Source organism: Tetrao urogallus, assembly GCF_951394365.1.
Source record: "Tetrao urogallus genome assembly, chromosome: 1".
NCBI lineage: Eukaryota > Metazoa > Chordata > Aves > Galliformes > Phasianidae > Tetrao > Tetrao urogallus.
Window position 1 is genome coordinate 105078009 of NC_136813.1, and position 144179 is coordinate 105222187.

The window sequence follows — 144179 nt, forward strand, 5'->3', positions numbered from 1 at the left end:
TCCATAATAAGTTGCATCTCCTGTTTGTACGACAAGCCTTTACCATTAAGTGTGCTCCAATAAGAATGGCCCCATTTTGTATAATCCTTATGTTGCTGAATTCCCAATAGTCCTACTAATTCCATGGTGCTTTTCTCAGCACTTTGTACAGCAGCTAAATTGAACTAGTTAAAAACTATTTCCTATGGATTTTTGTGTGTGTGTTTTTGTTTTTTTTTATTTTTTTTCCTTCAGTACAAAAGAAATTTCAGTTGGAGAGACTGATGTAAAGGGTTGCAGTGTCTCGATGAGAAGTGTAAAAAGGGATTGGAGTTTTAACCTATTCCCTCAGAAGGTCAAATAGTGCAAATTAAAAGTACTACTGTCTTTGAGTTATGGAGATTTGTGCAGAATCTGAGTTAAGAGACACACTTGCAACTCCATCAACTTTTGCATTAAAAGCAAGTCCTACAACGGGTCATTTACAATTTTCACCACAAACATTGGTTCATCCATCATGCCTGCATATCGTGCCACTCTGCTTTGAGAGAGCTACCATAACAGGACACATTAGTTTGCCACTCCGTTAAATTCCTTCTTTGCCAACAAAAAGAGTAAGATTTTTCTCCAAGATACTGTGATGGAAGAAAGCCAGATGAATGTAAAGCATTTTACAAGCTTAACTGATTAAACAAGCAATGCAGCCTTCGTATAGTGGAGATGTTATCATTCTCCTTGATGGAGAGAGAGACAGTGAAACAATAAGAGATTTACAAGGCATGTAAATCTCATAAAATTACATATTTGCTTGGAAAAATAAGGAGGAAAAAAATGATCTCTGAACTCATGAGTCACATAACTACTTTTACAGGTTTGTCTTTCACACAAATGTGATGTTACTTTATGTGATTTGGATACTGATCCTCAAAGAAATGAACTCAAGCTTCTTAATGTTGGGGTGGATAGTCAGTAATAGGGAACCTACTGAGTGGATTTATTGCTTTAATGTTGCTGTTGGTCAGAGTGACTGAATTTTTAAAAACCCATCACAATATATGACTACACTATATCTTTCCCAAAAATAGTTATGATGTATTCATGTGGACATTTAATATTCTCTCTGTATTTAGTAGCCCAAGTCTTAGAATGGCTTAATTAGATGAGTGTGCAAAGAAAATGCAACCTTAAATAGATGGGCTAATTATTGTGCTGTAAATGCAAATTTCCAACCAGACAGGAAAGTAAACCTACAATTTCATTCAAAAGAATATCTGTGAATGTCTCTTGCTCACTATTACTTGAAAGCTCTTCATTAGACCAAATCTAAGATTTGCTTGAGTCTAAAACTTGGAGCTTAACTCTTTGTTTGCCAGTACTGATCCTTTGAACTTCATATTTACCCCTCTTACTTAAAAGTACATCAAAAATAATGGGGGAAAATAACTGAATCTAGCATTAGACAGTACCTGTTGAAGGCAAATTTAATGATGTTATGCTTCAGGAAAGAAAACTTCACCGTTTGTTTGGAACCTCTGTCAAGCCTTTTAAGCACCTATGCAATTAATGAAAAGTCCATGCAGGAAATATTTAATATCATACTGATAGCTACACTTTCTTCCTCTGAGTTTTCAGTGGAGTGTGGAATCCAGATTAGTTTTGTTTCTTGAATAAAGACCTCTGAGATCAATGCAAATCTTTGAGACTTCTTTGTTTCACTTTTCATGACTACAGTGGCTAAACATACTTGTGCTTTCATGGAACTGGAAATTTTCAGTCTATTAATGCAGATCTGATTTCTGTGAAGAACTGCTAATTATTATCATCTTTCCCTTTGGTGTTATAAACAAGGGTTTTAAAAAGTTTAAAACTTCTGGAAAAGTGAATCTATCTTAAACGCCACTAATTTTATCCTGGAGACAGCAGAGAGTGCTATCAAAATAAATACTGTATTCCAGTTTCCAATCTGTATCTATTTCTAATGTCAACTGCCAAGAACTTGTTCAACAGTGGGAGCCTATTTATCTGCACAATGCATATTCTTGTTTACACATTATCACTTGTTAAGCTTAACGGCTGTAGACAAAAGGAAAAGCTGTACTGAAACTGCATGAGTCTAACAGGGGAACGCTCCTGACAGAATAGAACAGACTACTGATTATGGTTTTTAAACGCATCATTTTATGAATTGCCAAGTGATAACAATGGTCAGAATTTGGATAAGGTTTATAACCAGCACTGCCTGCACTCCCTGGTTTTAAGAAAGATGTTGTAATCATTTCCGTAATTGATACAGAATTCTAGGCAGGTTAATTCTCACAATAATCGAGTTATTTTATTTTAGAAAAAAAAAAAAAAGAAAAGAAATAAAATCCCAAGCTTCCTTCCAGTGTGAGAGGAAGCACTGAAGGTAAATACCATAATTTTGCAGAATCAGTTAAGCCTGTTCAACCTTGAATTGGTCATGAAATTTTTGGAATAGGACTTCACAGCATGTTTACTACTGACAAAGTTCTGTTGCCTTTAGAATCAACGTTTGACTTGCTTGACTTAATCAACATTTCACCTATATTCAATGACAGATTTTTCACTTTCTCTGAAGGCCACTTACACCTGGATCCAGACACAGCGCTTTCATTACCCTTCATCACTGTGATAGATCACTTCCACTGACACCTTTAACTGGATGATTCTGATGACTACCTGTAAGATGTAACTCCTTGTTTCCTTCAGATTTAATGGCTCAGATACTGGCTCAAGATTAAAGATCTGACCTTAAGCTCAAAAAGAGAAGTTTGATTTATGAGAGTTCTTCTCCAAATAGAAAGCATGCTTTAACGCACACATAGGGATAAGTTTTCATTGTATATTTTGCTACGTTACTGTAGCATAGGATTAAATTCACTGTAAGGCTTTACTAACCATTTGTTAAACACCATCAATATTCATATGTCATTTTTTCAAAGCTGAAGTGATTGGTAGTGAAATTTTCTGGTAAAATTGACAACACTGTTTCAAATATTGTATTAAATATATATATATATATATATACACACATATATACATATATATATATACATATATTATATATATATATATATATATATATATATATATATGTTGTTGTTTTTTTTAATGTATGTGTAGCATTTTTGTTCACAATACAATAAGTCAGAAAGCAAGTTTTTTTTTTGCCCATACCATTTCTTTCCAATATACAGGAAATATACATAATCCTCTAAGAACTGTGTAGCCCAGTTTTGTGTGATACCGCAAATGTATCTTGAAAGAAGAATCTGAATGTATTTGTATAAATGGCCAACTTCACCATGAACTGAAACTTGACAGGGTTATGATCTTCAAATTTTGTACTTCCCTTCCTTTAAGTGCAGCTATCCTGAGCTCCTTATCATGTCAGAAGTGATAGATAGAGCCAGAAAACAAGATCAGAGCAATTTCTGCACCAGCTACTCCATTTAACACAAAAAGACTCTCTTAAATGACAAAGAAAGACAAATGGACATCAAATTGATGTCCTTCAGGTGCTAGTTCAGCCAATGACTTCTAATAGAGACGTTTTCTCTACATGGAGAGGGCATTCAATATTTAAAACTATTCTTCAAGGAGGCCTGAGTCTGCTAAACAGATCTTCTTGGCTTATGCCTAAAAAACCAAAAAGTTGAAAATCCTCTTTTTTTTTCCTTTTTTTTTTGGGGGGGGGAGGGGGGGGATCAATTATCCCAAAAGTTGTACTAGTGAGTGTATTTATTTCTGTTTAGAAATCCTATGTTAGCAATTGCATCACATTAAGCATGTAAGTGCCTGTTAAAAACAACTACCACCATCCTGCAGTCATTGGCGCATCCGTTACAGCTTTCATCTGTGTTAATGCCACAGTGTGGAACATTACCATAGAGCACAACATTTCTGTGTGAGGGAGCAGATGGGAGCTCAGCACTGCGTATTTCCTGTTCCCAAGTGGATTTTTGAGATCAGTCTGTTCTCTCTAGGGAATCCTACAAATGACCTGTATAAATGAAAAGCCTGTACACAAAGACTATACCAAAAGCAGAGGCCAGAGGGACAGAACTACTAGAGAATATCCAAAGGAGGGCTATGAAGATGGTGGAAGGGTCTGGAGGGCAAGACATATTAGGAGGAACTGAGATCCCTAGGTTGTTCAGCACAGAGCAGAGGAGCTGAGGGGAGGCCTAATGGGGCTGCAGCTCCTCGCAGGGAGCAGAGGGGCAGCTCTGAGCTCTGCTCTGCGTGACAGCGACAGGGCTTGAGGGAACGGCATGGAGCTGCGTCAGGGGAGGGGCAGGACAATGTTCTTCCCAGAGAGTGGTGGTACATGGAACAGCTTCCCAAGAGCAGTGGGCATGGCCTCAATATATTGATGTTCAAGGAGACAATGCTTTCAGACATGGGGTTTGGATTTTGGGTGGTCCTGTGTGGAGCCAGGAGTTGGACTTCATGTACCTTGTGGGTCCCCTCTAGCTAGGGATATTCTGTGATTCTGTGACCATTTAAGCCAGTGATACTGAGGTGAAAAACCTCATCATCTTGATTCATCCCATGTTATTAGATTCTTTTCAGTTTTATTGATTGAACAGATTTTTTTCATATAGATTAATTGGAAGAGATGTTTATTGTTTCTTCTGCCTTGATTAGCATTTGAGAGACATTTGATGATGATAAAGTGTTATTAAATCCATCAGAGAACATTCAAAATCTGGCATTTTCTAATGTGTGAATCAGATGGAAATTACCTTCTGAGTATACTATAACAGACCATGTGTATCTAATATTAATCTGATATGCCTGTGGATATTAGTTCTGCACACGCCTCTTTTGAAATCAGTAGATTTGCATGAATTCAGCCAGAGCAAAATCTGGCCTTCACCAATTGCCTCACTAAGGACATAAGGGCTGAGGGTCTTTCCAGATGACCATTTCAAGCATGAAAGATGGTACTCAGCCCCTCACGATTTCCAGTCGTTGTGTTTCGTATGTGCAACAGGGTGCCACCACCTGTCTAGCTTCCAGGATCCCACATGTGCAGAGATACAGCTAACCTGTGACCAAACAGACACACTGTGCTGGGAACACAAAAGACAGAGAAACTCCACCAGCACTGAACTCTGCAGCTAGAAAGCCTAGTTCGCAAAGAGTCCAGCTCCACACAAGGGCTCTGCCAGCTGGTAGATCTGAGGGTCTCACTCAACAAGGAGCATGTGGGTAGCTGTTACCATCTGGTGGACATGAGCATGTAAAATCTTTCCACTGCCTGCAGAAGCCCTGAACAGCATTCAAAGATGGCAGAGTGGTTTGTGCTTCATTCTGTGCTTTCAGAATTGTCAGTGCAATTCACGTCTGCTTTTTTTTATACAAATATTTTACTTTCAGGAAAGCAAACTTGTTTGTTTTTCTTGAGCAAAACAGTTTTAATCTAGAATCTTGCTGATTTTGTTGAGTCAAAATACATAGGTACAGACACCTACTTTAGATGATCTATATTAGATGAGCTATATTAGATATGATTGATTCAAGCAATGCTATGCATGAAATACTACTGTAAAGTTTAGCTAGATTATGCTCTTTATGTTTTTTAAAAAACATTCTTCTTTAAAAAAATAGCTGGAGAGGAGTTCTGCAGAGAACGGCCTGGGTGTCCTGGTGGACAACAGACTGGCCATGAGGCAGCTGGGTGCCCTTATAGCCAAGAAGGCCACTGTTATCCTGGGGAGCATTAAAAAGAGTGTGGACAGCAGGTTGAGGGAGGTTCTCCCCTCCCTCTACTCTGCCCTTGTGAGGCCACATCTGGAGTACTGTTTCCAGTCCTGGGCTCCTCAGATCAAAAAGACAGAGATCTTCCAGAGAGAGTCCAGCAAAGAGCCACAAAGATGACTTTCCTCAATACGAGGAAAGGCCGAGAGACATAGGACTCTTCAGCCTGGAGAAGGGAAGGCTGTGGGAAAATGTTATCAATGCTTACAAATATCTAATGGGAAGGTACCATGGATGGAGCCACGCTCTTTTCAAAGCATCCAGTGACACTACTGGGCAAGGGGCGAGGGACACAAATTGGAACACAGGAAGTTCTATGCAAATACGAGAAATAAATTATTTACTGTGAGGGTGACAGATCACTAAATAAGCTGCCCAGGGTCATTTTTGGAGTCCCCTTCTCTGGAGATATACAGAATCTACTTTCCTGTTTAAACTACTCTAGGGAACTTACTTTAGTGAATAATGTTCAGAGGTCCCTTCCAATGCCTAAGATTCTGTGATAAAATTGAGTCTGTGGAAACACATAAAGCATTAAAGCAGTTACTATAGCACAGAACAATGGAAAAGCAAAAATGCAATTATCAGGTTGCTTGTTTTGACACGTGCCTGAGAAATACCTAATGCCATCATACCACAAAATTTTAAATAGCAAAACCCAACATTAAATGAAAACACAAGAAATATCTAGCATCAGTTTCAATAACTACTGTTGCTGTGCAAACATGTACATGCAGAAACACGCAAATTATTTAGGCAACATTACCCTCAAGATACTATTTTAGTCCTAAAAGTACTCCTACATTTGAAAACCAATAGATCAACACCAAAAAAAATCACAGAACTTCAGCTACAGAATTGACTGAAATAAATGCAGAAATGAATGTCACTGCAAAATTATCTTCATGAATTATCAGTGTATGGATTGTGATTTATTTATTCATTTTAATTTACAGATTCTCCAAATCTGTTATGCTCTGCGTTTGGAACTGGAAAGTCAACGCACATATTTGAACTCAGCCAAAGCACTTTGGCAAACCAAAAGAGAATTCTTAGTAATTGGCTTCCATTCATCCAAAGTCCTTGGGCTAGGTTGGCAGGGAAGATGTGCCAGCATGTAACCCTACTCACCTGCCTCAGTTTCTTTTCCACACACACTAGGAAGCCTTCAGAGGAAAGAAAAGAGAGAGAAGAAAGGGCAAGCAAGTATTAAACCATTATGGTTACATAACCTGCTCCTTTTGTTTTCTGTAAGCTGCAGAGGAATGGGACTCACAGTGGATGGCACAAGGCGTCAAGGATCAGGACCAAGGAAAAAAAGATGGAGAAAAATGAGAAGACAGAAGGACATAAAAGTGGAGTCACGGAACTGTTGAAGAAGAATCAAAAAATAAAGAAATGTGGAGCATAGAGATTTTTTGAAAATCTCCTTCTTGCTTGGCAATGTGTTTTTAGATAAAGAAAGAAAAAAAGAAAAACTTTATGAAAGAGTTACTGCTATGTATAAGTAAAAATGAGTGTTAGATACAGATCCAGGTCTTGTAAATTAGACACTAGCGTTGGTCTAATTAATTCACCCCTTTCTTCCTCAATTTAAGCAGGAAATAAGATTAAAGAAACTTGCCTCACAATAGTTCAGTCAAAAGGTTTACAAAATATTTGGAGATCTCAGTGGATATGTCAGCACATAAGAGGAGAATATTTTTATGGCAATGGCAAGGATATTTTATCACCTGCTGGATGAATTGGTGTGCAAGGGATTAAAGAAAGTGCATCAAAAGAAAACTCCTCATGTCCGTCAGCTGCAGTCTATGTAAATGTATCAAGCTACAGTCTCCTCACGCCTCAGCTACTTAATAAAAGGTACGCAAAGAAGCCACCACTCTGAGCTGAATGCTTCTAGCTTATTAATTCCTCACGGACAAGATAAGGAGATAGGAAGCCTCTGAAGCATGTAAATTTCATTGTTTATAAGTGTGAGCTCTTCTAAAGTGTAAGCTCTTTTAACCCTGCATAGTCATGCCAGGCGTTTGAAGCACTGTCACCACCCAAATGTCACACAGCCTCCTGATTTTGCTGTTTTACCTCAGTTTAATTTGTATTGAGCAGAGGAACAGCTCTATCCCAAAAGCCAGCTAAATGGCTCAGTGGTGAAGATAGGGAAGAAAAATCCCCAGGCAAGGCTCCACACTCTGGTAATGGAAGAGAATGGGTAGAACAGAGGGCAGCCTTGTCAGTTAATGACAAGCAACAGAACAGGTACTTACAATAATGAGACTTTCAAAACTTTTGCCAGAAACGAGCCTGCAGAGGCACCCAGCTTTTTCAGATTAACTGGGAGCATAATGGGTCTGCAATCCATTATTATGGCAGCCAGTTTTTCCAGAATCACCAAAGTCTCCTCAAAGCCTGGAGAAACTGTTCTCCATCCCCTGACCTCCAACAATATCTTCAGAGAAACTTGGAATAATCTTGGTTCTTCCTCAGTAGTGCTTTTTAATTAGCAAAGCTACTTAAATAAATTTTCACTCAAGCTGCAGTTTGATTTGTGGTTTGACAGAGCTCTAAAAACAACGGAAGATGTGTGTTTCTGAACAGTATTTCCTGAATACTTGACCAGGCTTTGCTGAAAGCAGTATTTGACCCTCTTAGATTGTAAGAACAGAAGCAGGAATTCACCCAGAAATATGAGTTTGTTGCTGGTAGCTAGCAAGACTGTGAATTAGGCACAATTCTCTCCTCAGCTGCAGTGGTACTGCTCAGCTCTGGTAAGAAGTTCAGTGTAACAGCTTCTGATTTACAGTGGCTGGGAAAAGAGGCAAAAATGTTTACAGGATGCCATGGTCACCACTAAGTGCAATTAATAGGGCAGTTTTGCTGTACAGAAGCAAAACAGGGATAAATCACACTCAGCTTCTGGATCTTAACAGAAAAACACCCTGATCTGCTCCAGGACATCTCCCCATCAAGGTTCATTGTAGATGAGTTTCACTGATGCTCATCAGCTCTAGCAAGCTGCTCCAAGCAAAGGTAATAACAATTATTTGAGGGGTGTTGCTTTTTTTCTTCCTTATGTCTCCTTAATTTTCAGTAGCAGTTACGTTACCAATTCAACAGCTATTGCTGAGATGAAGTGGTTGTTGAGTGGAGAGACTGGAGAGAGAGCGTACTGCTTACCAAGCTGCAATCAATTCTGGTGAATCAATGTTACCAGAATAAAATATTGAGTTGTAATTAGATGCTCTTTCTTCAGAATGGTAGATCAAGTGCTGATTATACTTGTTAAGCTCATTCTTTGGACACTGACAATTTTAGCTTGTGCCAGAAGGGAGTATATAAAGGCGCTCACCTGCCAGAATTTACACAACACGGAGAGGAAGTAAAACCTGACTGAAATCCCCTCACTATAAGCAGCCAATTCAGTGAGTCCATTAGTGTCCCCAGAAAGGAAGGAAAAGGCATAGAGAAGAAAAACAATGCATGTTTCCAGGCACATCACAAGCTGTTGAAAGCAAAACAACATCTTTGACACCATTGTATTCTGGAAGGCTTTGGTATTTCTATTATTCTGTGAAGCTGGAATCACTCAGCTCATTTTGACTGATAAAAGTCTAATGTCCCAAAGAGGAGAAAATTTTAACACATTAAAAAAAATGCAGAAAATACACAGATGAATGCAGAGAAGGAAGCAGATGCCAGACGAGGTAAAGTAATGGTGCCAAAATATCAACAAAGTCTTGTGGACAGGGTAACTGGGGCACACACGAAGGTCTTCAGTGAGTTTGCATCAGTATGACTTCACTAATATTACCTTCCAATGGCACAGCCTCATCTGCAGCTGATCATCAGTTTCTTTTAAGAAAGAGGTTACTCATTCAGCTCTCGCTATCTCAGAAAAGACATCTTTCCTTCCAATACACGGGGTCTATGTGAATATTTAAAAATAGGTAGCAGAATGACATGCCATTGCATATGGCAACTCTTCAAGCAACATTTCCCTCTGCAGAAAAAAAAAAAAAAAAAAAAAAAAGTGATAAGAGATACATCAGTATTTCTCTGAGATCAGCAGAGAACACTGGAAAGTTTTCTGAAAGCAGATTTTATAACAGAAAAGAAATTTACAAAACATCCCAGGAATACCATCAGGAGCCTCAGTGCTGTTCTTCCTACCAAATATTCACTGTGACAGGTGACAAAGGCCACACAGCCTCCCTTTTTTTCTGCTAAGTAAGAGTCAGGAAGCACCCAAAAAGAGATGGAAATAATATTCTCCAGCTCCCAAAATATGAGCAGTGACATCACCAAGAGTTATTCCAGAGTTATTCCCTGCACTAGCTATTCCCAAATAGTCAGTGCAAACACAGTATCTTTAAATCTTTTTTTTTTTTTTTTGCTAGTACAATATAAATGTCTCAACTCTCTTCTTTGCTTGTGTCCTAAAGTTGAACCTGACCAGAATAATTGACTCTCAATCTTCCTGATATAGCTACTGAAAATAACTTCATCTAATGTAATCTCTTTATTACTACTGTAAAACACTTTTTCTCTTACTTCAGGTCACAGGCAGAAGGATAAGCTGGTTGAATGGCTAAGCCTGTCCCGGGAATGCAGAACTCCAGCAAACATTGTCAGAGCTTCATATATAATCAGCACTCTTTTCAGCTGCAAGGAAATCTGATTTACATCAAGCTGCCGCTGCAGCAAAGGCAAGAAGGGTCCTTCTGAGATGCACAGTTCTAATAAATCCAGGAGCCATATCAGAAATGAAACTGAGGGTCACATTCTGCTCCTGGTTATGCCAGAGTAACAGCCCTGCAATCAGTGGAATTATTCTTGATTGATATCATACCTGATAGCAAAAATCTGTCCATAAGCCTCCAGTACCAGGCTCTGCTCTCTAGAGAGCTTTGAAATATTTCTAAGCCTGCTGTTTTTAAGCTTCCAATTACAACCAATGGCATACAGGCTTTTGGAAGCAAAATACCACTCCTCACCCCAGCAAGGGTATTAAAAGCAGATCTCGCTTCTGTGGTTCTCAAGAACGTTCAAGAGCATGCTGGAAAAAAAAAAAAAAAAAAAAAAAGTACAATCTCCAGAAGATTGATGCGCCATGAAACATCTTTTTCTTTTTTTTTTTTTTTTTTTTTTTTTTTTCCAGGTAATTGATCAACCTTGATCACTGAGGTTAAGAGAAAAACAACCAAAAAAATGAAGTAAAACAACAACAAGCATCTAAACTCACATCACATTATCACCGACACAGACACTTTGGATTGTGTATGAAGTGCCCAGGGTCACAGGAGCAAAAGGAGGCAGAATACAGGAGTATTGCAAAGGCTGAACTGATCTTTTATGTTAATTCCTAAGCTCAGTTTATGGTCTGAGGTAACAGATGAGAGCTGCTTGCACAAATAGCAAGCCTCATCTTTTCTCTTACAGCAACACTCTGCTGGTTGCCATCTATTTATTTATTATACTAGCTAGCACCTTACAAATGCATTAGTTAGATTCAGGCAAAAACCACCAGGCAGAGCTATTAAAATAAATACAAAATCAACGCGCAGACACAGCAAAAAGCCTGTTCAAACTCAACTTTCTTGTGGAATGAGTAGAGCAATAAAAGAAAACCAAATTGCTTTCTGGAGAGCACTGGTGTAGAGGAGTTTTATGTCTGCATCCCAGCCTGATCTCTTGCTTTCCAGGAAAAGGAGATAAGTCTGTGTTCTCCATTGGTGCTGGGAACTTAAGCACTCTTACAGGGATTGCCTGCAGCAAAACAAGATGAAAGCTGCATCAAGATTGATTCAAGCTATTCTGTCTGTTCAACTGTTATGACTTCTTCCAATTTCTTGAGACATTTGGATGGTTTCATCCATCCCTTTGTTGGAAAGGCAAACCTCCTTTTTTTCCAGCCACTGCAATCTGCTAAATTTCTCCCCGAGGAGAAACTCATCTTCAGACATTCAGGGCTTACAATGATGAGTCCCATCTTTGAATCACAGACAAAACAATCCCAAAGTCAAACAAGCAAGCAGAAACAACAGCTCTGAGGTCAAAGCACATCCAATAAACAAGGGAAACTAAAGCTCCAGAAAGAGTGACTCACTCCAAGTAAGTTGACTTCTCTCCTGAAGAGTCTATCTCCAGGTGATGTTGGACTGTCTCTAATATTGATTTGTGCAGGACATTTTGATCTTACCCCATTACTCAGTGGAACAAATGCCTACTTTTGTACCAGAGGCTGCAGAGCAGGAGACCTCTATTTGGATGTGGGATTTAAAGCAATGCTGTGCTACAAATCATTATGCAATTAAAGTAATCCATCATAAGTGACTGTCAAGATTTTACTGCAGAACACTATGAAATAAAAATAGAAGTACTTGCATGCAGAGACTAGAGAATTGCCGTGCTAGGACACACACATTTTGAACAGTAGTGTGTTTTAATCAATATTTAACGTTTACAATTTTATGGTAAATATATATTATGCAAATGTAGGGCCAGTGCTGAGAAGAGATATATGAAACTCACAAAATACTACATCAGGGGTTCAATCTAAGCTCAAATATCTTTATCCCTATGATGAGGCATTAGTAGATGCCGTATAAAGCAAAATAATAATAAAAAAAAACAAAATGTAGTCAAAATGCAGACTGTGTAAGCAAAGACCTGAATACAGTCTAAAAGATATTAAAACAATTGATCCTAAAAACATCCCCTCCAAAAAATATGCAATGATGAAACAAAGCATGGGACAGTAAAGTAATAAAAAAGGAACAATTACAACAGTATTTGTCTGAAATCATTGGCTAAGAAGAATCAACCAGGAGAATATAATCCTGACAATGAAATTTATACAGCATGTATACTCCAAGAGACTAAATGGCAATCTTGGGCTATTTTGATCACCTTCATATACTGATACAGATAGGGTGACAGAACTGACTCCTTTGCAACTGTTCAGCATACTACCATAATGTAAATTGCAGCAATGTTGAAGCCTCTTAGAATCATAGAATGGTTTAGGTTGGAAGGGACTTTTAAGATCATCTAGTTCCAACCCCCCTGCTACAGGCAGGGACATCCCCCTCTAGACCAGGTTGCTCAAAGCTCTGTCCAGCCTGGTATAACAGCATTTCCTTTCAGATGCTGTGAAAAGGAGGCAGTGCTCCATCTTGGAATGTCTCCATCATAACAGAACCACTCACTGCAAGCACAGAGATGAGAGCCTATTGGGTCACGGTTGGTATAAGTGGGAGGAAAGTAGGAAAATAAACTACAGGCAAATTTTAATGGGAAACAGACAACTGGAGATACTTTTCACTACTACTAATGTCAGCAGACATTCAACAAGATCTGTCTTCCACTTCTTATATGGCCAATTCTAAGGTGATTACTGAGAAACTATCAGTGACTGAGCATGCCCAGGTATGCTGGCTGGTTAAAAATAAGATAAAACGTTTCAGAATCAAGCCAGTGAAGCTTTATTTCTACTGCAATTTGCCACTGGTAAAACAAGAAGAGAGGGAGTAGGTATGAACAGAAAATGAAAGTAATATGAAAGAAGAAAAATATGTAAAATCAGGAGTAAAGCAAACCTAATAGGAAAATTATCCAATAGAGCAGAAATCTTCCTATATTTCATTAACTAAGTTTCAAGAAGCATTTTGAAACTACAAGTAGGAGCCTCTCCAACCACAGAGTTTCAAGGACAAAGCACTACTATTATGATGCCAAATCTGCCTTTTATTATGTATATCTCGTTATTTTAATTAACCATATATTGATCCACATGAAGAAAATCTTACATTTATTGGTGACCTAGCTGTCAAGATCTTTCCTCTGACCTTTTTGATCATGGAAAGGTACAACTGTCTGTACCTCCAGTACTTCCTTATCCTGTAGCTTTCACACAGCCTACAGAAAAGTTGATCTAAAATGCATAAAACAGTTGCCAATAGCTACCAAGCTTCTATTAATAATTTTATGCCTTGTGAAAGAGTAAGGATTAAATGGAGGGAGTCACTGATGCTAAGTAAGTTTCTTTTGATCACATTGGATATTACAAACTGCACAGAACTCTTTCAAACCAATCTGTCATATTGGAGTAGGCACAGGTTTTATTTCTCTCCAATGAGTAAGTACTCACTGTACTTGGAGCCATCTGCCTCATTCCTTGTAGAAGCAATTCCCCCATTCTGTCTTTGAAAACAGGGGAATTCATGCCAACACTGGGGTGACTTTGTCGTGTGGGCTTGAGACAAGTGGCTCTGTGCAGTCTCATACTATCTATACTAATCATTTGTACAGGAAAAGTGGTCTAGTGTGGAAAACTGGTGGATCTCAGTGGGAAGAAATGGTTAAGTAAGAATGGAAGACAGCATGAGGTTTAGGAGAGAAGCAGTGAGTAATTTATGAAATAACACTAAGCTGGGAAGGAGTGCTGCCATGTGAAAAAGAAGAGGGCAAGTTTTCTATTTGTGACCACGAGAGAAGACCAGGTCACAGGCAGAGGGGATACAAACTGGAGAAGGAGCTCTGGGAAGACAGAGCAAAGCTCTAGACTGCAAAGGAAGAGAGAAGGACATCATATTACTCCTTTCTCATAGTGCTCCAGGAGGCAGTTACAGGTACTTGGTATTCCAATCAGTATTAAAGCAACTCTAGTTCAGTGTATGTGAGACTACTACCTTCTGATCTTGATTTAGTATAATGTTTCTAAAGCAGAAAGCAGATGTTTCCTAGCTTAATTCTCTGACAAAAGCAGAACCTTTAAAATGATGCCACAAATGATGCTGTCGTTTCTAAGCACTTACCTAAATAGGACTCCTCATTATTTGGGGAAAAAAAATAGCATTTGTGGACTCTTCTCACCTTTCAATGATAGAGCATATGCTGTAGTCAAGCTTCTCATTATTATGGCTCCATTATTTCTGCAGACATAGGACACAACATTGACAAGTAGGCTGTGAAGCATCATAAACAATTACAGGAACACTAACACTGATGAAAACGAGAAATAGAACATGTTTCCTGAAACAGAAGCTGTCCTTGTAGAATGGCTTACTTGCTAGCACACAAAATTCATTGATGTACAGTTTTTTTCACTCAGTAGAGCAAATCAGCAGAGATTTATGGGTCTGATGAATGAAATGAAAATTTTGCAGAGTATTAAAAGCCAAAGGAAAAGCTTTTCCTTCCAAAAATGCCCCAACATTTTAATATCAAAAACACATCAGTGTAGATATTTCCCCAGTTCAGCCATTTCTGGAGCACATATTATGTGTTTGGTTTACTGAAATGCAAAGCACACATGCATCATCAGACATAAAGCATATATCGTCCATGAAGCACATACATGTATGTCTAAAAATGAGGTGAAGAGCTTCAGGTCAGAGAGAGGTAATATCTCAGTCTGTAGTCTGTATATCTGAAGCAATTCACCCAGTTGCAGATAATTATATACAATAACCAGCTATAAGATCCACAAAGTAAGATTTCATAACCTGCACTGCAAATTCTTGTATTAAAAAGTTGATTCCTTCAATGATGGGCTGTTCTAACAGATAGAGTGTTTCCATCTACACATTTATGCTCATGGATTTGAAAAGCAGGAGATGTGTACATAACTTTATTATTGATTGCTTTCATTGTCTTTTGACTTCTTATCTTCTGCTTACACATTTTCTGACAAGAAGTTCTAGTAGTAAAACCTTATTCTAATTTAACAAATAGATTATCCATTATCACACTTGAGCACAGTAGACCAAATACCAAGCTAACAGCCTGTAAGTAACTCTTCCACAAAACTAATAATCATTTTTCCTAATTTGCTTTTTTCAGGTTAGCTCAGAATACGGTACCAAATTACACAAAGACAAATCTTGATACATGGAGTATCTGTGTATACCCACACTCTCTCCAGTTCCTGCTAGGGAAACCGTGTTACAATCTGTATTTAGAGGCTTCTGTGGGCAGTTAGAAAAACTGAAGGCTCGAAGAAAAGTGACAAATTCTAAGAGGCCCCACACTATTTACCATGGTTCTCATTACGAAATATCAGGAAAGGGTCAGGAATGATTCACTATAAACTGTCGAATTACCTTGATGTAGAACTAGTGGGTAAAGACAAGAAGATGTTAAACAGTAAAGAAGTAAACCAAGTTCTATGTCTACACACGTTATCAGAAAAATGGTCTGTCTCTTACCAAGCATCTGTTTTCAGGAGCATGTGAAATAAAGTGCAGAACTGAAGTGTATTCATCATCCTGTTATTAAACTTCATTACCTATCTAAAATCAATTGTTCAAATCACCAGGAGGCGTGTGAGGAGGGGAAAAGGTTAATTCTTTCTCTGAACTTACTTAAAAGGCTTCCTATATTTAGAGACCAACCATTTAGCTGACTACTTTCATCATCAAACCTGAAATATCAGAGACCTACAGAAGATGCCAGGGGAATTTCTATTAGACCACGTACACCGTAAAGCTTGAAAATACAAACCTCAGAGATCTGAAAGTCCTCCAAGGAACCAATACTCAAATAAACTGCTGAGTCCTCAGCTCTTACTGCACACATCTTCTTCTGTTAAATGTACCGTTTGGGAATGCATGACCATGAAGCCTGCTTCTCTGACATTGAGGTTCTTCACATTTCCTGTGTCTTCTGAGCTAGACTTCCCACTTTCACCACACATGAGTTTCACTCCTCACCTGAAAGCGCGTTATTAGCGCTTAACACTGCTGTGTTTTTCTGCACAGTGAATTAGAAACCATCCGCCCACTCTTATTTATGAGGCCAAAGGTTCAAAGCTTGTATATTAGCAGGGAGTTCTAGTTTTCCAAAACCCTTCAAGTTTTCTGTTCTCTGGCTGCAGAGAACAGAAAACTGCACTGCATCATAAAGTGCTGCACTGCATCATAAAATAGCGTGAGATTATTTTGTTAAAACACAAAATCTGTAGAAGTCTTGTGCTATGCCATAAAAGCCTAAGACACGGTTCTACTTTAAGCATATGCAAAGTACTCATTTGCACGTCTCTCCTACAACAGCGTCCTGTTCCCAGAAGAGTTTTTGCTTATGGTCTCAATCTGTAACACTAAGGACAGGTTACTTGAATGAAAACAGGGCAGGGGTACGTAGGGGAAATAAGCTAAAATGAGGAAAAATAAAAAGTTCCTAGGAACGAGTAGGAGATTTAAGTTTGAAACTTGTCCACTTCTGCTAAGCCCTGGATAATCAACAAACTCTATGGCAGTGTGACAGCATTTCATACAACAGGTCTGGACTATGGTTTGCAGCTGTAAAAAAAACAAGGATATTTAACCAAAGTCTGAAACAAGCACAACTGAACATGGGAGAAGCATGCTCCAAAACAAAGGGCAGAACAGGCAGTTTTTCAGAGAAAGATTTCTTAAACATGACAAAGGGATGGATTTGGGGGTGTTGATTGATGAAAGACTCAACTTGAGCCAACAGTGTGGACTTGCAGCCCAGAAGGACAACTGTATCCCGGGTTGCATCAAGTGTGACCAGCAGGTTGAGGGAGGTGATTCTGCCCCTCTACTCTGCTCTTGTGAGACCCCACCTGGAGCACTGCATCCAGAACTGGGGCCCCCAACACAGGGACGTGGAGCTGTTGGAGCAGGTGCAGAGGAAGGCCACAAAGATGAGCACCACAAAGAGTACCTCCCCTATGAAGACAGGCTAAGAGAGCTGGGGCTCTTTAGCCTTGAGAAGACTCTGGGGAGACCTTATAGTGGCCTTCCAGTACCTGGAGGGGGAACAGGAAAGCTGGGGAGGGACTTTTTATAAGGGCACGTAATGACAGGACAAGGGAAAATATCTTTAAACTGGAAGGGGTTATTAGGAGAAAATTCTTAACTGTGAAGGTGGTGAGATGCTGGAACAGGTTACTGAGCAAAATTGTGGATGCCCCCTCCCTGGAAGCATTCAAGGACAGGCTGGATGTTGCTTTGAGCAACTTGGTCTAGTGGGAGATGTCTCCGCCTATAGCAGTGGGTTGGAACGAGGTGATCTTAAAGGTCCCTTCCAATTCTGACTATTCCATAGTTCTATGAAGTCCTCCTCCTCTTCCTCCTTCCTTGCTTATCCTGTTGTTCAAAACATTTTCCTAGCTCTCACAATAGATAAATAATCTACTCCCTCTTCTCAACCCTAATGCCTGGACTTGAAATTATCCTGCTTTTTTTTGTTTGTTTGTTTTGTCCTTGCAAAATAAATCTTCCTTCTACATCATCTTTTCCACTCACTTGACATAAACAAAACATTTTAAACGTAAGCTATAAATCCAATATCCATGAAAATGTTGCTACTTCAAGTGTTGGCAAACAGCCTATGTTGTGCAGGAAGTCAGATCATATTACCTTCTGGCCTTTGTGTATAACAAAAACTTGGCTCTTTCCTACTCACCCCCACAATTAGCAGGCAGAGCATCAATCAACAACTTATACATATAGAAGGCTCGGTGCTAAACCTGCTGAATTCCTGTCTGTGCTCAACTCTCAGAGAAGCTTTGGAGAAAACATGATTTTAAGCTGCATCAAAATAACTTTATGAAATCACTCTTTGCTTTGAGATCCAAAACATATTTCGTATACTGACAGAGTATAAAAATCCTGGAGGGCTTTCCTTTCCTTCAGTAAAATAATAGCCTTACCTTTAAGAGAAAAAGGAAATCTTACATTAGGCTGGTGGTTGTCATGGTATGAAAAATTAGCTTGTCTAACTGAAATCTGATTCAAATGGCTTCAATTCTGGAGATACGATATGTTGCATCCTTAACTATAGATATAACAAAGTTTTTCTGCACAGATTTATCTAAGGTGTGTGATTATTTGTGCGCAGAAGTGAGTGAAGATGAAGCAGATTACAACACTGCTCAGCTAGCTCCACATTAACATGGGTCATGGGTGCACATTTCATTTAGGTGTGTAGTATTTCAAAATATATGAGGGCTGCACCAAAAGTAATGCCTCTATTTTATTATGTTGGTTCAGAACATCAGAGGCAGTTGTTGGTGGTATGGCACTAGAGGTTGAACCTTCCCATCAATATTCTCTTACACCTTGTTGCTGTGTGATAGATGGCAGCAGAGGGGCAGTCTGGCAGAATGTCTTCTGACATGAAAGTGCAGATGAAGCAAAAACAAGTCATTGGATGTTTCAGTGCAGAAAAAAATGGTACCCACTGACATTCATCAACACTTACTGAGCATTTCTGGAGATGAAACAGTGGATGTGAGCACAGCGAGGCAGCAGGCGGTGTGCTTCATCAGCAGTGACAGCAACATGAAAGACAAGTCATGTTCCAGAGAGTCATGTACAGCTGTTACACCTTGAAATGAAGAATATCTTGACCAGTTCTGCATGAGCCAGCTAATGGTGGCCACCAAGTTGAAAAAGTGTTTTATTGCTGAGAATTTCCTCTATCAAACAGTCTTACTGTGCTTTGTATTTGTTGCAAATTCCATGGATATAAATAAGGAGCATTATTTTTGGAGCAATTACATGTATTTAGGAGTATCTATAGGCCAGTACCCAATGTTAGACCCTGCAGAAGCACATGGAAATGAGGATAAGATAGCAATTGGCCTAGACATCCTTCCAATATAAATGAAGTGGTTTGACCACAAAACCAGCTTACGTATGCATTAGAGTATGTGATTTTACTAGCTATGATGGTTTGCTGCCGCTACAGTCTACCATGAGAGCTTTCCTTTTGTATAGGGAAAACAGAATGGCTTCTCTGAACAGTGCCACCATCTTAGTGTCCTAAGGACTCAAACTGGCAGCACTTCATGCACTGTAGCTTTGTTCTGTGCAGCCCGATGCGATGATCAAGGCTATAACAGGCACTTCATCACCCTGCTTGGATCACTTGTCTGATGATCCTGAGACAAAATAGGAGACAAATCTACGACTATCTTATTGTTGGCCAATGCAGCAAGCGAGTGAAATATATCTCAGAAAACAAGACAGATGAGCCATATCTGAATGTCACGGTTTGCACCCACATTGTCACCTTCAGCTCTTGTCCAGGTCCTTGTTCCATTACATGCTCGCAGGACAGAGAACTTGCATTTGACCTGATTTGAGCCGACCTGGAACTGAGGTTGAACATATTTCCATATTTGTGTTATCTCTTTTTTCTATAAACTTAGATTTATTAATGTACCCCTTGCTATAAAATTCTTGGATTAAGGTAAATAAGGCTATAACTCAAAATATTTTGCCCAGCAATCTGCAGTGAAAAAAGAACCGTAGATTTCTGGTAGTGATGACTGGATGTACTAATAATGGTATTATTTTTTATTCGTGTCTAAAACACACAAGAGTTAGTAACTTCAGCAAACACAAGTCAGAAACATAAGCACATAGAAAATGGAATACAGAAACTCAGCACTAAGAGCAATTTTATATTAAAATGAAGACTGTCATGCTTTAACCACAAAACTAGAAAAAAAACCAACAGTTTATACATCTCAGCCTACCCAAAAGAAATAAACACCAACAAATGCAGCTCAGCTCTGATCTCCTCTGGACCTTTTAGTTTTCTCTATTTTGTACCAATCAATATACTGCCATTATATGACAAGTAGGCCTGCTAATTAAAGAAAATAACCTGCACCACCAAAAATACAATAGCACTGAATATTCATGTGAGTGTGAAAGCTACTTCATGCACTGCTTGTACTACTTGTGCCCGCTCACAGTCCAGAAGGCCAAATACATCCTGGTCTGCATAAGAAGAGGGGCTGCCAGCAGAGGAGGGGATTGTTCCTTTCTACTCTGCCCTTATGTGGCCCCATCTAGAGTACTGCAACCAGATCTGGGGCCCCCAGCACAAGAAAGGCACACAACTGTTGGAGTGGCTCCAAAGAAGGTCACAAAGATGATCAGAGGGCTGGAGTATCTCCTCTATGAAGACAGGCCGAAGGAGTTGAGCTTGTTCAGCCTGGAGAAGAGAAGTCTGCGGGGAAATCTCAACTACAGCCTTTCAGTGCTAAAAGGGAGCTCATAAGCAGGAAGGAGACTGACTTTCTATGTGATCAGGTGGTGACAGGACAAGGGGAATGGTTTTGAGCTTAAAGAGAACTATAGATTTAGATTAGATGTTAGGATGCTAGATGTTATTACTCATTAGCAGTCTGCACATAGTTATTATTGTGTGTTATTGTTTTAGCAGCAGACCAAGAAGGTATTCAACATACGTGTGCCATAAGTAATAGAAACAATTTCTTGAATTAATGTGAATGAATTGATATATATGTGTAATAAATAATGTTCAATAAACATAGACCTAATCCTGTCAAGAGCAAATTGCTTTTGCATTTTGTACCACAAGTTGCTCTCAGACTTTAGCAAATCATAAATACAAGATACAGAACTACATTATGGGAAATTTTTATGTAACCTAAAAAAAGAGTAATTGAAACAATAAAATCCCATAAATATGTCATGGATTTATATAAAAATTGTCATGAATATGACAATAACCAGTGGAATTTGTTAGAATCATTTTTTTTTTTTTTAATTGTATTGAAGTATCCTATATAAATTAATGTTACAGACATTATTTTTAATTATAGCATGGTCCAATTTCAGGTTGAAGCTTTCCCATTAATAAAATTCTTCCAGAAGACTAATCTGCTAAATCACTGCCTACCATATGAAACGCTATATATTTTTACTTATGGTTTACCTGTATGTTTTACATATATTACAGATACACTCTAAATAATATGTGTATGTATTTATACTCCCATATTTTGGGCTGCTTTGCAACACAATATCCAACAGCAATTACTGGTATGCAAACAGGTTTACATCAGAAGGCAACGTGTCATTAAGCTATTTCCTACAGTAGATGAAGCACTTTTCAGCAATCCTAAATTTTGTCTGATTCAAAGAATGCATTAAGAAGCAGAGAAAATAAAGGAAAGGAAAGAAGGTGAGGAGGAAGGACAGGACTCCTTCTCCTATGAAAAGTTAGAGCAAGTTGAAGTTCCAGTCTGTGATATAAATTGTCATCCTGTGATGACCTGGATGGTAGGAAGAAAGGAGGTAAGAAAGATTCACATTATCATCAATGCGAGAGAACAAATGTTAATGGTAGAGAATTGAGTTGCATCCAGAGAAATGAATCAAGCCCTATTAAATAGCAATGGAAACATACAGAAATACAATACCAGATCTTAAATAAAGTCATTTATAGAAGAATATTTGTTGCAGATTTCCAACCCACTGTAGCAGGAAAATTCATGAATAATAATAGTGGCATTTACATGATCCACTTTCTACCTGTACAATATTTGTCTAATCTAATGAGATCTGGGCTGGCTGAATATAATAAAAATTTTAGAATGTTACACCTGAAATTGATCATGCATGTATTAGAAAAAAGAAGAAAAAAGAAAAAAAGGAAAAGTGAACATTTTTAATCCCTGCAATACTGTGTTAATATTGACACTCTACTGTATTAATATAGGAAGTTATTGCAATTGAATTAGTAGTGCTCAAAAATTAACATTGCTAGGAGCCCCACTAATTACATGAACATCTCCTGTACAAATCTAGTTTTTTCATTCCTGCTCAGGTCAAGGCCATGATGTTCTAATTTCACTTGAACAATTCAATTTTTATTCTACTAGGCAGACAATGTGGGAGAAGTATGACCGACAGAAGACAGATTTGCTTTATTTACTGAAATTGAGGTGAAAATTACTTTTGTGCCACTACATCCTAATTCGCTCTCCTATGAATATCCACACCAGATAGATGCCACTTATACTGTACAAGAAACAAAAAACTGTGTCATATCGTAAGTCATACTGACAACTCCACAAATTCAAAAAGAACTAGATGAAAAAGTTTCACTTTTGTTTGCAAGCACTGCATAACTGTGTACATACCATAGTTCATGTCTAGAAGAAAGTACATTTTGTGAATAAAGCCAAAAAATTTAGGCAGGATAGAACTGGGCTTGCTTCAGTATAAATTAGAGAGAACTATGTTTAACAAGTCAGCAGCTTGCTAAATGTTGTCTTACATTTCCCTTCCCTTCCTTGAGTCTTGTTTTCCAAGTTTTTACTTTTTGTCTACTTCAGCCACCTTTTGAATAGGCAGCCAAATTCCTAGTAGCTACAAGTATGTTCATACGACCTGAAAGTTTCCATTTGCAAGGCAATCCAAGGGACCACATTCCCTTTCCTCTGATGAAACTGGCCATCACAGTTCACTGCTCACAGCACACTGCTTACACCTGCTCAGGTTTGTACATCCAGGTGGTCTAGGGATTACAGTCCTAAACCGATCGCCAGGACAAGGCAACATGAAAGCCCAAGTGTTGTGATCGAAAGCTTTGGGAAAACCTTTCCTCCTCAAAAGATGGACCAGATTGCTTGCTGAGATCAGCCACCACTGCTCTGTTGAAGCTATAAGAATTTATTCCAGCAGAGCACCTGTTCCCAGGCAGTATCTCTGACAAGGATTTGCTCCAGAATTCTGCTATGTGTCACAGTCCCAGTGACTGCAATCCCAGGAAAGTTGTCTTGCTTAACATATAAAGGATCTATGCATTTTTCTCAGTTTTTCAAGCACTGCCTTTTTGCCATCTCCTTTGTAAGGGGAAAACTCCAGCTGACGTGTTTATATTTGCATCAGACACAATGGTCTCCAGGTAATTTCTTAACAAATCATTTATAAGCCTGCAAGCTACACCTGCCAAACTCGATACTAGAAATACAGCATGCAAGGTACAATGGGCCTGTAGGGAAAAAATACAGAGCAAAGCATCTCTTGACACGGGCAGGAGAAAATGTTTTCAGTGTGCAAATTCAGAACAACAGAGACTACTACAAGGTAACAGCAGTCAGGAAGTCTTTAAGCCTAACATACATATTGACATCCTCTAATGAATTAGGTTTGCGAGATAAATGTGTTATAATACAGGTGCAGGGCCATAGCTGTGAGTTGAAAGGAGTTGACAGGTCTGTACAAGAGGTAAAACAGATTGATTCATCCAGAAATATAGAAATTAAACTAAGAGGGATTAGAACAGACCCCATATCCAAATGTGGTAACAGTCATAACACCTCCATTATAACAATGGCTGCAGTAGCTCAGATCCAATAAAAATTAAGCTAATGAACTGATGACAGATTTCATTTTCACTCCAGTTTGCATGCATTCTTAGCAATAAATGACTACTTTAACTGTTCTCCCTCCTTCTCCAGCATACTTATGGACTGACTGACATTCATAGTAGACATGCTTTGCATTTGAGTGCAAGCGTAACACATTTTGGAAGAGATGGGGAAAAATCAGCTATTCAGCTGAATAATATTTAAAGGCTGCTCTCTTTTGAGTAGAAAATTACTCGACCTGAAGCCCCAGAGAGACATCAGGTACACATGTCCTGACCTGAGTAAAAGAGCATGAGTTCAAAAATATCATTGCAGACCTGTCATTACAGAATGAGCTGAAGAAAACAAGGAGATAGAATCGTACCTCACTCTCACTGTATTACATTCATGGAACAAACAGCTCCAAAATAGGTAAGGAAGCTTTAACAGTGATACTCTAATATTTTAACATTTGCTAACTTTTTCCAATAGAATATGCCAAACCGATTGCTCCTCAGACAGCATTTTTCACATTTTCACATTTCATAATGCTCTGAAACAATGATTCTGAAAAGGGAGCACACCAAGGAAAGAAGAACAAAGATTCAATCTTCTGAAATCCTCCTGTTTACTTCTTACCCATAGAGATTTGAATATCAAAAGAAGCCTGAAATCATGAGATTACTACATATTCAGTAAGAGTTGTTTTTTGAAGAATCACTTAATTTTTGTTAACTGCTGCCTTTGTAAGGAGAAGCTTAAATGAGCCATCCCCACTGTAGGAACTCCTAAAACCACCACGTGTTTATCAAGACAGACACATAGCTACGCAAATAGCTTGCCCAGTACAGCTGCTAATGGGAAAAGAAGAGCAGAGAGAACCAAGTAATATGCTTTTCAGCTTTCCTAAAAATCAAGAGAGTAAGCTTTACCAGTGCTTCTGATTGAAATTATTTTAGATACTGATTTAGATTCTTAAGTACTCATTCTCTTCCCCCCAGTACAAAACCAACCTGCTGGTTCCTCTTTCCAGAACTGTTTTTGCCTCTCCTGCAGTTCTTCATAGCATCATAGAATGGCCTTGGTTGAAAAAGACCACAGTGATCATCTAGTTTCAACCCCCCCGCTATGTGCATGGTCACTGACCACCAGACCATTTTTCTTTTTACCTTCTCTAAAAGTTAGTACAGAAAAAAACCAAAATGCTTCTCTTTACAAATGTCAGGATCTAAGTGCAGAGAAGTAAGAAACAGAAGTAACAGCAAAGGGAGGGGGGTAACCCAAGGTGCTGGGCTTCCCTATACACTCAGTCCAGTAGGGCGATGGAGATGCCCCGCAGGAGTGACTGACCATTCTGATGGGTTACATTTAGCAGAGCACAAGGAGAAAATTGCTTTTCTTACAGATAAGCTTACATTTTTCTGAAGGTGAAACCCATTTGTTTGCTTGTATGGGCTTAACCTCACCAAGACCTAAACATTCATCTTTAAATACATTCCGGAGCCTGAATGGAGATATCAGCTGCAACCTCTGAGACAGACTTAACCCAAGTAAGGATTTGCAGTCTGAAATTATCTTTGTCACTCCAGCGTCAGGAATTTGCACACTGATGTCCTTCTGTTTGTGTCCTCTTTATAATGCCCTGTCATATCACTTGAGTTAAACACGAGCATGCAGGATGTTAAAGATGAACTAGTATGATGACATTTTAAGCTTTGCCTACATCACTGCTGCAAAATTTCACATGCAGGAGAGTGAAATGCAGTTTGCATGCCTGATCCCACTTTATTCATCCTAACAATCATCAGTTAAATGGCATAAACCAGTTGCAGGTATTTCAACAGAAGTTCACCCTATCCAAACTAAGTCTACACAATGTTTTGATTGAAATCCCCTATGGAAAAATCAAATGCACTTTCCCATTCACTATCAGCAACAGCAGTTGTGTACCTGAAGTAAACATTGGGAAAAAGAAAAGTTGTACAGAACTGACTGAAATCTAGTCCATTTTGACCTTTAAGTTAGCATTTTCAAAGAGCTGAAATGTTTTTGAAAGCCCAAATCTCCAAGGAAGTGAATATGACTTTGACACCAAGGTCACTTAGCTACTGTCAACCTTACTACATTTCCGACAGATTAAAGTCAGTGTAAAGAGTGAAAGACAGTGTTCTAATTTTCCTTTTAATGTAGGACTCAACAGAGAATGTGCTGCCTTAGAAAACCTTTCACAGTCTCGTTCTCTTATATCCGATTTCAGAAAGAGCAATTTTTTTTTTTTTAATGGGAATAAAATCTTTAGAAAACTTTAGATTAAGACACTTATCTCTAGTTTTTTCCTACTGCTTATTCAAAATCATACATCAACAATGCAACAAGTTCAATAGAAACAAAGCGCTGTCTATTGCATTTAGCTTATCTGTGATCCCGAGAATCAAATCACACTCTAGCCATCTCTAAGCCCTTTCAGGTAGAAGAATCTAAAGAAGCCTCTCAGCGTATGTACCGAGGCATGTAGGAGGAGGAGCCTTTTCTTAAAAATGAAACACAAAGAAAATCAAATCTCTTCAGACTATTTCCCTACCCTTCATTCCCCATAGGAACACAGATATTTCCATCTAGCATAAAAAATATTCATAATACCTGATCTTGAATCTCCACAGAATCATTGCAGAGAAGACAAAGAACCTCTCCACATCAAGAACTTGAGCTAAGCATGGATCCATTCAGTTGTCTTGACAGAATAATCTCACACACGCCTTCCAGTGCAATGCATCTATTCTTCCTCAGACATTCATTCTCACCAGGACTAATATCTAATTTCCCTTTCTGGAAAAAAACAAACAAAAAAACAAACAAAAACCCAAGCAAACTTACACAAAATCCAAAGGCCTATTACAGTACTCCTTTAAGTAGCAGAGTAGCCTTCAGTATGTTAACTTCAGTAATATCCTCCCTTTGATATCTTCTGCACTTGCAACCCAACTAAAACTGTAATTTTTTTTTTTTCCAAAACACCTTCAGTTCTGCATTGAGAATCAATTTGTATGATGCAATTTGAAGAAAAATAAAACTTGCTTTATGTTTCTTGGTCAAGCATTAATAATTTAAAAAAGCCATGTTCCTCAGAATAAAGCGAAGCTGAGCTTAGAAACTACAGCATTTTGTACTCTGCAAGAAGGCTAGAAGAAAGCATAAGGGGACAGATATTTATACATATTTTTTTTTCGCCTAAGAAAGAACTCTTAAGAGAGGATATAGGAAGAAAAACTCTGGTGGAAAAGCTGTTCCCCATCTTCTGTTATTAAAGCTTTGCATTTTTTCAGCAAAAGCAATGAAACTTTTCATCAAAAAATTGGCCGCATAATTTAAAGAAATCAAGTCCCAGGTCAACTTATGTCTGGAAACTGGTGAAGTAAGTAGTGCGACATTTATAAATAAGTAAATGCTACTGGAGCAAGCTTGGCTTTTGTTGACAGATGGAAAAACAAGGCCCAGAGAGTTTAAAGACAAAGCAATTTATGCACTTAATTGTATCTTAACTCTGTTCTCAGACAAACCAACAGGAATGTTTGATATGGATTGGAGAGTTAGTCCTCTACTGAGTGCTTCTAAAAATCAAAAAAGAAGAAAATTGCCCAAGGTAAAAACCGCAAACTGAACTCTGGCCTCCTGAACTTCAGGCGAGTGCTATAACAACAACAGTATCCTCTCCACAAAGCCATACTTATGGCATACGGTCCAACACATGGTGGAATATAGCTCTACACCATCCTTTCAGCACTTGAAGTGAAGGTCAGCATGTCCTTGAGAATAAGGTAAGAATATGTATCACCGCCTAAGAGTTCAAGTCCACTTTGTATCTAGAATTAAAAAACAAACAAACAAAAAAGCAACAACACCACGACTACTTATATATTTAAACAAGGTTAAAAAATAAAAGGCAGTGAAAACCAACTGAATCAGATAATTCCTGTTTGTCTTGGGTGACAACTGCTTTACATGAGTTGCTATGTAGGGGACTGCATGAAAATTGACTGCTTGCATGGTTAGATGACATTAACATGCTTCCGGGTGGTGCTATTTTCCTGTGTCACCCCACCACAACACAGCTACTTAAATTCATTAAGACACACTCTTCAATGTTACAGCCCTAACCAAAAAGAGGCCTATTTCAACAAGGTGCATATACTCTTGCATACAGCCCAGTCAAAGAGATCATAAGTCTTTGCATACTCCAGTTCCAGAAGGAATAGCATATGCTAAGTGAAAGAGCATGTTGTACAGAAAGCCACCTGCAGTAGAGTTTGCTGAATGATATAGTCTCTATTAGTACATGACTCACAACTATGCTGTAAGGCTAAGCAACACTGCAAACTTCTCATTTGGGTCCTCTACAAACTCTGTTATCTCATTAAGCTAGGAATGTGAATGCTACCCAACATACATACGTACATACATAACTGTGAAAGAAGGAAGATGCTCAAGTGAAGACACAGGTCTGTCAGATAGCTTTATTTCTATCACGCCCATGCTGAATGCTGTTATGAATCCACATTTTTCAAAGCAAAACCAGCAAGAGTTTAGAGTTACTAAAACACAGCTCATACATTGCACATTTATTTTAAACAGGCTCAAGGATGATGGGTTCTGGAAGGAGTATGTACCTCACCACTGTCTAATGTGTTTCTCAGTTAAGAATGCTAAGATAGCCAAAGAGTCAATAATGACCTTTTTCTTTATTTGTACCCTGTTAATTAAGTGAATCTATTCCATTCACACAAGTGATATCCAAAAGGGACCTTTCTAAGCCTCTGGGGCTGCAGACTACCAGTAATGTACAAACCCACTGATCCATGCTGCCTTCAATTCTCCTTGATGCTTCCTATTTTTCAGTTTTGAAGCATAATGGTAACCTTGCAAGTACGACATGCACTTCCAATCTAGTTACCTCCAGCAACTCATTCATGGAAATTTTCCAAAGATGGCCCTTCACACATGGAGACCTTCTAAATGCATACTGTGCCTAAAATAAATAAATAACCAAATGCCAACTTCTAAATCTCCTTCTGAAGATGGATCACATTATCAGTTGGAGGGGACATGAATGGTTTTGAATTAACCGCTTTGTAAAACATTCTCAGAGCCTCAGATGAGAGACACATTATACACGGAAAGTAGTGTGTGCAGGAAATATACATTGTATATCTACAAAATGGGCCATATCCCACTGCCATTAAAATTGATGGGAGTTTTGCCATTCACTTCAATGGGATCAGCAGCAGTATATAAAGATGAATTGGCTATAAGCACACACACTGGCGCTTTATGGGCGTGACAATATAAAAGCCTTGTGTGAAGTAATGAAATGAATTATAACAGCTCTGGGTATGTCAATCTTCCTTCTCCTACCTTCAGTTGCTGTATCAGGAACATTAAACTTTTCCCCAGTTAGCCATAGATTCATAAAAATTACAGATAAAAAGTACTATTAAGTCTATTTCCTGCCAACACAAAATTATTCCTCCCTGTACCTTTTCTAATCCTCTGTGCACTCTAGATTTAAACGACTCAATGTTCTGACTTCTTTTCCTTCCTATAAGGAATTATTCCATCACCTAATCACAGATTCAACCAATCTAGTTTTTTTCCTAGAAAACACATCAACAAAGCTAAAACCATTACAAAACACACCACGCATTGCTCCCAACTCTTATCTTGTTCCACAGAGAGACAACTAGAAAAACACTTGAGAATTCTATCAGTTACATATTTGCTTACTTTTCATAGCCCATCATATCCAAATGAAGGCACAGCAATAGCTGCTCACTTTTTCCCAGTGTGACAGCAAACACAAAAACAGGCAGGGATGTGAACTGCTCATTTGATGTCCTAGATTTTGAGTAATGCAACTTGATACCATCGTTTAATTCTCAGTAACGCATACATGCTTGTCTTACAGTTTCCAGCAAAACTGAAAAATTTTAAAAACATTACTTTCACATTGTTGCTTACCCACCCATTCCCACCTGCCTCAACACATTTACCTTGTTTTAGGTAAGTAGAGAGCACCAGACCTTCCTCTTTTTGGGCAGAATATTTAATCAATACATTAAAAAAGGGAAAATAGCATATCTACAATACAATCTACATTCTTATACACTTCATACTCAAGACACATCCAAGAAGGGAAACATAACACAAGAACACGTATTAAGAGCCTGAATTTTTGTCTTGCTCCTCTTGAAAGCCATTAACTCGTAGACTCACACTGAAGCAAGATAAATGTACACTTCTAGAGATTTCTCCAGTAGCAAAGCAAGTTGCTTGAGACAAATGGAAAACGAGGAGTTGTGTTAGGCCCATCACCAACACAAGTGCTCTTCTATAATTATTAGACCAGAATAGCATCAAAGAAACAGCAATAGGTAACCCAAATTTCCTTTGGACTGCTGTGAGATCTTCTCTAACACTGCATCTGCATGTAAATGAGCCTCCTGCTTATTTTCACTACTTTGTTTGAGTAGTGTCAGTAAGTTCAGGCCAAACATATGGTCATCAGCATCATTTTAGAAAAAAGCAAGGTAGGAATATCACTAGTCTTATCAGATGAAGTGCTGGTATCTTTCATATTTGGGTAGTTGTGCTGCCTCCTAATGCTTTTAAAAACCTTGACAAAAGACTTAGTTCTGGAACAACTTTTGGAAAATCCCTTAATATATATATATATATATATATATATATATATATATATATACATATGTATATGTGTGTGTGTGTGTGTGTATGTATGTATATACATATATACATACATACACACACACACACACACACACACACACACACACACACAATTTATAACTTACAGTTACTGCCTGTAGATTTAGGGGAGCACAATCTGTTTCTTTTTCCTCTGTGACTCTGAGAGTTTACACCACCACAACACACTGACAAGTCACCATGTCCACAGAACTACCACTAAGTGAAACAGCGAGGAAGCACTTATGTAAGTGACCAACCTAAACACAGCTGCATAGAGTAGAAATTCTTCAGTGAAACATACAAACCATCATAAAAAAACATATTTATGTTCTACCCTTTCCTTTCAAGAGCAGTTGTCACTTTTTGAACAGTGTTTTATTTCCATACCACCTGCCTTTTTTTAAATGAAGCCAGGGGAGTTCTATGATGCTTCTCTCCGCAGAAGACCACATACTCTGTCAAATAAAATTCAACCCCTCCCAAAGCTATTAGACCCTGACTTTAAATCCTAGGGGCACTGAGGAAGATCAGACAGGAAAGGCATTTTCAGACAAATGTGTTGCTATGATCAGCCTTATAAAATCCTACCTTTAGTCAAATATCACATGGTGGGGGCACAGCAGAGCTATCTAAAGCCTGAGATCAGTGACTGCATACACTCCAGGCTCTCTGATTCAAGTTTGACAAAAACAGTAATTGAAAACTTAAGAGTTTCATCTTTAGCTGAGTTTTATCTGGAAGTTGACTACCAATATGCAGTGCTCAAGTTTCCTCTAGAAATAAAAAAAAAAAGTCTCATTTATAGACAATATCGCATAAGTTACCTAGAAGGCCAAAGCAATTTTACCAACAAGAACACAACACCAACACAATCATCCATTCTGCTAAAACAGGTAGTCAGGTTCTATTTAAATGCTCATAGCTGATTTAAATACTTGATTAATTTAAAGCAAAACCCCATCGCTTTCCTGGCAACATCCTCAAAATAAATTTTCCTACTGATAGTATTGTGACAGCCAAATGAGCTAGGCAGGTCTTCCCCCCCCCAGCACACAACTGTGGCCCCAAGTAATTTTATTTTTTACCCCTCTCATCCCAGGAATTCTCTGTTCCCCATCACTCACTCATGGGTCATCTGCACAGGATTCAGCATCACTGCTGTTCCATTCAGTTCAGAACTGCAGAAAGCCATGTTATCTTTCCTCCCATATTTTACATTATACTTCCATTGCTTTTCACACATCTTAGTGAGGAAGTCAAGAGGTTGCTAGTCCCTGAGTTGACTGTAACAGCCCAGTGTCATTTGTGTGTAATTTGTTTTTCCACTCTGCTCCACAGTGGAGAATGCTTTTGACAAGCTGTAACTGAACTGTGTAAGAGGTCATTGATAAAGGATAAGATCTGCCAAATACTGAAGCTCCCTCTATAAGATCAACTTATTGTACCGTGTGTGTGTATATATATATAGACATATATACACACACATACACAGACACTACAAAAAGTCCAAACATCTAAACAGAGAAAATATTTCCTCTGTGTTTGAAAAAGGAATGGCAGAAAAGCACAACCAGTTGAGTACCAGTTACCTCTACAGTCTCTGAAATCTTCTGCACCGATATTTGCTATATGAGATACATTTGCAATGAGATGAGTCATTAAACAAGCGCAATCTTAATTGTCTGCCACGAAGATAAAACAGATTTTTCTGGCTACTCAAACACACAACAGAAGTGGCCACTTTCTTGCCCTCAGCTTACTCACCTGCCTGTTCCTGAGGCTGCCACTTCCATTAAGATGGAGAGGCCAACTTATTTGCCACCTCATTTCCAACAGTGTTGCATGTTAAAGAGGAAGCAAGATATAGTACACCTCAGGGAAATGGATGTAAAAAACAGAAAAGTATTGCTGCTTTGCCCTGAAGGTGAGCAAAGGAAATTCTAAAGAATCACAGAATGGCCTGGGTTGAAAAGGACCACAATGATCATCTAGTTTCAACCCCCCTGCTATGTGCAGGGTTGCCAACCACCAGACCAGGCTGCCCAGAGCCACATCCAGCCTGGCCTTGAATGCTTCCAAGGATGGGGCATCCCTCCTTGGGCAACCTGTTCCAGTGCATCACCACGCTCTGAATGAAAAACTTCCTCCTAATATCTAACCTACACCTCCCCTATCTGTTTAAAACCATTACCCCTTGTTCTATCACTATCTACCCTCATAAACAGTCGTCCCCCTCCTCCTGTTTATAAGCTCCCTTCGAGTATTGGAAGGCCACAGTGAGATCTCCCCATAGCTTGGAGAAAAGAGGGCTAAACAAGCCCAGTTTCCTCAACCTTTCCTCATAGGAGAGGTGCTCCAGCTCTCTGATCATCTTAGCGGCCCTCCTCTGGACCCGCTGTAACAGAAAATACTTCTAAAGACATTGGAAGTAACCAAGAAATATCTGAACAGGCACACAAGCTTTTTAAGTACCCTTGCTTTTGGTGTATGCAAACGATCCCCCTTACCTCCACAGGAATGTTTTCTCCTTCTTTTCCTTCCTCTCCCACCACACATGCTTACCAAATCCCTGTCAGCAGCCAGAACTAATTAGAACATAAAAAAATTCTCCACAGTACTCTGAACAAGCACTCATCTGTTACGAAGCAAAATAAGTATCACTTCACAGTGAGCCTCTTTCCCTCCTGTCGTTTTGCTGCCTTTGTATGGCTAGCTGCAAAGAAACTCCAGAAGAACAGCAAAGGGTGCTGCAGAACTCAGTGCAGCTTTTATATAAATCAGGAGGCCTTGCCGCATAATTTAGGTCTAATGCAATGCGGTTCACAGGGACTCGCCCATATATCGAGACTGAGCAGAGTTCAGCTTTCAAGCATTCCTTTATTCATTGTGTGATTACCTAGCCCACGTTTTCCTCAACTATTCAGTTTAATCACATATTTTAATTCCATTCCTGAATGTTACATTCTAGGCTTTCCATTTCAATTTCCACAGGGCAAATAAAACTGATGGAAAGCGTTTTGACAAGGGTATTGTTATTTCATCCAGTCGCCTGAGATGACTCCAAATTCAGATATTACATTTAATGTTTCTGGGGCAGATGCTGTTAGTTTTCTTTCAAAGGAACACAGTCTCATCATCTGCATACATTAGTGACTTCTCTGCCTCAAGTTGCATATGCTTCATACAGTCTTAAGCTTTCAGAGAGACTGCTGAAAATTTAATACTACTGGGGCCTCAAACATTTTTCCTCACAAAGTAAAGGAGAGGATAACTGTGGAAATTCATGTATCAAAGGAGAAGAGTACTTCATGCATTTATTTGCTTCAGCAGCAGGAACAGCAGCGAGATTCTATTTGAGGGCAAACTGCCCCAACCATTTTTCTTCTCGGTCACAGGAGCCTAAAGAACTAAAGCTACTGTTTACGATCAGCATCTGTTTTTAAGCAACAAAGATTTTTCTACAGTTTAGCTTCCGTGGTTTTGAACATTGCCATCTCACTGCTTTAGATACTAGGTTCAGGAGGCTCCCAGTAAACATACAGCTCAGAGTGGGGACAGACATTAAGCAATCTATGACAGGACTGCTGTGAAGAGTTAAAGGCCATCAATATAACAAGGTGAGCAAAGAATAAAAGCATTAAAAACAAAATTCATTCCAGAGACAAAAGGTAGTTTACTCATAATGGTAACAAGCATTTTTCAGCTTGCCACAACAGAATTACTAGAGAAACTGAAGCAGAACTACTGCATTTCCAATGGAACTTCTGACAGAAAACCTCACATCAACATTCTTCTCACCTTTGTTAATGAGGTGCTGAATCAATAATCATTTTAACTATTTTTTTCCAGTATTTATGAGCCAATGTCCTTCTGTTTTCAAGAAGAAAAAAAACTGCATTAGTCTTGGTTTTGATTGGGATTGATTGTACATGCATGTACACAAATACGTACACACAAAATATGACATCCATATGTACACAATCATGCAAACTCGAGACATGTGCCATACACCCCCCAAAAAATCTCCACTCTTGACAACAGCATTCCTTAAAAATTCACTATAAGCTTCAGTCAGGGAAACGACTTAATTTCTTTGCTAAGAGTGGCACGGAGGACTCCATTCTATTTTAACACAGGCATCCAACCAAACAGATACACTGTTACATGATTTATTCAGAGGCAAAAGCCAAGCACTGACAAATCGGTGCTTTACACACTCAGTCCATCGACAGCATACGTGAAAATACAGTTTGCATGTGTATATATGCATGAACATGTACATACCTGCCTATACAGCCGTATTTCTCTACAGCACTGCACAGCAGAATTGAGGAAACCTAAGAGAACATTAATACATATTCTTCTCACTGAATCTCCTGTACACACCACAGATGTACCATCACAAATTCATTTAACATTCCTCAACTTGGGATATAAGCCACCTCTTCAGATTGTTTTGTTCATAATTACTGCAATTACGTAACAGAACTGTCTGAATACGATACCACTAATGTAGTTATTAATCATTCTGGTTCTATGTGCCTCATAGCCAGCTCGATATACTGCATTATGTCACAAACTAAGTATCAAAGCTAAACACATCTAAGTCAACTGTTACAGAGACCTTTCAAAAATATAAATTATTTTTGCAAGCTAAAAAAGGCTGGTGCTGATATATAGATGCAAAGGTCAGCAGCTAAACATAAGACAGTTTTCAACCATTAAACAACCTAACTAATATTAAACCTGTTTTGCCACTGCTAGGAATAGTCAGAGCTTAAGATGACCAACTTTGCATACAAAGCAGCTCTTACAAGAAAACACATTTCAAGATAACACATTTCAAGGTATCTTCAAGAATGAATGCAGGATTTCCAAGACTTCAGAAGCAGGCACCATTCAAACCATTTTTGAAAAATATACTCTATTTCATCAGAATTAATAATTTAAAAACAGTACAAAAAGAACCACACAGGCCTCTATTCAGGAATATAAATCCATTTAAGAGCATCACCTGGAAAATACTGCCAGGCTCTGATTTAGCCCGCACGCCCATGTTAAAAAACATTTTGTATTTTTAGGTAACCAGGTTACATTTCATTTACATTTTATTAGGGAGCTCCATACACAAAACAGCGAAACTCGAAATTCAATTGACTTGGACATGTGCGTGTTCAAACACACACACAGTATAGTAGAAATAAATACAGTTTCGTTGATTAGTGAATAAACTAACGGGCATCAAGCGGACTACATTTTCCTTAATTTAGCTACATACATTGGACCCCACGCTCTCCCTTTCTCTGGCAGAACCAGAAGTTCATGCTGCTGTGTAGCACTGTGAAAAGTGAATTCCTGGGAAACAGCTTTGGCAATTTCACTTATATTTACAGGAATAACATTAGTGCAGGAGTTCAGAATGAGATTTATTACATTGCTGTTCTCTTCCTTTGAGAGAGTGCAAGTAGAGTAGACCAATGATCCACCAGGACGCAGTGCTTTAATAGCAGACCTGCAAATAATGAAAAAAAGTTAAGCATACATAGTGAAATACTGAGGGATAGAATAGGGGAGGCGAAAAGGAGGAAAGGTGTGAGAGTTGTAAATCTAGATTTACAAATAGGTACACAAATAGGAAAAAATAACATCATGAAATATTAATAGAATAATTGACAGTTCAGGAGAACACCTGCATCACAGTTTTGCCTCCTCATTCATTATTGTATTATCAGTTAATTAAGAGTGTGTTGGTTTTTTTAATGTAAGAATGACAAGTAGATAACAGCATTCATTCAGAGTTGCAGAATATACTTGGATCATTTATATGCACAGCATAACTGTGAAAATGCTGCAACTGTGCATACAAAATGGGTGAATACCACATCAAAAGTGCTAGTTAGATACTTAGCTGGCTGCTGGAGTGAACAAATAGCAGAATGTACTGTTGCAGTAATAGCCTGGACTAATTGCTCTGCTCTAATTTGTGCAATTTCAGCAATTTATTCAGCATATATCAGGGCTGGAGATTTCACTTAGACACTACTTCTCAATCTGATTTCCTAAGGAAATATGATTTGTTACATTGTATCATCTACCTGTGTCTACGTGTTTATATACCCTTATTACCCTGTTGACAAATACTGGCTAAATAAGGGCAATATTTCATGACTACTGATGGACAGTACAGGGTATTCCCTCCCCTGTAGCCCCTCCTTAATTCCCCACTGAAACTGAGACTGAACAAACTGCTTACTTTCCATTAAACCAGATTCCCAAGATCCTTCTCGTAAAGAAAGAAAGACTATAACTCGTAAGAGTAAGAAACTGAGATATGCAATTCATAGACTTACAGCAAATTAAAAAAAGAAAATAAAACCTTGTACCACAGAAGACTATTGAATTATCAGATTGGCAGGCATCACTGAGATGACTGCATTGACCAAGAAGAAACAAAACCAGCAACACGAAGACACTAAGTGAAAACGAAAAACCCCAATCCTCAAATCAGGTGAGCAGCCCCCAGAAGCAGTGAGCCTGGTCTCAGGCTCAGATGAATAAACACAATGCCACTGAAATAGCAATTCCTCCAGAGGCAAGCTGAGGATCTGCTAAGCATGATATCAGAATGAGAAAAAAGAAAAAAAGAGTGAAGGAGGGAGAAACCTCAAGTCCCTTCTTTCTTTTATAAAAACAAGATTGGGCCTTTTCAGTATGAGAATCAATAATAAAAGCTTTATCACAAGCAGGATCAAAGCAACTCTGAAAGTCCTATAAATAATAGGGAAACACCCGGACAAATGACTGAGATAATACATCATTGTTAACCTTCCCAGGTGAAAACACCTTTGTAATATACTCTATACTCTTTTCATTATACCATTAAACTTTGTATTGTATTTCTCTGAGGAGTGTAAGATCATCTTGCTCATTTCTATTAGTCTCAGTAAGGTTCATCAACAAGCCAAATACATAGTTAGTGTAACTACACTACTCCAGTTTTACTTAGCATAAGGGAACAGATCTCTGACAACAGATGATGCTAAAAAAATTAAAAGTCAGTGTTTAATGCCTTTGTTGTATCAGTTCAATAAAAAGATGGTGAGTGAGCAGATGGCTCACATTTAGCATAAGTGAGAGAACAGGTCAAGATCAGCCTGTTATAGGTAAAGAACAGGTTACAGAAAACTTAAGTAGTCTGAATACGTTCAATTTAACTGAGCCTAATGGACTCATTCTAGGACACTTCCAAACTTAGCTAAAGCCTGTGAAAGAGCAAGCTTATCTCAGACTTCTGAGTAGTTTCTGAGGATCTGTGAAAGTGTTTAAGAATATTGTAGATACAGTCTGATACAGACGGCATTAACCACATCACTTTGAGACAGTAAATACAGAATGGTTGTCATACCAACATTTTTCCACGTGATCACAGAATGATTTATGTTGAAAGGGAACCCTGAAGGTCACATTGTCCAACCCAGACCTTACTTTCCAAATCTGCAACTGATGGGTTGACAGTTGGATTAGATGATCACAGTGGTCTGCTCCAACCTTAATGACTCTGTGATCCTAATTACCAGCATTCACTTCAATTACTCAGTCCTGGATAGTCATCCCTTCTCTTCCTCCTGCACCCCAATACACATACACCTTATAGCAGGGTTCAAAAAGTATTGGACCAGAGAGCCTCAGCTGTCTGTCCAAATAATTTTTTGTTTGCCACTCTTGCGCTATGGTGACAGCCGTCCATTTTAATGGGCAGAGTTAATGCTACTTCTGCCTGGCTTGTCTAACCAACCAAAACACACCCAGATGCACCGAAGACAGCCACTGTAAAGCAGAGCACGAAGCCACAGTATGCACATCACAAAATATCTGCAAGGAATTCAGTAATATTCCATTGTTTCACAACAAACAAAAGTTTTTAGATGTCTTGAATTGGCTGCCTTTTTATTTAGATTTCAAATACTACAGTGAAAGCAATCTCTATGAAATTATCTTCTTAAGGCATAATTAATTGCACCATTTTCTAGTTTAGAAATTTTGCAGTAAAGCATCTCTTCAGAATTTTGGTGTAACACTCATTGCCATTTTGGTGTGTCTTGATACGAAACAGCCCAGTGCCCAAAGTGTCACCTGTTCATAGTTTCTAGTAAGGAATCACAGGGCACATTGCAAATCCTGCACTTTTAAACATATGAACAAAACAGAGACAGTTAATTGCCACAATGAGTCACTATCAGGAAGCAAGACAACATATCCACTTTCTTAGACAAACGTAGACACTGATGAAACAGCTGTAAGTGTAGTTCATGGGCAGTTCCTCATTCATACACAAAGTTGATTATACGTATCCAAATTTAACATGTAAAACATGATGTATGAAACATGAGCAACACTTCACAAAATTGAAAAGGTCACTGAAATATGCAGTTTTGCCACAGGCATAATTGTTTCTGCTACTACAAGAAAGGAGAAAAAAAAATGTTCACAGTTCAGTTACTCTTTCTAAAAGTATGTAGCTTTGTAGGTGTGCTATAGCAGTATCTGAAGATCTAAGACCTTACTAACGACAGCATACCTAAGTACTGTTCTGAAAGGCCATTCTGTGAGGCCATTCCTGAAGAGTGTTCTGTGTTTAATCATAAACAAATACAAAACCATTAACGAAACAGGAAAGTATATTCTTATTCTGAAGATGAACAACAAACTAGGATCACTGCACAGTTCTCTGTTTCCTTAGGGTTCTGGAAATCATAAAAGCATTTTTCCCACATCTAATAGTTGCTCATTTTCTAGCTTTTTATCAGAACTTACTGAGAAGAAATCTAAACAGTGTCTTAAAGTGTAGCTCATCTTCATAATATTATAAGAAACCAAATAATTTTCTCATTTTCGTATTTTCTCCTTCTTTTTACACCTTCTCCACATATCCAGGAATGCTGAGCCACAGAAAAACAGCCAGTCAAAAATGTGAAAATATTTCTGTACAACAATCAAGATGTACTTTCAGTACACCTGATAAAACTGTATTCAGAGTTGATAACTACAGCTGCATTCCTATAGCGCATATACTATATGAGAACTCAAACAAGTGAGAAAATATTTTTACTGTTAAAAATTGGAAAAGAAGTAAGTACTGAAAAAGGAGGCCAGCCTAGACACCACTAAATGCTTTTCTCCTATGAAGTAACAAACATTCTATTTGTTACTTCACTATTAGGCACTAATAGGCACTATTTCCAAAGGCACCACGATCCTACCATGAAGACCCTGGTGCAGGATTCAGAGGAAGGAGCAACACAATTTCCAGAAGAAAATCAGAAAGCCTCACAACAAAAACCAAGACTCCTTGACAATTTTCACTACCCTGTAACCCAAAGAAGTTGGGCTGCTGAATGCAAAGTCATCTTTACTCTGAACCTGTGTCATGAATTAAAATACCTAAGGGAGATTACTTGACACTGCAAGGTTAAATCACTGTATCTATCCATCTTGACAAGCTCAGCAACAGCTGTTTCAGCAGCAGCGTTCAATGTCAACCAACCGCCATCCTTGATTAAGCTGTGCCTGGCTTCTGAAAAACCTTCAAAGAGCTGCAAAATTCAAAGTGAAAAAGAGCTGGGCTCAAAGTCACAGAGGGATAATGTGGTGGGTTAAGCTGATTCAGAGAATCAGATCCCCTCATCGTCAGCATGACAGAGAATTCATTCATAAGAAAGCATGCACAAATACATTTAGGAAACTAATCTTCTATAAACAAGGGAGGGAAACAAGTCCCATTAAAGGGGCATATCAGAGCTGGACCATAACATACTGACTCCCCGCAGAACGCACTATCGCTGCTGTGACTACACAGTTCAAGGATGTACAGTTCCTCTTACACAAGGTGTTATCACTCTGATTCTTATTCAAAGCTTGACTCTCAACAAAGCAATCCAGTGCTTGTCATGAGGTACTTGGTAACTTCCAAACATGAGCTCCAAATGTGGATAACTAAGAAGGACATGAGGGCAGAAGACACTGATGGTTTTTTCACCTTTCTTTTATAATAATGTGTTGCTTAAACATAAAATATATTAGGTAATTAAACCACAGTGATTCTTCTCTTAGTGGTACAGATGTTCTTCTTCCAACTTATTAAAGAAGTAGCAAAACTTAGTTGAAATATGAATCGAGTTACACTTAATTTGACAACTTGAAGATATCCGTTTACCATTCTGAATTTTACATGTGACATGCACTAACACTGCAGTTTCAAGCTTCTCATGAGAACACATATTAGAAGGACAGGAAACTTTTCCTGGAGCCTCCTATGTCCAGTTTTCCATACAACCAATTTTGTTTTACTATACTGTCAACAGCTGATGTGTGTAACTCAGCTTGTGTTGCACCCTATCATATTGCACCATTGCAGAAGTGTGAGGTTATTGTTTTAGTTCTGTAACCTGGTCAACACACAGCAAAACAAAAGAAGAACAAAACTGGTAAAACACAAAGCAATCAATTAACATGCACCATTCATCATATAAGGCCTGAATCCAAAGGTTCCACTCTTCCAGGATACAATATAAAACAGCATGTAAAAAGAAGTATATTATAGAACTGCAATTACTACTGCACGTTTGTGAGAAAACTTACATGTTAAACTAAAGGAAAAAAAGTCAATAATTTCTGAGATAGTTAATGCAACTTAGGAGATATCAGTTTCGTACAATTAGAGAAACTCACTACAATATCAAAATAGTCAAATCATTGTAATTACAATAGCTAGAAAATTACAGGTTATACTGAGATTAACTGGCACATTATTCTGTAGAAATTTGCTTGATGCTTCTCCTGTCTGCCTCAGCTTACTGACCTTATTACTTTCCAGTCACTGAATTTGCACTTACATCTTTCCAGTACATAAGTCTAAGCCATAATCCAAATATAAGTTCCACCTCTTCTCATTCTAAATGAGTTTTGTCAACGAAAAAGTTTTGCTCTTTGCAAGATGTTTTTTGGATACAGGTTCAATAGCACTCATTATACCACAAAGTCAGAGGTACAAATGGTGCATCAGTCTCTTTTAATCCCTCATAAATCTTGAATACTGGATAACATTTTATTTTAAAGAATACACTATTTTGGAACATTTTCGTTTAAGTTTACTTCTCAAGAAGTTCACTTTAAAACTAGAAATAGAGATGATGCTATTAGAGGAAACAGTAGTATGATTATTTAATACCTCTGGAAATAAAGGCAGCTCTAGAGCCAACTCTAAAAGCACTAAAATACAGTTAAGCAAGAACCCTAAATTAAGATTTTTCACACTAAAAGAAAATTAAACATGATAAGCTGACATTTTAGTTGTTTTAAAAGTCTTGGCATTGCCAATTCTCTTTTAAAAACAGGCAGACAATAAATTTGTAATTCAAAATTACAGCTAACACCTGTATGTTCAGCCCACTCCTCCTATGCTTGGGTGTATGTTGCATGCCACTGGAAGGGTCAGCATTAATTACATTACTCATTTAACCTTTTTCAGTGTTTAAAGAAAAAGATAGGGTATATTTTAGGGTATTTTAAAAATAATAACACTTCAACAGCGCCATCTTTTGGCAACTGGAATGTATTTCTGCTCAATATGCATGACCATGATCAGAATGACACCTGCTAACACATACAAACTATTCTAGAATTAGAGTATTTCAAGTTAAGCTTGCTTTTATCCTCAATTCTATTCTTTTTGTTGACAAAAGATATCAGGCATTTCTTTCTTTCTCTTACAGTAGTCCAGGTGCATCATGGTAATATGGACAGCACGTTAAAGGTTTTGCTTAGCTTTTCCTCAGATAAAGCCAAGATGATAAGGAAATCCCTCTTGTGATGACATGCCCAGTTTATAATAATTTGTGAAGAGCAGTGACAGAGGTGTACAGGAGAGAGACAACTTCAAATATCACCACACGGTATGGTAAGAAACAGCTATTTTGCAGAATTAAACTAAACAGCCTTCAAAAAAGGAAACCAAACACACCTGCTGCAATATCTTCCTCTGAAAATTCCAATCAATAATGTTTCTACAGCAAATATTTTCAAGTTCTTCTGATAAGTATATTAAGATCTGTGATGCACACTCAGTCCGAGAACAATCACTATGTTAACACAAGGCTACGAGATATCCTTTGCTATACTAAAATTGCCTTACTAAAATTGCTAAAAGTACCCTGACAAGGACAACAGATTAGGTTATTTCTATACATATATTTAAGAGTCGAACGTGTCAATGCAATATGCATCAACTTTTCTCTCACTCTCAAACGTTGCAGCTGCCTCATACACATACATGCTGTGCTTCCACACAAGCAGTGTCACTGACAGTAAGGCTAGGTGTAGTTACCCTGCAGCAGCCAAAGTCAGCTCACTTCAAATCAGAACTTCAGTCATTTTAGTCATAGCAGGATTAATACTTGCAGAGGTCCATTCCTCTTCCAAACTTCAGTTTTATTTGAGAAATTATTAACATAGTCAGCCCAAATAGAAACTTTTCAACTAGAGAAGGCAGACCAGTAGACTTTTGAAGCCTACTGTGTGACTTTACCACACAGGTTCTGAAGTAATATTTTTCATTACAACTTACGAATCACGCATATATAGAAAAGAATGAAGACAGAAGTATTTCTTTCGTCTTCATTTGTTCACATTTGTGAACCCAAGTATCTAGCCACTGAATAGATTTTTTTCTGTTTATTGATTCCAGATTTTTTTTGCAACCCACTACTTGATACTCAGGACACTGAACTTTAGAAGAGCAGACTTCAAGCTACTCAATGGATTGCTGGCCAAGATCCCCTGGCACGCTGCCCTCAAAGACAAGGATGTTGAGGAGAGCTGGCTGCTCTTCAAGGATGCCTTCCTGGAAGCACAAGAGGTCTCCATTCCTCTGAATAAGAAAGTGGGCAGGCGAGGTAGGAAACCAGCATGGCTCAGCAAGGACCTGCTGAGAGAACTAAGGGCGAAGAAAGGGGTGTACAAGCTCTGGAAACAAGGCTGTGTCACCTGGGAAGAGTACAGGGATGCTGTCCGGACTTGCAGACGTGGGATCAGGGAAGCCAAGGCGCAGGCAGAACTGAACTTGGCAAGGGACGTGAAAAACAATAAGAAAACCTTCTACAGGTACATTGGCCAGAAGAGACAGGCCAAAACGGGTGTACCTACTTTGGTAAATTTAAAAGGAGAACTGGCTTCAACAGATGAAGAGAAAGCTGAGGTGCTGAATGAGTTCTTCACCTCGGTCTTCACTGGTGGCCAGGATTCTAGTCTTTTTCACGTCCCTGAGCCCTGCATCCCCAAACCTCTATGTGGGGACCAAGGAGGTAAATCCCTCCCCACTGTAAGGGCAGAGCAAGTCTGACAGTGCCTCCTTAGACTGAATGAATACAAGTCTATGGGGCCAGATGGCGTGCATCCCAGGGTCCTGAAGGAGCTGGCTGAGGTGGTTGCTGAGCCGCTCTCCATCATATTTGAGAAGTCGTGGCTGTCAGGTGAGGTCCCGGACGACTGGAGGAAGGGTCACGTCACTCCCATATACAAGAAGGGGAGCAGGGAGGACTCGGGGAACTACAGGCTGGTGAGTCTCACCTCCGTGCCTGGGAAGATCATGGAACAGATCCTCCTGGACAACATGCTCGATCACATAAAGAATGAGCATGTGATCCGAGACAGCCAGCACGGCTTCACCAAAGGAAGGTCATGCCTAACTAATCTTGTGGCCTTCTATGATGGAGTGACGGCATTGGTGGACGAAGGGAAGGCGACCGATGTCATTTTCCTGGACCTGAGCAAGGCTTTTGACATGGTCCCCCACCACATCCTCATCTCCAAATTGGAGGGAAGTGGATTTGATGGGTGGACAACCCGATGGATAAGCAATTGGTTGAAAGGCCGCAGACAGAGGGTGGTAGTCAATGGCTCTATGTCCAGGTGGAGGCCGGTAACAAGTGGTGTCCCCCAAGGGTCTGTCTTGGGACCGGTGCTCTTTAACATCTTTATTAATGACATCGATGAGGGAATTGAGTGCACCCTCAGCAAGTCTGCTGACGACACCAAGCTGAGTGGTGCGGTTGATACAGTGGAAGGAAGGGATGCCATTCAGAGGGACGCCATTCAGAGGGACCTCGACAGGCTGGAAAGCTGGGCTTGCGTGAACCTAATGAGGCTCAACACGGCAAAGTGCAAGGTTTTGCATTTGGGCCGGAAGAACCCCAGGCACCTGTACAGGCTGGGAGGAGTGGTCCTTGAGAGCAGCTTGGCAGAGAAGGACCTGGGGGTCCTGACGGATGAGAGACTTAACATGAGCCAGCAGTGCGCTCTGGCAGCACGAAAGGCAAATGGGATCCCGGGCTCCATCAGGAGAGGGGTGGTCAGCAGGGACAGGGAGGTGATTGTCCCTCTCTACTCGGCTCTTGTGAGGCCCCATCTGGAGTACTGTGTCCAGGTGTGGAGCCCTCAGTACAAGAAAGACATGGAGATTTTGGAAAGGGTCCAGAGGAGGGCGACTAAGATGATCAGGGGGCTGGAGCACCTCCCCTATGAGGACAGGCTGAGGGAGTTGGGCTTGTTCAGCCTGGAGAAGGCTGCGGGGCGACCTCATTGCAGCCTATCAATACCTGAAGGGAACCTACACCCAGGAGGGGAGTAAACTCTTCAAAAGGGCTGACAATAGCAGGGACTAGGGGAAATGGATCCAAGTTGAAGGATTTAGATTGGACGTTAGGGGGAAGTTCTTTACAAGGAGAGTGGTTAGGCCCTGGAACAGGCTGCCCAGGGAGGTTGTGGATGCCCCGTCCTTGGACGTGTTCAAGGCCAGGTTGGACGGGGTCCTGGGCAACCTGATCTAAATGTGTATGTTTGGTGGCCCTGCTAGGCAGGGGGGTTGGAACTACATGATCCTTGAGGTCCCTTCCAACCCGGGTGATTCTGTGATTGATAGGTAAATTACATAAATATCAGGGACTTGTTAAGTAAGTTATGAACAGAACACTCAAAAGGCTTTAGGAACTAGGCAGTACATAAATTCAGAAATTATTTCATCTCTGAAGAAAGATGAGATTGGGCCACAACAGCAGCCTCTGAAGACTGAAAAAATTGAAACCAGTCATAATTCCAAAAAACCAACCAGAGTCTACTCTAAAATAAATAAAGGCATTCTTTTGTTCCCTGCTACAGGTGTTACTTACCGATGAAAGACTGACTTTTAATACGAACAAAGAGGCAGTATGTCTCTCACACTCATTCAGACACTTACTAATACTCAATTTTCAAACATTAAGTGTTTTAGTTAACAGCCATTTATATAAAACAGATTCTGATCTGGTTTTCCAGGGACTGACTGCTCCCACCTTCCCTAAGCTCAAACATTGTGCTCCCTCTTGCTGACACATCCCTACTTTTGTCTCATGGCAGCCTCAACAGAAAGGAATAAGACTGACTTGTACTTCTAGCAGTGCAACCAACAGTCTCTTGAGGAATAGCATGGAATAAATACTGACATATGCATAATTAGAACAAAATGTAAAAGCTCACTGTCCAGCCAACAGCTACCAAACCACTTTCAACCGAAGGGACAAGACAGTACAGAAAAGGAACCTGGTTTTGCTCAGTGAAATGCCCTGAAGAGCACACCTGATACGAAGCCTTGGGCAATCACTCTACATAAATTACTCAATTTTTCAGAGACGGAAAGCGGTTAAGGGAAGAACCATCTACAGAATCTGCCAGAACAATAGTTACAATTCTAACAGATTCTCAGTGGAGGTGAGTAGATGATTACAGAAAACAAGAGGGAGTACATAAGGAGGAATAGGAAAAACTGCAGGGGACAAGCCAAAAAACAGTACAGATCAGCAATCCTGCACATGACATACCCCTCACTTTCCTACATGTCTTCTCTTCCATTCTCCACAGAACACAGCATTCATTTCCTCTCTCAATTCACCACTGTATCACTGACACCTCAGTTAAGCATTTCCCCAGATCATTTGAAAATGCTACATAACTAACTCAAAGAGCTCTGATGTAGGAGTCTAGTACTCTCAGTCAAGGCTGCCATATATCATTACATGTCCACATGTCATAAAGGCTCCCCTCTAAACAAAAAAAAACCCCAACCATAGAGTATGGTGGTATCCATACCCTGATACCTCAGTCATATGATTGCATACTACCTACTTAAAATAAATAAATAAACCAGAATTTGCCTTCACAGCAAAATAAGCAATTTGCAGCACACATACATCAAAAAAGGGTAAAAGAAACATTGTAATTCTTCACTGAAGTACATGTGGAAAACTCCTTCAGTGAAAACACAGAAGACACATCCAAAAATCAAAGGATTAATAGTGGAGTTGCTGTATTTTTTCAGTAATTCAGAATATTGAATACACTTTTTTTTCCAATTCTTTTAATAAAAAAAAAAAAACATCTATGATGAAATTCTATGAGCACATTTATTCTATGAATCTATGTCACAGATTTAATTACAGAGAACAGCTTGTAACTTCAATTGTTTGCATCCTAAGCTTTCATGAGAAGCTTTATTATTCACTTAATTTTCAAAAGACTGGGCTTCAGAAAATAATGCTGGTCTGCTGGTAAGCAGGTTAGCCTTTTAGAGACTTAGGTTGCCAATTTTACTGGTGACTTAAGGGAAAATGTCAATCTTATTTTACAGGCGACTAAAGTGTGCCATGCACATTGACTCTGGTGTTCAAGAGGGAAGACAAGACATTGGACATTCTGCTAAAAGGTATGTGGAGTGTTCAGGGGCTGTTCTCGTGGATAGTTATCAAGCAGTCAGGAAAAAAAGTTCCTTGTTTGATTGCAGTGAGTTGCTGACATGCTTTAACAAACCATGGTGATGCTGGGACATGCTCACTGTCTTGATGGAAGCATTTCATTAACCAAGGGCAATAAAGTCTTTTTCTGACTCCTTAATCTAGATACAATGCTTCATTTTGAATTCTGAAAAACAAGAACCCACACAACCCAAAAGAACAACTAGCAAAACAAGTATTTTGTATTACTGACTTTGCCACCAGTAATCAGAAGAACAGAATAGTCATGTCTCTTCAAACCTCATACGCTCAAAATTCTCTCAAACCTTTTAGCTTTGTGCATGCTTGCCTTACACGCTCAAAACTAACACATCCTCTTGTAGTTATTAACTACTTTCAGAGAAAACTAGGTGAAAAAAAGTCAGCTACATCTTTTAAAGTCAGTTTGAGTTCCTCTGGACCAGAACTGTATGAGACACCAATTACAGCTGTTTAACTCCTGCAAGATGTCGTGTACAGAATTAAAGTAGTCTGAATGCCTTTGCTGCATTTTCTGAAGTGCATCCTGTTTGGATTTATTTTCAGCTGAATCCTAACAGTTTATTTCAGCTGCAATAAGTGATTCAGAAATAATTACAACATCTGTAACAGTTTCACCATCAAGTTATTATGCACTCGACCTTAACCCTCCAGTTTAATTTTCATCTGAGAACTGATAAGATTGGTAAATTCATTTGTGGGAACCACTGCCTTTCACGCTAGCGCTCACTATCAGGAAATGAACATTCCTTACTTTGCAATTTGTTTTCTGCATGAACACTCCAAATAATAACAAGATTTGCAGCATGTTCTTGGATTATAGCACTCTGCAGGGATGCTTTGGTTTTGATATTAACAATCACTATAGTCTCAATTTCCTTCAAATCAGTGATGCCCTTGTTGCTTATAAAATTTGCTGTTCAACATCTATGCTATTCATTTACATTCCAGATTTTGTTCAGACTGGTGGAGGAAGAACATTTCATCAGTTTCAACTTTTTTTTTTTAAAAAAAAAAAAAAAAAAAAGATTTTTTACTCCCTGAAGCCTTCAAGCACTTTGTACAATGTATTACAAAAATTTTTTCTTCCTCACTGACGTTCCCAATTCCCCATCCTGCAAAGAATGATTTGCTTTAGCCAAAACCCCAAAACAGGATGACAAAATTCAGAACAGGATTACAGATGAGGCATCACCATAAATAAAAAGAAAGTAGAAATCACAAATTATGTGCTGAATGCCACTCAAAATAAACAAAGATTGCACTCCCTTTCGCATTTTATAATTCTCATTTGTAGGTAACCTCTTTTGCTGTCTTCCTTATACAACAAAATTATTGCTATTCTGAAGTCACACCTGGCTTTTATATTTTATCTTCAAATCACACCATTTCTTCCACTACTTTCAACAAAATTGCTGACATCTAGCTTTATATTTATTTTTGTTTTACAGATAGAGCAACTGAGTTGAGAGATACCCATGAACATAAAGCACAAGGCAGCCTGAATAAGTAACCCAGAGCCAGCACTACGTGAGCTGACTCAAAGAAAGTGATTTAGCATACGTACAGCCTTCCTGGATATTACTGGAAGGTATCTATTACCAGAAAGTATCAGAGACTGAATTCAAACTGAGTTTTTAATTTATAATTACGTACCCTGACTATAAAACAAAGGCTCAAGTAGGTAATATTCTAAATCTTAGTTTTGCAAAAATTCTAATGCACTTGCATGAATCATTTAGCCTTTCCTGCTCTCATTTTATAATTTCCTTTTTCTCCTTTCACGTACAATCTGATATGCCATTAATATTGGAAATCCTTTCTAAAATAATCAGAAGGAGCAATAAAAATCCAGCAGACACATGCAATGCTTCCAAGTACATTATTAGATTAAGTGTGCAATCTTTACATCACGAAACTCACCATTTAATTATTGTGCCCCAAAATCTTTTAGAGGAGAAAAATAATATCCAGTGTGCGTAACAATACTATTCAATCTACAGAACTGCTCAGATATATCTGAATGATAAAATGTAAGTCAAAGTAAAAGGATTTTAAACTCCATACCAGAACTGTTCTAGTCCTTACAAAGCTTATTCTTGTTGCTACTGTGAAGTATGCTCTCAACAGACAAAATTCTTTCCTCAATTTAGGAACAATTCAATTAAACCCTATTTGGGGGTGACAGGTGCGTATTTCTGCTTCGTTTTGTTCCTAAAAAAAAGTTCCTGTCGTCACAAGTCCTTCACTTCAGCATTACAAATTCCAATGATTTATGCAAATTCTCCAAATTTCACGGCATGATATATGCTTTCTTTTGGTTGGGAATCACAAATTGGATTTCGTATGTCAAATATTGAAAAGAAAAAAACTGAAATAGGTCAGTGTTTTAAATATGATCTATTTCTTCAAAGGAAATAGATGACATGATGCATTACTGCAATAAGATACTCATATTTCTGCTATAAATCACAGGCTTCTGATAGGTCTTTTTCAGCCAGAACTTGTGCAAGACTACCTGGAAATGCTGCAAAGGGAACTTTCTGTAACGACTACTTTTTTTTTTTTTGTAATATGTTATATTTCCCCTCAAGTTGCTTTGACAGATAGACTTCAGGCATGGTTGTTTCTTAGTTAAAAACACTGAAGACTAGAAGGAATTACCGAGAAGTCACAGGACAGTTTTTCCTCATTGGAGAAAAATGAGTTTCAAATGTTTCACAAATGCTAGCCAGCCTATTTCTGGTATTATTAAAAAAATGTAATACATGACAACTTCGATTTAAGCTACAAGGTGGAAGCTCCTGAAAAATAGATAGCCTCCCCCAGCCTGGTGCCCCCATAAACCAGCATTCTCTTACTTTTTTTTTTTTTTTTTCTTTTACCCAATTAGTTACGCTAAGTTGTATTTTTGGGCTAACAGTAATCAAAGGGGTACACACACACACACACACACACACACACACACAAAAATAAGACTACTCTCACAGTTTAAGACAAAGAAGCAAACCAGGAATACTGTGCAAGTTTTTTCACTTCAGATAAGGAACATTTATGAAATCAATTTAGCTTTATTCACTAAAGATATACCAGACTGATCTGAATCATTTGAAAATAGACATAGATACAAGTTAGTTCAAAAGCACCATGCAGAAGCAGCACAGCACAGGACCCAGACCTCACCACTTATGTTACACCATGCAAATTTCCATATTCAAATTAATTTTTTCATCTAAACAATAATTGCAACAACATACTCTTACGGTTTTTTTTCCTCATGCAGTGAAACTTAGGTTTGGATTCTAAACATGACACATCTTGACCTCATATAATTTTCATTAACTACAAAAGCTCCTTCAACAGCTCCTCTTCACACTTCTCACCTTAGCAGCTGGAACTGCAGAACGGGTAACTCATTCCTTTGTAGTAACCTAAGCGTAGCTTGCTGAATATCAGAAGAGAATAACCAACTTCTGTCATTTGAACAAGGAGCATCAACCAGTATCTATACAAAAAAGAGCAAATAAGACAATTCACAATGCAGATACTCACTTTCTGAGAACTATCAAAGTACTTTTGCAAGCACTGAGAAGACCATATTTTACTTTCCATCTTGTGTGTGGGAACAATCTAACTACTATGCTGAGATGTGGCATTCTTAAGGAATCACCAGGTAGGAAGAGAAAACAAAACATAAGAAGGTGCTGCTCCAAAACTACCCTCTACCTGGATGGATCTTTCTTGTTTCTCACGGTAACATGATGGAAGGTGCAACAATGGCAGAGTAGCAAGACTCCAAGCTGCAGTGAGTGAGGATCTGCTCAAACATGACAGCAATAGGCAAAGAAACAAAGGAAAGAATGTACCTATCTTCAGAAGGCCTCAGGTAGACAGGGATCTCTGGCAAAAGATACCCTCAGCTCCACCTCCAACCCTTAAATGAGGTCCGGGAAGGGGTGGGTGCTGGTTCCATCTCTTCTACCCGCTCAAGTGCATTGCTTGCAACTGAGCTCCCCTGGGTTGGCCCTGCCTACCCACCAGGTGCTCAATCACTGGCTCAAGCCGTGACTTTGCACTTCCACTACACACCTGAAGCCATAAGCTCTTCGTTATCAAGGCTCCTTGTCAAGACTAACTGGATAACATCATCTAGCACTTGAACAAACATGCAGTAAGGTTCATCAAATGATTTCTGAGGCTCTGCAGATGTTTATATAACAAAGCTACAAGGTTGTGCAAATGTTCTTCTGAACCCAACAAAATAAGAAAACAAAGGGAGCAGCATAGGAAAAGTAGTGGAATGTTACCTTGTCATAGAACTCAGGCTTAAGTTCTCCAATCTGTCTACCGTCTAGATTAGAGACAGTTATTAAGTTAAACAGAGGATCTGGGATGAAGGATTCCATTGTCTGTTTCAACCATCTTGATCTCAACTCATCATACTCGTTACAGTGAAACTGACCTTAAAATAATGAAAAGAAAGTAAATGTTCTTTAAAAAAAAATTACACAATTCTCAGAAATTCTACAGATACTTTTTGTGAAAGCCACTGAGCTTATAAACTATGTGCTTATGTTATCACACGTTTTATAGCACTGCTTGTTTTTTATAAACCCTCACAAATTTCAACACATTCCTATAAAGCAATCCATGAATATTTACTAGGAAAAAAATAAAATACTTAAGTTAGCAATAGACTTCCACAGTAAAACAAACTTTAAACATAAGTCACATCCAATGTGCTATCTGAAGATTATTCTAGGCTCCTTCTGTCATTGTGCTTAGATAACCAAGTATGTATCTCTTATAAATTAACTGCCTTTTAACTGAATGAAAGCTCAGCTGACTGCACCCCACGCTGCAACGTGTCAGAGCAGTCAGAGCTTTTGAAGAAAAGTCACTTGTATTTACCAAGCACAACAATACATTTTCTCTTACTTCCTGTTGCTATTTTATTTAAGTTTTTCCTTTCCCAACTCTGGACACCCATCTGTAGTTCATCCTAAATTCTATGTCTGCTATAGACAGCAGAATACATCTCAGCATCCAGCCACTCACATAGAGCCACAGTCAACTTTCCTTGAACCCTACTTTCTCAGCAACAAACTGATACCTTTAGAAGCAGAGGTAAAAATCAACAAACATTCCCCCTTAGCAAATTTTTGAAAGGGTAACCCACATTTCATTTAGCTCATCAGCAGGATTCCTCTAAGTGAGAGAGAATGAAAACCAGCTGTAATCAGTGAGACAGGTGGTTCTAATTAACATTCTCATCTGTAAGAAACTAAGATGCTGCAAACATTTTGAGACAATTACCCAAACTAACGGACAAACTTGGAAACAGCAACCAAGGCTTAGTTGAAATCCCCAGCCTAGCAAAACTGGGCAACACCAAGCAGCAGCTTTCTAACAGGGTTATCTCAGAGCTCTCTTCTGCAACATGTAGGTAAATCAAGACTGGAACTTATTAAATACTGGTATAGACCAATTTCTTGCCATAAGCTTTCTTCCCCTGCCTAGATCTAGCATTTAATCTATATTCTATTTCACACTGGTTCATTTATTTACTTACGCTATTTGCATAGCACTGCCCAGAATGGAAGCAGGGGGGAAAAAAGTACAAACATTCTAGAGTTGTAAATTACTTAACTTCATGGGTCAACAAATCTACAAAGGACTTGAAGTAAAATTCAATTCTTAGAAGTAATATAAAGAAATTAGTAGGAAAAAAAAAGAAAAACGAAGCTACTCTGCATCTGTCTGCCAGTATGCAGTAACCTATATTTAAATAACTTCTGCCATTTATCAGTTTTAGGTAAATAGAATTCAAAAGAATGTTAGCAAGCAGCACCGAACTAAACACTTTTATTAAATACCCTCCACCCCATTTCCAACTCTCATATAGAAACACATACACAACTCAAATAGCCCAGATGCAAATCAGCTTCTTGATACAGTACCTGGATGGGCACACTGTAGGATCACTACTGATTTACCCCCTGGCGCAGCACAGAGATCCAAAACATCTTCCCCATCCTTCACCTCTAAAGCCAGCACTGGTAACACAGAAGCAGCGTTGAGTAGATAATATTCTTTCAGTTTACCAGCCTGGTGTTTTTGTGAAGGGAACCTCCTAGGAGTTCTACTGACATAACACTTCAATGATCTCGGAAGATAGGGCAAAGTTCCTCTGAAGGCAGGATGATATCCCTGTGAATACAAGGTGTCCTCCAGGTCAGCAGTGTGGCTGAATTTGTTGAGCAGGACGGCGTGCTGCCAGTACGATGGGTATGTGAGTACCTCTCTAGGTTGGAAAAAGGAAAATCTATTTAATAACTTGACAAGTAAGATGAACTTCCCACCACGCAAGAAGCCTCTTCTTACATATGGATAACCAGATGATTCTTCTGCAAACAAAAAGGAATCATCCTGATTAGATATAGTTGTGAAAAACATGCAGGAAAAGAACTTCAACAGGAAATCAAGCCATCATTTTCCTTAGTTATTGCATTAAAACACTAACTTCTTCTAAGTAAGGTGTTCTCAATTTTTCCAAATTCTTTAACAAACAACTGTGGAAGTTATAACATATGAAACACAACTTTTTTACCTCTCTAGGGGCAAACAGCAACTGTAACGTTATTCATCAGAAATCACAGCAAAAGCAATCCCATCGGCTTTGCAGTGGTCATTCCAGCCAATGCTGTATACATGCATTAGTAAAATGCAATTTTTACAAGTGTCCTTTGCTCAATTTCTATGTACGTTCTACAATTGCTGCTTCAGGAAAAAACAAAAAACAAAACCTAGGTGAGGAGACATTCTTTGAAGATAATCAAAAAGCAGTGCTTAAATACAGGAATGCAACTGTTCTTATTTCAATTTAATTTTTTCAGGCTTTTCTTCAAAGATTTCCCATTTTCCATTTGAATTCCTATCTGCAATATTCACTGACTAAAAGCAGAACATAAATTGATCCAGTCTAAAGAGTTTTTAGGTTGATTCAGTTCAACTAATGCTGCACTTTCATGCTTTTATTTACACATATATATTTTCAAGAGGTCATTCAGAGTAGTAGCATGGTTACTAAGAATATAAAAGAAACTTTTCCACTCAAATAATGTGGCAAAGCTCACATGACCATTCATCTTGAAGCTAACTGCTTTTGTTCACATTCCTTATACACAAGCTAGGCAATAAACTCCCCCAGAAGTGCTCTTCTATGGCTTTTTTTATGAGGAACTGCCATCTAGCACGGAAGGCAAGGTGTCCTCTCTGAATTCCAGTTTTCCAGCTGCTGTGTGATTAAGGCCCAAGTTAAGCGACACACTTCTCTGTACAGATACACAGCCAGTTCTCAATTTCTTCTAACATCTCAACTATGAAGCTGTAGAAAAATACTAAGAGCAGCTGTGAAGTAAAAAAGGTTACTTTTTTAACTGTTCTATAGAACAGCTAACAGAGCATGCAAGACAGTAGTATTCTGGCAGTGCACACACACACACAGGTGAACAGAAACTTAATCACCACATCAAAAAATCAATGTCAGGGAAAAACGTAATAATTCCAATATCTAACCTTCTGTTACTTCCTGTTTTTATTACAGTTCTAAATGACAAATAAAGTGGAACAATTGCTACAATTTATGCAAAACTCTTTTGGAAGTTAACTTTTAAGTGCTTTATAAACTATCAGAACCTCTCTCATTCCCCTACCCCAGTCTGCCTCAAACAACAGACCTGATGCTGCTCCATGCATCTCCCAGCTCTGTCGAGTACTGTTTCTCAAAGTGGTCCAGAACAACTTGACAGATTTGCTTTTGGAGCTTCCCTTTGGTTTTATTTTCCAGCTTCGGAGAAAGGAGTTAAAAGAGCAAAAAAACAAAAACAACTATTAAAAACTATTACAATATTTTTTTCACATTAAATCAATTAGTATCAGTGATAATCAAGATATCGAGGTGGTATGCCACACATATTAAAATGTAACAAACTGAAGAACTAAGCTAGGTCCTCTCTCCTTCCCCACCTGTTAATGAGGGCAATCAAAGCCTGACAAACATATTCCCCCACCATCCACACTAGGATAATGTAGTGGGTCCTGTGGCTGTGTGATATTGGGAGCAAAAAAAGCAGAGCATGACTGAAGAGAATGTCTTCCTATTGCTAAGGATGTGAAAAACAATAGGAAGATGTTGTACAGGTACACTGGCCAGAAGAGACAGGCCAAAATGAGTGCACCTCATTTGGTAAATGTAAAAGGAAAACTGGCTTCAATGGATGAAGAGAGAAGGCTGAGGTACTGAACGAGTTCTTTGCCTCAGTCTTCACTGGCGGCCAGGATTCCAGTATTTCTCACATCCCCGAGCCCTGTGTCCCTAAACCTCTAGGTGGTGACCAGGGCAGTAAATCCCCCCCCACTGTGAGGACAGAGCAAGTCATGAGACTGAATGTGTACAAGTCTATGGGACTGGATGGCGTGCATCCCTAGGTTCTGAAGGAGCTGGCTGAGGTGGTTGCCGAGCCACTCTCCATCATATTTGAAAAGTTGTGGCTGTCAGGTGAGGTCCTGGATGACTGGAGGAAGGGTCACATCACTCCCATATACAAGAAGGGGAGCAAGGAGGACCCCGGGGACAGACCGGTGAGTCTCACCTCTGTACCTGGGAAGATCATGGAACAGATCATCCTGGATGACATGTTTGATCACATGAGGAATGAGCGTGTGATCAGAGACAGCCAGCATGGCTTCACCAGTGGAGCGTCATGCTTAACCAATCTGGTGGCCTTCTATGATGGAGTGACGGCATCGATGGACAAAGGAAAAGCGACCGATGTAATTTACCTGGACTTGAGCATGGCCTTTGACATGGTCCCCCACCAGGTCCTTATCTCCAAATTGGAGGAATGTGGATTTGAAGGATGGACCACTCGATAGATAAGAAACTGGTTGAAAGGCTGCAGACAGAGGGTTGTCATCAATGGCTTTATGTCTAGGTGGAGGCTGTAATGAGCGGCATCCCCCAGCGGTCTGTCTTGGGACCGGTGCTCTTTAACATCTTTATCAGTGACATCGATGACGGAATTGAGTGCAACCTCAGCAAGTTTGCTGATGACACCAAGCTGAGTGGTGCGGATGACACAGTTGGAAAGAAGGGTTGCCATTCAGAGGGACCTCAATGGGCTGGAAAGGTGGGCCTGGGTGAACCTAGCAAGGCTCATCAGCAAAGAGCAAGATTTTGCACTTGAGCCGGAGGAATCCTAGGCATTTATACAGACTGGAAGGAGCGGTCCTTGAGAGAAGGACCTGGGGATTCTGATGGATGAAAAGCTTAACATGAGCCAGCAGTCTGCCCTTGCAGCTTGGAAAGCAAATAGTATCCTGGGCTCCATCAGAAGAGGGGTGACCAGCAGGGACAGGGAAGAGACTGTCCCTCTCTACTCTGCTCTTGTGAGGCCCCATCTGAAGTACTGTTTCCAGGTCTGGAGCCCTCAGTACAAGAAAGAGAGAGATCTGTTGGAGAGAGTCCAGAGGAGGGCCACAAAGATGATCAGGGGACAGGAGCACCCTCCCTACAAAGACAGACTGAGGGAGCTGTGCTTGTTCAGCCTGGAGAAAAGAAGGCTGTGGGGTGACCTCATTGCAGCCTAAAGGAAGTACCTAAAGGAAGCCTACAAACAGGAGGGGAAGCAACTATTTGAAAGGGTAGATAATAGCAGGACAAGGGGAAATGATTTTAAAGTTGAAGGAGGGAAGATTTAGGTTGAATGTCAGGGGAAGTTCTTTACTGTGAGTGGTGAGGTGGTGGAACAGGCTGCCCAGAGAGGTTGTGGATGCCCCGTCCCTGGAGGTGTTCAAGGCCAGGTTGGATGGAGCCCTGAGCAGTCCAGTCTAGTAATAAATGGGGAAGTTGGCAGTCCTGCCTGTAGCAGGGGGGTTGGAGATTCATGATCTTTGAGGTCCCTTCCAACCCAGGCCATCCTGTGATTCTCTGAAAAGACTGCTTCCTAGAACCTGGAACTTGGCAATCACTTCTGCCAAGGCTTACCTACACACTTAAGTAAAATCCATTGAAATCATTGTACAAGTTCTCTGGAGCCACAAAGCACTGCAACAATGAAGTTATTCCAAGAATAATAATTTGAACCATGGAATTGCTTGATTTGGAAGAGACTCTTAAAGGCCACTTAGGCCAACTCCCTGCAATGAACAGAAACCCCTACAGATCCATCAGGTGATCAGAGCCCTGTCCAGCCTGACCTTGATTGTGCCCAGGGACAGGGCATCCATCACCTCCCTGGGCAACCTGCTGGAGTGCCTCACCATCCTTACTGTAAAACACTTTGGCCTTATATCCAACCTAAGTTTTCCCTCTTAGTTTGAAACCATTTCCCTTTGCCCTATCACAGCAGAACCTGCTGAAGGATCTGTCCCCCTCTTTCTTACAGCTCTCTAATTAGCTAGAATTCAGCCGTGATTTTGATTCTCAGCCTACAAAAAAAAAAAAAAAAGAAAAGAAAAAACAAAACAACAAGACATATGTTTCACTTCACAAGAAAGAAGAAAGAGCTTCTGGTTTCTGAACGAAGCTGTATTATTCACTAAGCGGACACAGAACTTTGCCGGGCTTTCCTCCTTGGGGCCGTGCCACACCACTCACCTCCAAGCTAGGACCATCATTCCTCCACTTCCCTTGGAGCCTTTCACGGCTCACCCTTAAGCACGCAACCCCGAACACACCACCACCACCCCCCCGCCGGGCGGCGCAGGAAGGGGCCGGTCGTTCCTTCCCGCCCACTTCCGGCCCCGTGCCGCCGAGCGCGGCGCCTCACCTGCTCCGGCGTCTGGGCGGCCCCGCGTCGCCAGAGCAGAGCGACCCCGGTGGGGAGCGGCGGCAGCAGGAGGGCTGCCGCGTGAGGCAGCCTCATGGCCGGCTGTGGGGCGGGGCGGGGCGGCTGAGGGCTACTCCTCCCAGCTGGAGCACTGCACTGCTCTCTACCGGTCAGCTGGCTGCGTGCTGGAAGCGGGTTTTTTTTTTTTCTTTCTTTCTTTCTCTTTTTTTTTTTTTTTTTTTTTTTTTCAAAGAGACATTGGAACTACCGTTCCATTGCTCAGCATCTCCCTGTAAAACACTAGAGACAGAATCAGAGGTTGTAAAGACTAATAAGATCATCTAGTCCAACCACCAGCCATCACCACCAGTACTGCCCACTAGCCATGTTCCTCAGTGCTGCAACCACACAGTTCTTCAACACCTCCAGGGATGGGGACTCCACCATCTCCCTGGGCAACCTGTGCCAATACATTGCCACATTTTCTGAGAAGAAATACTTCCTAGCATCCAACCTGAACCTCCTCTGGTGCAACTTAAGGCCATCCCCTCTCATCCTATCACTGTTACTGTGAGGCCTACCCCACCTCACCACAGCCTCCTTTCAGGCTTAAGTGGTCAGATCTCCCCTGAGCCTCCTCTTCTCCAGTTCCCTCAGCTGCACCCCATAAGAGCTGTGCTACACACCCTTCACAGCTCTGTTTCCCATCTCTAGACACGCTCCAGAGGCTCAGTTTGCTGAAACAAGACCATGGAGACCTGCAGGCTCCTTGTGTGAAGAAGGACATCAGTTAGTTCTTTTAGCCTGCTTTTGCTGTTGTTGCTGTGGCCCACTTAAACCAGTACACTGACTTCTTCAGTAAGAGCAATTTGGAAACAGCAAGTTCCTCTAGCAGGGCTCTTTGTTAATGACTGCTTGTGCAGCTCCTCTGCACTTACAGTGGCCTCTAAAAACCAGAATGGAAAAGGGTGCAAAGGTAAAGGCAAGAGCGCCAAATAAATATTTGAGTTTCAGGCACTGACTAATGAAGACTAGGAACATTCATGCTCACCTCATGCAAATGATCGTCAAACTTCAAAGCTAGTTTAAAGTGTTTCAATCAATATCCTGAGGAGCCAGTGGGTGAAATGGAGTGCTCCTGCATATTCAATTGAAAGGAAACCAGAACGGTTTTTAATAGATGAGTTGTACCACCAGATATGAAATAAAGCTGGTCTAAAAGTACAGTTCTCTGCAGCTGTAGTTCTGCCAAGTCCTATTACTAACATACGCAAGAAAATACATACAGTTGAATTGTACTTTGCCAATAACACAAACCACAAGCCTGCCTTAGTGAGGCATTAAGTGTGATCAGTACCATGCTCAATACCTGCCCTACAGTCATGGAGTGTAATTAGTACTGTGCTATTTATGTGCCTGAGAAAGGCTTTATGTGGAGAGTCCAGGATGAAGGAGGAAGTTGTGGGATGAGGGAAGCACACTTTACAGTTCTCACTCTGCACTTCCCTCAACCTCGGTCATTCCAGTAGCCCAAGAGGAAAATAACTTGAAGTTATGTTAAATTCATATTCAGTGAGGCGTACAGACAGAACATCAACCTTTCCATGGCCTATTTCCCTAAGTTTTATAAGAAGTGCAGGTCTTGTAACCACAGAGCAGTTGCCAAGAGCAATCCTGGGTAAGGAAACAGTTTATCTGAAGGGGGGAAGTTCTTCTATCTTAGGATAAACATCTCCAAACTACATTTGCTTTTAAAATTTAGAGCTTTATATACTAGCAATGCAAATGAGGCTTGTAGACATAAAATATTTTTGACTATTTTTGCCTCAAAAATAAAAATTATGATAATGTGGGAAATGTTGATGCTGTACATTAGTTTTAGTGTGGGTATAAATGCAATCTTGAGCAAATAAAAAATCAAAGTAACATAAAAAAAAGAAAAAGCTACTGTGGTCAATACATTTTCATAAACAAAACGGTATGAAACATTTTTAGTACTTTGGTCATTTATTGGTACAGATTATTTTAAAAGCAGAAACAAAACTGATACGCGTGTCCACACGCATAAGACGCTTAGCACACATTTCACACATAAGTAACAACATCTTACCTTTTAGTTTCTCAAATTTTGTTTCCACAGCAGTATTTAGCTTTATTTTTTTAATAAAGACTTCAATTAATTTATTTTTTATTGGTGTTAATATAAAAGGGTAATGCATTTCTAGAAACTGAAACTGTAAAAAAAAAAAAAGCAAAAATGAAGTCAAAATAATGAAGTGGTAACAGATTAAAATTGGTTAAGATTGGGATTGTACTTATAAAAAAATATTCAATCCTTCCTCCAGTAAAATCATGTTTGTTTGAAGTGAAAATGACTAAGTCTCTCAAATCATCAAACTGAACCATAATACACTACTAGAATATAAGAAAAGTATTCTCATTCTGACAGTCACATACAAATTGTTTTGTCTGTCTGCCAAATTTGCAAGCCTGGAATACTCCTCTCTACCCAATTCAAACTTCATATTTTTAAGACTGATTCTTTTTTCCACTCAAACATACTCTTAAAATCTTAATTAATCGTGTCATTTCAATACGGTATACTTATTTGTGTAACTTACTGACACTGCGGGTATGCAGCAAAGATTTCTAATGTCAAAGTGCTGAATGCATCACATTAATGTAATTTCTTCTCCAATCATTAAATAATATCACTTTATGGAAAACTGAGAGCAGAACGGAAAATCAGCAAAGAGCACTTCTTAAAAAGACTCTGAATAAGGGTTCTGTCCTTGTAACTAAGTGGTACGGCTATATACTTTTATATAATATATCAATGGTTGCCCTGGAAGTAAAAGGAAAGACGGCATATAGAGCATGTCAGTAAAAACGTAGCATAACCATTTCTAACCTGTTTTACATATTCTTTGTATTTGATCTTTTTAAATGTAAAATTAAAACACTACACAGGGACATTATATAACTTCTTAAAATTCTGGAGATTCTTTTATTTTCAAGATGGCATTTTACTGTTAATGAGATTAAAAAGTGCTGGAGCTTAAACGCATATTGGATGATTCAGTTTTTCATCAGAACTGATGACTGAATTAGTGCAAAACTTTCACAGTGTGCAATTTTATTGTATTTTAACAGACAAAACAATATTCAGCTCTATTTTTCAAACTGAACTTATTACCTACACCCAACTCAGTTAACAAAACTAAAACAATGTATAAGAAAAAAATCAGGCGATTCAAATAGCTTAATTTTGTAAAAAATGTATTTATATTAAAGTTTCCTTTCTACCTACCTCCCTTCAGATTGCCAGAAATAAGTAATAAAGGTAATGTAATCCCTAATAAGAGATATTGCTACTGTAAGAAAAATGTTAAGCCAAACACATTTTACTTGCATGTATTTAGGTATCAGCTTTCTAATGCTTTCTGGGTGTTGTTTTTATTGATAGTAGGTAGGAAAATCCACATATATTTTCAAATAGTTTTATAAAAAGTTAGAAAAATATACTTGATATTTGTTGTTTAACCTGCCTATATTCACCCTAACATACATAAAAAAAAAAATGCATTAGAACCATTTATTAGCTGCAAAAATATCAACCACTGCACAGCACCTGGTGAAAGGTGTCAAAGAGAATATAAAATCCAATATTTTATCATCTTGAAGGTATTTTTCTTCGGGTTTATAGCTATGGATTTTCACAAGTAAACCCAACATGTATTCCGTACTGTGTTCATAGGAGCTTCCATGAAAACACAGATCTTCCTTGCTTTCATGCTTTCTTCACCCTGAAGTGCTGGTGATGTGAAAAGTAAATGACAAAGTAGAATAGAATGAACTCTGTGTTTAATTGTTACCAAATTTTTACTTTGCAAGAAGCTCATAGACTGTCATTTTAAAAATTTTCCTTCATGGACAAAACCCATTTTACAATACAATTTCTTGACCATGCTTTTTCATTGTTATCTGGGATCCAGTTAAGCAATGACATCATGGGCATCACTGTTTGGTCTTTGGCGTACAGTTAATGGTGGCAGAGGTTTTCCATAGAAATCTGTATAAAAAATGCCAGAGAAGAAAAACACATTAAATGGATGTTTACCATCTCCTTTGCTTAATAAACTGTTTAAATAAGGCCAAATGTTGTTTCCATAGCTAGCATGTTTAGAGCTAATTCCTACAAAGCAACTTTCAGGCATAGTGCTAACAGCTGCTGGTGTAATGTCCAAAAAAACACATTTAATTACATTTTGTTAAACATGCATCAGCACTTGGAAGATCACGTACAGAAGTAATCTACAAACATCCCGTAAATGATTGTTTACAAGGGTGGATAGTGATAGGACAAAGGGGAATGGTTTTAAACTGAGACAGGGAAGGTTTAGGTTAGATATTAGGAGGAAGTTTTTCACTGAGAGCATGGTGACACACTGGACCAGGTTGCCCAAGGAGGCTGTGGATGCCCCATCCCTGGAGGCATTCAAGGCCGGGCTGGATGAGGCTCTGGGCAGCCTGGTCTGGTGGTTGGTGATCCTGCACACAGCAGGGGGTTGAAACTAGATGATCTTTGTGGTCCTTTTCAACCCAGGCCATTTTATGATTCTATGATCCTAAATATAGAGCATGAAACATGCAAAGTATAGAACTGGCAACAGAGAAAATGAAGTATAAAATTTGAATTTTGGTGTATTCAGTGCAGCCGTTGCAATCAAGTTTTAAGTGACAGTAACACTAAGCAGCACCCAAAATTTTGTTTCCTTTTATGCATGGCATCTATCTTGAAAAGCATACTAATTTTCTAGAAGAACTATATTATGAATTTTTAGATATAGGTGTAACATTACCTGTTGCCAATAAAGGAATTTAAAGGAGGAAAATCATTCAAGACTATTAAGTACATTCAAAGCTATTAAGTACACCAGAAGAGAATAAGCATCATCCTTAAATATTCGCTAGTGATATAAAAGAAAAAAGAAACAAGACACAGATCATGCAGAGAGGTACATACAAAATGTTTCAAAAAAGAAAAAAAAAAAGAAAAAAAAGATGGTAAGAGGAGGCAGGTATCAAAAAGAGAAACTAAGTAGCTTTTTGAATTATTCAAATCTCAGCTTCAGTTACATGGACAATTTCCTCCCCAGCAAAGATTTAACGACAAGCCACCAAACACAAAATTCAACTTTAACAGAGCATAGTTTTCCGATAACAGCTGTATTACACTTGTTCTAAACATGAAATAACTTGAATTAAAACTGCATTTCCGAGCTAAAGCTAACAAAAACAAGTTGTATTACATTGCTCTAAGAATATGTATACATGTGTGTAGGATCAAGCTTTTAGCTATCACTGCATAAGCAAAATGCATAAGCAAACTTCTGTACTCTTGGAATCCCTTGACTTTAATGGAACTAACACAGTATTCCATCAACATCTGAAAAGCAACTGAACTGCTAAAAATGATTGCAGGGTAGATGAAAACCTGCACAATGGATGTTTTATTACTGTCAGCTCTTTGAGGTCTGGCAGACAACTTAAGGACTGGCAGACAATTTTAGCTCCTATTATACGTAAGACAGGTTCATCATTCCTGCAAATGCATTCTCCAGTGGCAATAAACAGATACTACCAAGTGTTGTGCTAGAATCATTACCATGACAGGAAAAATTGCAGTCCTTAGTGGAAGTAACTAATTAAAGATTGAAATAGTTTACTATACTGCTTGTTAACTTTGCCTTAAACATCTAGCACAATGTTCTCTGCTAAGAATGACACAAAATGACACAATCTATGTCCTACATAGCCCAATAACTAACACACTTTTCAGTTTGCACATTAAATTATTAAGATGGATTTACATCTCTGATAACACCTCGCATTAAAAACAGACCTTTGCATTGTTGTTTTCACCTCATACTACACTAGTTTTGTGTATTTCTGCAGCAATACCAGTACTAGAACTGTGTTCAGTTTTGGGCACCTCAGTACAGAAAGGACATTGAGGTGCTGGAGCAGGTCAAAAGAAGGCAACAAGGCTTGTGAAGGACTTGGAGAATGTGCCCTATGAGGAGAGACTGAAGGAACTGGGGCTGTTTAGTCTGGGGAAAAGGAGGCTGAGGGGAGACCTTATTGCTCTCTTCCAATATCTGAAAGGTGCTTATAGTGAGAGTGGGATTGGTCTCTTCTCACTGGTGAGAGGTGACAGGACGAGGGGAAACGGCCTCAAGTTGCACCAGGGTAAGTTTAGGTTGGGTATCAGGAAAAACCCTTTCTTTACAGAAAGTGTTGTTAAGCACTGGAATAGGCTCCCCAGGAGGTGATTGAGTCACCATCCCTGGATGTATTTAAAAACTGTTTGGATGTGGTGCTCAGGGACATGATTTAGCGGAGGGTTGTTAGTTAGGGTGGTATGGTTAGGTTGTGGTTGGACTTGATGATCTTTAAGGTCTTTTCCAACCTGAGTGATTCTATGATTCTACATCTCTGCCTCACTTAAAAAAAATAGTAATAATACAGAAGCAGAGAAATAACTGCTATCCTGAAGTCATAAACCTTACACTAGATTATACACGAATTCTGGGAAACATCTATTATTCCTGTGTCTTTTCATTGACTAGCAGAAACAAACAATATAAAAACTTGTTTTGAAGCATAAGAGGGCTGGTTTCTTGATGTATATTGAAAAGCTATAAAATGATTCAGTTATATACGCTCTTGGACATGGACTTTGAGAGTACTCCTGAAAATAATCTCTGTGCAGAAACAAAAGTCACTGAACTTTTAAATGCAGTCTTTAACTTAAATACTTAAAATCTCAAAAGAAATAAAGCCTTATCAAAGTCTCAGCTGAAGGAAATTTAAAAAAAAACAAAAAACAAAAACCAAAAACCTATAAGCCTTCATCAAAAATTACGTCTTCAAGACACTTGCCATCAATTATCATGAAATCAAGCTAGGAGCCTTGGCTCAATCCCAGAACTACAACATAATCAACAGATGTGGAGCGTAGTGGGAAGAGTTGTGTGATCAGTATATCACAATGGACAGTTCTGGGCTCTTCAGCAGGGACAAGGACAGCAGATGAGGCAGGAGATGGCTGTGTGTGAGGGACAGGATGGATTGGGTAAGGATGAAGGGTGAAGCAAATAAAGCAACTATCAGTGTGGAATTCTGCTATAGGCCTCCCAGCCAGGATGATGATGTTGAGAAATTGTTCTTCAAGGAGCTAAGAGATACCTCTAGATCATCCACCCTCGTCCTAAAGGGTGACTTCAACTTGCCAGATGTTCACTGGGAATACCACACAGCTGACAGAAACAGGTACAGGAGATTCCTAAAATATCTTGATAACTTCATGATACTGGTTCTAACGGAGCCAATTTGGCAAAGTACTCTCCTAGTTTTGTTGCTTGCAAACAGAGAGGGTCCCATGGGTGAAGTGGCAAATGATGGCCATCTTGGCCATAGCGACTGGGAAGTAGTTGAATCTAAAATCTTTTATGATAGGAGGAAAATCGACATTAAAACTTCAATCCTGGAAATGGAGAGAGCAGGGTTCAGGCTGCTCAGTGAACTACTTGGCAAGGTCCCCTAGTAAACTATTTGAAGGCCTTGGTGTCCATCAATGCTGGACATTTTTTAAGTATCACTTCTTAAGAGCACAGGAATAAGCAATTACAATATGTTGGAAGTCGTGTAGGCAGGAAAGAAGGCTGGCTTGTCTAAGCAAGGAGATTCTTATAGAGCATAGGTGGAAAAAGAAGGTATATTGCCACTGGAAGTGAGGCTGGAAAAATTGTTGTTATCCATTCTAGAGAGAAAATTGTGTGGCCAATGTACTGTGAGGGACAACAAAGTGGGCTTTAAAAATATTTTAACAGCAAAAGAAGGACCAGAGATAACATTGGTTCACTCTGTGATGGGGATGGTCACTTCATAAACAGTGACAAAGATAAAGCAGATATGTTTTATGCCTTCTACGCCTCTGTCATCAACAGTAGTGATGAGCACTAGGAACTCCGCTCCCCTGAGCCGAAGAAAGCAGTTGCTGAAAAAGTAACAGTGTGAATAGGTGTGAAGTCCACTATTAAAATGACCTTTAGCATGAAATTCTTATTCAGAGTAAAATGGCAATGTTCAAAAAAGATGAAGAAAGAGAGAGTCTAATGACACAGGCTTTTTTTTGTTTTTCTTTAGCATCCAATTAAAGAGAAAGTGAAGATTTTTTCAGTGTTCATTAAAAGAGTATCCATTCAGAGTCCACGCTGACTCATACATAGCAGGTTATTGAAAATAACTTTTAGCTTTTACCATGTTGGAAATAATTTGTGTGACAAAAAAAAAAAAAAAAAGCTGAAATAGCTCAAGAAATACATGTTACTGCTCTATGCTGTTTCTGTTATTAACAAAATTTCTGACAAAACAAATCTCTGGCAGAAGCCCAGGCAACGTTTTTAATCTGCAAAGTGCTGAGAGCTCTAAGTTTCCTCTGACCTCAGTGGTTACCGCTGGTCATTAGATTGCTCCCTTACCAATGTTTTTTCTATCTTTAGATCCCAAAATATTTTCATTACTATTTCTATTTTACAAATAAACTAAAGAAGCACAGGTCTCAGGTCACTGATCTTACACACCTGTGAGCAGAGAAACTAGCTTAATTTTTTTTTTCTTCCTTGTCCACCCATGCTTTTCCTACAAAATGTGACAGCTCCCTTAGACATAGACTGAGTTAAAAAAAAAATTAAAAAAACCCACAATTATCACCCCTTCCCTTTCTTTCCCTCCCTACCTCTCCATCTGGATTTTCTGTCTTGCCTTCTTTTCTCTACATTCCTTTAAAAAAAAAAAAAAAAAAAAAAAAAAAAAAAGCAGAAAGATGGCTTTGTGATTAAAATTTTCTGAAATGCAGACTAAAGACTACATTTTATGTACGTTCCTTTGGAAAATAAATGTGCAGTCTCAGAGATTTTAATTCCCCTTTAGGCAACTTTTGATTATTTGTGTGTTGGTTATCCTTTCGCAGAGAAGCTGCACATTCTGTTGCTTCAGAAATTTGGCAGGTATGTCCACATGGTGCTGTACTACATGACCTTAACCATGACTTGAAACGATTAATTCAAGGATTAAATCTGATCTCTTTTCTCTATAAACTCCTGAATTAATGTTTTCTTTGATCAAGTGTGTCCATTGCTTTAGTATGCTTATCCTCCTCTCATACTACTCCAAATGTCTTCAAATGTTTTTTGAAAAACTGAAAAATAAAAACCATAAGAAAAATGAAGACTTTTTCATCTAAAACTAAGAATGTATGGTTTACCCACTTATATCCTGAATGAAGTATGTGTTTGCACACTTAAAGTAACTATCCTAGTACTGTCTATAATATGAATTTTAATAATATTTAGGTTCATTCTGTTTGAACAAATAACAACTAGCTTTTAACATCCCATACAATGTTAAATTTTGCAAGGGGATCTGAAAGAACTTCCATCTTTGGTCAAAAAAAAAAAGAAAAAGGGAAAAAAGATATGAGACTTGAAAAATCAAAAAGATGCTTTCAAGTAAATTATAGGGTTAGCTTTTGGTCACAGAAAACTGACACTGAAAATTAAAAAAAAAAAAAAGAAGAATGAAATGACTGTAGAAGCAAACAAACAGTGGAGAATGCTTTAAGAAAGTTCAAAACCCAAAATATTTTAAATTACCAGTATGATGTGTTTCACCAAGAGGCTCGAGTTTTCGAAGTCTATTAAGTTTAGGAGTTCCCCATCCAACTAAAGAAAAACAAAAACTGTCAAAATACATCTCTACTTGATTCTGAGAAAATTTATGGACACCAGTATCTTTTTGGAGAATTCAAAGCATTTAGGAATGGAAAAAAAAAACGTATTATACATTTGATGAATTCCACTTAGATAATTTTAAAATAAAATGATCTACCCTTAAAAACACTGATATTTTGATTACCCACTGATATTAGTCTGACTCCTTTCCTGTGCATGTGAAAATAACAACTTCTCCCCGTGGTATGAATGAAATCAATACTGCTAAAACTTCAGATTGTGAAGTGGGAAACTACATCAGAGATTTCTTAAAGAAGTTTTGGCAGTATATCTCTGTGTGCATACCAGTTTCATCATTGACAGATAAATACTTTAAAAGTTTAAAAACCACAGACTGAGACATCAGTTATTGCTTATTAGTATATTTACCTGGTGGAAGAGCTGGTGGTGGTGTAGGATTTGGGGGAACTGCATCATCTCCATTAATGGGTTCTACTCTGTGGCCTCTTTTTAATTTTGTTTTTTTATTTTTCTTCTTACTGTTATCTATACGGAACAGAAATAATTAAATGAATATATAATTACATACCATATGGTTATATTCAGAGAACATGTTAAATCATCTTTTAATATGATCACTGGGGTGAGATGCATGAGCGTTTTCAGTCTAGATTTGCACAATACAACAAAAGTTTGTGAAATGTGCAATGTACACAGCACACTTTGTTACTGTAAGCATAAAATATATGCAAACTCTACATTTTAATAAACAAATTCATCTTTGCTTGGTAGCGATGGCAACTGGATCACATATTAGATTATGATAACAAAGGACTCCGTTTCAGCTGTAATCACAGAATCATAGAATCACCAAGTTTGGAAAAGACCTCCAAGATTATCCAGTTCAACCATCCACATGCCACCAATATTTCCCACAAAAACATGTCCCTCAGTACAACATTTAAACATTTCTTGAACATCTTCACGGACTGTGACTCCACCACCTCCCTGGGCAGCCTGTTCCAGTGCCTGACCACTCTCTCAGAGAAGAAGGATTTCCTAACGTCCAACCTGAATTTCCCCTGGCACAACTTGAGGCCATTCCGTCTAGTAATACCAGTCAGACTAGCAAATACACACTTTTTAAAAGTAGATCTTTCAGTTCAATAACTCAATGGTGTGCTTTGAATAGATTCAATTAACATGTAGCATCTTAAAAAGTAATGCAGACATAGGGAAGAAATGTGTGAAAAATAACATTAGAAGGAAGCAGAGTTACCTGAGTCAAGGCTTTCTGAGGTTTGCTGCTCATTTTCTTCATGCTGCAAATGTTGTGCAGTAGTAGAATTGCATGTTTCTAGTCTGGTATCATTTGTTTTTTGACTACCGTTAATTGATAATTGCTGAGCATCCACTTGTTCCTGTTCTGTTTGAGATGCTGAAACAACAGTCGCCTTTTCAGTCTCCAACCTTTGCCGCTTCTTTTCCTTCTCAATTTGTTTTTCATTCTAATAATAATAATAATGATAATATTTTAATTTGTTTTTATAACTTTTAATGCTGTAAACTAATGATACAAGGAAATTTTCCTGAAGTACTTTTTTTTTTTTTTTTTTTTTTTAATGTCTCAGATATAGCATACAAACTTTTCAGATAATAACTGAAGAAGGTAACATCTCCATTACGCTACCTGGAGTGGCACAAGAAGTAAAAAAAGACAAAGGACTTACAGCAAAAGAAATTATCTTCACATTTATATCTTGACATCCACTTACATATGAGTGACAGAGCTTTACAGCCTGTTTTCTTGCATTGTTTTTATTTTTTGGTTAGATGAGGAAGAAAAGACACTACATATATATACAAGAACAATAGTCCTAAGCAAATTTTTTTCCAGTCTTAATTTTCAATAGAAAACAACAGGTTATGCTGAGAAATCTAAGAAGTTGAAGTAGGCAGGGAGATTCTATCTAAGTAACTACAACACTAAAACTCTTTACAAGAAATTGGCAGACTTGGAATATTTTCCAGTCCTGAATGTCCAATAGTTTAATCAGGAAATATTTTCAATCAAGTTTTTACAGTGTGATTATTTTACTGTGTCTTCAATTTTTTCCCCCTTAAACCAATACTAGGGAATTTTCTTAACAAGAAAGCATTGATTTGTTGCACAGAAAACAAGACTGCCAAGATTAAAAAAAAAAAAAAAAAAAAAAAGTGGTGTGTGTACTGACTTAGAGCAATTCTTTCAAAGAAACCGCTTTTCTTATTACCTCTCAGACATTTGTTAGAAGGTCTAAAATGATCCAGATTTCCACATATTCCCATACCTCAGAGATTACTGCAGCTATAGGCTGGAAAGGGTTTTCAGAATTCCCAGGCTCAGGGTCCTCCTCATCATGTACACTTCTTCCTTCTTCTCTTTCCCTTTTTAGTTGATATTATTTTGTTGTTGTTTTAGTGTGTTTTGTGGATAGAGGAGAAAGATGAACAAAGAATTATCAAGTAGCCAGGTCATAAATTTTACAAAATGGAGACCAGTTATTAGGTCATCTAACTCATCCTCCAGGATATGCCAGCTGATTTTTACAGCATCGTTCTCTATTTTGGAAAACACATTCTACAAAAATCATAGTAACAGGCTAACATCAGTAGAACATAAAGACACATTATAGCACAGGTAAAAACACATGTTGTTACGTGCCAGAATGCTCAAGTTGCACTTCAGAAAGCCTGCAGTTTCTAAGGATCAGACATGTGACAGAATACTTCTGTAACAAAGATTCTGATGGTTCAGCAGTATGACGACATATCAGCATTGTTAATCTTCCACAACTATTATTTCACTTCAATATTCAAGAAAATTGACATGCTGAGAAACCAGACTATCTAAAACATCTTCTGTATTTCACAGAATTATAGAACCGCAGAATGGCCTGGGTTGAAAAAGACCACAGTGATCATCTACTTTCAACCCCCCTGCTATATGCAGGATTGCCAACCACCAGACCAGCCTGCCCAGAGCCACATCAGGCTACACACCGAACCATCGCTCACCCAAATTAATCCAAAAAAAGTGGTTTGGATTTCTTTAAGAGGAAAATCACAAGTGAGAAGTGACATTCTGAACAGGAAGTAAACGGTTAATATTGCCCAAAAATGAGCACCAAGTCAGTCGTGCATTTAGCACATTTTGTTTCTCATCGTTCTAGATTCTCTTAACATATGGAAAGGAGAACAGCTGACAAACTACTCAGTACATATAGTAACAGTTAGGGAAAATAATTTGTTTCAGCGAGAGTCAGAAAAGTTGAGAAAATCAAACCAAAATAAGTAAGGGCACAAATCAAGAGACTTCACAGAAGCTTCACAGTTACTTCTCACAATAACTCAGACTTGCATGTCTCTACATTTTTAGGGCAGACAGAGAGAAAACGGGCACTTAGAGCATTTTATGATAATTCCCCAGTAAAATGGTTCACAACAGTTCACAATGGAACGTTGGTAGGCTGCTGACAACTGCAAAAGACCTTGGAAGAAAACTAATAAATGCTGAGATCGTTTGAGTTGGAAGGGACCTTTGCAAGGACACCTACAGATAGATCAGGTTTGCCTGATCATGAGTCCCTACTTCCCTAAATCATGTTAAGTCCACTCCGTGCCTTGTGGGCTGGATATCCTAAAGTTTATTAGGCATAGCATCAAGTAAAGTTTAATCTTGTATATTCACATATGGGTTACAAAGTGTCATTTAAGTTAGTAAAAGGTTATTTTAGGACACATCTGAAGATATATTAAGATTAAATGATTATATAGACATATATTTATTGTTAGCATCCTGTGAAGTTCTATCAGCAAGACCAAATTCATTCCACAAATGGCTTTGCAATTCTCACTCCAGCATGAAAAAAGGGACTGAAACAGGCAAAAATTTGTAGGTCTTAAAGAAAAGATTTGGCATTCAGGTCCTTACTTCTAATATGTAAGCCTTGACTTGAAGCCTTAAATCCATCACATAAGCTCTACGAACAAGAATTAATCAAATATCCTAGAGAGGGAGGGAAGGGAGGTAGGAGAAATAGCAGAAAATGAACCTTTCTTCTCGTATCCTTCTCACTCGCTCAGCTCGTTCTCGTTTCTTTTGTTCCTCATATGCCTTTTGTTCTGTAGTATCTCTTTGGATGCGCTCATTTAAGGCATCAAAATCTTTTGCTATGATATGCAGAAGCCAATATAAACCCTTTTTAATTGATTTATCAATTTTTTTCCCATAGCCCATGACAGCTGAGCAAGGTTCCTGTAAATATAAGAAGGAAAAAAAAAAGGGGGGGGGGGGGAGATTATTTAATTATTTGCAGTTCAGATTACTTCACCAAATACATGGGCCCAGCCAAACCAATACTGCTGATTTTAAGCTTGCAAAACATTTAGAAGTATGAGAAATAAATCCGCATTTAGTTATTGTGTAAATGTAGATGTATTTTTTTGCTAAGATACAAATCACATCAGATCTACCAAATTCCTGTATTTCCTGTCCCACTTTGGCAATACTACCTGCTGCACAGAAAAATGTTTGCATGTCGATATGCAAATAAACATACATATACACCAGTTATATAATATCCATTATTCATTTACACATCTATTTATATTCCTATTTCAACAGACAATCTATGCATCTTCATAGGAATATAAGCATTTTATCAAACTCAAATATGTATTTTCTATCTTGCTGGTGCATTATAATAGCCTAAATTATATTTATCTAGTAAAATAGGGAAAAAAAAAGGGAGATCCAAGGAAATCAGTTTAGCTTCAGTTCGTGAAATAAATGTTCAAGTTATTCACAAGCATTTAGGAGATTAATAAAATTGTATCTGAAATTGTCAGAAAAACTCAAACCTCTTCAATTTCTCAGATCAGGAGAGGAGTGAAGTAAAACATCCATTTTGACTGAAATAAAACTTTTGTTATGATATTCTCATAAACAGAGACACAAGTAGGCAAATCTATTGGAAAAACAGGTGCTAAATTTTGCTAAACTATTTTAGAATACTTGATACAACACTTGAGGTAAGAGTGGTTGACTAGAAGGAATTAAGAGGAACAGAAAAATAATTAAAAAAATATTGATTATAAGTACATCTAGTAGGAACATGTTGAAAGGACAGGAGTGAGCTTCTCCTGGAAATGAAAAAGCATCCAGGAGTTATGATAATAGTCCTCAAAAAAGGAGAAAATTCCAAATAGGAAAAAAATAATTTTTTGTTTGTGTTTGTAATCAGGAAGACAACTATAACTGGCTCTAATTGGAACAAAAGAGATGTGGCTCAATTCTAAGGTTCAAATATGAGTGTTATTCACTACAGAACACCATAGCATTCTCTAGAAAAACCTTATCAGGGAGAACACGTGTAGAGTCTCTAAGAAACTAAGCTAATAGACCAGTCTATTTTCATCTAGGCTTGCACAAAGGTTACTTCTGTAGTAGTTCAGGTATAAAATATAGAAATTTAGAAATACAGAAAACATAGAAATATTAAAAAAAGACAATGGTCATTCTGACTGACACTGTATGACTGCTAGACAAATGACTCAAATTGCTTTAATATTTTTGCAGAGAAATATAAAAATCCAAAAGAAAACTGATTGAATATAACAAAAAAGGTTTTTTTGATTCCTGCCTCATTTTATTTAAATCTTTTTTTGTTTCATAATCCCATATTTAAATTTATCCCATGAATGATCATACTGAAAGAGCTTGTGACCAGGTTTATCTTTAATGATCCTAGTAAAAACCTTTTCTTGGGGGTTGAAAACAGATGATCATTATGGTCCTTTTCAACCCAGACCATTCTATGATTCTATAATTCATACTTCATAAAGAAGTTTGCAAGATTCTCACAGCTGCTTTCAGCTGAAATGACTCAGAGTACACAGTCTAGTTTCAAGATAAAAACAGAGAATGGGAAATTAAGTAAATCTAAAGTACTGGAAACATGCATTAGAATCTTTCAAGTTTTCTCTATTGCTAATGATTTGTAAGAAAATAATATTACCATAGAAATCCCTCAAGAACAATAGTGTGATCTTTTTATGTTTATGATTGCTGCTGTATACTCAGTGCAATGTCTGCTGAATGAAGAAAAGCCTTCAAAGGGTCAAGACACTATGAATCTAGCTTGGGCTATGCTATAATACAGCTTCCTACAAAATAACATTATGTCTGTGCTACTCAATGAATATTTAAACTCTTCCTACAGAATTAAAAATCCTTTTAACTTTAACACCCACATATCAGATGGAATGTATATTCAAAATAATCTTCCAATATTGTTCAATAGTTTCTATATAATCTGTAATATTCTTAAAACATTTATGTGGCAATTACAAAAAGATCATACACTTAAAACTCACAAATACTTGAATTAGAAGATTTGTTGATTAAAAAATGACCATGACTACTACATCTAAAATGTAACTATTTTAGGACAGATATTAACTAGATCTTACTGTGTCTACTGGGCTGGGAATTAGAATACTTAATTTACTTTACTCTTACTGTTTCACAGATGATAACTCAGACTACATGAGGCTTTAGCTATGGACAGAAAGGAGATAAACATTACAACTGAACAGTGGTCCTTCCTGAATGTCAACATAAGCAAATTTCACTTTCTACTTCTTCAAGAAGGTGGAATACTAAACTTGCCATATACCCACATTACTAATTCATTATTTTTATATGGTTTCAAGCTGGAGTAGTAAGTGACAACCTTTGTAGCAATGTCTTCAACAAATTCAGAAGCCAGGTGTCAAGGTGAACAGTAGATTGCTTGAAAAAAATTAAAAAATAAAAAAAAAAAATACAGATGTACATACCATATCTTTGCTGGGATTGCAGGCATCTTGTTTCATTTTTATGCTATATGGCATAATCCCCTATCTCCTTGCAAGCATTATGTAGGCTGCAGAGCTCAGTACAAGCATGACACTAATGCCCTATAACTTGCAGTACCCACTGATTTTTAACCTCTTATATCTTGAATGAATTACACTCTAGCAGAATTTAAACAAGGAGAAGACGTAGGGCAGAAATACCTTGTTTCTGTGAGGATTAACCTTGCTTCTCTGAGAAAAACTAAGATAATAGACAGAACTGGTGTAAATTTCTTCAGGGTTTGCATAAACGTTATTCTTGTTGCTGGGATTGCAGGCTTCTCATTTCAATGTTATGCTAAATGGCATAATTCCCTACTCCTTACAAGCACGTATGCATAAGAAAATGAAACATCTTAAAATATACTTACAATCTGACACAGACATTTGTGTTCATTGACAAGCTTTTCCAGAGATAAAGTCTCAATTACATCTGCTTCTGACAGAGCTCCTTCTCTGTCCTGCTTATTTGCCAGCCTGAAGAAAAGATCAAAAGAAAACACTCAGCATCCAGAAATATGGAAAAAAATTAATCTTAAAAACTACATTCCAGACAAAAGTAGGAAAACGTAGGAGAAAGTAAAGAGGAAATGCATTACTCCAGCTTTAATTCTTAGTTCTTTCTACCATACACCATTTTCATCAGAGATACTGATATTAATGACTACGCATCCACAGACAAAGCAGTCATATTTTACAGCTGAGAAGACAGCAACTGTACTGCTCACCTATGGCAACCCAGTATAACCTGCCAGGGTCTGTGGATCAAAGTTCAGAACTTTGCAACTTCCCAATCCACATGCACTTTCCACGTGCACATAATACTGCTTCACAATCACCTCAGGTCTGCCTGAGGTGGACAGAAAAAAAATTGTGGAAAGCACAATTTTTCTCAGCTGCCAAACAGTTTGTTATGTAGTATCTTGAACCTGTTCTTCATAAGTAGAACTCAGAATTTGCATGAATAGCTCTAAAAAACATATTTTATTATTAAAGCAAGAGAAGAAAAAGGAAGGTATACAAAATGCATAACTTACAAAATAAGTATTCTGTAAAATGAAGTGCCTTTATTGTCTTATTTTTTATTCATTTCTATGAATGTCAGTGGGTACTATTTTTTCTGCATGGAAAAAGACACATCTTTGCTTCATCTGCACTTCCATGTCAGACTCCATTCTGTCAGACTGCCCCTCTGCTGCTGTCTGTCACATGGCAACAAAATATAACAGAATACTCGTGGAAAGGTTCAACCTCTACTGCTATACCAACATCCACTCTGACATTATGAGTGAACATAATAAAACAGGAGGCATTACCTTTGGAGCAGCCCTCAGATCATTTTGGAATATAACATGCAATCAGATTTTGATTTCTACAAATACTGGTAATGGTACTTTCTACAGTTGTCATAATCCAGACAATTTAAGTGCAAAAGCTGTAAAAGGAATTTTTCATAGTACTAGGAAAACAGAAAACTGCACTTGCTTCTCTCTAGTAAAGCAATTCCCCTAAAATAACTTTTTTTGTAATTTAGCAACTCTTCCATTGCCAAAGAATTCTGAATTGACTTTCTAGACAAAATCACAAACAATTTGGCCTCCATGAATGCAATGGCAGATTGGTTTAGAACCAGACTTCACGGCCTTTCTTCTAAATCTGAAGTTGTCATCATCACTTTTAGGGAATGTTTGGCCAAAGCTTATAAGAATTTATCATACTCCTTACTGGGAGGAAACAATGGTAAAGAATTCACTCCATACTTAGAGAAACTTGTCAGCATATGAGGTCCACCCAGAAACTTACTTATTCTGATTTTTCCAGAATTGTAGTATCAGAGTCTCAGTTCTTAATTATCATAATCCTAAGAGATCCTTTAACCTCAAAGAGCCATAAAAAAGCTGTATTATATTTACAGTTCCAAAAAACATTCCTTGTTGTTCCATTAACCTCATGTGCCTGACCTTCCCTTTCAAGGAGTGTGTATGAAGGAGACCATGGAAAGACAGCTTCTTAAACATCCTGACAGCTCAATTCTCTTTTGATCTTTGTCAGTCTTAAAAACCACGTGCAGTCAAAAAAGTTTATACATTTACCATCAGCTTGGGGATAAAAACTCCTATATCCTACCTACGATCAAAATTTTGCTAACTTGCCTGCAGCACTAGAAAGAGCACAGAGTTCCCCAGTATGTTAACACTTGATTTGATAATCCATTCCCACTTCTTGACAAAAATATTAATTCTACAGTGCCTTGTACTCTCTGTGGTTTAGTGCAGACAATACTTCACGCTTCCTTACGTCACATACAGAACCAATGACGTTTTCAACGTGTTTATGTAACTCTGGCACTGTTTCTTAACAAACAGCTACAACAAGTAACATTGTCCCAGTATTTGATTATTAAATGTGCCTGAAACTAAACTACAGAAAAACTGAAATAGAATTCAAGAAAGTTATAGGGAAAAATCAAAAGACTGGGAACAGTTATCTCTGCCTTCTTTTTCTTTTCCCCTCCATTTACCTTACCTTTGCCACAGTCTAAAAATCCTATTGCACTTTTCCTAGTCTCAAAAAGCATTCCTCAGCAGTGCTGTCAATCCCTATCTTGATCTGATTTAAGAAAATATTTCTGAGTACATACTTTGTTGCCACAGCCTTTTCAACCTCAAGATTAAATAACTATAGTATTTACTGTTTCTCTGGACTGTACATTCTACAAATCACAGATGACGCAGAATGTAATCTTTGTAAACTGCATACCTCAGTTTGACAGTAATGCCCTATAACATGCAGTATCTGCTGATTTTTGACCTTTACTACTTTGAATGGCATACAGTTTGCTTTTTTGGACAGTTATCTTCTGTTTTCAATACAGAAATCCTGTTATAATACCAGTGCATTCAAAAATTGGAATTGAAGTTCTGTACCTGGCTAAGTGAAATATCCAATTGGCAGTCTCCACCTCATGCTCCCCAAGAATTCATTTAATACAGGTCATACATTTCCTGTTGTTCTAATCCCTGTCCCACCTCAGTCTGTAGATCAAACTTAAGGAATAAACATATTGTTCAAATACGTTTAAGACACTGACCGTCACATTGTGCATTAACGATGCCTCATGTTTTTTCCTTTCAAGTAAGCATATGAATAGATCCGCAACATACTCTCACTTTCTTTTTCCTTCTCACTTCAGCGTAGAAGAAAGCAATTACTGCGCTTACACTTGTGCTTCAGAGGCAGGCAGTGCTATGTTTGCAGCTGAAAAGGTCTCTACCTAGGGAGCTGGTCTCAGACACTTCCTACTATTGGCCAACTCCATGAGAGTGATCCGCCTCGCAGCAAGGCTGGGTTGCAAACAGGCAGAACCAGATTCCCCACGTAGAAAGTAATCAATTTGCCTGTCTACTGCAGTTGCAGAAGTCAGCTTCTCTCTCGCACTGCTGCACTTGAAGATGAACCCTCGGACAATTATTTAAGGACTAGGAGCAGAAAGCGTGCTGAAAAGACTTACTGGAATGCCACTCAAGACACAGTACTTGGGAAAATACTCAAAACAATATTTGTCTCATTATACTCAAGCTTAGCCTCCAGAGTTCCTTTCTAAAGGATAACGTGTGCCATCAGCACTGGATTCAAAGGTAAAGACTTCTATTTTACTTAATGTTTAAAAAGTTGCAAATATCAGAAAAAGGCTGTGTAGTCTGTGTCGAAAGTGTCAAGACACGCAAACAGTAAATGTCGACCCTGAAAATAATTGGATAGAACTCTGGGTTAATAATGTCTCAGAGCTCCACTGCTCAGCACGGGAATGCTAAGCTTTGAAGCCAAGTTTTATGCATAAAACCTCATTCTTTAGTGAATACACTGGGGTTATCTTAAAGGACAGAGCTTGGTTTTAATTTTCCAAAGCAGCAGAACTTCATATGTAACAATCTCCGGTGTTTAAGAACTATAAGAAGTATTGATAAACACACTTGAAAGCACTGATGGCATATAACATTAAGTTTGCCAACTCCAAAGCTTTTATAAATAAAATCATGCTTTACTTACTTCAATTTCACAAAGTATACTTGGAACCCTCTTAGTGTAACAAAAAATGTTATTTATAAAAGAAACAGAGAAGAGGAAAGAACCAAATGCTTTTATGTCATGTAAGATTTTTTTTAAAAAACAACTAGAGAGCTTTGAACTTTATTTTTAGAGTCATGGGAAACAGTGTGGAAAGGGAGTGTATGTGTGCATTGGCACAACTGACATCTACACTTCAGTATTTCCCTCAGAAGCCAGAAGAAATACCAGCGAAAAAGCCTCTGAACATGAACTATGTGCATTTGTTGGCTTGCTTCTAAAATGTAAATTACCCAGCAAGTAGTGAACAAATAAGCGTTAAAACTTACTTTACAGTCCAAGAGATTTGGTGAAAAAATCTGGTATAAAAAGGACATATTTGTATCTCAGTTTTCTTAAAACAAACAAACAAAGAAGAAACGCTAGAGAAAAAACAGATGTTTCTTTCACAGAAGGTATTCTGTATGAGTGCCTAGATGTGTTTATTTTCTTGGTTTGCAGGCTTGGACTTTTTGTTTTAAATACATTTGCTTTACAATTTGTGCATTTGGTTCTGGATTACCATACAGTAAGAACACTGAAAACTAAACAGTGTACAGGCAGGCTGTTAGAAGTAATATGTGAAAGTAGCTTATACATACTGCTTTTGGGTGTAGGCAGTTATCACAGACTCGAGAAGTTTGGTCAAATCTGCATGTTGGCCATAAAAAATATAAAAGAGCACAATATACCTCCAGGGTACTTTGGTCAAAATACTGCAGTATCAAAATTGTCAATCTTGAGTAGAAGTAACTTCAGGAAAATGTATCTTTAAAAGAATGATTGATCTGAGATCAGGAATACTAGGCTTGAAGGCTACTTCAAGAAGCCATAGCTTTGAGAATGACTGAGCCACCGTTCCTCAGAATTCAAAGGCAAGAGGGAGAAGCTTTCAACTGCGCAGCAGTCTAAACAAGAATGAACAAAGCCATATTTTTCCACCCACAGTTGAGCTTTTAGAAATGATCTTCCACATATTTTCTCCAGGATTTCATCTCTCCTCCATTTTTTTTCCCCCTTGGACAGTCCTGTGGACAGCAATTACTAGCATGACAATAGAAAACCGAGGCCTGTGCAGTTATATGAAGAAAAGATTTATTAGTTTCTTTGTTTTCCTCATGTTACTGACCATGCAGCTCAAACTCTTGATTGACAGACAGAAAGATGTGAGTGTTTCAGATAGTTTTTGCCCTTCAATTATTTGCAGTTCAGTAGCTTTTCAAACTTACTGCTAATTCAACAAGCACACATATAGGAGAACCAGCAAATAGTTTCAGGCCTCCCACCGGGACTGAGAGGAACTCCCTGCTCTCCCTTCTTTGTGTAGGCTTTTTGCAGATTGCATTTAACAGCTTTTAACTATACAAATAGACCAAATGTGGCTCTTAGCAAATCTTAAGCTACATTCTTTGGCACTCTAAGGAGCTGCCTTAGCATTAGGCACTTTCTGGATTGTTGATAAGAGTTGGAAAATCATTGGTAACTTTTTACTGATTGACACTAGGGTCTTCCTCAAAAACACAGAATATTTGATTTCCCTAGTTTGCTTTTTATGCCTTCTATTTTTACGTAAAACAACACTTTGAATATTAGGGAAAGATATAATGAAAAACTAGTGATGAGACGCTCCAAGACCATCTGCTTACAAACATCAATTAAGAAAGAGTTTGTGTACACGTAACTGCAGGGAGATCAATTTCTCTAATTCACCTTTTTCCTTAACTAGCTCCTCCAGGACACTTCTAACTATTATTTTATTTAAATGTAAGATTCTAAACTCATCCTGTTTATAGTATCTTTAGGCAACTCTAGAGCAATCTCATTCTCATACTACCTTTTGAAGTGGTTAAAAGAATGTCAGTTATCATTTGTTTCACTTTAGGTAAGCAGCCACATTCCTACCTCATATCTGAATCCTATTCTCATTTACCAAAAGTGTATTTCTCCAACACACCTCTTCACTATCTGTTTATTCCAACCTACTACTCAAATGGGCTTTACACAAAGAGATCTGAGATTATAACCAGAACACCGTATTTAACTTCCAGGTGTTTAACTGCAAAAGCAATAAGTTATGCTGCCATGTTTTTGTGTAAGAATTTTAAAAAATCCCTGAAAATATGTATTATTTTCATATACTTTTCATGTATTTCACCTTAATAATAGATACCAAGACAAATAATGAAGTTTCTTTATGGAAACTACCTGTAAGATACATTGTGGTTTTTGTTTTCCCTAGAAATCCTTACATTTATTACAGATGAGTTGCAAGGCTGCAGTACTTAGCCATATGACGTGATAGATGAAATGAGAATGAAAACTAAGCGAGACTACGAATTTTGCTCCTGCAACTCTACTATCAGGATAAAAGAGAATCTGGAAATAGATTTATACTAACAGAGTTCTAGAGAAAGCTAGAGTTAAAAATATGTGCCCTATTAAATGGAAATGATTTCACTTGTCCTTCATCCTGCTTCAGCCTTGTCTTTTATTAATTTACTTTCAAATTCTACCTTACGATATATAAATATCTAAAGCCTCATTCTGTAACTTTTGGTAGAGGAATTTATAGTCTTCTTTCTGGATTTCTATGAATTGTAGGTGGCCACCATGTTCATACCAGCTAAACAAGTGAAAGTGCTGATTACTAGCATTATTCTTGTCTGAAAGAAAAACAAAACCAGTAATCTAAGTGATTTTGTTGTTGCTGTTGTTTGTTTTTCAAGTTTCCTAAAGAGCACTACTTTCAGTAATTCTTTAGTACATGAAACATCATAAACACATTAAATAAGTTCTTCAGTTTTAAATACGAGATATTCCAGTCCTTTACCAACTAGAGGGTATAACCCTCAGTGATGTATGCTGCACCTGCAAGTGTGACTTATGCCAGTGCAAAGGCATGACCGTAACACCTTCCAATACCCACAGTTTCAGTGGACAGCCTGAGAATCACTGTCTGTATACGTGGAAATAATGACAGATTGCTATCCTCAAATCTTCTACAGGCAATTCAGAACAGGTTACAGAACTCCAAAGTACAAACCCAGCTCTGCCACTGATTCATTACGCATCACTGAATCACATATTTCATAAAAATAGTAACATCACCACATCTCTGTAACTGATATGGAAGAACACTGGCAGCTGTAGAGACTTTGAAAGTACAAAATCTTCTAAAACAGATGATTCAAAACTTACCATATTCTCCCATATCTACTAATGCCAAAGTTCATACTTCTATTATTTGCCTATCATCTTCTCTGTTAGTATGCTTTTCCCATATGCAACACCACAGAACTGCCCTAAAAGCAGTGTATCTCCAGCATCTCGAGTGTGTTACAGATTTCTGGCCAAGAACATCTAAATTAATTAAAATAACTAAAAATATATTTTCTGCCTTTACCTCTCCCTTGAAGTGCTCACTCCAGCAGCACAGCTTAATGACACTCTTCCAGCAATCTCTGAATCATTTTCACCCATGAAATTTTGTTGTGCAAATCCCCTTAATACTCAGACCTGTTTTGTTATATTTGAATCAAACATTTTTATTTAGTATCTGTGTTTCTCCCCTTCCCATACCTACTTCAGATTAACTAGAGAACTCCCAAGCTACATAGCTTCAAATGCACCATTTCTATTCTCCTTCACATGGGTCGTTTTGGGTTTGCCCAGTTGTCTTCTGGCAGTGCTAGTATGGGATATTTTCTCAAGAAACAAGATTCTATTTCCTCAATATCACATCACATAGTGGGCTGTGATGATACAACATGTTACTAATTATACAAACAGCCTTCACATGTTAGCAGTTCTTAAAAATATTGATAGGGATCTCATTCAAGTCCCCTGCATTGAAAATGCAATTGATTTTGCACTGTCATATGATATACTTTGATAGTACTTACCTACCTTGCAAATACAAATGGTATGTGTTTTTATGCCTATACCCAAGGCAAACTCTCCGCCTTTACTGTTTTCTTGTTGAATAACAACCATGCTGCCCACAAACAGAAGCTTGAACTTACAACTACTCTTAAGTATGCTTTTCCAAGGAATTATCATCTTAAAACATGATGATTTAAGAGGACACTTTCATCCTTGCTTTAAGCATGTGTTTTTACAAGACAATTATGCTAAAAGAAACTTTTTTATTTTGAAGAAAGGACAAAATAAATTTAGTCTGCAACAAATTTCCTTACTTCAGTTGCTTAAAACGTATCTTGGAGTAATAACACAAGATTCTAGAGCACAAAACATATTATTTCTTTTCTTGAGAGAATAAATGAAAGCACTTTTTCAGAAAGCTTAAATTTTGATTCAAAACCTCAGTCTTTCCCAGAAACTATTAAGAGTTAATATTAAGTTTAAATGACATAAATACTTCAGTAATTTTTTTATTGAGTTGCTAAGACACTCAAAACAGCAATCAGGTTCCAGACCAGAGTATGACTCTGAACATGACTCAAAGCCAATGCTGTCAAAAAGAACAGTTACACAGGTTTGGTTTTTTTGCACAATATAACAGAGATGCAACTTCACTGCAGCCTAGGAATGTATTAAATAAAAAATTACTTTTAGCTGAAATTCCTTTGGGATATATGTTGCTTGCAAGTGTCTTCTACCTAGTGCCCTTCATTATATCATAACTAAAGGACAGAAAAATAAATCAACCCTTATTTTTATTGCAGGTTTGTTTCGGTTTTGCTTTTTAAAGCTGTTTCAGCAGAGGTAATGATGTGATCTTTGATAAGAATTTAAGGCATACTTTATCATCAAAACAAATTAATAATGGATAATGGTAGTCCACTTCTCAGGATCTACTGTTCTCCTAGGCAGGGTGTAGATGTACCTGTCATTGTAAAGGCTTCCCATCCACATAGGCCATCACTTTGGAGAGACTCATCTCTGGTGAACAACACATTAAAATTATCAAAATGCCAACACTCCTGCAGTACCCTTAAAATATTTGACAAAGATGTGAAAATTGTACTCCTAAGCCTGTCAATAATACATAAGAAGATGACTACCAGAACAAATACAAACTGAATCACCAGCGAATCTGAATAACAACTATGTGTGTGCACTGGAAGAGGGGGGATGGAGATCAAAGCCTTCCTAGGAGATGAGGCTTGTCAGCATGACCAAATTGAAATGCAGCATGCGCATTCCTACTCCCCTCTCCCGGCCAAATATAGTATGCTAATGAAAGCTGGTCAATAATCCTTAAGCTCTAAGTACAGCTTATGTACTGTAAAATGTACTGCAAAACTGACCCTTTTTCTCTTCTGTAGACTATCCTGTTTCCCTTCCTTACCCCTATCCACCTTCCGCCCAAAATCATTCTGTAGCCTTATCTGTTCTTTGGCTATGCTTTCACTACCACATAACTTTTTTACTGTACATAGAAAAGGCACAGTGCCACATGAATTCGACTGAATTACGGCAGCTGTATCATCTCCCTGACTACACAGTATCTTTTAAAGGCCTACAGCTTGTGATTATGGTTCTGAATAACGCTTCAGTAACTCAAATGCAGCAACATTTACGTCTGAGGAATGGCAGGAAACGCCGACAGATCTCACTGATGGTCTTCACATTTGTTTATGTCAGAGCACTCAGAGATGTTTCTAAACTTAGTCAACAATTTGCTGCTGCAGTTTAGCAAGCTAATGCTTGTTTCCTATTACCATTACTGAAGTCAATCTCCTGCTCTTAGCTGTTGAAACCCAACTTCTCCAACCAGTGAAGAAAAAGTCTGATATGGATGCTAACAATGTACTAGGCTATGCTGAGTGGAAGGTTGCCTTGAGCATAAATTAGCAGAGGGAGTACACATGTGAGTAATTGGGTATGAAGAACAGGAAAGCTGGAATTTCTATTCCTACAGTGACTGCCAGCTGTAGTTGAAGTATTTCATCACTTCTGTAAGGCAAGTCCTCTGTTTCTGACAGTGCTTCCAGATTCCTTCAGATGAAAAAAAAAAATAAATTGCCCCATCCAAGTTAAGCGTTAAGCAAGTGGGACATGAAGCAATATATTACATACCAGAATAAGTTATTTAAAAGTAACCTCAAAATTCTAACAGCATTTTTTGAAATTTGTGGCTTTTAGACACAAACCTGGTTTTCCCTTAAACACTCAAGTGGGAGTTTAATGGAGAAATTTAGGAATTTAACAGAGAGATCTTGTGTTTTACACTGCATTTGTATATACTAAATTATCCTTCAATAAAAATTTCCTACTGCATAACAAGACAACACCAAAGGAGCAAACTTTAGCACCGTTAAGCGTCAGTATCTTTCATCAAGAAAAGTACAGGACTATCTGTTTATGTGAGAGTTGATACCAAGGCAAAACTTCAAGTTGGAGTCAGTCAAAGGAATACTGGGAAAGAGAAATCCAATCCAAACTAAGTAATTGTGTGTTGATTTCCCAGTAGGAAACCTTTCTCTGAGTTTGAGATTGCTGAACAACGTCAGATAGCAGGATCAGGCTTTCTTACATGACCTGGAAAAAACTCAACACTTCACACACCTCTTTTCAGGACACTTGCGGAATGAGGCCACAAATTACTACGTATATAGTCTAACGCATAAAGGCAAGGAAAAACAGATGCTCAATCACAGTCTGGTCCCAGGCTCACTTAATTCATGGAAAAGATCCCAGTGACTTCTGTAGACTGAAGATGGTGCCTCCAGGTCTGATTTTGACCAGAAGCCAAAGTGCTGCGTGTGTTGGAGAAAACAACCTCCTCAATTTCAGTAAGAGGTATTTACTTCTCTTTACCACTATAAGGTCTGGACGATCCAAGACACAATGCCTACCTAAAAGGAAACGAAGGTTATACTCACAGCGTGCGTAGCAGCTGAAATAGGTATCAGTATGTGAAATACACACCTATCTTAAGAGAAGCTTAATGTTTTAAAATACAAACCTCCAACAGTCTGAAATAGTGGGAATTCTTTCCTTTCTAACTTAGTAACATGGTGCTTGGCTGACATTAGCAAGTGAATTCTTATTTACAATTGCCCTTATGGTGCCCTGTGAAATTCAACACTTTTCTCCATGAAAATTGGCGCTATGTATCATGAGAACATAATCCCCCAGGACAGGAGAAACAAACCTCTCCTCCACAAACAGATGTGCACACATTCCCCACCTCTGTAACTTAGGCTGCCTTTTGGCAAGGAACTTCAGCAGCTGCACATCTGCAGAGGTGAAAAACTTTCAGCAGAAAATACAGAGGATCTTATTGCTCCCACACCTGCAAAGCAAGATCAGCATTTGTTCCTCTCCAGATGACACCCTGATGAGTTGATTAAATCATTCAGAAGCATGCCTATTCACATTGCTTGCAAAACACCATGGTTATGACAGCATCTCACCTGAACTGCTTACAGCAGTAACATGGTTTGTCAGCAAGAACTTAGCAAGCATTTTCACAGAGTATTAAGGGAAAAGTGCCTTTCAAGGACACTGTTAATATAAAATAATTCTACACAATACAACTGTGTGAGACCACTTGTTATTAGGGAAACACCTAAAGACCTGTTTAATTTTAAGCACATGCTCAAAGCCCACTATCTTCAATTAGATTTAAGCTTATGCTGCCCAAAGTCCAGTCTCAGCTTCTCAGAGCGAAAATGACATACAGTACTGGGGAACAGAGAGCTCTTCTGGGGAGGTTTAACCACGTGTTCAGATCTGTGCATCTGCTTAAATGATTTGTCAAACTGGGGGCACTATAATAGAATATTTAAATATATAAGGATCACATAAAAACTCCACTATTCCTAAAGTGAAATTTAATCAAAACGTGGAGCACCTAAGAATGTTAAATGAATCTGGCTACAAACAGCACAAGTCTTCTTCCCCTGAAACACTCACTCTCAAGTCAAATTAACCTTTGTGCAAATGACTAAAAAGGCAAACCTGGTAGCATATCTGTGGGAGGACAACGGCCTCATGCTAAATGGGAAAGAAGTCTAGTTGATGTAGAAGATCACAGGATGTTTAATTAGTAAAAACCTTTACTCATCACTGTTGCTATTGCTCTCTGTCCAGCTCCCAGGAATTAATATTATTCCAGCTTCAGACTGGTTTCCGTGATCCAAGAAGATGAGGTAATACTCACATGAAAGATGAATACAGTATCAAGGTTCACAATGCTCATTCACTGAAGGACATAATTCCTTCAAACTACTGTCTGTCCAGCTGTGCTTGATTTCCCTTCAGCATTACTGTGGGGCGGCATTATTTCCAGAAAAGGTAGAAATAAGGTTATTGATATACATCAATACCCTAAAGAAAGAAATCCCAGTGTTAAATATCAGATTAAAAATGGGTTTGAATGGGTTTGAAAACATCAGATCCTTTTGAAATAGTTTGAAACATGAAGAATTGGTTTAAACTCGGCAGAGAAAGCTGGAACCTGACTGTATTCTGAATGCAGGGGACTTAGTCACTCAAGAGATTTCCATCTATGAATTCCCTTTACTCAACTCTAAAAGGGCTGGCACATTCTCCCTGTGCTGGCAAAAACTTCAGTAAGTCTTTCATCTTAACCAAAAGAACAGCAGGATGCACGCCTATACATACAATCCAACACAAAGGACAACAACACAAAGGACTCCCTATATGAACCGAGTTAGTTAGGAAACACTCAAATAGTCAAGCCAACAATTTCCAAGGTTATCTATGTCATGAAGACATCCTTGTTTATTTTAAACCAGCATGAGTTTCAGTTGCAATACAATCAGCCACATTTACTGGCAAGCAAGTTCAGAGGCGGGTTTTGAAGGCAATCCAAATAGGAGGTGGGATACAAAAGTAGGGTTCCATTGCTTACATTCCACTCCCTAGTGAGTTCAATAAATAAGACAAAAAAAAAAAAAAATTAGCTACTTGAAGTGTTTTCTGCTTACTTCTTCTTACGTCTGAGATTTGAGAAGAAATTGTTCCATTTGTGGATGACTATATGATTCATACTTTGCAAAGAGTCCCCTAACAGTCATGCAATTCTGCTGCTTTTTAGTTTCTTCTCTCCCTCAAGGAATTCAAATATTTCGAGATCAGCGAACCCAAACCATCAAAAAGTAGATTAATAATTGTTAATAGATACACAAATTGAACAGCAAACCTAGTTCTCATGGTCCTCTGATCAACTCACTTCAAAGCCACAGCAAATTGAACGTAAGAAAAATCAGTAACTGTCCTTTTGAGAAATTGTGCTGCGTTCTGATGGAACAACTGGATGACCATATGCATGTATTACAGCTTTCCAGTAATTACTTGAATTTCCTTAGATACAATAAAGTCTTGCCACCTCACATAAGCATTAATGGTGCCATTAAAACTTGCTTTTGATCATAGGATTGCCAAGCCATGTTAAATTAACATGGGTCAACAAATGCGTTAGGCTGTACTAAAACAAGATTTTCAGGTCAATTCTCTACAGCCTTGTTCTTTCACATGCCCCACGCTGAACTTTCCCCACAGCAGCCATGGTGGTGCCAAGCAGTTCTGAAACATTTCAAAAGAATGTTAACCTTAAAGAAACTGCTTCTTTTTGCTGTGGGAAATACCACTAGTTAAGCAACACTAAGGAATTACTGTAATAAAATAAATACATGTTGTATTTTTCTCCACCCTGAAGTAGCATTTTCCACAAAATTACTTGGAAGTTTGCCTGTTAACTCTCAGTACAATACGGTAACTTTCACTATCAACCAGTTTTTTTTTGTTGTTTTTCTTTTTTTTTAATTATTCTCTTGCAGCAAATGAATAAACATTAGGTTTGGATCTGAAATCATAGAAGTGGGGGGTGGAGTTGGGGGTTTTAGGGGAAACCAATTAAAAAAGCAGTAAGGAAAATCTGTACTACGGTACAACATCAGCATTGTTTCTTACAATTGATGTCTGTATGTTTAAAGTTTTGTTTTTAAGCTAATCTTCCTGTAGATAGCAATGTATAAATCTATGGAAAATATGTTCACAATGTACAGCTCCATGACTTAGATAATGAAAAAAAATATTTAGGGACCTTAAATATGGGTAAGGGATCAGAGAAACCACAGAACTATTATATGAAGTTATTCTAATGTAACAAAATTGTTTGCATATTGACAGGTTACTAGATTGATTCCTTGTAGCTATTCCAAAATGCACTCTTTTGGATATTAGAAAGAAATAATGCATTTGCTTACCAAAAAAGATTCTCTAGAATTGGGATTTCAGACAATATGCATCTATAAAACACAGTCACTTAGGAAGACTATCCTGAAACCTCTCAAAACCAGCTAAAAGATACTACAGCACAGTTTAACATTCACACCTGAATAAACCCATGTAAGAAACACATTTGACTTGACCAGAAGACCCTAAGCAAAAATTTAATAGTCTTCTAGTCCTGAACACTTCACTTTTAACAAAGATTTTCAGTTCTTGATTTTATTTCAAGGAAAAAATTCATGGGAAGTTTAAGAAAATACTTTCATCCCTGTAATTAAAAAAGATTACATACTCAAAGGAAACTTTCTTTTAGTTAAAAAAAGAGAACTGTTGAATTACATAGTATTAAACATATGCGTACACACCAAATTTGTGGAGTCCACCTAAAGAAATCAACAAATACCTAAGAGAGGTGATTCACCCTCAGTAACATGTCAAAGTAACATGTAACAAAGTAACACCCTCAGCACTGTCAAATCAGAGGTATCTCATGTAACTAATTCTTGCTCTGAGTAACTGAGAGTCACTGAACAGTTTGCAAGCTAATCACAAACTATTTATTAGATTTATACAAAAAACTTGAAAATAAGAAGTAAAACCCAGTGCCAATCTATTGCAAAGCAGCAATGACCGATACTTTTGATTTCTGCAGAATGGAGCATCCCTTTTGTTTACAGAGCAGAGGACAACAAACAAACAAACAATGAAAAATAGCAGCCCTAAAACAGCCATAACAACAATAACAAAAATAATCCTACCAAAAAGACAAACTCTGCAGTAGATATGCAAGAAGGTGCAGAGTGTGTGCACTAATTCCATAAACTCAGGTTCATTAAAATGATTCAATGACTTCTAGAACTTGCCTGCTAGTGTGTAGAGGTTATGCTCCATGTAATGAAAATGTGCAACATAAGCATCTTACTACCAAATGCCCTTCCTTCAGTATATGAATTTTGAAAAGCCAAGTTAAATCTTCAGAAATGTTTCAGTGAAAAAGTACTTTGATGAAAGAACTGTTTTAGTCATTTTAAATATTCCCTTAAAGGTCCATATCACCCACAGTGCTCCAAACGACTTATTTACCTGCACAGAGAGCTCATAAAGAAAGGAAATATTTGAAAATAGACAAAAGGTCTTGCAAACTCAAACAAATGAACTGTAATACTCTTCAAAAATAATTTAATGGCACTCATAGGAAGAAACACCCACAACATTCACATTGTGTGTGTCTAAGTTACAGATCTTTTGGTCCAACCCCCAGTATGTGGTACAGAGCACTATATCCCAGAAGCATGCCATCCCACATAAACACCCACAAACAGCCCTTTCCAAGCTCTTATTCCTTGTGGCATTAAAAGGTTCTTTCTTTATCTGAACTTAAAGAAGAAATATTTGCATTCAGAAATACTAATGCTTATCACTCTTGTTTTTTGGGGCTTCTTGGTTAATGTTTCATCTGTGTGCATTACAGGTTATAGATACCTCTCCACGGATATTGCTGCATTCAAGAAGATAAGCACACATTCAACAGAGGCCATTTAAAAATATATATGTATTTTATTGTGGCCATAAACCAACTGCAAAAAGCTGCCAATTTTTAAGATTTTGTTTTTAATTTCATTTTTTTTTTTTTTTTTTTTTAAATGGAAGATGCCTTCAAGCAAATCCTTGAAATACTTTCCTATGTTCAAAATCAAACAGGGAAATTTAGACTGACTGCAGAGGCCAGGCTGAAAGCTATGCCCAAAGCCATATGAAAGGTACGTTTCTCAGATTTGCTATAAAATCATTCCCACTAAAAAAGTTCAGCATCACATTAACAGATCTCTGTTAATATAATTCTCAGAGTGAGTTTAAATATCTCCAGCAAAGCATGCACAACAGTTAAGGTAGAAAACATAACTAAATCCACTTTCTATTAAATAAGAAACATTACTGAATTGTGTGCTAACATGTTGTATAAATATGTCAGTAAACATTGTATTAAGTTCACAAATGGCAATGTAAAGTGACAGAAATCCAAAGAAGCTTATAAAATCTTCAATACCTGATGTTAATTATACTGAATCCACTTCTATTTAGTATTTTCATACTAAACTACAAGTTCTTGCTTGCTGTAGTTCAGTTATCATCACTTTAACTCGACAGATAAGGGAAGTCAAGGAAAAAAGGAGAAAAAAATTTCTGTGTGGCTGAACTAAGAGCTTAAAATGTATATTCAAGCCAAAATTCTGACCCCTAGGCAGACTGTCTCAAAGGCCAAAGTGCTTGCTTTCCACTGAAGATGAATATTTTCTAGTATTTCCAAAAAGATTTAAAGTTATTAATATTCCTTCATCAAATAAAGAATTATGATAAAACAAGAATTTGAGTTTCTCATCTCTTCCTTCACAAAGTCCCCCCCGTCCACCACCCCCCCCCATGCCATGTTCTTAGTTAAGTTCTAGATAATAAGCCATAATCTACCATAAAAATTGGATTGGACTACAAATTACTGTCTATGAAAACACAAAAGATAACAAAAAAGCCAAGGGAAGACTTAACTGTGCACATCTGAAGATAAATTAAAAACTTTAGGTTTTGATTAAGCCCTACAGAAACTGGGTTAAAGGGGAGATTGTTCTTACATCACCTTCCTTGAACTCAAAACACTCACCTGCTAATTTTACTAGTGTACAAAGTGAAGTTGCTGAGTTCCAAAACTACTTTTAATGCCTATAGACCACTGCTAACATGGATTGTCTTTACACTTTGATTACAGAAAAACAAGCTAAAAGAAACTAAAAGAGCTAACTCCCTGAGTTGCAAGAGAGGTAAAGAACAAAGAAAAAAGCTGAGCTCAAGAATCATGAGAGATCGCCTTCAGGAGCTAAAACTCCGAGCCAAAGAACTACAGATGGCTGGAGAAAACAACTGTCCACCTCTACGAGACGAGCAGGAAGAGTTTGAACAGCAGGCCATTATTTATGAAAGGGAGCCTATAACCGAAAGGCACTTCCATGAAATCCAGAAGCTTCAGAACGAGATCAATAATTTGGTGGAGGAAGTTCAAAAATTCAGTCAACAACAAAAAAGTCTAGTATCTTCAATGAGAAGGTTCAGTGTTCTTAAAAAGGAATCTAACACGGCAAGAGAAATAAAAATTCAAGCAGAGCATATACGAAAAGGTTTGGATGAACTGTCAAAAACAGTGAAAAAAGCTGAAAGTGAATATGGGTTATCACGTGCTATAGTAAGAATTCTAGCTTCCCAGCACACTTTCCTGTCCCGGTGTTACCTAAATGCTATGCTTTCATACAATGAGGCTATAACAGCCAAACAAGAGAAATGCAGAAGATTTATTGTTCGTCAGCTTGAAGTAGCTGGTAAAGAGGTATCTGAGGACGAAGTCAATGATATGTTCCAACAAGGAAAATGGGAGATTTTCAACGAAAATCTACTCACCGAAGCCAAAATTACTAAAGCTCAGCTTTCAGAGATTGAACAGAGACACAAAGAACTGATCAGCCTAGAGACTCAGATCAAAGATTTGAAGGACCTTTTCATTCAGATATCAGTTCTGGTAGAAGAGCAGGGGGAGATGATCAACAACATTGAAATCAGTATGAACAACACTCAAGAATACACCCAAATATCTAGAGAAAAATTTGGACTTGCAGTCAGGTATCGAAAAAGAAACCCTTGCGAAGTAATATGCTGCTGGTGTTGCCCATGCTGCAAGTGACAAAGCAGCAGCTCTTATGCAGGAAACTGAACCTATCAACCAACCCCAGGATTCTTTCACTGCTTCATTTTTCTTCCCTTTTCCCCTTCCACACTTCCACTGAGGAAAAATTGCACCTGTTTTTACAAACTGAGTTCAAAGACTGAAATGAGATCTTCATCTGTGCCTAAATTTTATGGTTTCCATTGAAACACATACACTAGAGGAAAAGATCAAAGGAGACAAATAACACTTCCTTGTTTTTCCACTCATAAGAAGCATCAACAAAACAATGTACCAATCATGCCATATGTGCTTTTGGGAAACATCAAAATTATTGTAAATCTCAGGATTCACAAGACCAGTTGAATTACCTGTTATAAAATAATTAGTATTCTTTCAATTGCTGTTTTTTTTGTTGTTGTTTGGATTGTTTTTGTTTTTGTTTTTTTTTTTGTTATTGTTGTTGCTTTTCTTGTTTGTACAAGTGCTCATATTTACTTGGTTCAAGTTTCATTTTTTTTCCTCCCAAAATACAAATAAAAAAGTACAAATAAAAGTAACACAAAGCAGGCAATCTCACTAACAATCAAAAAACTGATGCATAAACTTTTCTGACTTCTTGTTTGGTTATCAAGACTACATATCACCACCTGTCTCAGAAGAACTGTGCTCCATTTTCTCTGCACCTCCCTATTATGTAGTGGTAGGATTTCCCACCTTGGTTTCTCCCTACTTCTGAGCAAATGCAGATCTCTTGAATCTCCTCACATCACACACTCCAGCAACAGCTCAGATTCACTGCAGTATAATCAACATTTGTCTTCACTGTCCTTCTTGTAGTGAGGCAAGACATTTATTTGTACTGCTAAAGGAGTGGTTAGAAAAAGTAGGTGAGGATCTCCAGAACACTAAATGGTCCTATGAAATTCTGTTATTTTGTATAAACCTAGTATACTAATTTAAGAATATAAGATAGGTGCCTGAATTAATAAAAACTAATACCTTCCCTTAGTACCTGAAATGAACATGGAATACATACAAGAGGACAATATGGTGCGTACTGAGTTAACTGTCCTTGAAAAATTCAGATCAATCACCATTTTAGTTTCCCCTTTAAAGTTTTAAATTGCAGTCTAGTTTAATCATAATAGATTACATATGCCAGATACTCTACATTTACATATAGCTAACTGGAGCGTGTCAGCTGCTACCACTTCAGGCCTGGAGGACGCGCAATGAAATCCAGTCTGAAGGCGCTAGCAAGGATTACATAACAATCAAACTCTCATTATTTTTTGTATCAGCTTCTTTTGAGTCAGATTGACGGCTCCACACCCTCCAGATTTTAATTGCAGCAGGCTATGAACAACACTTATCTGTTTCATCATTTTATCTCTATTTACTTTTTATTTCCCTTGTATCTTCCTTTACACTTTAGTTTCTCAGGTTCCCACTCCTAATAGCGCTATTTCCATATACAAATGCAGGTGTTTACACGTCCCCAGTAGTTACATATGTTTCTGTGCACAAATAAGTATATTTTCATGGATGAATATAGTGTCCATGCATCAAATATTGTATACTCAAATCAATATAAAATTATATTTCGCAATGAGATTTGGATAACTAAAATGGTAAACTCCCGTAACTTCATTAAAATAAGCAAGCAGTTTTTCCTCTACTTTTGCTGAATGTAAATCTTCCGTAGAAAAACAGTATAAGGTGCCTAAAAATGTATCTACTGGATTTCCATATACATAAAAGACTGATTAACCACTTAAGCACTTGAGCGCACCACAGTTAAAGCTGAAGAAATAGTTGAAGAACTAATGAATCCCTTCACAAAACTAAGATACTGCACAAGCAAGTTCTGCTCAAAGACTGCGGAGAGTCAATTAGAAGGAAATAACATCAATAAACTTAGTTTAGTCACAATTAGACTCAATTAACAGACACTGTCTCCTGATTAGCCAATGACAAGGATCGGAACCAGGACTAAATACCAAGGAAGTCCGTGAGCTCTGTGGATGTTAAGATAAACACCCACATAAACTCTATTACAGGATTAGGGCAGAGATTTATATGAAAAAAATAAAAAGTTATATGTGTTTTGAAACACTGCACAGTTGTCAGCTGCTCATTTTTAGAAGAACAGATTTAAGTCAAACTAGTTGCATTAAGATGGCTTTATTGCCTTCTCCATCTATTAACACAGAAATGGTAGTTAAAATCTAAACTATTTTTCAACATACAATTAGCTTTCTTAACTGTAATCCATTTCATCAAAACAGATAAAAAAGCTTCACTCTCAAACCACCAGAATATCACTACTCCTTGGAAGGCCTCTCTTTTCAGCTTTAAGCATAGATTATTTATAATACAACAGAAACGTACAATTACACCCAACAAAGATACTGTTCTGAGAAACCATTTTCAACTTTAAACTTACAAAATAAGCTATGAAAATTGTGTTTGTTACCATTTTTTTCATTGCTGAATTTAACAAAATATTACTTCCAGTGTATCACAAAAGATAGTTTTTAAGGAGATAAAGTTATGACTTTTTCTCTATTTTGTGAAAGAATATCTAGACCTTTTGAAACTTCAAACAAAATTTCCCACGGATTAAACTTAAAACACACACACCAAAGCAAAAGCAAATACCAAATACTAATGAAACAAGTTTTCTTTAATGAGATATTACTGATCATGCATCATCATCAGCACCACGTGTTAAGTGAACAAGATATTAATTACTGAATCTTTACTGGCATTGCAGAATATAAACAATCGTTTACAATTTATGGAATGGATGTAGGTCAAAATAGAATTACAGAATGGCTTAGGTTGGAAAGGACCTCAAGGATCATCAAGTTCCCTGCCACATACACGGTTACCAGACGCTAGATTAAGTCACATACCAGAAGCTAGATTAAGACGCTACAACAGATTGCCCAGGGCCCCATTTAATCTTGCTTTAAACACCTCCAGGGACAGAGCATCCACAGTCTCACTGGGCAGCCTGTTTCAGCACCTCACCACACTCTCAGTAAAAAATTTCCCACTGACACCTCATCTAAATCTCTCTTCCTTTATTTTAAAACCATTTCCCCTTGTCCTTTCACTATCGACCCTTGTAAAATGTTGATTTCCCTCGTGTTTATAAACTTCCTTTAAACACTGGAAAGCTGCAATGAGGTCTCCCCACAGCCTTTAGTAACAACATTCTTACAAGAAGTTGTAATTTCAGATTTGCGCAGCCTTTAACCTACCGTATCATTTGAAGTATTACTTAAATTTTCAAGGGTTAAGAAAATAATTTAAAAATTCAATGTATTTTTATGAATACTGAAAGAGAAGATAAATAAATATCCCTGAAAAAGACTAGGAAGTCAGATGCAGTGAATGTGAAACCACATACACTTCAAGAGGGAAAGCAGGAAACAAGAAAGGAAAAAAAGAAAAGGCTCTGTTAATTATTATAAGCAAATTCTTCAGAAAAACCATACAACTAATTGCAGTATTGTTTAATGCTAAAATATACTGTTATTGTACATTATATTTACACTATACACATATACTTCATCAGAAGGTATACTGAAGGTCAAAATGGTCAAAATCTACAACATTTCAGACTACGAACAAAACATTTATAAACATTACTTACACTAACACGGGTTTCCCTGATATCTTAGGGCTGTTTAAAACTTCAGTCATGGCTTCCTTTGTTTCTTCCATTCTTTCAATGTCACTAGAATCCACAACAAATATTACACCATATGACTCAGCATAGTAATTTCTCCATATGTTCCGAATTCTTTTTCCACCTCCTAAATCAAAAATGGTGACTTCAAAGCGTCCCTGTTTAAGGTCAATCTTGGAAAACCCCACCGTTGGAGCTACGTCTTCAGGAGACTCTGTCAGAGAGATCACAGAAGAACTTTTTACTGAAATTTCTTCAGTCATTTAAAGGGAATTTTACATTGTAATTTCTGCAGGAAAAAAAAAAAAAACCAACCTATTTTTTAAACACATGGAGCAAGCTTTCAATGTTACTTGACAGCATGTTGCTAACTACATATTTAACATTAATATTTTACTTCTTCTCAGGAAGTTTTATATTAACACATACTCTCAAGCAATTATTTTACATCGACTGAGATAGAAGCACCAAGGAAGAAAAAAACAAAAAGCAAAAAATGCATTCTTTAATATTTAACACTACTTTTGAAGGGAACTGTGTTTTTTTGTTTTAATAACAGACCCATTCCATCCCAGGTGCACCCATCCAAACAGTACAGAATAGCATACAGCAGATGTATGGTATTAAACCCAGTCTGAGAAGCAAAACAAAACAGTCAATGTATTATGACCTGGGAAGCCTTCCGAGTGAGAATGTGCTCATCACACTCCACATGAGGATTCAGAATAGACAGACCCTTTGCCAGAGCAGCTTAGGCCAACACTCCAACAACAGAATGGAACACCTGTTTGTGAAAGATTCCAACTTCAAAATTCAGTCTTTGTACTTACTGTACTTGCCTGTACAAGAGAACATTGAGAGCATGAAGGCTTGCTAAGGATGAAAGTCACTAATCATGCAGAATTTAAGATGATATTTAAGGTTGAAACATTCAGTCCTGTTGTACTGCAAGATTCAACAGTAAACAGTCTGTGTGAAAAAACAGCATCTGCTGTATAAGCTGCAAATCCACTTTGGCAAATATAACTGCTGACTAGCTGAATTTGCCCACATTTAAGAACCAAAATACGTTTGGAGATGGTTTCTGCTAAAACCCACCAATCGTAACTGTTGGTGATGATCCTGTTTTTACCAAGCTTGAAACAAACAAACAAACAAACAACACACACACTTGAAGGTTCTAACCTCTGCAAGTTCTGTTAGAACAATTTTATTCTTTTCCTTAAAACAAACACTATTCAAGTCCTGTGAAATAGTCACAGAAGTCAGAACTACCTTTTTTAGGGAGCCTCTCTTTAGAAATATTTGTCCTCCCTCCCAAAAAAAAAGAACTTTCAGAAATAACAATAATTTTTAGCTGATAAAGACATTAAAGTTGATCTTGAAACAGAATTGAAGGCTAAATAATGTACTCATATTTTCACAGTAAAGATTCAGGAACACAAATGAGAGAACCCAAATACATTATTCCTAACTTTAATCAGAATTGAGCAAGTCACTGAACTTGCATAACAAGTGTAAACAAAGTCAATGCAAAGTCTGTCAAAACAATTTTCAGCAGTATTTTGTGTAAATGAGATGGAAGTTAGTAAAACAAAAACTTCAATCTCATAAGCAAAAAACACCTTAGAGACTATTTATTTTCATAAGCACAATTTTTATCTCAGATCTTTTCCTGCTTGAAAGTGATATCGGGCAATGCAAAGTACCCTCCAAAATCAAGTGGTCTCTTAAGGAAGAAAGTGCCTACAAAACTGCTAGTGCTTTTGTGGAAACAAAAAAGAAGGTGTATAAAATATATATCACTAAAACAAGGTGTATAAAATATATATCACTAAAACTATTCTTTATGTTATACACATACACATGCAATTTCATTTTTTCAAATTTTTTCCTATTTTCTTATCAGAGATCACACAGCATGTGCAGGACAACCAAGGGATCAGGCCCAGCCAGCATGAGTTCATGAAAGGGAGGTTCTGTCTAAACAAACTTATCTCTTTCTGTGATGACCAGCCTGGTGGATGAGGGAAAAGCTGTTGACACAGTCCACTTAGACTTTAACAAAGCCTCGAACTCCATCTCCCTCAGTATTCTCATGGAGAAGCTGGCAGATCATGGTGTGTACTCTTCACTGGGTAAAAAACTGACTGAACAGCAGGGCTCAGACGGGACTGAAAGGAGTTAAATCCAGCTGGTGAGCAGTCAGTAGCAGTGTTCCCCAGGGTCAGTACTGGGGCCTGTCCTGTTTAATATCTTAACTAGTGATCTGGATGTGGGGATTGAGTGAACCCTCAATAAGTTTGCAGATAACACCAAGTTGGGAGGAAATGTTAATCTGCTTGAGAGTAGGAAAGCACTACACAGGAATTAGATGAGTAGGCTAGCCCAATTGTATGAGGTTCAACAAGACCACATGCTGGGTCCTGCACGTTGGTCATAATAATCCCAGGCAACACTAAAGATCTGGGGCAAAGCCACAGGAAAGCTGCAGGGAGGAAAAGGATTGAAGAGTGTTAGTTAATTAACAGCCAACTGAACACAACCCAGCAGTGTGCCCAGGTGGTGAGGAAGGCCAATGGCATGCTGGCTTCTAAGGGAATAGTGTAGCAACAGGAGCAGGGAATTGATTGTCCTTCCGTACTCCTAACTGATGAGGCCTTACCCCAAGTACTGTGTTCAGTTCACAGCCCTCACTACAAGAAAGACAATGATGCCCTGGAATGTGTCCAAACAGAGGAAACAAAACTGTGAAGGGTCTGTAGCATACATCTTATGGGCAGCAGCTGAGGGAACTGAGATTGTTTAGCCTGGAGAAGAGGATGCTCAGGGGAGATCTCATTATTCTCTACAACTGCCTAAAAGGAAGTTGTGGCGAGGTGGGAGTCAGCCTCTTCTCTCAAGCAACAGTGACAGGCCAGGCGGTAATGGTCTCAAGTTGTACCAGGGGAGGTTCAGGTTGCATACTAGGAAAAACTTCTTAGAAGTAGTGGCAATGCATTGGAATAAGCTGTCTAGGGAAGTGCAGAGTCACTGTACTTGAAGATTTCCAAGAAACATGTAGATGTGGCAATGAGGGACATGGTTAGTGGTCATGGTGGTGAAGGGTTGGCAGTTGGAATACAAGATCTTAGAGGTCTTTTCCAACCTTATATAGTGATACCAACCTATAGTGATTCTATATGACTTGGAACACTGGTGTTATACAAAGTTTACTGATACTTGCATGTTACTGGATGATCACCAGAAAGCTACTTCTGCACATATAGCATGAAAAAAACACAGTCCACCAATTTTTCCAGTCTAGGCTGAGATGTGAAACTCTCCATTAACCATAATATTCTCCTTCTTAATGTTAATTCAAACTTACTGTGAATTTGAACATTACCTACAGACTTGAGTCTTTCTCCTATACTTTCTTCTATTTAAATCAAGCAACAATGTTCTTTCAGCTCTTTGTTGAAATACCCCCAAAAAATTCTTCCCACTCAAAAACATTCTATGATGCTCGTTAAATCAAAACTAGAACCCTTACCCAGAAGAGATTTTGGCGCAAATTCGCATTACAATAACAATACAGGGTGTACTCAAGCAAGTAAGTACTAAGGTACTTACTAAAAGTAAGTACTTTCTTTCTCAAGTTACTTTCTAAAGTAAGTTACTTACTTTCTAAAATAATTAAAAATGTCTCTGAGGATTAGTTTTCCGTGTGAGTGGATCAAAAGCTCTAGTGCTGCATGGATCAATGTATTATGAGGCAGCTCTCTCCATTATATTCACCTCACCTCTATAATATACTCTTACTCTTGAACAGTAGCAATTCTGCTTGTCAGCTGCTGCTGGTGTGTTAAGCTACACTATTTTCAACTCAACATTTTCTTAACTACAGCGGACAAAAAGCAGAGCTTGCTCTACTACTTCCCCTGAGCATAGTGTACATGACTAGAAGCACCTACTTTTTTAACGTCACCCCAGCATGATGTGCCAGGTATCAAAAATCAAGATCTTTATGTCTCCATACAAGACCATTTAATTTTTCCCTTCCATGTAATGGAGCCTGCAACTTGTTCACTTTTGCTACCAGACTCCTAGAGAAGTGCATAATCAGCAAAAATTTAATTTCAGCAACGTACAAGGAGAGGAAAAGATAAATCAAGAGATGATGAAATACATTAGATAAAAATGATACAAAGCAAGTAATTACACTATTTCAACAATACATTTAGATGATAAATTAATTGCTTACCTCCTTGAATTCCTCGGACTGTAGCAGTTTTACCAGCATTATCAAGACCCACCATTATTAATGTCACCTTCCTCCAAAAAGAATGAAAAAAAAGAGAAAGATATTTCAAGCCCTTTTCTTCTCTTGCCAAACATCACTTTTTAAAATGTGCTTATTTTTTTTAAGAAACTTATCAAACTTCCCACAAAGTAGTAGAAAGAATAAATCTCAAAATATCTAATTTGCAAACATTGTTACATTTGTGTATCTGCTGTTGGATTTGTCAAACTATAACAAGGTACAGTTATAAAGGACAAATTATATTTGCCCACTAAATTTTAATTTCACGGTACTGTAGATTCTTTTTCTTCATAGTGTTTATCTCTTTAGTAGTTTCTTCAAGTTAGTTTCCACTCCTTGAATTTTTATCATCTCTGTCTCAGACAAAACTGCTGCTATAAGCAAGACTACAATTTCTGTATCAACCAGTGAAACTACACAACACCATAAAAGAATTTAAAAAGTGGGACAATAACATAGGACACTATAAGCTAAGTGGCTCTGGTACTCATTGTGTCTTCTTTTTTCCCCAAGCAGGAACAATTGAAGCTACAAATGTGCAAATCAGTGGTGTTACTAATATACTCTGTATAGTCAAATTAGTGCACAGACTAGAATTTGTAGTAGGACAAGATTTTAAATAAAGCTATAGGAAAAAGATACTTATGAGTAGACCTTGATTATTCCTCCAATTCACAAATACTCAAACAAGTAAAAGAAATTTGCTGAACTTTATGTTCCTAAGTGAAATAACACTAAATGCATCCCTATTTCTAGTCTTGAAATTATAATAACATCATACATGAAGTATAATTTATCTACAGTTTTTGAGAAGAGGCAAAAAGCTCTGAGAAACCCAAAAAATGAACAACGGGATCCTATTAAATTATACTTTAAACATAAGCCATAACTGGAACAGCCATGAACTTACAACTGTCTACAAATAGCTTGTATCAAAAAGCTGTTTAATTCAGTATACTCCTTTAAGCAGCAGCACAGTCAGCAAAACCTCAACTTCTCAAGCACACAAGATCAAATCCTCATACATGAATGAAGTTTAAAAAAAAAAAAAGAAAGAAAGAAAGAAAGAAAAAATAGTGCTGTACCCCTTATTTCCCTTCTTCCCAATTTGTAAGCAGTTGAAATAAAGTCTATGCACCTTTGCTAACTGGAGCAAAAAGAATGTACTGTGTCAAAATAAAACTAACATAAAAGGAAAAACAGTTTCATTCTAGAAGCAGGAATGGATCATGAAGTTGATCACAAAATGCAGCATTAAGGTACTTAAAAGAAGGGACAAGAATTACACTGGGGTTACATTATATTTTTGACAGTATTTTAACAAACTACACTTTATAATCTCTAAATGCAGAAACCAAATTGATTAAATTTTACATAAACATTCTAGCATCTCCCCATAAGAAACTTTATGCAACAAATTTTGAACTTTATATTTTCAGTCAGAAACAAAGTACCTTCATTATGAGTGTACATGTAATTTCTAAGTTCAGAATACACATTGATTATCACTTGGAGTTAAAAATATATTGGAATTGGAAAAAAAAAAAAAAATACTAGGAATTAAAGTAAAACACTGGTGAGATTATGTGAAATAAAGTTTGGGAAGAAGGTCAGCACAGAAGTGTAAATAAATACTTTCATATGTTTACCTGACAGGCTCCTGCCACCGTTTTAACCAGGTGCAACAATTGGCCATTAGGTTGAACATCTCTCTTCACTAGCCATTCAGAGCCTTGAAAGCTACAGAAATGACATGAACAGGTCAGACCAACGCAGGAAGACTGGGAGACTGCAGAGGCCCAGGTATTGACCTGTAACCCCTAGCAAGAAAAACAAATGCAGTTAGTCCCAACGTGTAACCAAGACAAACCATCTGCATGCACAGCACACAGCAGCAACCTGTTTATTCTGTGTTACTCAACCCCAACAAAGTCCCACTGCGTCTTTCACCCCTTTCGCACTTTGTTTGCCCCTGTTTGGGGCATCTGGGTAGCAATACCATAGCACTTACACAAAATAATAATGCAAGACCTGTGCACATCAGGAAAACAGCAAGTTAGAGCAGCACAACATATCAAGCTATGAAATTCCAGTGCTTGTTTAGCCATTGCATTGCACAGTGCCCCTGGCTATGCAATAACAGCCAAATTCAAGCACAGGTACGGCCTAAGAACGTAACATAATAAGACATCAAATGCAAAAAAAATGTCATGCCCACTACATATATTCATTTACCATCAGTTTCTTTTATGCATCAAGGAAACTGGGTTCTCTAGAGGGTACTTTGAGAAATAGGCAACTTAGTATACTACTTTTCATGAAATTAAAGAGTAGAATCAAGTATCTGTCATTATACAATTCCATTTTCTATCCTGCAAGTGTGAGAAAAATAAACAGAACATTCCTTTTGATGCTACTCTGTGGAATAAAATATGGGGAATGACTGCCTGATTGCATGTATGTCTAATAAAAACAGTGTGGCTTACACAAATCATGCAAACACCCAAAGATGCAAAAGCTACTAAAGGCCCTCAGTCACCTCAGCTACAACAGTACTACTACAAATAATAGCACTATAAAAATGTTCATGGAAAGTCCTTCATTGGCAAGCCTAGACAAATGTTAGTACACAGCTTCAAAGTCACTATGCTCCTCTTGTTGTGCTCTACTGGCTCTGGCTGGGACGACGTGTATTTTCTTCATAGCATGGTGCTGAGCTTTTAAAATGATGCTGATACCGCAGTTGCTGAACAGTGCTCATGTGGCATCAAGATTTTTCTCTTTCCCACTCTGCCTTGTCAACGGAAGAATAGTTTTAAGCTCAACATATTATACGTAGGTCACTCCAAAAGTAACATTTCTTTATTTGCATGGAAATTACAACAGATACAAAGAGCACTGTAACACTGCTTGGAAGAGCTAAATGTCATCTAGAAAGCACTCCTTTTCAACATAGTCACCACTATTAGCTATGCCTCATTGTGCTGACATCCACTGGTTGGTGTTTGTAAACTTACAGCAAGCATCAGTGAACATCAGTGGGTACAATGTTCTCTGCATGGAGGAATTCAGTGGCACCCCTTTGCTTCATGTGCACTTCTACGTCTGGCGCTATTTTATTAGACTGTCTCTCTGCTGCCAGCCATCACACAGCAACAACATGTAACAGAACACTGGCGGGAAGGTTCAACCTCTACTGCCATTCCACCAACATCTACCCCTGATGTTATGGACAAACACAAAAAAAATAGAAGGCACTATTTTCAGAGCAGCCTTCATCACTGTTATCAGCAGGCTCTTGTGCTGGTCACAGAGCTTGCTTACTTTACTGTAGATCGGAGACTAGAGCTTGCTAGTGGCTGGGAAAGGCAGCATGGGGGTTACTTCTCCCTTGGGAAAAGGCAAATCTATTTGTGGGATAATCTTTGCACAAATACCCAGGTGTGCTTGATTGGTAATATAGGGAAAATTTCCTCAAGGAGATGTAAACCTGGGGGAAAATAACACAGTATCCTAGTTGTGTATTACAAGAACTATTTAAACCAAGCCTTTTGCAAGGGAACCAGGACCGTGCAGCAACAAATCACTCCAAGCCCATCTTGGCATCCCATAGTCCAACATGCCACTTGTCCTGTACTGGACAGCAACCTCCACAGATAGGGCCCAACTCATCAACTCTTCTCACAGACATTTGCCAAGGGGGAGGGAGGGAAACAGACTGAATAGAGGACTAATGTCTGTGCTACATCAAAGGGCAGAAGATGCTGGTTAATAAAATACCAATCTCTCCTCTAGAGGCTGTCACAGATGTTCTCTATTGGTAACTTGTCTCCATGTCATCAGAAAGCAGTAACACTTTGAATTTCCACAGCAAATTTCCTGAAGCCCATTTCTCAAAGTTCCTTTTTTAACCAAATTAATGCCTTTGTTATTTTAAGTGATAACTAAACTCAAACTAAGCCATGTTCAAGAGAAGCTGAAAACTGAGTAATTAAGGATATAACTTTTTAAACTTCTTCCTAATTTAAACTAATCAAAGTGGGGAAAAATTGAGGAGCTATCCCTGACAAACACACGTTATCCCTAACAAAGAATGATAGTTTAAATAATTTACACAGGTAGTAACTGAAAACTCCTGACCTTACAAAGCTGTTGCATTCAAGGATGCCTTTGTACGAGTCCGACATCATTTAATATCACAAACAGATCAGATTTCTTCCAGAGCAGACAACAGATATTCTTTAAATATTTACATTGTTATGTATAAGAGCACCTTAGAATAGCTTCTCCACAAGACTTAGTGTGTAAGGAACAGAGAGGCTCCTTAAGAAGAGAGCAAGATGATTACAAGTATTCCAGATACAAAAACCAGGCTCTGAACAACCATAAAAGCCTCCAAGAAAACACACGCCACGGAATACAGTGCCTAGACCAACAAGCAAGTACCAACAAAGTTAATCTTGAGAACATGGCTACACAAATTCATTTTCAGGACATAGGTGTCACCTCTGAACAAATCCTTTCCCACATTATACATGCTGTTCAGCTTTACAGATTCTAACAAAATTGCAGTAAAGACATTGCCCACAGTATTCAACAGACATTGTGTTCTGCTATTTTGCAGATATGGAGAGCTCATTAACAGCACACACATGTTGCTACAGCTGTAACATTTGTTAGTTTGAAGATGATTGCTTCCTCTTTGAGATGGAGCAAAACCAACAAGGCCAGAAGCTCAGAAATCAATAAAACTGTATAGTTAAGCTATAACAATTAGGTAGCAAGCAGGCATAAGTATCAGGGACAAAAGCTGTGAACGATTCAACTTTTAGGTAAGAGAACATAAAGAGTTAGCACAGAAACTAAGAAAACCATAATAAAAAACTGCATTAATCCTTGTAATTCTATATTAAGATCAAGAGCTACTTAGCAGCCCATATGTAATGTGATCCAAAATACCAAGTACCAGCAAGTACAAAACTCAGAGGAATCTGTTAATCAGATGATTTTATTTCCACATCAAAGTATCTTTTAGATACTTCACTGTCAAGAGTTTTCATGCAGCATTATGCCCTTGCTAGAGAATTTTTCACTGTAATATCAATCCTTCATCTTCCTTAAAGAGTAATTAAGCAAAGCATTTAGAGCTTACCCTTCTCAGCAAGTTTAACTGTTTCCTGCTACGCTGCTTCTTAGAATTGTTTGAGTTAGAAGGGATCCTAAAAAGCCATCTAGTCCAACCCCGCTGCAGTGAACAGGGACACCCACAGCTCCTTCATGCTATGAAGGATCATGCATGATCCTTCAGCTCAGAGCCTGGTCCAGGCTCCCCTGAATGTCTCCAAGGATGGGGCACCCACCACCCCTCTGGGCAACCTGCTTCATAACAACCCTTACCATAAAAAAACTTCTTTCTTAAATTCAAAATAAGTTTCTCTTCTTTTAGTCTGAAACTACTCCCCCTCGTCCTATCACAGCAGACCCTGCTAAAGCGCGCTCTCTCGTTTCTCATAATCCCTCTTCAGATACTGAAAGACTGCTGTCAGGTCTCCTTGTCCGACTTGTTTGAAGTTTATCAATAAAAACAAAGAGCTCTACTTGAGCTGCATTATGTTTTGAACAGCCAGCCAAGCAACTGAACAGTGACGGAGACATGCTTCACGCAAGCCTGAATACCATCATTTCAGCCAAAGCTTCAGCGTAGCCAGCAGGCACACAAAGTACAAGCAGGAACAGCGCTGGGCTTGCTGGTACCTTTGGATCACGAAACGGGACTTTGGGTCACATAACACCTCGCTTGCTCTTAAACAAGAGTTAATGCAGTAATGCATTAAGCTCATACACATCCCAACCGAGTCTCACAGACCCTCCCGGCCCCACACTTACCAACAATCGTGACACGGCGGTGCGGCCTAGGCGGGCCGGGCGGGACGGTGCGCTGCTGCGGGGGCGGCTGCAGTCCGCCCCGCCGCGCCGGGGTCACGTGCCCAGCGGCCGCTAACGCCAGACCGCCTATTGGTGGAAGCCCCCATCGGTAGGGACGCGTAACCAGGCCGGTAACCCCAGGTTACCGCCAACGGGCGGGGATATAGGACAAAATTCTCGCAGACCGAGAAACGCGGAGGAGGGCAGAGCCGCGCCGGGGAGGAGAGACAGGCCGGCGGTCGGCCAATAGGAGCGCGACGCTCCGCACCGCCCGCGGCGGGCCGACCGATCAGCAGCGAAGAGGTGCCGCCGGCTCTCTGCGCCTCGTCGCCCACGCGGGAGGACCCGAAAGCGGCAGGCCGGGTGGCGATGTGCCCTTCTGCGCGGGCGTCTCTCGGCCCGCTCCTGCCTAGAAGAAGCCTCGCCGCCCGGCAGTTCCCGGCGATGCGTCCCGCCGAGCCCGCCCGCTCGCCGCGCTCCCTGAGCCGGGCGCAGACGGCGATCGTCGCCGCGGCGCTGCCCCCGGCGCCCTGCTGACGCTCGGGCCGGGCACGGTCGTCGGCCTCGGCCCATCCTCCCCCCCCCCGCCCCGCCGCCCCTCCCTCCCGCTCCCAGAGGCTCGCCCGGCCCCGCCGCCCCGCAGAGGAGCCGTCGCGCAGTCCCGGCGCCGCGTCCGCTCCCCGCCGGCAGCGATGAGGCCGCAGGGCGGGCGGTGCGTGCCGCTACTCGCCGGCCTGGCGGTGGCCATCGCTCTGGCGGAGGCCGCGACCTGTGAGTGGGGCGGGGGGCGCGGGCGGCGGGGAGAGGGCTGACCCGAGAGACGGGGCCCTCCGGATGGGAGCTGTGCTCTCGGAGTCGCGGTCCACAGATACGGCGAGGGCTGCGGGGCCGCAGGATGGTGACCAGAATCCAGCGCTGGGGCTCAGAGCCTCTCCTCACCTAGCGCTTGGACCTCTTAGATACGGTTGTGTATCTGGGGCAACTAGAATTAGGGCTCAAAGCAAGCGTGCTTCTGACGTGTCTTACTAATGATTAAACGGGCAGAAGAGAAAACTAATGTTTACTAATCAAACTTCTGTTTGAATGGCAGGGATTCAGACTAGAAGGAGAATAGTATAGAGAAATGAAAATTCATTTTAGAAATTAAGTTTGAACTGGCCCTAAAAATAGGCATTTTTTGATATCTCCCTTTCTCCTGCTTTTGTAACACGTCCATAGAATGATTTGAGTTGGAAGGGATCCTTTAAGGCCATCTAGCCCAACTTCCCTGCAATGAATCCACAGCTAGATCAGGGTGCTCAGAGCTCCACCCAACCTCACCTTGAGTGTCGCCAGGGATGGGACATCCACCACCTCTTTAGGCAACCTGTTCCAGTGCCTCACCACCCTTATTGTGAAACACTTTTTCCTTATATCCACTCTAAATCTCCCCTCTTAGTTTGAAACCATTTAGCATTGTGCCATCACAACAGACCCTGATAAAGAGTTTGTTCCCTTCTTTCTTATAGCCTCTCTTCGGATACTGAATTTATATACTTTATTTCAAAATACTATTCCAAAAATAATGCTTCCTACTTATTTGTATTAAAATGACAACAAAGAACACAGTAATGCTATTTGATAGAACAAATTCTCAGCTACAAAACACTCTTTTTCAACACAGGCACCACCGTAGCTATACATTTTCGCCAGTGATGAACAAGAGCATGCATGCCCCACTTTTAAACATCCACACCAGTGGAGGTGACCCACTGTCACTTTGCCCACTGCTGCAATGCACCACCTACTACCTGACATCCACTGTTTGGTCTCCCTAAACACTTAGCAAGTGTTGATGAATGCTAGTGGGTGCCATTTTTCCCACAGGGAGAAATTCATTGACACACACTTCTGCTTCATACACACTTCCATGTCAGATGTCGTTTTGTCAGACTGGACATCTGCTGCTGTCTGTTGCACAGCAACAATATAGGATGGAATACTGATGAGAAGGTTCAGCCTCTACTGCTATAGCACCAACATCTGCCTCTGACATCGTGGGCCAGAATAAGATATATCAGAATAAGATAGGAGCAGGCCTCATATGTACACTATTCTTTTTTTACACAAATGGCTAATCTGTAATAACATACAGCAGTGAGCAGTGCTGGACTAATTGCAAGCTTTATAAATGTTCCTGTTGTGCAGCGTAAGGATGTATAAGTTTTGGGCAAGACAGATCAGACAAACATTAGCAGTTAGTTGACTTTAATTTATTGGTTGCTTAAAGCTTATGTCACTGATGTGCTTTTCTAAAGACTCTAGGAATTATGGAGCTGACTGCAATACAGCAACTGTACAAATAAGGCAATTCCACTATCTAGAGTGTCATCAGTTTTAGTTTTTATTCATTGTATTGGGTCTGTGAAGTTCCTCTGATAGCAGTAGTAGGCTACAACAGCTTTCCACAACCAGGGTATTCGATAAGCAGCTCTAAGCTGTGCTTAACTAGCCCACTTAAGGCAGGTTTGTGGCTGTCTGTGCACTACAAATTAGCTTTAAGTAACCACTCAATCTTATCCTCTCCTCATTTTTTTTCATTTTTTTTATCAAGAGTATTGCTTTTAAACATGCATTTGATAACTAGACACTACAGTGTGTGTGTGCAGAGCCTGTTGGTTGAAACTGTAGCCTGGATTTCCAAGAGGCTTCAAAGATATTTAAATAAAATACACTGAGTTCCTTAAGGGTTAACTACTGGTTTGGCAGGGTCAGGAGTTCACTGGAGTTTCCTGTAATCAAACTGGAAGCAACAACAGGGAGGATTTTTTTTTTTCCTAATAAAAATCCTGTCATGATCCTTGTAAGGAAAAAACAGTTAAGTAAATACACTACTAAGTCTGTACATGTGAATTGAAATATTTTCAATAAGAAATTTGCACTAAGGCATCTTAATTAAACTTAAAAGCTTAGAGAAGTACAAATGAAGGCTGAACTACTTACTGTAAAATAATATGCCCATTTCCACTACCCCACTGTATTCAAAGCAGGTAGTTTTATATCTGGGGTCATGTTCTCCAAAGCACTGTACTTGTAATTTTATTGCACATTATTTATTGAAAACGTGTGTTGAAATGAGAATGATGGTCGAAACAAGAACATTTAAAGTCAGCAATGAATTAGGCCTCATCTTCACCACAGAGCCTCTGCCCCAGAGCTGTGTCAGCAAGCTTACACTGGTGCTAACAATAAACAAAATTGGCAAGAGTTTTTCTGCTTGCACACTTACTTAGCTTTTCATGGTAGCATATACCAATGAAAGCTCTTTTCTATCAGAATAATCACATGTAGCAGAGCTTTGTACTGAAGTCCTGGCCTCGTTACTGTTGTGGATCAGTCTCCACCTTACAGAGATCTTTCCAGTCTCCAATAAGACTAACTCATAGATAATGTATGTAAGAAGAAATGAATCCTCCAAAACCAGGCCGATGCCTACTCAGATACTCAGGGCATAAGCCGTCCTCTCCTCCTTGCATTTCTGAGCAACTTGCTAGTTACTTGCTAAGACAAGGATGTGCTTCTGAGCTTTAGAAGTATGCTACAGTAGATCTATCTGCCTTCTCAGAAAGCTTTACCTATTGCCATACTGTATAAACAACAAATACACAGAGTGGTGTGACTAGGCTGGCATCTACAGATCATATAACTAGAAAGTTTATCACAGTAGAAAGGGATAATTGAAAATAAATGAAATGCTCACCCACGTCCTAGGCTTGCAAGAAAACTTCAAAGGGAGCAATCTCTAGAAAAAGAACCCTCCCCCTCACAGTCAGCCCTTAAATGGGGTCTAAGAGAGGTGCAGCCAGGCTCCACCCCTTCCAGTCACCCAGCTGAATTGCCTTCACCTGTGCTCCCTGGGCTGACTCAATACTTGCCTCAGATGATCAATCAGAGGTTCAGGCTGTGATTTAGCAGTTCCTACATACCATACCATAAGGATTAGTCTTATCAAATACACCAAAGAAATCAATTTGAGGCTACAGTCTTATTCCATGTCAAATACATTTAGGATGCTATAACATAAAGGTTTCATCAGGTTACTGTCCATGTTGAAGTTCTCCAGAGTGCTTCAACTGTGTTTGCCATCACTTGATTGAGAGTTTTGTGTTCAGGATGCTATGGCTTTAAGTTAGATCTGTCACTTGAAAATCATTCTGTCTTCAAGTTCTGTGTATCATTAGCTATTCTTCCTAAAAAGCCTTTTAAGTTTTTCCTCTCTTAGTGCTTTGGGAGGCCGTTCTCTGACAGGTGACTACAAAAGTGCTCTGTGTTTGAGGTATTATAAACTCATAAACAACACTGAATTGACTACGTCTGTTAAATTGATCTTCACGGACTAGTGATGAATATTTAAGTACACTGTATCTGGTTTGCACAGTAGGTGCCCTCTGACAGTTACGCTAGTCAGACTTGTGTAAAAGCTTGTGTAAAAGCTGGTAAAAGAAGGGAAGGTGCAGAAGTGCCATGCTGTCTAGTTAGCATCTGTCAGCCATGCTCTTTAACCCTGTGAGCTGGAGTTCTTGCTATTATGCTCATCCATTTTTATCTTAATCACAAGGTATGTCCAAAGATAAAATCAATGAGGCAGTCTAATTTAGTCTTTTTCCCCATAATATTGTGTGCTCTGCAAAGAACACTGGACCAAATGCATATCTTTTTATTGTAATACAATTTCACAACTCATTTCTTTGCCAATTGTCTAAGTGTCAATAAAATAGCAACAATAAGATATGTGAAAATTAGGAATGACTCACAACATGATCAATTTGAAATAAAAAAGCTAAGTAGGATTCTGTTTTACCTGTGTCAAATGTGAATGTAGTTTCAGGTTGTCAGCCTTGATATTTTTTTGAATGTCATTATCTTTTACTTTGTCATATTCTTTGTGATTCTGAAAAACTACAATGACTTTGTGTTAATTACATATAACAGGTAGCCTGATTTCTTTAAAATACATTTTTGATCACGCATATAGGATCAGAATATTTACTTCTAGGTCAAGGAAACAGGTAATAGAAAAGTCTTGAGAGCATTTTTCCATTTATCAGTCACATATCTCATTTACAACATCATAGCTTAAAAAAAAGACTGAATATAACATTTAAGTTGTGCTTCAGACACACAGCATTGCATAAGTTTTTTGTGGTGACTTGGGATTTTTTTAGGACATGTACCAAGAACAGAATCCTGGAATGTTTGTGCCTAAATCGTAGGAAACAGCCACTTCATGAGTAATCTCTTAATTCAGACTTTTGTAAGGGAATCTCATGTTTATCTCATATTTCAGCAGTTAAAAATAAATAATAGAGCTCCTTTGTTTCTACAAAGTTTTATCCCACCAGTATGCCTCTGAGTTCCTGGTGAGGAAACGTCGAGCAAATTCTTTTATGGAAGAAAGTAAGAAGGGAAATTTAGAAAGAGAGTGTGTTGAAGAATTATGCAACAAGGAAGAAGCCAGAGAAATCTTTGAAAATAATCCTGAAACTGTAAGTATGTGAGGAATATCTGTGAGATAAATAGTAGTTCTTTGCAGTGGGATTCTAGAAGTACATAGAATTCACATTGCAAAGCTTAAAAAAAACCTCTCAAACATTGCAGACCAAGAACTGGGCTGAAAGTCTCCTGCGTATAGAATCAATTAATACTAAACGACATATAAGCAAAGAGAATAGTTGAGTAGATATTATTTTGATTTTAGGTATGGATCACCAGTTTTAGACCACAGTTGTCTGCAAGCATTCCATGTGGGGAAAGCCTGTTAGCTTCAATTAAAATTTTACACAGAGAACGCATGGCAGTGCAAGTCTTTTAATGAAGGGATTGAACTATGAGCTTTTTTCCTAGTGGAGATAACTGTTCCTCAGCTCATTCCCACCCCACAGTATTTAGCATTAGGAATATTGTAGTCAGTTTCATCCTGTAAAGGGGTCATTATGTACAGAAAATGTGATTAAGATGAATTCCTGTTTTGCAAGCCATATATTAGTCCTACGTTCTGTCTTTGATAACACTGCATATATTTGGAGATACTGTTTGTTGATATTTAAGTAAAAAAAATTAAATTGTTTCAGTAATCAGTTGTTTATTTAAAAAAAAAAAATCTAGTTTAATAAGACTTCACTTTATTTGGAATGAAGTTCCTGTAAAATATTCAACCTATTCCATGTTGTGGTGTTTTGGGGGTTTTTGTTTTTGTTTTGTTGTTGTTGTATTTACTTTTTTTTTATTTCCCTTCTTTATCTGAAGATAAAAAAAGGAAGCTTCTTTGTCTCTAGTAAAAATATTGGGCAAGATCCTCCTATTCTAAGAAAAAAATTTTTAGATTTTCAATTTGACCTCCAATTTATTATCACATCCAATTCACTGTCATTGCCTTCACTTCAAAATTGTCAAATTCAGTGCAGAATCTTAACCTTCTCTCCACTGAGTCCTTTGTTACAAAATAATATGCTATCATACCCTAAATAATAGAATACATGCCAAGTTTAATATGTAAGAATCCAAGTGATTTTCTTTTTTGCTTCTTTTATAGTCATAAGACAAATATATTTTGAACATTTTCAGTATGTTTTGCTGTAATTCTGTCTACCTTCAGTTTTTCTTACCCTTGGTTTTTCTTTTCTTTGTGCAGGAGTATTTTTACCCCAAGTATTTAAGTAAGTACAAGAAACCTGAGCAACTCTAGTGTGTCATTCACTACCCTTGCTATTTGGATAATGTTAGTTTTGTTATTCTGCTCACAGCACTAAAAGATTTGCATGCTTATTATAATGCATAGTAGCTCTTTGGCAGTTTGATGTGCTCAGATCCCAGCAAAGGCACTAAGAAGGTTGGTCTGTGATCAGCTGTCTTTAATATGCCCAGACAAGTTTTCTAACTTGTTTCAAACTGTGAGAAGAGAGTCTTTGAAGATGCCATGTAGAAGCTGTTGTAATTTCAGTCTAAATGAGTGTTTGTATCCTATGTGTGGATTTGCATTTGCAGGCTGCCTTGCCTCCTATCGAGCAGGAGTTTTCAGGGTTACTGCAGTGACTCCAGATTCTCCAGCTGATCTGAGGGCATGTGTCAATGGTAAGTGCTGCTGCTGGATGCTTTACCTACTGCACTTACACTGGAACGCACAAACGTGCATGTCTAGGAAACAGTTGTTCTTGGCAGAAAAATACACAAATCTCTATTTAACTCCAGCAAACAATTATCTGGGAAAAGAAATTGACAAGAAATTTAGGTGAGAGCGTTTGCAGAGTAAGTGACTGTTTTTAATTTTTACAAAGCATAGCAGAAAAGAATCAAACTGCAAAGTGGAAGGCAGACTTTCCAGAAGCATAGAAGCGTGTGCTGTGTCAGCTCACCAACATTCCCTAGTATGGCCTCAGTACTCTGCCTTATCTTTAGTAACTGTACTTGACTCAGCCCTTCCAGCAGATCCTGTTTAGTGAATTGAGCAAAGAGGCCACCTGGCAAATTTGCCTTTATACTACTCTTTGGCCCATGGTTACACTGTAGCCCTTGTTGAAGGGTATAATGCCACCAACTGAAAAATTCAAACATAAGCTGGATCTAGATATTTACTTCAGATACAGGAAGGCCACAAAGTAAAGAGTTTGTGATGCTGCTCCAATGTGTAGTTTTCTATGCCCATACATTCATAATGCCAGTGTGAACTGTATTTTTTCTAGTAAATTCACAGGAAACATCTGTAGCTCATTCCCAACTCGTCAATGTAGAAATATCTCTGAATTTATTAAACTTTTACAGCCTAGATGCATCAGAGAAATTTTCTTATTCTTGATCATCTGTCCCTGTTTTTGTCACGGAAAGCAAAAGAAGGTGAGAAAAATCCTTAATAATGACACTATACATGGTCATGGATGAACATATTTTCCAGATCACGTAGCCAACGTGCCTGCTGTCGTAAACTAAAATGTACTCCCATTGATGTCACACTTTCTCACTCATTAGAGGTTCTGGGAGGAAAGAATTCAGCAGAGTTGTGTGAGTGAACAGTGTTTCTGTATTATCCCATGAAAGCAACTAGTTAACTTGTTATTGTATTTCTCCATTTGGATTCATAATACTGAAGAAAAACGTGTTACTGCTGTTGGTCAGTCAATGGGAGAAAGGACAAGTTAAGAGAGTTAGCATAACCTTTGCAAGTGGTTCAAAGGCTATACTGTTCAAGGGACTTTATGCAGAGCATTTCTGAAAAGGAAATACTGCTGAGAAAACAGAATAATTAATTCCCATTAAGACTATGACATTTTTTTTAAAAATGTATTTTCATTGACTCATGCATCTTATGATACTGAATATCAAGCATTTTTTCATTTTAAAAGTTTTGTGTTTATTTATTTAATTATCCAAATTGTTTTGATAGTGTCAAAATGAAAAATCCAATTTTCCTAATCAGAAAAAAATTAATTATAACAATTACTTTAGAACAATACAGTAACTAGTGTGAATCTCAAGATAGGAAATAAAAGAATAAAAATAACAATGCAAACAATTTTAAAGTAATTTGAAGTTCCTAAACTGTATCACATAGTTGCATACTTAACTGCTTTTGAAAATAAAGGCTTAGAAAATCCCAATGTTTACACTTATTCTGCTCACTGTGGCGCATCTTCTGGATACCAAAGACTTAAAGTGGGAGAGGATAGAGGTACCAGCATGTTTCTTGCCACCTATCTTTTCAATGAAGGCTGAGTACGTCCAGATCAACTTTTTTTTTTTTTAAATATATTAACATCCCCAGTTCTCTTCCCATTTATTTACTTAATTCATCTTATTCCATCTATGTATATTTTGCACTGACAACATAACATAACATAACCCATCTTCTGTAAGGTCAGACTCACTCACATGCCATCATCACTTTCTGCTCAGAAGCATTCATACTCAGTTTTTTTCTGCAGTTGCACACTTCCAGGGTACCTCCCACATCCGTCATTTATAAAACTCTTTGCTTGTTCCAAGCCTGGTTCACACACTTGTTCCTTGACCTACAAAAGCAGAAATTAGCAAGCAAGAGAAAAAAAACGTAGGTAGTTTTACAACTTTTTTTTTTTTTTTTTTTACCACAGGAAACTGCTGTGACAGAGTCATGTATCAGCCCCATTCCTTTTATTTATTCTTTGCAATTTCTTCTGCCAATCTTACCTGAAACTGGAGTCCTTTGGTCCACGACATGAGTATTAAGTGCTATAGAGTAGCTATTCTAGAGATGTTGTACGGTTTTGGACCTTGTCTGGCCTCTGAGGTTTGGGATTTGCTTGCAGCAGAATTGAAATATTAAGTAAATTTAATTGACAAATATACTAACAGTTTTTTTTAAACTGTCTTACAGAACTTTAAACTTACTCTTTTGTGGGCCTCAACATAAAGAAATTCAGTCAGGTCTCTGGCACAGAATCACAGCGAGTTTCATTCTGCAAGATTACTTGCCTTTCCAGCTTTTTTTTTTTTTTTCAATCTGAGCATCCCAAAATCCTGTCTTCATTCTACCTTTCTTTTATAATACCCTTTTTCATATTTATTTTCTTTTTAGAAAACATGAAATAACATCCTAAAATATGTACAAAAACATATTTTTTAAGAAGAAACAGTGTATGTGTGACTTCTGTGGGTTTAGTGATAAATAATCCATAAGAGTACCGACAGACTTAAGAGAAATAAATATAAGGACACTTTACATATTATTCTGATAAAAATTAGGAAAATCATGGAAAAAAATTTGAAGAATTTATGTATTTTGGGCATAGCAAAAAGACAGTGAGCCTTGTGTTCTCTGTCCCAACTATGTATTTTGAGCCTTGCCTCTTGCAGTCTTGCCAGCATATATAAAGAATCTTCAGTTGATTTTTCCAATCTATTTTTTTTTTTCCATTGAAGTTAATATTTGTGACAGGTGACAGTATTAAACCTTATGTATCCAGTCTACATACAAGGCTTGGGCAGCCGAAACAAACTCTATGAACACATAGCTGTAAGTCTGTCTATGAACACAATGCAGTTTCTTGAACAGAGAAACTGAGCCCTTGAATTTTATTCTGGGGTACTTGTTGAAAATTAGGAATTTCTATAGAAATTTGTGTCAACGTAATGAGACAGAGCATTGTTCTTTAAAGGGTTAAATATGTCACTAATACTAAAAAAAAATAGTGTCAAGACTTTGGTCACAATCTGCAAGGATTATTGTGGTTTAGTGAATCACTTGTTTTCTAGTTGTTTTCTGTCTGATGAAGAATACTGGTGGCTTTAGATTTTTTTCACTTGCAGATTCTGGCTGACAGAATTAATAACAAGAGTTTTGTGTCAATATCTGATCTTACTCATCAAGCCTCTCCCTATTTATTGAAAGGTAAAAGGTAGCTGTGGAAGACGAAAGGAAAGATTAAGCTGATCCTTGAGGGAAATATCCTCTAATAACATGTAATTCTAATGTTTTCATCCTGCAGAAATTTCAAACCAGTGTAGCCCTCTGCCATGCCATAGAGATGGATATAAGGATTGCATAGATGGACAAGCCAGATATACATGCATCTGTAAACCAGGATGGCAAGGAGAGAATTGTGAAGAAGGTATAATCTTTAATGTCATTACAATATTAGTTCTTAGGAATACGGTTATAGTTCTACTAGTGCTGAATAGTATCAGATCTTGAAGTATACCTACATGCACACTGTTGTCTGTGGTTGCTTTTCCCTGAGCAATGATTTTTATTTTGTTTTCGTTCTAGATATAAATGAATGTGAAGACTTCAATGGAGGTTGTAGCCAACGCTGTTCTAATTTGCCTGGAAGCTACCGTTGTTTATGTGAGGATGGCTACTTCATGCATTCAAATAAACGAGATTGCAGAGGTAGGAAATAAGGCTTAAGGAGAGTGTCACTACATAACAATCCATTGCTTATTATCTATTGACTGCAGGGAAAATAATTTAGCCAAGTAGTTCCGTAAATGCTCTAAATCAGCAGAAGCTTGCATTGCCACTGGAAGATGCAGGCCTACTTCAACCAGGCTGCTCATCCTACTTCCTACCTTACACTGCTATAAAAGAACATTTGGACAACTGTTTAGTGAACAAGATCAAGGAAAGAAGATATTGAACCAACTAAGGTTCAAAGAAAGTTTTAGTCACTAACCAGTTTCATATCTCCTTTAAGCTTGTTGAAACAGAAACGTAAAGTGTTGCAACCAGCTAACATTGTTATCATGCAATTCCTATCTGGCAAACATTGGTTTAGGCTGAGTCACTCCAAATTTGCTGTCTTCTTTTGGGAGTTTGTATGTTCATTAGAGAATAAACTGTTAATGAAACTGAAAATGCTGTACATGAAGAGAAACATTTGTCTTTCACTCACCCAGCATAATTTTTTCCCCATACATGGATAGTGGTTGTCAATTTATTATTGACCATGACCTATGCATTTCATTCCACTCCAGATGAAGTCTATATATTAAAATAATTATCAAATCTTACTTCAAAAAAAAAAAAAAAAAAGCAACCTCATTTCATTTTCATATCACATATTTTATTTCTGAACCACGCCAACCATTTCAGATAATGTTAAATAATTCAAGAGGCCAGACCTAAGGGTTGTCTGCCACTGTTTCTACTTTTAGTGTAAATATATTTGAGAGTTAGTAATGCATCTGCAAATACCAGAAAAAAAAAAAAAATTCTGTTATATCAAGTAGGGAAGACAGGTAAGCTACTTAGAATCTCTGCAGTTCTTGGAATGATGTTGAAAAAATCTTTTAAAACACATATTGGAGCTAAAAATATATGAACATACTTTAACAATTTGGATCAATGACGTAACTGACTCTTTGCAAAGGTTTTATTGTAACACAATGGTTGGTTTAAAAAGAACAAGTTATTTTTAGTTATCTGACACTGGAATCAATGAGTAGCAAAGTAAAATAACCAAACAATTAAAAGAAAAAAATCTCAAAAAAGATTTCTTAGTGAAGATTATTATTAGACTGAGTTATTATTATTAAACTAATTATTATTAGACTGGAGTTCTACTCTATCTTCAGTAGTGATGTAAGTACAGATCTGGGTGTTGATCATTCAAAGACTGTCAGATTGAAAAATAACTTGAAAACTAATCACAGTACTAGTTAGGTCATTTAAAAACTGGATTTAAGTGTTTAATTACATCCATCTTCAAAATTATACACCAAGGAATTTAAAATGCACAAGATAACTCTCAAAAAGTAGCCTGTATTTTGGACAGCTATGACTTCAAAATGTTCTGAATCCTCCCAGGCAGGTAACAGAATCAGTTCTCCCCAGTGCAGCTACTACAAAACCATGGGGAAAACTACAATGATCCTTGCACATACAGGTGGGAATTAAAATGCTACCAGGGATTGGATATTTTTCTATCTACAAGACATTTAGTTAGATTTATACTATATGTTGTGTCCAGTTGTTACATTGACATTGAAAAATAGGAAACAACACAGAAGATAAACCCTGAAATGATTTGAGGGATGAAGAGACAGGGAGCAACTTGAAAATCTGTCAGCATAGACAATTAAAAGAAGATTGTGACATGTCAGAAATGGATAGGATTATTTCTTGTCTTTCTGGATGTTTTATAAAAGACGGGGTATTGTTATGCAGTGTAACTTAGTTTATAGGAAATCCACAGACTATTTCTCTTACTGCATTCTTAGATATGTTTCTCTTTTCCTGTTTTCCACTAGACATGTGAGAAGAGTTTAAAGGTAGACAGGCAGAGAATTCATTTTTCACTGAGAGTATGCAGAAATTGCCTTCTAGGGACCTCTGGAAGTCTTTACTGCTATAGTTATAGACTGCTATAAAAGCACAGAAAACCTAACTAGCAAGAGACAGTTTGCCAGCCTCACCGAGCTCTTACAGTTTTGGACCAAGTTAAGAAAAAATGATATGCAGAAGAGTGACTTATTTTTAATAACTTGTTTGTATTTCTAGATATAAATGAATGTGCATTACATCCAAACATCTGTGGGACAGCTGTCTGTAAGAATACCCTGGGTAAATATGAATGTGAATGTGCAGAAGGCTACACATATAATTCAACTTCCAAGAACTGTGAAGGTAGGACTTCCCTTCCTCCCTCTCCTTCCCTCTCATATTCCCCCATTTCTTTCCATTTTTGAATCTACTGCTATACAAATTCCAGCATCTCTTATATGATATATTGATTACTATGGAGTTACTCACTTGTTTGTTCTTTCAGGGGTCCAAGCTATACTGCAGGCACTGTGCACAATTTCAGTGACTTGCTCTGGAATCTTAGGGTATCCAGCATATTCTTGTGTGTTCTCCTGTAATGCCAGATGATTTTGTCAGTTCATGGTCACTGTAAAAAGGACTTTCTGTCCAAGCTCTCAAACCAAATAACAGATTTCTTCTGGATAACTTGGTGCAATGCATTTAGGATCTGGACATTACTAGGGTGTCTTGTATCCTGTTTCTAAGCACTATTATAGTTGTGAAGATGGAATATTTCACATTTGTCAGTTTAATACATGTGTCTAACTTGAGAGAGGTTATAGGAGAAGCAATTAAAAGTTCTCATTCATCAGCTCCTTACCAGTTGAGACAGAAATATTTGACAGAATAAATAAAAAGAAATGAAAACAAAGCTTAATCTGTTGGTACCAAAATGCTGAAAAGTTTTTCTTTATCTGTCTAATAGGTTGTTTAGTTTTATTCAGCCCTCCTGGCCAGGGACTGAGTCTCTTTTTATATGTCTTTAAATTTAAATTACATTAAAGGGCTTTTCACTGGGGTCAATGAAATTTAACATTAAATTCAACTGTCTAATCCCTCCTTGAGGTCTGTAGTTATGTTGAAAACTAACAGCATAAGAGTGAATTCATCTCCATTGTAGGCTGGATGTGATAACACGACAGTTGTATAAAATACCCAATATTTAAAATGAAAAATACTTTTCTACGTCCAGAAAAAGAATTGTGGGGGAAAAAAAGGACCTGCATCAAGAGACTCTTCCCTCTTTTCTGAAATGTAAAGACAGAAGAAAGAAACACAAGACAAATTTCTGTAACAATTACAACAAAGTTGAAAAGTGTTGATTACTTGTGGTAAAATGGCAAGAAGCCACTCTTCCAAAACCATCATGAAATAATAACTATTTCAAGCATTGAAAGTATTTGCAAACTTGTTCTACAATGTATTTCACTCTGTTAAAATTTCGGTTCATTACAAATATCAGAAATTCGATTTCAGATATAAAAGAAGGATATGAGCTTTTAGAGTTTTACTATGAAGGAAAAATTTCTGCCACATACAAAAAATAACGTCAGTGATCGATTTTTATTTCGAATGCTAGCTCTATTTTATTGCTCAAAAGGAAAGAAAAGCAGTTTATTGCTGGTTACGAATCTTTTGCTCCATGCAGCATTCTTGTGACAAAGTTTTTCATTGTGGTAATGGTTACATATTCAGACATCTGCTCTTTATCTAGTTACTGTGGGATTAAAACTTAACTGACAGTTTTATGCCCCTTTTTGAGCTACATGCACTGGAATGAGAACTCATGGTAGTTTATCTAATTGTCACCCCTTTCACTACTCTCTTCAGATATGTGGATTGCATCAAATCGAATTGAAGTGTTATTTGTCTTTTGAATACAGTGATCCCTGAAGGCTGCAAGATGAGAACATAAAAACAGCAAAGATTTACCTCCTGTATGGAACTGCTAACAGTGCTGATAATAAGCTTTTAGACATAGTTATAATGACATAAAATGAGTCACCAAATGTACAGAAATGTAGCCTTCCAAAAAGACTAAATGGCATTATTTTTTTTGCTGTCATGTTGCATGTAGGTGATCAAATCCAATTACATTTGCTAAAAAATAAGGTTTGCATTCATTTATACACACTTATATTGATGATGACTGTTACCATAATGAGGAAGAGATTTTTTTCCACCAGTTCCTAGGAGAATTTTGCTACAGTTCCTCATTCCCACCTTTTGCAAGACATCATCGGAGGAAGAAATCTGTACAATCCAGTCTTTTTTCAATAAAAATCATACCATTTTAGATTCCAATTTATATTCTTCTCATGTTGAAACCACATTTTAAAGAACTACCTAATTATTTTGTGTGCCTATCTTCATATTATTTTACCTTCTCTGAATAGGGAACTTCTCCTAAGGAAGTGAATAAGCCAGTTAATCAAACAGGACAGAGTATTGCTGCATTTCAGATATTAGTTCTCCCTAGCACCTGTTCTGAAAATCTGAGACAAGGAATAAGGCCTTCCCCTTCCCTCATGAATTGTTTAACGCATACAAAACCCTGCTTATCCACATCCATGCTCTGGGGAAATTATTATGTTTCTCTAGCAGTATATAGAACAGCTCTCTTCTAGGGCATGGTTTGCAAATCCTTCATGGCTGATTTTAAGTCTCAGCAACTCAGCAAAAGCAACTTATTCAATCTTCCACTGAAAGCAGCTGCATGAACCCAGGATGCTGCAACAGATCCATGAGTTTGTCTGAGGAGCTTCTGATGACTATTTTATGATCTGGAACTATCATTTGGATGGATCTGTGGGAAGCCCTTGAAATAGCTCAAACAAGCATGCAAAAACGTTGAATACAACTCAGAAGAAGAAAAGGATAATTTTAAAGCGATTAAAAAACCTCCAAAAAACCTAATCCTCTCCTGATTCAGCATTTCTATAACAGGACAATTAACTCTGCATGGAGAGATTCTGCTATTTGGACTGATAAGGGATTCCAGAGCAGCTGATGGGGAAGGTGACTTTCATAACTATGCATGAAGCTTGCTGTCCTCCTGTTCAGATCATACTCTCTGGAGGGAGACCTTACTCATGAGCATTAGGTTCATTTTGGCAATGGAAATTTACATCTCCCCAAGACTATTGCAAGTCTCTGAGTAATTGATTTAAGATAGAAATTCATCTCTCAAGCAGTGTGCAATAAGCTTTCATAATATGTTCATAAACTTATGTTTGTCTGCAGGCTCTGGGCCTGAGGAATACATTCAAAATGAACTACTGCTTTCAGAGAATTCAATACTCTGATTTACTGTATTGCTACTGGCTAGCCAGTGCTCATAGTTTTATGTGTTTGTATTGGCTGTTGTTCACATGCTGGAAGGGGTAAAGAATCTTCCACAGGGAACAATGCCTCCTAAAGCATCTCTACAGAGTCATGTTTCTCTGAAAGGCCTTGAGAAAAGTTGCTTCTCGGAATCTCTTTACTTGCATTCCTCTCAGGACATGTTGAATTTTGTATTTCCTTTCATATCTTCACTGCAAGGCAGGATATAGGGTTTTTTTTTTACCTTCTCTTCTCCATGTGCTCAGGCCTAGGCAGATTTCTCACCCTCTTCTGATCCACAAGTGATCATAATAAGAATGAAATTTGTTTTTCCAAAGCAAGCTGATAGGAAAATATAGATAAAGCATTATTCTTACCCAGTGCATAGTATGTGTAGATTCTGTTTGGAATTTGTCATTGCCTCATTGGTATGTTTGATAAAATTAGAAAAAACAACCAGCAACAGAACCAGTTTGACATTGTAATCAATGGGTTTGTTGTCAGTTTTAAATAGACTTGAGATTGCCAGTCACTGGAAATTATTAGGAAATGACTTTCACAGTAGAACCCCTTTTACCAAGCTGAGCTTGCAATCTATTGGGATAGACAACAGCCATCAAGACCATAAATAGTTTAATGATTTCCAACTGGGAAGGAGTACATATGCCAAACAAAGGAGAAGCGATCTAACTGTAGATGAAGGAGATGGAAGGGTCAAATTTCAGTTCTGCATCAGCAAAATACTTCTTAACAACTGACTAAATTCTGCTGCATGAATAATTTGTGACTATTTTCTCTGAGGCATATGTGGAAATAAGTATGAATAAGGCTCCAAAATAAACTTTTAAGCATTTCAACCCACCCTCATATCTTACTCACGCAGAACGTTTATAGTTTACAGTTTCAGGAGTTTGCTTGTTTGTGTATTTGTACATTCAGAGTAACACATTTTAATAGGACAGCTTTCTCAAATCCAAGCAGTGAAAATTCTTAACACTGGCAACTGTTCTCTGAAGACTGCAATTTCAGGCATGATTGCATGGTCACAAGTGAATTTATACAGTCATTATATAAGAATAATTCAAGTTATGACGCTGCAACACAAAAGCATTTGCAAGAAGCTACGTCAGATCAATTCATGGCAACATCCAGTACTATATTTCTGTATTAACAACTTCTTCTATTTACTTATGTGAGATTTTGGATTTGTAAGGCATTTGAAGAGATTTGAAGAGAGAAGCAGAAGTCTGCTATGCAACATTTTCTGCAGCTATGTACCTGAGATCAATTAGAACTTGAACAATCCAAAAAGCTGTAGTCATCAACTGTCATCAGCTGAGATTGCTGTATGTCATTTTAACAGATATTTTGCTTTGAAATGATTTTGGTCTTATGTGAATAAAACATGTTCCTTTAGTTGCCATATATACTTCTAACACTCTAAATTTTGATTATATCCGTAGGAAAAGGAAGAAGTCTGACCCAGAATAGCATTTCTACTGCAACAGTAGTGATTTATTGAGGTCTCCTGTGCTAATGCAACCACCTTGCATTTCAAATTCTTACTGCCTCACAAATCAGACAAAATTTTCCCCAGCTCTGAGTACGAGGCCCTTATGATATTGCTAGGTTTTAAACATGCAGCAGGTAATTCTGGATTCAAAATTTTACACAGGGAACATCCGTTAGCATTAATTTAGCTTAGTGGTAGTCACCTGTTGGATTCATTTTATGCTGGAGAACTCGTCTGTCACTCCAATAATTTAACATTTGTTTTCAGTCTGTTCAATGAAAAATCTTAAAAACTCTTGCTTCCATCTCTTGTAGATATTGATGAATGCGCTGAAAATACTTGTGCTCAACTTTGTGTAAACTCTCCAGGAAGTTATAGCTGCTATTGCGATGGCAAGAAAGGGTTCAAGCTCTCTAAGGACATGAAGAACTGTGAGGTAAAACTGCACTGCATAAAATTCCATGTGGAAAATCACAAAGTTGGATATCTGTTGGCGACAGGATGAGTTAGCTTCAAAAAATAATAATAAGCTATTTGAGAACCAATTCAAAATTGCTGAAAAATTGCTCATGACTTTGAGCTATGGTTTGACTCACAAAGCAGACCCAGTAAAGTGTTTGGATGCCATTCCGTTCATGCATACTCATTTACACAAACCTTGTCAAGAGAAGCTAGCCTTCGCCAGTCTTCTTTATTTTTTGCTGCCTCCAAAATAGATCCCAGCTTTCTCCTATCATACAAATAATTTCTGTTCAGCTTACTCAGAGCCAGAATATTCCACTTGCCCACATGTTTCCAGGTTTTTCTTAGACTGCACAAAAGTTTTCACTCACTCTTGCGGAATTACTGCAAGATCCTGTTTGGATCGAAAAAACAAAAGCTGGACTGTTTTCCACAGTTTTCATCTGCAACAGCTTAAGAAAAAGGATGTAGTAATACTTGCCAATTGAAGAAGCCTCTCACAGCAAGAATGGTCTGTTGTTGCTCAGTTAGAAAATTTACACTTATTAGTAGAAGAAAATTTGGAACTCTTGAGAATCTCAGTACGAGGCTTTTATCGTGAATCGTTCTTTGTATGTTTTGAAAAATTCATACAGGCTGAGACTTGTTTTATGAGGTGAGTGCAGATAACTGCTAAGAAAAAAGAAAAAAGCAACAACACCTCTAACAAAATACAACAAAACTGGACCTAAGCCATAGGAATGAGGTCTGGCACAAGCACTAGCTTGTATACGTTAGAACTTGTTTGTACTTGCTAAAATTTAATATCTGAACAACATTGGGAGTCACTACATTTCTTTTTCCTTTTTCATCAAAGGAGAAGAGTATCTTCTGGCTTCATTACGTGTTCAGTACAGCTGTTTGGAAGTGATTATTTGTCTATTTGGAAACTAGTTTCAGGCCTTGAAATTGAAAAAAATAGTTTAATCAGTTGAGAATATAGGCAGTCCAAGAACTAGTTATATTGGCAAATGTGAAATGGAATAGCCATAAAATTAATCACACTTGTACATTTAATGAAACTGCTGTGTCATGAATGCACTAGAGTTTAGTAACTGTATTCAGCTGTTTACCAAATGAATATCTTCAAGAAGAGCCCTTCACACACATTCTTGTCACTTCTATTCTATATACTGCCATCATACAAAAGATACACAGTGTGTTTTGAGGGATACCTTCATAGCAAATTGATTTTTAGGCTCCTACTAGTCAATGTATCTGTGCTCTAAAGTACATTCCGCATATCTTCCCACCTTTCTTCAATGCAGAACTTACTCCCTCTACCAGAAGACATTCTAAGTGCTTTACTTTCAAGAGAAAACTGAACATATTATTTTACTTGTACAATCACAGTTCCAGAACACAAAGAAGCCAACAGTGCCTGGAAAGGGTAGTTTACATTTGTTTGTTCATTATTTTACTAGTTTAAATCTGCACCACATGTAATTCCTATGTGCAGAAGCCTGTTTAAAAGTTTAAGTAGCTGAATATCTGAAAAATTAGGTGCTGCTGATTTTGACGTTGATTTTGATTTTTCCCTCCTCATTGTGGCTGCAGCTATCTGACTGTGATTACTCATATTTGACTTTGGCTAGAGAACTAGGATTAATCCCAGCTTTGCATATTGTTAATGGACTTTTAGTTCCCACAAACACATAGAACTCTTCTTTTACACATTTCCTGAGAATATTCTGTCTCAGGACCTTCCTGATCCCATTAACAGTTCTCAGAAATATTAATTCAATGCTGTTCTAGCAGGAAGTGAAGTGTGTTGCTGATTGCATCAACATCCCCTTCCAGAACTGAAATAAAATAACTACATTCAGTGAACAGACAGACAGAAATATTTTGTACCAATCTGGTACTGTATTTACCTGTAATTTGCTTCTTTTTATTCCAGGCAAATTATTCTAGTTGTACTGGAAGTTGTTCAGTTATGAATAGTTGTATACTGGTATTGATAAAGAGAAGGTGATCTTCACTTATTTATTTTTAAATCTGCTCAAGTCACAGCTCTGACCTCCTTCGCTTCTAACACCTGATTATGTTTAGATTCCACACAGCTTTAATAATGGAATTTGTCTGGGCTCTAGCAGATGGATGTCATAGGTCCCTGGTGACAGAAAATGACATGATGGAAGATGAGCAATCTTGATTAAAATAATGAATATTTAAATAGTTGCAGTCCACTAGAACTTTTTCAAGCTATCTTTCAGCAGCTTAAATAAATGGACATTTATAGAATCATAGAATTATTAAGGTTGGAAAAGACCTGAGATAATCTACTCAAACCTTCCACCTACCACCAGTGTTGCTCACTAAACTATGTTCTTTAATACATTTCTTGGACACCACCAAAGACTGTGACTCAACCACCACCCTGGGCAGCCCATTCCAGTGGATTACCACTCTTTCAGAAAAGTTTTTCCTAAAATCCAGCCTGAACACCTCCTGGTGCAACTTAAGGCCAGAGGCCATTCTAAACAAACAAACAAACAAAACAAAACAAAACAAACAAACAAAAAAAAAGGAGAGTTATCAATTTATGTATAGATATTCAAGTTTAAAAAAAAGTCATTGAAGTCGTCCATTGCTTAAACAAACAACAACAAAAAGGAGCCTAACAGGAAACAATAGAATTTGCTTAATGGAATTTCACAATACAAAGTTAACAGTTTTTTTCTTTTCTATTACTTTCAGTCTGTTCCTGTGTGTATCCCACTGAACCTAGAAAGGAATTACGAGCTGCTTTACCTGGCAGAGCAATTTACAGGGATTCCTGTTCTGTACTTAAAGTTTAAATTGCCAAATGTCACCAGGTAAGCATTTGCCATTGATAAAAGTATGCCTGGAAAGCACAGACGTTTCCCTTAATTTTCTGAGGATGTAGAGTGGACTGTGTGCAGAAGTTACATCACCTTCTCCCCATGGGTTAGGATACCCTTCTATGGAGAATAGATAAACTCAAGCTCCTGCATGTACAGTCACTTAAGGGAGCGTGGAGTCATTTGAAAATGGACAGGCAAGAGTAATGTGCCTGGAGTTGTTTCACAGCATCTCTTAATGATTGTACTGTGTCCTTGAGACACCTCATCCAATATATAAACAGAAACTGTCTGATGTGGCAAAACTAAAAGGCCAGCAATTTTCTTCCAGACGCCTCAGAAGCAGGTAGAGCCAGTAGCAGCTGAGTACCAAACAGGAAACAGTGCAGAGCTAGGGCAGATGTGAACCACTGGCGTTGAGGGTATAATAGGCACTAAGTCCTATTGGTTTGTGCACAAGAGAGGAAAAAAAAAGTGGTGTATCTTTGTGACAGAAGCTTACTTTTCCCTTGAAAGAAAGAGCAGGGGTTAGGAAAGGTTGGAGACAGTGACAGAGATACAAGAAGTCAATTAGAATCCTCAAATAAAATTCAAATATTATAGGAAAAAGAGTTAATTTATAGCTTCTGTTCTCATATATGGCAATGGCTTTAAGTTTGTTGCTGCTGCTATTTCAATAAAATCAGGCTAGGGCTGGTCCAACCCCGTGCTTCCTTTCACAGCTTTCTGAGGACACTGATAAAGCACAATACCTTGTCTGAATCACCACCTACATGATTTCCTTTATTGCTGTTAGAGCAATTGACAAAGATAGTGACCTCTGTATTACCCTTGGACTTCTTCATAGTGGCAGCCAAAATTGCAGTGTTTCTTGACTTACTGAACAATTTCAGAGTAACAGAGAAGTAACAGTTAAGCTGATGATCCCCAGAGCCTCAGAACCATACAGAAAGACATAAATATTGAGAAATTTTTCCTCTTTTTTTCCTCTGCCATTTTTCCAAGTTGACCTGGTAGTAATGCTTTCCTGGAAGACCTTCCTAAGAAGATAAATGTTTGAAACTATCTTAGTAGCCTCTGTAAATACAGAAAGCTTTTCTGTGGGTCTGCGCAAGAGACTGACATCTAGTGGACAAAGAACAAGACTGGGAATTAAAATGACCTAAGTTCTAAATCACTCAAATTTGTTGTCTTCAGCAAATCCTTATTTCTCTATGCTTTGTTTTCTCCTCTCATTCTTAATCTGTTCTGTCTGGCCCAGAAGTTCTGGGAGGTGTGAACTATTTTTGTACTCTCTTTCCCGCTCTAGCCTGTCCTATATATGTAAATTGTAATTTTGCTATGTGTATGTTTAGCTACGAAGACAAAGACAACAAGTCCTCAAATTAGAGAGGGGTACATAAAAGACAAATTGCTAACTTATAATTGTAGGACAGCACTTGGCAAACCCATTTTACTAAATTACACTGTAGATCACTTATTTTTCCCTACATCGTATTTCCGTGCAGTGCAGTAGAGATATTGCCTCTATCGTCTTAATAAACAGGATGTGATGTCCTTCACATGCAATGCTCTTATGAGTTTTAGTGACTGAACAAAAGCTTTTTCAAATCCTAGCTCCAGGAATCAGTTGCTAAAGTTTTCCCTGGATTTAGATAAACAACATTAGATTCTGCCTTTGTCTAATAGGATGCAATTATCACAAATGCTCAGAAACAGAATTACCAAAAGGTGACTATCTATTAACTTACTTACTAACAGGTTTTCCTAGGCTCTTCAGTACTTCAGTATTCCTGTCTTAATAAAAAAAAAAATTTCTTCATAATTCAGATTTTCAGCAGAATTTGATTTCCGGACATACGATTCAGAAGGAGTTATACTATATGCAGAATCCCTTGACAATACAGCATGGATTTTGCTTGCTCTTCGTGATGGAAAGATTGAAATTCAATTCAAGAATGAATTTGGAACAAAAGTTACCAGTGGAGGAAAAGCCATTAATGATGGCCTGTGGCATATTGTAAGTTGGATTTACCTGTCTTTCCCTTCCTTTAATCCCCTAATGGAACTATACCATATGCAGAATCTAAGCAACAATTCTGGAGGCTTAGAATGACGCTTCCAAATCACAGATTTAAAAAAATTAACCATGAAATGTGCAGGGATCCCCTTCCTCAGGGAATTTCTGGCACCTGTTTATCATCATTGATAAAGAGAGAATTAACACTAGCTAGCAACACAGGAATTCTTTGCAGTCATGAAAAAGGAAGCAGTAGATTATTAGAAAGTGTGATTGCAGAGTGAACTGCACAGTAATAAGACACTTTGCCTAGAAAGCAAAATTTACTTTCAGTAAACCAGAAGTCCAGCTTGTTCTTCAAGCTCGCACAGCCAAGATGAAAGAGCTTGCTCACCATCTGTAATTGACACCGTATTATCAAGACAAATTTGTTTTTAGGGAGTGAGAGAAGAGAACCTAGAATTCTGCATAGACCTGTTTCAATTCAGTTCAACTTGCTTGAGATTAAAATTCTACTTTGATGCCTAACAATAGCAGGAGCAGGTGCTGAACCTCTTCTGTTTGTGTTCTATCTCACTCACTCCATCCTCTGTATCAGCTTACAGTGAAATGGAGAGCTGTATGCCAAATGTAGAAATTGTACAATTGTAGAAGTCAGCATCTTGCAAACTCTATAGAGCATGAAGTAAACTAATCAGCTGTGTAGGCATTCTAAAAGATCATCTTTCTATGGGATGTCATGGATATGGACAGCTGTGATGATCCAAGTTTAAATATGCTATGAAGTACTGAATGCATTAACACTATTTTACAAGCCAGATATTTAGAGATATACAAATAATACTTCATACAGGTATATATAATTAGCATTTAGAAATATACTACTTGCTGGTGTGTGCCTATTTAAATATTTTCATTTCATTCTAGATATCAGTTGAAGAGCTAGAAAACAGCATCAGCGTAAAAATAGCTAAAGAAGCAGTGATGAATATTAACAGCCCAGGAACTCTCTTTAAGCAATCACACAGTTTCTTAGAAACTAAGGTGTACATTGCAGGATTACCTCGCAAAGTTGGTGACACTCTCATTAAACAGGTAACTAAAAAAGTAATGTTAATTAAGACTTTTTGTATTTTTTCTTTTGCAGTCATTTTGCAGGAAAGAATAGTAGCTTGAAAACTGTTCAGAAGATGAAAATTGGGCTATTAACCACTGTTTTGAAAAATGTGCAGAGAACTTTGCGGTTTATCCTCTCATTTCAGTTACAAAGACACAATGTTTAAGGCCTAATCCCTTAGGATTCTGTACCTTATTTTTTTAAAGATATATTTAAGATTCCCTAAATCACTTAAATTTTCTGCTGCATGAGTATTTTGGAGTGACTCACGTTTGTGGTGTTAGCTTCTGCTTTGCCCTGAATGGGTACGGATATCGTTGTGCAGGTAGCACAGTGAGCTTTCATTTCTACTACATATATATATATATATATACTATATATACTCCTTAGTAGCCCAGATTAGACACCACCAATGATTCATTCAGTCTTCCATTCCAACCTGCTCTGCTTGTTGATGAGGGGAGCACAACCAAGTTGCTTCAGCTATCTGCTTCTGAGTCCAGGAGCCCTCAAACTAACTGAGGGCTAACAGAGAAACAAAAAATAACTGTACACCAGTTTTTTAATTCTTAATTTTTTTTTTTTCTCAAAAGCAAAGCAGAGAGAAAAAATATGAAGCAATATAACAGCGTCTCCTTGCCTAATAGAAAGTAATTACAGAAATTTCTTTATGCTTTCATACAAGTAGAAGACTAGAGAAACAAGAAACAGTGCAATTGTCATTGTCCTTGAGATATAGAAAAACTATGGTAATCTAAGCAAAAGAACATCATAAGCTTTAAAAATAGAAGCAGTGTCTTTTTTTATACAGATAAGTAACATCAAAATGGAAATATTAAATCAGGATAACTTATTGAAGGCTGAGGTACTAAATGCATGCCATTTGTTTTCTCTCAAGTATCAGTTCTGTAACATGTAGCATTGATAAAGTTATTATTGGCTCTATGTTGATATGTAAAGTAAGACTTTCTTATTAACTTTTTCAAAATAGATTTGAATTCACACCCCTAGTGCTGTAATTCCTCTACAGATTAACCCTCGGCTGGATGGCTGCATTCGTGCCTGGAACCTGATGAATCAAGGACATTCAGGTGTAAAAGAAGTTATTCAAGAAAAACAAAGCAAGCACTGTTTAGTAACAGTTGAGAGAGGATCTTTCTATCCTGGCACTGGCATGGCAAAGTTTCATATAAACTATAGTAAGTATTTTTCTGTCTGTTCTTATACTTTTTACTGGACTGTTGATAGAGGTGATTAATTGTAAAGGAAAGTAAAAAAGAAAAACAAAACCCAAACCAATGCTAAGCTGTGTGCCACTACATCCAGTGGTGATTTCAGTAATTTTTTTGAGAAATATGTTTGAATGAGGGTTTTTGGTCCCATTGATGTTGTCAGTTTAATTTTTGCTTTAGATTAGGAAGCATAGTCTCCATTTGCAAAAGATGAACACTAATTCTAATTAGATCTAATTCTGCTCTGTTTGTCTGCGGAGAGACCTACAATGGTATTGACCGAGAAAGTATACTGGGGATGTGGACAAGGATCATTATAGTTTTGTTAATGCAATTCATCTTTTAAATAAATACCCTATTTGAATGCCTATCTTGCTCCTCCTTAACCCAAAACTTCATTGCCTGACTTCCTGGCCTAATTTCAAATTTTGCAAGTCAGGATCACCCTCTGTACTCTCAAGTTCCTGAAGTGAAATATCTCTAGTATCATTGCAAATCTTGTTGTCATTGCGCTTTTATATGTCAGATGCTATACTGCCCTTCAGCCCCTCCTTTGATCCCCAGTCTTTTTCATCTTAGGACTTGCTATTCCTTCTGAGGCCTTTTATTTATATCTCCTAGCCCACTTCAAAAGATTTCTTCAGCTTCTTATATCATGTTTCCAATCAACTCAATATGAGCGATTCCTACGCCACTGAAGGTTCCTCTGCTTCCCTCCCATTCGTTCACATCATATTGACATGTCTCCTCCCGACCTTTTTATGTGGGGCTGCTGCTATGCCTTCACTCTCTCCACCCTCCATGCAGTTCCCAGCCTTGTACCACACTCCTCAGATTCAAGTGGCTGCCCACAGCTACCGCTCCTTTCCACAGGCTGTTATAGCCCACTGCTTCCACTCACATCTTCCTCTGTGTAGGGATCTAACCTCATTTCATGTTGTAGAATTTCTGCTTCCTGAAGAAACTACTAAAAAACAACTTAGATGTTAATGAGGAAAGGGAGGGCAGATGCTGGAAGTTACAAAAGATCACAAATAGCTCTTTAAACAATTTTTGTATTAGCTTCACTGTGAATACATCATATTAAATGATATTCACACCATCTGCACATTTGTTTTATCCATCTGCATATTCCCATTTTAGTAGCGGAACGATTTGGGAATGTAAAAATGTGTCAGAACTGCCAATCTTCTACTCAGTGGCAGTAATTTATGAGTTAAGCAGCTTTTTAGGTTTGATCTTAAATTGACCTATAATAAATACGGTATCTGTTCCATGTTAAAACAGAGAAAACAGCATTAAAAAAGAGTCTGAAGTCCTAAAAGAGCACAACAGCAAAGTGGGTTGTTCTGGTGGTTCAGATTAGACTTGCAGTTCTTTCTAGAAGTTCCAAAATTCACTTTATCTGGAGATTAGTACCAATTTTTCCACAATATGAAAACAGATGAAGTACTAATTTTTTAAGACTATGTTAATTTTTCATTTGCAGGTAAACTAATTAATTTCAATCTTTTCTTTTAAAACAGATAATCTTGACAGTGCTGAAGACTGGCTAATAAATGTGACTATGACTATTCGCCCATCCACAGACACTGGTGTTATGTTTGCTCTGGTTTCTAATGAAACAGTGCCTCTTGCTTTGTCCATAGTGGACTCTAACTCTTCTGATTCACAGGTGATCTTACAGTTCTAGCAGCTGGAACATCAACTCACACGAATCACAGCTCTCATCTTTGTCTCACTTAACTTACTAGTCATTTGTGACAAAAGCCAAACTAAAAAGAAGTTACTTACACACAGTGGAGGTGGAAGGCTGAATTAATATTTTGCAAAGCGCTTACATCATCTTTTGATGTGCAGAAAATAAATTCCTATTTGTGATTGTTACAGCAGAGACAAAGCACTAAGTGCTCCTCTGTTAGGTGCTATCCATTGTATCACATCTCTAACCTTTTCTTCCAAATGCACAGAGCAGAAGAGGAGGTATGGCAGAGACTGAGTTGTGATATTATAGCAATGATAGTATGTTAGTTTCAATTTATAAACAGATGTTTTTGCTTGTCCATACATCTGCCTGAAACGAGAGCACGTAAGGAAAACTAGGTTACCTTTGAAGCTGTAGCAGTACTCCCTTTGACTTTAAGAGAAGCAGAATTTCACCTCCGAACCACAACCGAAGAGTTTCTACAGGAAATGCTCTCACTTATAAATTTCAGAATCATTTATATTTACAAAGGGGATGCAGCTATCAACTTCAGTATCTTTTCCAGCTTAAGATACAACTTTTTAAAACATCTCTCGGATTCCTTTTCTTTCTACTTCCAAATGTAAAATGTATCAAAATTAAGTATAATTGCGTGTTAAAGTTACACATAGCATGTTTTGTGACTTTGTATTCTCTTATTTAGGAAATCATTGTGACTATTGGAAACATCACTGTGGCAAGTCTGGAATCAAAGAAGCTATGTACACCCAGAAAAGTGCAAGTTGGACTTCTGGTAACCAAACAGCAACTTCAGCTGTCTGTTGATTCCCACACGGACCAAAGCAATTCAGAGCAACTGTCTGTCCTGCATCAAGCAATGATGACAAATGTTGTCACCTACTTGGGTGGCCTGCCAGGTGAATTATATTTATTTTCATTCATTTGTTCTTTTGTACAAGCCTCATTACGTTCAGCCTTGCCCAAGCTGTACAAAGCATACAACTGTACAAGAACCCATTTACCCTTTTCACCTCCCAGATTCTTCTTGTTTCATCCAGTCTATGCAGCTTTTGAAGGAGCTCAGTTTTCAATAGGATCATTATTAGGTCCATTAAGAGGCATAAGTCTCTCTCTAGAGATTTGAATTTGTGATTTCTTTTTTCTTTTTAAGCTGGGAAGGAGTAAGTATTGTATTTTCTGAAATGCCACCAGTAGGAACTGTGTCAAGTATATAAGAAAACAAACATTTATGAGTAAATTGTCAGAGATGCAGAAGCTTAAGTCAGAAATATTGTTTCAACAAGTAGGCTCTGAGCAACCATTGACTGACAGTCTTTGTGAGATGGAAAATACACTGAAATAGCAAATAACATTTTGTTTAAATAAACCACAAGTGAATCCTCAGTGTTAAAATATGAGCAAACATAATTTTGTACACGAAGTAAACACATGCATGTTTGTACAGCAGTTTGATTTCGGAGTGAATCATGCAGAAAAAAGGCATTGCCACAGACAATGATTTTTCAGAGCCTGAGTTCCTCAAACTTAAAAATTGGTAGAGGAAAAAGACCGTGGTTATGAAGTTAAATTACTAACAGCAGAGACTTTCTATTATCCTCTGTTAAAGGTATTTTAGGAAGAGTAAGTCACAATTTCTACAGAAAGCCTTGCAGTTTTTATGAACATAGTCTTGAATTGACATCCACGTTACACATGGGCTGCGTTGTCAAAGCACTGCCACAGATGAAGCCAGTCTTTATCTGCAGTGTGTTTCTTCCATGGGAGAAAATGTACACATGAGCATAAAGAAGTGAGAAACTGTGTATCCCATGGAGATGATCTGTTTAGGCATTTTTCAAGGCAGAATACACTAGGGAAGCTGGAATTATGATTTCACCCTCTAGGCTTACTCGTCAGAATTGAAGCAAGACTGGGGCAGTACTGCAGCCCCAATCCACAACTGTTTGAAGTGATAGTTGCTTCTGCATCCATGCAGAGGCAAATCTTTATACAGTGGTAGTAGAGGATATAAAAAATTGTAACTAAATGTGACTTTCTCCTATGATTTTGTTTTTGAATGGGTATACAATGTCATGTAATCCAGCTAACCAGACAAGTTTCATTCACATAGAATATGTAGAATAAGAATACTCTAAGAGTACAGTACTGTCAGGCACCACTTCAGGTAAGTGTTTTTGTAATGCCTGCTGACTTTTCAAACAGAGATGAAGTCTGTATTTGCTTAGTAGATGCAAGTTAGTAGATTAACAGAGCCGTAATGACTTGAATACGATTCTAGTCATTTCAGAGCCTTCTTCATGTTTGTGGTATCTGACTCTTCCTAGCGCATTGCCAACACTGAGGCCTTAAGAGTTAAGACCTTAGCTAAAGTCAAGCATCCTAAATAGATAAGATGAGTACATATTGTATTCTGAGGCCTCACAGCAGTTCTTGCTTGATCCTGTGCCTAACATATTGAACGCTGGAAGCACATCAGTGATCTGATTCTAAGAAAGCTAAATGAGCAACAGATAAAGTGGGTCTCTCACAGAGATTTCACATGGAAGAAGTAGTAAGGAAGCAATAAAATGTGTGCAGTTCCCAGGGGTCCCCTATTTGAAAACGTGCAGATCTTAATCCAGAATAGCTTTCTGGCAAAAGTCAGATTGTTCTTTCCATGACCTCTAAACCTATAAGCATCTGTTTGTAGGTCAAGAGAAAAACAGTGGACTCCATGGCACACAGTACTAGTTCATTGTAGTTAAGTGTTTCTCATAGCAGCATTTCCTGCATTATGTATAATTTTCTGATTTCTGGTTGGAAGAACACTTAAAATACACATTTCAAATTGTGTTGACCCTACTCAGCTTTGCAGACTTTATCTCAAGGAATCTTAAACAGAAGGGAGAAGAACTTAAAAGCCAAATTGCTGTTTTCTCCCATGGATGACTAACGGAGGCAGACTGGAGTGTTCCCCATGATTTTGCTAGTCTGAAAAATACATACGACATTGCATGCCTTGGCCTAATAAATTGAATGTTTTTCTGTGCAGATGTTCCTGTGGGTGCTACATTAGTAACTGCTTTCTTTAACGGCTGCATGGAGGTGAAGGTCAACAGCAGACAGCTGGATCTGGATGAAGCCATTTTGAAACACAATTCCATCAGATCTCACTCGTGCCCACTGATTATGGAGTAACCATTCAATTCTTAATTTAACTTTTTTCCTTTCAGATATAATTTGCATAATTAGTCTCATGTCATAATGAAGCCTGTACTGTTTTATTCAAGATGTGCCAGGAAAATAATCAACAGCGTGTTTTTCCACCCTTTTATATAGAATATGGGTGAAAAAATCCCTTCTCTTTTCAGCTCTAAAGAGAGACAATCAAGATCAAAATTCTGCACTGTTTTCTTTTTTTAATTCATATCAGTGATAAATCTTAAAGCCAGATTTATCTTCCATGCTCAGACTATGACCTTCATATATTTAGTTTGGAAAGAGAAATTTTACGTCTTATTTTTCATATATCATCACGAAGTTACAAGTTGTAAAAATTAGCAGCGTATTAGAATGTAGACAAAATCATTCTCATTAAGCTTTTCCAAATATAACACACAAAGAGAAATCTGTACAGGTTTTGTAGTACATGCCTTCAGTAAAAGAGAAAATGCCCTGGAATCCAGAGCTCAAACTGTCTGTGGGTATGTTTACATATTTGTACCAATGTTGGTAAAGCAACTTCCAAACTATTATTTTTCCTTTTTTTCTTTTTTTTTTTTTTCTTTCTTTTTTTTTTTTTTTTTTTTTTAAACATAGTTCATCTTTGCAAAGTAGCTTATATTGTACCAACTTTAATTCTTCTATTTTAGGAACACAGCTTTAGACTGTTCTGGATTAGATCAGGTAATTTACTTCTAAAGTGGATTAAAATACAAGTGAGGCAATTTTAGAAAACAGAAAATTGCATGAAGGAAGGAGCTCTGGTCTTCATCACGGGAGAGCAGACTGGAATTTCCTAAGTAAAACTGAGAACTTGCAGCAAACTGTTATTCAATTTATGACAAATTTGGCACTCCTCAATACGAGCACCCTCTATGGTCCGTCATAAATTCCCTTCACTTTTGTCAACCATGCATTCGCAGAGCCCCCAGAAGAGATTTATTTGCAAGCCCTAATACAGTTTCTGACCTACTTGAAAGTCTCGATTTTACTAGCAATATCAGAATGTAAAGCCATGTTCTGTTCAGCCAAGTTTAACAAAACAAGTGATTAGAAGAGTACTGTTTTCCTCATGTTTTAATTTCAAGTGTTTCTGGTATTTCTTTCACATTCTTAGTGTTCTTTCTGCTTCCAAGCTCATTTTCACGCAACCAGAAGCCTCTCTGTGCAGCTCACATATGGTTTTGTTAACCCCAATACAAATAAATTGCAAGAGAATTGCTGTAAGCAATGAATATATATACTCCCATCCATCTGGAGAGACAGTTATCTGTCAAATTTTTAGACCCAGAGTTTGCTTTCTTTGCTCAAGACAATGAAGTGGAAATGTATGTAAAGAAGAGTGGATTGTGACAGTATTCATTTTGAGGATAGTCTTTCTCCAGAGATGCTCCCAGTGACATTAGTGAAGTTTCTTTCACAGCTGAGTACGAACACTAGTGCATCACACCACAGAATCTGAGCCCATCTTTCAACATTATTCCTTTGTCTGCGGTTATTGTTAACACGGCTTCCCACTTGTGCCCTCAGATATAACACAATATTTGTTCTTCTACACCAACCATCTTCAAAATGGCCTCTGAGTCTGTCCAGCACTGATTTGTATGCAGCTGCTTATTTGCATGAATTCTGTACATCTGTCAGCTTGCCAGTAAACTACAGGTTCCATTTGCTAGGAACATATGAAAAAAGCCCTTTCATTTCTCCAGATTTCATGAGAGGGAAATCAGTGCAGGAAAGCATCCCCCCACCTCCTTGCTGTCTTCCCATCTCAAGAAACACGTGCTTCATTTGGGCCTAGTAACTACCGGAATAACTATTGAATTCTGGAAAGCTCTTGGCCAGTGTCTGCCTTGTACAAATAGAGAGGAAACACAGTCAAGTGTCAACAGTACTACAAACTCTTATATCAGCCTGTGTGAGCAGCAGGAGAAAAGGCTGGTGCTTTTTTTCTGTTTAAGTGTAAAAATTGGTATAGAATTGAAATTAAAGAAAATCCTGTTTTCCACGCAGACACCACTTCTCTTTGTTGTCATGCAAGAATATTTTAGGATACTGTAGTTACAATGAAATGTCTGCATTTTTTAAATGTAAAAGTGCCTCCCTATTGTAAAAAATAAATGAAGCAGCATTTGCAAGTTTTTTCTCCCATTAAGTTGTATTTGTCTGTGTTTGTTCATTTTCACTGTGCAAGACTGGTTCTAGTGGTCAAATGGTTGACTCCAGAGCTTGTGGTAATCTTCAGCATCAGAGACAAGAGCTAGTTTAAATTAGTAGTCTGTCCAAGTAGTATTCAGTTGTGGCTGTCAGGTGAGGTCCTGGACAACTAGAGGAAGGGTCACATCATTCCCATTTATAAGAAAGGGAGCAAGGAGGACCCAGGGGAACTACAGGACGGTCAGTCTCACCTCTGTACCTGGGAAGATGACAGAACAGATCCTCTTGGACGAGGACCACATGAGGAATGAGCGTGTGATCCGAAACAGCCAGCACGGCTTCACCAGTGGAAGGTCATGCTTAACCAATCTGGTGACTTTCTATGATAGAGGGACGGCATTGGTGGACAAAGTGAAGGCGACTGCTGTCATTTACTGGGGGTCTTGATGGATGAAAAACTTAACATGAGCCAGCAGTGCGCTCTTGCAGCTCAAAAAGAAAATGGTATCCTGGGTTCCATCAGAAGAGGGGTGGCCAGCAGGTACAGGAAGGTGATTGTCCCCCTCTACAATGCCCTTCTGAGGCCCCATCTGGAGTACTGTGTCCAAGTCTGGAGTCCCCAGTACAAGAAAGAGAGAGAGCTGTTGGAGAGGGTCCAGAAGAGGGCCACTAGGATGATCAGGGGGCTGGAGCACCCTCCCTACAAAGATAGAATGAGGGAGCTGTGCTTGTTCAGCCTGGAGAAAAGAAGGCTGCAGGGTGACCTCATTGCAGCCTTTCAGTACCTAAAGGGAGCCTACAAACAGGAGGGGAATCAACTCTTTGAAAGGGTAGATAACAACAGGACAAGGCAAAATGTTTTTAAGTTGAAGGAGGGAACATTTAGGTTGAATATCAAGGGGAAATTCTTTACTGTGAGAGTGGTGAGGTGCTGGAACAGGCTGCCCAGAGAGGCTGTGGATGCCCCATCCCTGGAGGTGTTCCAGGTCAGACTGGATGGGGCCCTGGGCAGCCTGGTCTAGCATTAAATGGGGAGATTGGTGGCCCTGCATGCGGCAGGGGGGTTGGAGATTCATGATCCTTGAGGTCCCTTCCAACCCTGGCCATTCTGTGATAACTTGTTCTCTAGATAAATGTTTAACTTTATTAATTGTGTAACATTGCTTGAAGAAATTAAGCTTGACTTAAAGCACACGTGGAGGAAATTAGATCAGTGACACTTATTGATCCCTATCTTTTCTCCTTCATCAAATGTATGTAATTGTATTTTAGGCATAATCATTTCAGCAAAGGCTGTTCAGTGTTTATATGGAACAGCTGTAACCTGCTGTATGCACCAAGTGTTACAAATCAGCATGTCCCAGTTTCCTTGAAAATGAAATCTAGCCACGGAGTTGGTTCTCATTTATACCAGAGCAGCTTCCTGCTTATGTGCCTGATCCAAGCAGAGAGTGTGTGCTTTAATGCTTCACATCTCTTGGAAGAGAAAACTGGCCGGAATGGGTGTGAACACCTTCATTGTTGATATTCAAAGTTAGCTCTGGCATTGCCATCTTCAAAGGAAGAGCAGCCAAACATTTTAGACATTCCAGTCCTATTTATCACTGAACAATGTATTGAAGATCAACAACAAAGGATGTCAGTCCTTCAACGTTATTAGTTGTATGTATACACTAAATATTTTGCTACCTCAGCAATCTTGGGATATCAGAACACCTGGATTTGGGAGCATTTTATCTGCCAAAAACAACAGCAATGTAATAAAAAATTAGATACAAGGAAAACCTTAGCAGCTAATAACAAAGGCATAAATAAGGCATCACTTAGTAAATACATGAATCACCAAGACATTTTGACTAATTTTCTCCTGCATTCTTTTCCTGACCACAGTCCTGCCCCTGCACTTCAGAGCAAGATGACCATAGATCGTCTGATGTAGAAACGTCCATCCAAACTAAAAAAAACTTAACAGGAATAGGCTTTACAGTTTATGCTTTTAAAACAATGCTTCCTATCCACCAAATGAATATAGCCCCATTGTTGCATTGGTTGTACGCCTTTATTAGATATGATAGGTTGTAAAATTATTAGTAGATGGATTTCAATTGGAAAATGTGAATAACCGTAGAAATCAGGTTGTTCTGAGCAAGAGATACTAGCAGGGAGCCAATATCTTTGGCTTTTTAAACAGATATTTGCATTGAATCAATCAAAGTCTGCACAATTGTAGGTACTTCAGGAGTTAATTATATTGCTTTTTTAAAATTTATTTTTATTTTCCTCTTTTGCAATTTGTAGTATCTTAAAATATTAGGAAAGTGAAAGAAAATCACAAGTAACAAGAAACGAATCTGGCAATGTAGGCTTATGAAGCTACAGGTATTACACCCTTGCCATACAGCTTGTGAGGACCACAGAAAAATGCAACAATGCATAAAGACAGAACTTCCCTCTCTCCATAAGCAGTTACATGCTGAAGACACAAAGTCCAAAACTCATCTGTGATACCAGACCTTCTGTACACCAAGCCTCTCATCCATGTTTTCTCAAAAGCAAATTATGTCCTTCAAGTAGCTCTAAAAACCTTGCTTTACCTGTTAAGTCTCAACGGCTCCACACAAAGCAATGCTTTTTATCATTAGGAAACTGTGTTTCTCTTCCTTCCTATCACCTGGTTACAAGAGAAATAAAGGCCAACTCAACAACATACCACCCTGCAGTCACAAAAAGCCATACAGTTAGCTTTTATTTATTTATTTATTTATTTATTTATTTATTTTGAGATAGAGGGCCTGAATCAGCAGCACTTGTCTCTAACTTGGCCAAGATTCCTCTACTGAAGGGCCACCACAGCAGTGGGGAAAGCTCATCCAGCAGCAATACCACTGGGGTGTGGTGAAAGCCACTCCACAGAATGAGAGCTACACTTCGTGAACTTTTCCAAGGTCTTACACATGATATAAGAAACAAGAGTTTACTAAAGGTAAGGTTAACAGGATCTAAGAAGATCACTGAAACACACAAAGTTATATGTGATTTTTGCAAACTTGGAGTACTATGGAAGGTAGAGAATAAAAATGACTTTGTTCATCTATAAAACAGAAAATATCCTGCTTACAATTCAGCATTGTCTTACCTTTCCAGGAAAAGTTTTCCTTTCATCAGATTCTGGTACAAGTCCCACCGATCAAACCAAAACTTTCCCCTGAGCCAGCCTTCCTCTTTTTCAGCCTATCAGGGCCATATGCTCATTCCCACCAGCTGGCCACAGTCTCCTGCTAAGGCACTCAATTGAAAAGCAATCTTCCCTTTTAAACCTGGACAGAAGCCAGCCTTTTGTTTAAGGGGTTTCTTCTGTAACAGAAGGTCATGTAGATTTAACAAACCTGCTTGCCTGGAACAGGAAAACCCTATCACCTTGTAATTCATGTCTTCATATTAACGGACTGGGCAGCAGAGGCACTAAGCAAGCTGCACAGAAAATCTGAAACCTGTATCTCAGTGAAGTTTTATACAAGGTTTCGGGGTCTTTCCAGGGGATGCGTAAGTAGTTTGCTGGCAGCCTCACAAAATCCTCATAATGAAGTCATTAGTCTGCATTTGCCATTTTCCACAGATGTGAATTGGAATGACATCAGGATCTGCCCCAAGCCATCCCTCAGCCTCTGGGACTGGCTAAGAACACGGACTTCTTGGGGTGCTCTGTCCTGAGTGGGAAATGGGACCAGCCCAGGTCAGGCCATCAGGAGAGATGCTTTGCCTGCAAAGGCTGCTTCTGTAGGCACTTAGCTTTGCAGATGAAGATAAATGAACAACAGTTCCAGGAATGCTCCACATAAAAAAGGCTGTCCTGTTAAATAAATGAGGCTGAAAACAAACATTTTAAGTAAGAAGTGCGTTGTTACTGCCTGTCTTTTTAAAGCAAGATAAACCTCATGTTGTTACTTTCCAAACATTATTTGCAAGAGAAAGACCTCAAAGAAATAACCCGACAAAAAAAAACCCGACATTAGAAATGCACATTGAATGTTTCTCAGAACACTGCCACAATCATAATAATTTGGGGCAAGCCGCTTTGCTGAGTTCTCCATAAGTTACTGCAAAGCCTAACTGTGGATTTTGACTATGTGGCCGTTATCATATTTTGTTCCTGTAGGAAACAGAATGTTTTTTACTTCTCTTTGAAGTAGGTAACTGAAATCGTTACTCTCTCACCTGTGTACACTTCTAGCAACATTTCTTCCTGCACTGACTTTGTGCTGTTATCAGAATACCAGGAGCTCCAGGTTCCCCACCATTAATGACATTCGCAGTTGAAGCATTCAGCAGTCCCTTGCTCTGCTTTGGGTGTCAGTGATGTCAGCAGCTGATGCTAGCAAAGCAGAGCTGTGACCTATGATCTCAAGGGCTGAAAATGTAGTTTAGCTCATCCATAAGAAATTAAGAACCAGCTTTGCCAATATTTCTACAGTCCTTTTACTGAAGCCTAAAGAAACTGCCACTAACCAAGGATGAAATTGATTTAACCAGGCTTACCTTGCAGCCTGCTGTAGGTCTTGACATAAAAACCACCCTCCATCCTCAAAAACTCCAGCCAGTGAAACTTTAAAAGCGGACAGTGCTTCTTGGGGGATATTCACAATGAATACTAAACAGATCCCTGAAGCACTTCATACCTTTT

At 38.1% G+C, this 144179-nt stretch overlaps 4 protein-coding genes across 4 annotated transcripts; 2 read left to right on the forward strand and 2 right to left on the reverse strand.

The window, feature by feature from the left end:
• Positions 1-35920: 35920 nt before the first annotated feature.
• Positions 35921-58454, reverse strand: NSUN3 (NOP2/Sun RNA methyltransferase 3; the record flags this gene model as incomplete). Its single annotated transcript, XM_079538756.1, is given in 7 exon segments — positions 35921-36182; positions 50910-51031; positions 51834-51983; positions 53482-53830; positions 55266-55375; positions 58241-58277; positions 58279-58454. Coding segments are annotated over 7 exon segments (1206 nt in total).
• A 3899-nt stretch (positions 58455-62353) lies between these two features.
• Positions 62354-102851, reverse strand: ARL13B (ARF like GTPase 13B; the record flags this gene model as incomplete). The annotated part of the gene is made up of 10 exons (XM_079549610.1): positions 62354-62430; positions 68078-68146; positions 68585-68701; positions 69435-69663; positions 70486-70582; positions 72250-72452; positions 75466-75571; positions 96802-97051; positions 101084-101154; positions 102793-102851. The coding sequence occupies 10 exons, from the start codon at positions 102849-102851 to the stop codon at positions 62354-62356; spliced, it is 1278 nt and encodes a 425-aa protein (XP_079405736.1).
• On the forward strand, positions 92277-93152 carry STX19 (syntaxin 19; the record flags this gene model as incomplete). Its single annotated transcript, XM_079533342.1, has 1 exon — positions 92277-93152. One exon carries the CDS (start codon positions 92277-92279, stop codon positions 93150-93152), a length of 876 nt encoding a protein of 291 aa, XP_079389468.1.
• Positions 102852-107760: 4909 nt separating the features above from the next.
• PROS1 (protein S) lies at positions 107761-137317 on the forward strand (the record flags this gene model as incomplete). The annotated part of the gene is made up of 15 exons (XM_079537570.1): positions 107761-107839; positions 112436-112593; positions 113739-113763; positions 114092-114178; positions 117565-117687; positions 117846-117968; positions 120078-120203; positions 125034-125155; positions 127921-128039; positions 129876-130065; positions 130993-131160; positions 132213-132381; positions 133941-134089; positions 134823-135036; positions 137172-137317. The coding sequence occupies 15 exons, from the start codon at positions 107761-107763 to the stop codon at positions 137315-137317; spliced, it is 1998 nt and encodes a 665-aa protein (XP_079393696.1).
• Positions 137318-144179: the final 6862 nt, after the last annotated feature.